General features: G+C 31.4%; 3 protein-coding genes across 7 annotated transcripts; 2 read left to right on the forward strand and 1 right to left on the reverse strand.

Moving 5' to 3' along the window:
- Positions 1-2,340: 2,340 nt before the first annotated feature.
- On the reverse strand, positions 2,341-59,593 carry LOC105252031. Of its 3 annotated transcripts, none has more exons than XM_011259200.2 (6): positions 58,655-59,593; positions 51,894-52,402; positions 50,760-50,954; positions 34,959-35,181; positions 13,934-14,141; positions 2,341-3,096 (listed from the first exon to the last, which is right to left on the reverse strand). In XM_011259200.2, the coding sequence occupies exons 2-6, from the start codon at positions 52,179-52,181 to the stop codon at positions 3,078-3,080; spliced, it is 933 nt and encodes a 310-aa protein (XP_011257502.1). In that variant the 5' UTR covers positions 52,182-52,402; positions 58,655-59,593; the 3' UTR covers positions 2,341-3,077. The 3 variants fall into 3 exon arrangements, with proteins under 3 accessions (XP_011257502.1, XP_011257503.1, XP_011257505.1); XM_011259201.3 differs by lacking the exon at positions 58,655-59,593 and adding an exon at positions 57,032-57,052; XM_011259203.2 differs by lacking the exons at positions 2,341-3,096; positions 13,934-14,141 and adding an exon at positions 34,342-34,529.
- A 22,409-nt stretch (positions 59,594-82,002) lies between these two features.
- Positions 82,003-82,931, forward strand: LOC105252030 (protein UXT homolog). Of its 2 annotated transcripts, none has more exons than XM_011259198.3 (2): positions 82,003-82,145; positions 82,323-82,930. In XM_011259198.3, exon 2 carries the CDS (start codon positions 82,335-82,337, stop codon positions 82,776-82,778), a length of 444 nt encoding a protein of 147 aa, XP_011257500.1. In that variant the 5' UTR covers positions 82,003-82,145; positions 82,323-82,334; the 3' UTR covers positions 82,779-82,930. The 2 variants fall into 2 exon arrangements, with proteins under 2 accessions (XP_011257500.1, XP_011257501.1); XM_011259199.3 differs by having other exon boundaries at positions 82,020-82,182; positions 82,323-82,931.
- Positions 82,932-87,779: 4,848 nt separating this feature from the next.
- LOC105252028 (elongation of very long chain fatty acids protein 7) lies at positions 87,780-92,000 on the forward strand. Of its 2 annotated transcripts, none has more exons than XM_025413109.1 (7): positions 87,780-87,855; positions 88,783-88,831; positions 89,184-89,374; positions 89,529-89,609; positions 89,887-90,049; positions 90,263-90,402; positions 91,836-92,000. In XM_025413109.1, the coding sequence occupies exons 2-7, from the start codon at positions 88,786-88,788 to the stop codon at positions 91,998-92,000; spliced, it is 786 nt and encodes a 261-aa protein (XP_025268894.1). In that variant the 5' UTR covers positions 87,780-87,855; positions 88,783-88,785. The 2 variants fall into 2 exon arrangements, with proteins under 2 accessions (XP_025268894.1, XP_025268895.1); XM_025413110.1 differs by lacking the exon at positions 91,836-92,000 and adding an exon at positions 91,422-91,645.
- Positions 92,001-144,179: the final 52,179 nt, after the last annotated feature.

The following is a 144,179-nucleotide window of genomic DNA, read 5'->3' on the forward strand; positions in this document are numbered from 1 at the left end:
TTAATATTCAAAGTACAAGACGTGCAATGCATTACGGCAAAGTACATTTTATTAAGTAAAAATATTACGTTTTAATTAAATTATTGATTAAATAAAGCCTTTCTTTCAATAGAATTGTTCAAATGCTTCACGAACGAAAAAGAAGACCACCGAGTTCAAATCATTAATGTGGTTATTTTAATTATCAGTTTTGCAAAATCTAATTATAATTATTTAAAACTCTTCATAAGAACAAACAAAAATCTATTTTCTTAGTCTCTCTCTCTCTCTTTACAATAATTAAAATTATAAGAAAATTATATACATAGCCACTCGATTTCAAAATTTCTCAAGATCTATGAAGTGCTCTTTTTGACAGAAGATGAATGTTATACGTCTTAGATAATTTCAAATAATTTCACATATTACATAATTCTTTGCAAAAAGTGCAGATATATTCGTACATACTTAGCCGAGACGAACGTATGCAAATACATGTGCCAACGTACAAACATATTGTACAAACATGCTATACATGCGAGCGTTAATGCACGCGAGCTTGTACAACGTACGTCGTTTATGGCGATTATTGCTGATACTGCACGATTTCGCGACATTCTATGATGAATATCGAATATGTATCAAACCGAATGAATATGAACAATCAAAAATGAATATCGGCAAATGAGCGTAAAAAAACATTAATACAAAAGAAAGCGAAATGTAATTAAACGAAAATGTAATTAAAAAAATAATTAAAATTTGTTCGACAATGTCATAAATCTTTTCATGTATATGTTCCATCAAATACGACAAAAAAATTAGAAATTATCATTACAACAATCTATCATCTAATTCAATTCGTTCCTCTCCATTCGTTTCCTTGACTATTCCCTTTAAAATGATAAGAAGGATAAAAATTGTAGTCGCGTTTCCACACATATATAATCCGCGTCAAGACGAATCGTCTTCAATTAAAAATATGTAATTTTCCTTAATAAACACATTATCGAAAATTATAGGATATCGGTTGTCGTTCGAATAAATCGTATGTCAACTGCATGTTTGACATCTGATACGTCTCACTTAACAAAAGATTCGAAGAAAAAATATATATTAATATTTATATTTCATGTAACATATTTTGCGATGGTCAATTAAAAATCAATTGTCAATCTACTGTTATGGTGTTTGTAAAAACTTTCTCTATTCGCAAGGCGGAAGTAGAATAATGTTTTTACGCTCGAATAACTGCGCTAGAAATGATACGTCTTCCTTCTAGTACGATAAAGTGTAAAAATAGAATAAAAATGTTACCATGGACTATATATTGGAATTAATTCTAATATAAAATTTCTAATGTTACTAAACGAGTAACAAATATATAATTCCATCAAGAGACATAGTATCTTGAATTATTATATATATGCGAATGGCGAAAGGAAAAATAATTATAAGATAAATTTTCGAATAAAACCTTGCGCATCCACAAAAGTGATTAATATGTAAATTAATTTCTCTGTTGCAAATTAAGCAAGGCGATAAATTCGATGTAGCGCAACGTGCATGAAATGTAAATTCATTTACGGAAACAAGTCATTAAGATCTACAATAATATCCAATTCAACTATGCATCAAATTGTTATTCAGAATATGTTTCAAACGCGAAGCAAAAGAACCGGAGATATAGAGAGAGATAAAGAGACATTGACAAAAAAAGCAAGCAAAAGAAAATGAGACTGCATATCGAAGAGAGTTTTTCGATGCTCTTATTTGTATATTAATTTGCCGCGAGCTGGAATGACCAGTTTTTGAGCGGCTATTTTATTGCATCTCATCACACGACTGACACATCCACAGATTATGCGAGCAGATGCATTTGCGTATATACAGCAAGTTTTAATTATTAAAAGACGTAAATGGTCGATAAATCATTGAACGGTGCGAAAATAAAATTTTAATATGTATAACACGCGATGTCTTGGGATCCATTTTTTCGTATTAATTACTTCGATACTATTAAATTTTAAAAAAATTCGTTCTTGAGCATCAGACAAAAAGCATATTTTAGAAGGAAATACTCTGCTAAATACTCTGCTAAAGAGATTTTATATAAAAATCCATCATTGACAGAGTTCTAAATCTTAAATAATTAATCAAATATATAATTAAATAATTAATAATTAATAATTAATAATTAAATAATTAATCAAATTGTAAATTTCTTACCGTACACAGAGCTGCACGTTTCGTACCATCCAGTAACATTTAACAATATATGAATTAAGAAAACAATATTTGCGATAATCAATATACATATATATATATATATATATATATATATATATATATATATGTGCTATATTAAGGCAAGAAAAATCACCACAATTCCTTGATGAATTCGATTAGTATCGCCGTCGCCATCGTCCTTGATGTCCGGTTTTCCACACGCAATTGGCGAAACGTATTGCATTGATAAAAAAATCTGCAAATAAAACTGTTGTTCGCGATCAGATAGATTCTTCAGCGTGATTTATCTTGACACGTTTATAATCGCCCAAATAGAACGATGAGTTCGCTATCTAATTTCGCTATTCTTGCTCCAAATTTAATATGACATGCGGACACGCGAAAAAGGGACTCATTAAACAAGAACGAGTGATAAGGAGAGTCAAAAGCGTGACAACATATTACGATCTCTCGTTCTTCAGGATCTTGCTTAATCAAACTTGCAGAGAAATCATACATAGAGAAATAACTGGAAATTCCTCACTTATCGGAGCAATTAAAGAATCACGACTATGACGCCAATACAATCGATGATCAAGACTAATAAAGGACGGAAAACGTGTCTGGAAACGTCCCTTGGAATTCGACGGCTTTCTCGTGACAAAAAGCATTCGATTCTCGATTTCAGCTTCGATTTGCTCAGTTCATCGAATATACATAGCAACGTTGATGCCTCGAGATGTCCGAAATGACCTAACACCGATTAAAAATTCCTTAAGTCCACCGCTCGTCTTGATAGCCGTCTTATCACTTCGGAGACGACGCGATTTTCTTTGGATTTGACATGTTTTTCTTCTCGATTTAATTTATTAGACATCGGTGTTCGGTCTGAAAGCAAAATTGAAAAAACTGATTATATTAGTAGGAGACATTTGATTATTTTAGTATAAGACATTCATATATATATTCTATTTCTCTCGTTAAAATCATTTAAATTAAACTGAAAATTAATGCTATCTCATCAATATTATGTATTATTCTGCATAGTTTCTAAGGTCCAGAAAGTGTAAAGTAATTCTATCGAAAATGTAAAAAGATATAATATGTAATATAATATGTAATTTTTATATTCTCTTCGATCAAAAAATTCATTATTTTTAAACAAACAGTACTATTAGTTTAACTATGATCATTTTTTAATTAATTTAGCATAAAAAGTCGTAAATAATTTTGTAATAAGCACTAAGATTAAAGTGCTATCTACGACAAGAAGATGAAGAATATTTTAATTGTCGTTTATTTATATTGCTGTGTAAAATTTCTTTCTACAATTTTCTCTATGCCCAAAGAAAAGAAAGAGAAATTGTAAATTTCTTAAAAATTTATAATGATAGATGAATTATAGAAAACTCGAACCAATTGTTCGATGTAAACGGGAACATATATAATGTGAAAGAAATACCGAATTATGGAATATACCAAAAACCATCAACTTGGAAACGAAATTAACGAACGCCGTGTCGACTTATCCGGCGGATATTAAATCGGGACATTTCTCATTCGAAAAGTTTTCTCGTAGAGAGATGAGCGACGTGAGGAAACTTACCGTGATGCTTTAAAGATGCGTCAGATGACGAATGCGAGAGGAGATGGACAAACAGTACACGTCCTCTGTCGTAAACGAAATCCACGACGAAACGGCGGTAAGAAAGGAAACGGATAAGAAAGACAGACGAGGATCATGGCAAAGAGAAGGAGCAAAAGACGAGGAGAGGAGGATATATTATGTTCGCTAAAGCAATGTTATACCAACTCGAGAACTGGCGAACTAGCCGACAGTAAAATCCGTTTTATGTCTCCCTCGTAAAGCCAGTCAAATGAAACCCGGACTTAGTTTTCATACGTGCATCCACCACGGACTCGGTTTCCTGCCCACCATGGTGGAGAATCGTGACAGACTTTTTCAAAAGTCTAGACACATTGGTGCCTTCAGACATCTCTGTTAAATTAATTTTATTTGTTGAAAACCGCTCGATAGCTTCTCTGGCAACAAGTTATCTGACGAAACAATTTCGTTTTTTTTTTACCTTTGTGTTTTCAACTTCGCAGGGAAATATTATCCGAAAAGATCTCAAAAGTCTAAATTTAAGTCAATTGTGGAAATAAAATATTAATAAAAGATTATACGTTACAATAATAAAGATACCTCTCAAAAAAATACCTCTCGTTTTTCCTAATCTATATATATGTTATAGATAATAAATAATAAAAATAAATAATAAATAAAAATAATAAAAAAATAATAAATAAAAATAAATAATTAAGAAAAAGGAAATATTGTAGATACACAAAAAATCGATATCAGCGATGTATAACCGTGTTGATAACAAAATTAAAAATCTGACACGTCGTATATTTCGATTAAGACTTCTATCTTATCTGAGAGATACACGATGCCACGTAACTTGTAAACAAAGAGCAGTGCAAGATAGACACTAAAAAGCTTGACCAGGCAAAATATCGTCCGGTACTAAAAGCTGGTCGTGTCGTAAAACACGTCGCGCACACATAATGTCTCGAAAGCGTAGTAGCGATAAAGGCCCAATCCACATCACGAAAAATCGACTTTGAAAGGATCTTTGTTAGGTACCACGAACTCCTTAAGAAGAGGTATCGTTTTAATCGGCTCTTTTGTTTGTCGATATTGCCGCGTCTAAAAGAATCGTCGATAATCCTTAATCCTGATCCGATTAGAAGAAGGAATATATGAGAGATGAATGCGTATAAAGTAGGAATCAAAATGACAGTATGTAACTTAAAAATATCTTAAATTGTTAAATCAGGTAACAGTAACAATGTAAAAAAATTAAAGAAAAAAATATCCCATAAACAAAGAAATGTCACGAGAAAGATTGAAATTATTTGTTCTGTTTTGACATTAGTTCCATCAACGTTTACACGAATACTAATCAGCTGATGATGTTCAAAATATTATTTCTACTCATAAAACGATCAGACAGTTATTCTGATGCATCATCTCAAAAGCGAGACCAGTGTCGATCGTTTTGCAACAGATAGATCTCCTTATTTCACTCTGACTCGAAGATTTACTCCTTTTCATGGAGCTTTAACCGTTTGTACCGGAGTCCTTTTTTACGAGGTTCGTCCGAGTGCCAGTCACTTTGTTAAGTACATGTATCTATAATGACACGACGAGTATAAGGTCTACTTGCATTAAGTGGATGCGAGCTTTTAAGAGAGAATGTTTGACGACGGATTGCGAATGTACGAGTGCAGGTTTTCTTTACATAAGTTTTTGAAGCACGATGAAACGAAATGCAATTGAACGTCTCCTTATTATAAACATGACGTTTTTTACATTCATTTTAATATGTCAGTATATTATGCGACTAGTTATGTATTTTCATAAAAACTATAATAGTCTACTTTACGTCAATCGTTTGATATGCGTATCAAATAGTAAAAAAACTAGTAAATTGGTTTAGTCTCTCACTGGCTGATTAATTGAATGTACTACTTAATATAAGTATCAAACGATCGGTATAAACTATAATCATCATATGTTTCCAGGAATAAAAATACTGACATAATTATCTTGCGCAAACCGCATGCATATATTATATAACATACTATATAAAATTATATAATAAAATTCTATTATGTAAATATAGAACTGATATCTACATCTGAAATTAAATACAATTTCATTATTATAATAATAAGAATAATAAACATAATGATGTAACAATAATTTAAAAAAAGAAAAAAATTTCGATGAACCATCGATATAATTAATGTTTTTGTTATTTTCGAAAGACATTCTTTTCTCGGGAAAAGAGAAAGAGAAAGATTGAGGTGTCTCGTAAAAATATGATTTATAACCTCGTATAATCTTGCGATGATCCGCGCAATTTTCGCACTTGATCGATTTGGCGGGCCTTATTGAAGATTAATAAACGAGTAGCTTGAAAATACTTCTTTTTGTGTGAAAAAATATGAAAAATTTTTTTACACATTTTGAATTATATTAATTGAAGATTAATTCTTTCATGTATTTTATATATATATGTTCTTTAATGTATTTTCAATGATTACAAAATAATTAATACGAGAATAACATAAAAAACCAATCATTGATGAAATAAATTTCATTCAAAAGCTTTTAGCTAACGCTAAACTAGTTTTGTGTTTTTTATGAAAGACTGATTATTAAGCGATTTTTTCAGACTTCTTTCTCAATTTTGAAAAGATCTACATACGGTTCATATATTCGAAGAGAAAAGCTTTCATCGATAAAGAGTCCAGGTGATCTAAGCAGATTCCAAGACAAACAGTTACTGCTCGAAAAGTCATAAACAAAAGGTCTGAGGAAGAGACTTCCAAGCACGTAGCTAAAGTGGGAACATTCGCGACGGTTGGGGACGAGGTGGATGGAAGTTTATCGTCTGCCAGTAAGTGCTTCGCGGATTCTCACACCTTTACCCGTTACTACCCTTGACGAGGATTTAGGTGAGCAGGAGGGAGAGACCGTAAAATCACTGTAGATACTTGAAATAATACCCATCTACTCTGCTTTCAACGTTAGCTCCAGTTCATTCTATCAAAATATTGGCGAACAAATGCTTCTTTTCACAACTTTCAAGTTCAATTTTTATATTATTATTATTATTTATACAGAGTTGCAGTTTTATTACATTTACTTTATTCTAGGTGTATATTTCTCTATGAATATAAAATAAATTTTATCAAGTTTGTATGCGTGTATTTAACTGTTAACTATTAATTCGACATTTACAATAAAAAAAGATATATATTTTTAAGAAAATATTAACACCGCATTTAATTACATTGCAAATCAATGAAGAATATTATAAATACTAATAACTACAATAATGGATAAAGTTGTGCAAAGACCGTACGATTAGTACATGTAGACATTATGTTATTTTAGCTGCAATATTAATAATAACTGGCACGCATAAGCATTATTGGCAGCATTTGCGACAAATATTTACACGAATAGATCTTATTACATCTTTTCGTAACCACTTTGCTATACTTCGCTTAATATATATTCCGATTAATTTATTAATTATACGTCATTATGCGATACGATACGAGAAATCAAACGTGACAAATTTCAAATTTCGAATTAAATCACTTTGCATTCACCAAAACGATCCAAAGATTTCGCTAGAAAATTAGAATATCGAAATGGTTCTTCCATTCTCGCTCACAAATCTGAGACTATCATGTCAGTTGCGCAAATGATTTGTTTATCGACGAGCGCAATCATTTTCATTAAGAAGAGATGAAGGATCCTAGATGCCTTCGCTCGCCGTAGGTACATCGTATTTTATAGAAGCTCGGTTGTATATTTGCGCGTATGGTTTTAACTGTCGATGCCGACTTTGCCTATATTTCTTCTCAAGTTTTACTGGCGCTAGGTCGACCGCTCCAAGCCGTAAACGTCAGTACTCGCTAAAATCCCGCATGCCGAGTTGTCAGGTTCCTTCCTCAGCCTTCTCTCTTAGCTACCTTCTTCTTCTTTTCCTTTTCGCCGGCTCTTTTCGCCTTTCTCTTGCCTTCGAGCAACCGATGTCTTCGACGAACATCATGTGAATTTATCCGACGGTTCCCTAGCCGTTGGCGTGGTTGCTGAAGAACGTCACTCTTGTCGAGTACACCGGCGAAGAGGCCTACGAGTGGAGTTTGCAAAGGCAACCACGCTCTCTTCGCATGCTTTAAGAAATAAAGCCTCTTTGCGGATTACATGATGCGGCGAATTATATCGGTCGATGTTTCACCTTGTGCCTTTCTCGCGTTCAACAAGAACCGATTCTATCTCGACAAACTGTGAATCATTGATTCGTGAATAGTATCAGAGCATCTTTTCTCGTCACAAAGAAGTGTTTCGCGATAAGGAATGTAACCGGTTATTAGCTTGCAGCCAACACAAATGCGCGAAAGACATTTTAAAGTTCATGGACGTAATGTATGCGCGTGTTCGATGACTATTGCAATTCTAAGAATAGATGAGGACTCCCTCTTTGCGAGAAGTCTTTACTAGGAGTCCAGGCGAGGACATTTTAGAGTCGACCGGAAGACGTCGGTACCCATCTTGGAGCTTCATTAAGAATGCAATATGTCGGGTTTTTTGTCGAACGAGAGAAGGGAGAAGGGAACGCGCGCGAACCCGCGGTCGGTCGCTTTTAAAAAGTTACGACGAGGTTTATGGGGGTTTAATTGTAGTCCGCGACTGTGGTTAGAAAGTAGTAAAACTCCTTTTGCCAACGAAATCGTAGCCTGTTACACTGCTTAACGCTCTCTAGTTCCTGGTTACATATGAGAAGGACGATGTACATGTATGTGTATGTGTGTGTGTGATGATGAGAAAGAAGAAGAAGAAACGGAAGAGTATTTGTAGCGGCTGACGCACTTTGACGTTGCTAATTATTGCTTTGTTTCGAATGGATTGGGCCTTTATTTTCGGAGAATAAGACCGACAGATCATCTCGGAGTAGTTTCGCTGATTCAATCGTTATCAGCGATTTTAGCGTCGTCGGCACAGACGAATTAATTGTATAATCAACGTATAATACAAACTATTTATAATGACTAATACTATAACAGACAACAGAAGTATAATGAACGAAAAGAATACTTATTGTAAAAAAATATTTCCGTGAAAAAATATATTACTGGGAAAAATATATATTTGGGAATAATTTAATATACAATCCATACGAGGACCCAGAATAAAAAAATATGCACAAAAATCTTATGTAAAAAATATCACTCTCCGTTTACTATTTACTTTTATTTTTTACATTTTATTTAATATCGATCCCGCCAGAATTGTCATATTCGCGAACGGAAATTATTACTGATACAGTTTATTAGAACATGCGTGTTCTCAAATATCGGAATCGAATTGCGCAATATGCGTTCCAAAATTATAGCTCGCAGCGGATACTTATATCCGTGGCAATATGCTTTACAGACCATGATACGTCGTCGTTTCCTCTTGACACGTTTCCAGTAAATCTTCTGTATTCGTAGTCATAAATTCTGCTCATGGATTTAAATTGTAACTGATTGATTTATGCCTCTAATTAAACTTACCGTGTAAAAATTAACGCTACCATTTGTTTTACGGTTTACAATACTATACACCAGATAAAGCTCATGAGTTTTCTCGAAATATTTTTGCTACATTATTATTTTTAACCAGATTATTTATTTAAAGAGATTTATTAGAAATTTATTAATTTATTTTAAAAAAATTATAAATTTAATATTTTAGTCCTATAAATTTTACTATTTTATTATATCTGGTCTAAAATACGAAAAGAAACAGAATTTATTGTTTAGCGAGAATAATTCATAAAAATATACATATATAATATATAAGGCTTCAAAAAAAGACGTTAATAAGAATAATATCTGTAATTATGAAAGAATCAATAACGCACATGATTACGATCGCATAAATTTAATCAGTATATTAGAACCAATAAAAATAATATTGTCATTTCCTGCGTTATTAAGAGCTTAGCAAAGATAGGCGAGTTTCTAGGGAAATCATTAGCATTTCGTCGAAACATAAGACTCGACTTAGTGTTTGTCATATAAACTGTAGTACTTTACAGCACATGAAGTAAAATGAGTGGGTGACTGTGGTGCGCGCGTTACTTATGACTTTGCGACGATGGAGAATGCAAAAGGAGCGATAAGAGGAACAAGAAAACAGTGACGATGATGACGAGGTAGGTGAAGGCAGTGTAGGATGAGAAAAAAAAGTGAATAAAGGGAGCCGCGTTTACGACCATCGTTAAATTCGCTCTGACCGATCTGTGTGATTACATTGATGCTGCTTACTGTAAAAGCGACACTAATCCTTTCGAATGTTCACCCAACTATTAGGGGATCGTGAATCCTCGCTCGTTTTCCTTGCTTATGTGACGTTAAATTGACGAGGATCGATTTTTTTAAGTCGAAAAAGAGATTATGCATTTTTTGAAGAGGGTAGATGCTTTAATGAATCTATCGCATATATCGATTATCGAGAGCATCTTTTCCCGAATTAATTTATAATATGAAGAAAAATATTAGAAGAAATTGTGTATTATATTTATGGACATTTAATTTTTATGTAATATGTATATTTTTTGAGAAAGCAGATTGTGTGGAAAGTAAGATCAAAATAGAAATTTGTCTTATCGAGCGTTCTAAAGATGCACATATTTATTATTATATATTTTGTAATATTGTATATTTTATATATATTTGTATACTTTTTGCATATTTTCATATATTTTATTTTAAACAATTTTAATATATAAAAAATAGTTTTTTTTATAAGAACATATTTAGCCATATCTTGCATATATCACGAATATTATTTTATATATATTTTGCATACAAAATGTATATGTTGGTATGCATTATTGGATATTGTAAATAATTTAAATCATATAATTACTATTTAATTTTTTTAACAACATATTCTACATAAAAAATTCGATATAGAAGATCCAATCATATTTCACACATGGATGCATTTTGCAGATGCAAAAAGTATGAAACAAGCGATACGGAAAAATGCAGTGTCGTCGTGCTTATATTGGTGGAACGCAAAGTGACACACGGATCTTGCAATTTCGCGAAACATTCCAGCCTCAACATATAATATAGCCGACAGAAACGTCATCATGGCCTCCCGCCAGAAACGCTTTATCGTTTATATTGAAGAGAAAAAGAAAAAAAGATGAGTACGAAATGTACGTAGCAACGAATTCCATCGTTCGGTCTCCATGGTCGGCACAAAGAGCGAGCGTCCAACAAGGAGATCAACTTACTTTCAACAACCCTAATCACGGGCTGGAAGCAATCAGTATGCCGAGATAGCCGACAAACCTTGCCGACGTTTTAATTACCGCTTCCATTTTCATATCTTGAGTATCGGTGCACCGTTTAGCGAGCCGTACATTTTTACATGGTCATTTTACGACCAACCGTTGCGCTGCTAATGCTGTTGATGCTTCTCGATTCTAACGATGGAGTGCATTCATCCAATAAATCTGGATTTCTCCAGGATCTCGAGAATCGATGTCTTCATCTCACGTATCGGATAATTTACATGGTAAAAATAACCGGTTTATTTCGTAGAGCAAATTTTTTTTCCAGATTTTATATATGTGGCATACGTTGATATTTACCAATACGATTTAAATACCCATACGATTTAATTTTGAAATATTAAGCGTTATAAAATTGAGACATTCACATATGGATATATCTTAACTCCATTTCGACGATAATAAAGACAGTTTGCAAAAACGCCTCATAAATGTGACCACATATTATTATTAAATTTTATTTTTCTCTTCTTCAATTTATTTGAGTATCAGTAAAAACATAAAAAGTTAAATCTGACAATATCTCATTATTTTCATGCAAGAGAAGAAACTATTCGAATACAAGATATTAAAGATGTTATTTATCTAATTGGAAAAAAAGAAGAAAGGAAAAAAAAAGAAAAAAAAGAAAGAAAAAGAAGAGGAAGAAGAGAAGGAGAATATTAATAACAATAACAATTAATTATCTATAGCTTTCTATATTGGTCGTTTTCGTGTCCTAGTATGTAAGCTTTGTAACTACATTAACATGTCATTTCAATCGGCCTATCAATTTTCTATAAACGTAGAAGAAAAGAAATTTTCTTTACGAAGCATCTTATGCTTTATTTGGGAAAAAAAATATATCTTTATTAAATTAATATTAAATTTTTGTATATTATCTTTCTATGAAAAATAATCCTCCTTTTTTTCATCTTTAGATGCATTTTTTTAAGAAAAAAATTCTCAACATAGAAATATCGTTCAGAAAATTTATTGAAAATTATCGCAAATGTATTGAAAATTTATAGATCATTTACATTTTTAGATAAAGAATCATTGTCGAACGAAAGAAGATTTGCTTTTCGATTTAAAAGAATAATGTGTAAAGTATTTAACTAACTTCCTAATTTAATAATATTCGTGAATTCAATTTTCACTATCGTAAATATGAAAATAAAATTATCATATGAATTATGCAATAAAGTATATATAAAATATACATAATTCATGTAACAGTTTTATTCTCATATTCTGTAAATTACAGTTACAATTAAATATTTATTACGAAGACAATATAAATAACACAATATATAATATATATTGCAATAATAGTTTTATCAAAAAGATCTGTAATTCAATTAAAATAATACTAATTGTAAGTCAATATCATAAAAAATAATGTAAGAAAAGAATTTAATATGAAAAAAAAATTTAGTATGAAAAAATTTCTTCGTAATTTCATAGTTAAGAACTTTATTTTTGAACAATATATAATATTTTGTATATATTACTTACTATATTTTATCTTTTGAATTTTTTACGATTTAAAATTTTATTTCGTAAATATAAACGTGCATGCATTTAGAGCTTATCTCAATATGCAAACGATGAGATACAAGAAATCCTTGAAACGTATCGGTAATTAATCGAGATTTGCCGTAATCTCTTTGGGATGCCAGCGAACGTATGAGAGCGAATTAAATGTAAATACCGTAGGCAGCTTATCTTTGAGGCAGCACGCGTAATCCCTGATAGCCGATTGGTGTCGAGTTTTGAATCCTGCTTTCTCACGAACAGCAAAGCTATTTTCTCTAAATCGAACGACAAAAACGATAGCCGACTATCGTGAACAAAAATGGAATGGGAGTCTGGTCAGCACTCGTAAATTCGATTCTTTATAGTGCTGTCATCGTTAAAACTGAGAAAACGGAAAGGGCCCGTCGTCTCAAGTTCTGCACATCTTATACGCGTCCTGAGCGGCCGCTTTGATGAAATTAATCGCAAAATCGATATTAATGAAAAATCTTTCATAACAAATGCGATATAATAATCCTTTCTTTATATAGTTTGCCTCATTTTACACGATAATTTAATACGATAATATTAATATGCAATGTCTTTGGTAATTTTAATCTTTTACAATTTAATTATTATTAATATTGATTGCTATTCTGTCTTGTGCGCTTTTTCGTATATGACTAATATTTACAAAAAATATTTCTCATGAAAAATACACGATTCAGTGAATTCAATATCTAATAATGTCGGGCAACGATTATATACTAGCGCTGCGAATAAAAAACTATTTTTCTTTATAATTATGAATGTTAAAATGGAAAGTAAAGGGGAGAAAAAAAAATTGAGCAAAAAAGAGAATGAAAAAGAAGGAACGGGAATCGGAAAAAGGATGAGCAGCTTCCTGATCTAAATGCTATGGTTTGCCGGGCTCTCAGAAGAAAGAGCATTTTATAGCTTAGAATTTATTTTATGTGTGCTGGATTTGTGATTACGACTCGGACTCTCAACGATCCAAACAAAGGAAGGGCACCTCTAGTAACTATAATTTATGTTCTAAAGTAAAAGTTAATCTTTTCTCACTTAGCGTCCATATCGAATTCAATTTCATTAGTCGGGTTTTGCACGTCACGCATAAATAATCTCGCGAAATATATTAGTTCCGATCTATTTGTGTATAGATACATCTATACAATTAGAGCGATGTAGATCGTGTTTCAAAATTGAAATAATGATTTTTACAGAAATTGCAAAAGAATATAAGTAAATAAAAAAGTAATACTTACCGAGTACAGTATGGAGTATATATATGAGTAGATTTAGGCATGTTAGGATACGGAATCATACTCGTCGGCCTCAATAACTCAAAGGACCAAGGCAACAATGGATTCTGCGGATCTATTCCATTAAAGCATTGTGCAAAGTTCTCATGTAGATATTTTCTGTAATTGATTTCTGCATGTGATTCTATCACTCTGCGGATTTCGTGACTGACTGAAAAAGAAAACAAAATAATTGTATTGTCGTGTATAATGATAAAACTGAAGATTTATTTGAAATTAATACAAATCAAGAATTATCATAAATGCTGCTTTGCAACACACTATTAAAATTAATTTATGCATATGAATGTATCAAGAGCCATATAATTTAATATATAAGCTTAGTAATATTTTTTTATTTAAATTTTTTTAATCGCAAATATATAAACTGCAAATATTTTTAAATCGCAAATATATAACTGATTGTAAATTAATAATTAAATAATTTAGAGCTGATAAATGTACAAAAATATGCAAATACGTATAAAAATTTTCTATAAGAAACATATATGTTGCTAGTAACATTTTAATATCTATCGAACACATTCAATAAAAATCATTCGGTTTAAAATGGACCGGATATCGAGATTTTTTCTCATAAACGAGCCACATGAATGCAATTTCGCTTAATAGTTACCGCTTTTGTGCTTTCATTGCTTAATTGATGATATTTAATTTTAATTATCGCCTCCTACAGGAATTATGAATACTGTTCACTGTTAGAAGAGTCTCCCATGTTTCTCGAATTTCCTTCAATATAAACTTATCAGTTAAGGACATAAGCGATCTAAATTATTTATTCTCATGATTGCCAGAATACGCTTCTGGCACTTATTAAAATGAATCAATTTATGGCATCATCGAATGATCAGATATCACGTACAATTTGCGATGCTCGATTTGAAAAATTCTTGTTTTGTACATTTCTTATATCAAATAAATTATGTAGGAATGTATAAATAAATACGAACAATTATTGATACTTAAATAAAAAAGATTATTTTAATATTTAACATTTATTTAAAATTGATCTACAGAACAAGATAAACCCGAAAAAAAACGAGAATTTTGTTGCTCGAAAAGAGAAAATTATCCAATCTAAACGAATTTTATCTTTTAATTTCAGACATAAATTACAAGTCAAATCGTAGCAGCCTCTTGTGAAGTATGCACGATAATTACGAAGGTACTTGGAAATTACGATAAATTATACGCAAGACTGGAGAATTTATACGCTGAAAATTATGCGACAATTTCAATTCGCGCGAAGGGTTCTCACTTAATGTCAATAATTGGCGGTTTAACATATTGCGAATGTTGCTTGATTGCGGGGATGTATTTTTGCCGATATTTGACGACACGATCGATTTATAACGCATCTATCATAACGTCGTAACTTTAAAGTACGCCTCTGCATACTTATTTACAGATTACGTTCAGCTTCTCTCCAAGAAAGATCTGATGCTTTTGATACTTAAAAGCGCAGTTTATGATACATCAATAATTCTGTCGATTATTGCACCTCTCAACCTATAATCCCATCGTTAAAGTTTTGTGCTATTGTAATAAATTATTTCTAAGAAATAAGAAAATAAGGAACTTTGCAAAGTTAGTCTATTGCGTAACTCGCGTTTGTTAACGCAAATAATATACAGGTGCGCGCTCAGTGTGTATTCGTAAAATATAATTAATATTCGTATAAATAAATATCACAACAAATGTAATAAAATGATATTTAATATTTCGTTTAAAACTGAATAAAACTGAAAAAATATAATATTCGTATAAATATTATAAAAATCACAACAAATGTAACAAAATATTTAATATTTTGTTTAGAACTGAATAAAACAAGATATAAAATAATACCGAAAAATAAAATCCTATAATAATTTTATTTTTCTCTCCTTCGTTTTTTGACAGAGAAGAGAAAAATAATTTGCATAAAGAATATTCATATCACATATACAAGATGAGCCATTTTAATCTTCTCATCTAAATATCTTTTTTCCTTTCTGTTTCTTTTATAAAAAAATGTTGAATAAGTGTATTTTAGATTATATATATATTTTTTATATAATATAATATATAAAATACATTTTTGTTTCGTTTTATTTAAATCTACCATGATTACATCGCAGTCATGCTTAGGGCAACAATTTTCTTAGCAACATCTTGGTGTTTTGCGCAGACTGCACGTTCGAAACATTATCGGGCACTCGATTTATGCCGTGCACCTCGGGCAACCGGTGTGATTATCAACAAACTCGTCCGTGGAGAACGTATTCTCGAGATTTATTACGAGTTTCAGTTTTCTACATATGTTCAACGAGGATCACACGTCGGCCGTAAGTGAGAAACTTTTCGAGACACGTCCGTCCAGATACGTGCAATTATCTACAACACGCGCAAAAAATAACAACCTGATACCACGCGATACGCATTATGTAAAAAGCGCATTTATTACGAAAATGAGAGCTAAAAGACTATCCAACGCGGCTGAATCCGACTAACATAGAAAGTATTCGTAAGCCACAAAAGTGCAACTTGCCTCGTAAATTACATTCAACGACGTAGTCCCGTACACGCTTGTTTTGCCCGATCCTTCTCGCGAGAGTTGTTCGCAATCGCGCGACTTTTTAATGCTCCATCGGCGCGTGTATAAACACCGATACACGAAACAGGAATCTCTTATCTACTTAAACCGCGAGACACGAAAAACACTTGCGATTGGAATAAGAAAATTGCGCTTGTGAAGAGTGGTACGACGATTTATAGCATCATCCCCAGAGAGAAAAATATAAGATGCGTCATTAAAGAAAGTCATTTTATAAATTTCATAAATCCCTTAATTTTTTTCCTTCAAACATAATAAATCCGAATCTGTTGAATAATAAAGAAAGTCACTGGGTATTATATTCGCGTCCATAAACGATGCCATGAGCAGGGGAACAATGCGGGTCCAAAGTTAAACACAATGTATGTAGAGGGTAGTTTCAACATCACGATGGGTATTATGAATAACAGAGTATTATCGGATCAAACGTGCTCAGAAATAGGATTCGCAGCTGCGTGTTTGCTGGCGTCCAGCTTACTTAATCGCCATGACTTCCGGTCGTTTTGGAATTACATGACGCCATCCCCATTCGATGCTGGACGAGGTAACGCCAAATATGAGGATAAAGGGGATTTTTTTTAAATACGCGTGTTTCATTTTTTATCGTTTATCAGTCTCCTCTTCTCCTGATCAAGTAAAGATCTCAAATCAAAGAATTAAGAATCTAAATGCGTAACTATATTATTAGCCAATTTTTTCAACTTTTTATTGCACGATTTTGCTTTTGCAAATGCAGACAAGCTTTTACATGCCGACTTGTCCATGTCACTTACTCATCTGCTATAACACACATGTCCAATATATAATTTCAATTTCTTTTTCTTTATTTTTTAATCCTGATTCTTGTAATTTAACCGCGATAAATTATACATACATTAGCAAAAATTTTGTAAAACCTGCATTTCTTCCTGCGTTGAAATTACCAGTTTCCTTCACAGCGATATAATTACGGAACCATCTGCTGCATGCGAACATGGAGTACGAATGCAAAATTCTACATATAATTAATTAAAATGGTATTGTTTATAAGAATATATTATTTATTAATTCAATAAGAATTAAGTGAAAATCAATTAATAAATAATAAATTATGTCTCTTTTCTTTGAGCGATACACAATTATGAATACGCAAATCTAAAAAAAAACTGTCCTTATATTAATTTTTCATTATTCCACAATGATAAACTGCTTTAACATAAGATGCTTCTAGTTTTATACTAACTTAAAATAATGAAATATTCAATATAAATTATAAATAATGAAATATTCAAATATTTTTTCATTACTATTTAAATATTGTTTATAAATCAAAAGTATACAGCCATGCACATACATATATAGATATCCACTTTGTTATAGTTTTTGACATAAATATTAATAGAAAGTAAATTAATATAATATGGATTGAAAATTAAGTTTTTAATATAATAGATTTTAAATCTGAAATATTGCTTATTTAACATTTTAAAACGTTACTATTGCCAAATAAGGAACGTGGCATCGAGGTGCGAAAGGAAAACGAATAGTAACAGAAAGAAGTAAAGTCGAGGAAGAGTCCTTGCTTGAATAGCACACGCACAATTGTCTTATACTCGTTAAAAATGAACGGCTGCGCGTGATGCGAAAGTTATAATATTATTCGAAAGTCTTTCAAAGTTGAGGCGGTTCGAATGGTCGGTTTTACAACGGAGCACCGACATCGCACAATGACGGTTCTAGTGCTTTTACATATCGTAAAGTGCGTACACGCGCGAGTTGAGGAGCGCATATAAATCGGCTTGCCTGCTGTTATGTCTCCCGCGTGCAAAGGACCGTTTATCATTTTATGCTCTTGGAGCCTTTCAAGTTCTTTTCTGATTCCTTTATCCTTTTTTCCTTAATGATACAGTTGGCCCTCAATAATTTAATTAAATTGAAATGTCGCAAAATAAAAATAGCTAAATTAAAAGATGTTCTTTTTTATTTGTAAGAATTGATAAAAATGCGAAAAAACGTGCATTTTGCAAGATTCTTTATTTTTTTAAATTAATTATTATCAATTTTTATTGAAGTAAATTATAAATCAAAGTTAAATAATAATTGCATTTTTTACAGTAAATTAATTTTCATTAAATAAAGATTAATTACAAATTAATCTATAATACTATAATAATTAATAAACTCATCAACTCTTTTTGCGTTTATATTTGTATCAAGCTAATAATTTTTTTCAAAAAATGATAAAAAATAAAAAACTTGTATCACGTATATTAATATGTAACAAAAATAGATAAACATATTAAAATATAAACGTAATTAAAAAATATTAAAAAATATTAACGTAATGTTTTCAAAATTGCCCAATGTATTTCGTGTTTTTCAAATTTTACACACACACACACATACACACACACACTATACATATGTTTGCGTATGAAAAAGAGAAGAATGCAATTTATCAAAATTTCTCAATAAAAAATAAATCTCTTAATACGTTGCTTTTGATTTGAATAACTTGAAATATTATTATCTGTACGAATAGGAGGAAATATATACAATTAATATTTAAATTCATAGCTAACTAAATATAATAATATGTGTAATGTAACAAAAATATTTAATAAGAGCGTATTCTTTTAAACAGAATTGATTCCAATCGGAAATATATTCTGCATTTATGTCAAAAACTTGATTGCATTAATTCTGATAATTATTAATATGAGGGATACAAGGTTGCTTGGTATCAATAAATTATTTATCGCCATGCATGATAGTGCACATACAATATAGAAATTGTGAATATTAGATGCTTGCTGCCTATAAAGTATGCGTATTATCTAGTTTCTAAATACGATACTGATAGGATGCATCAAAACTTGGCTCTGAGTTTGTGAATATAACTTCAGAAAGCATGAGATCATTAGTTAATTCGTATTATTCGAATCGTGAGATTCACGTTGCGTGCACGTGCTCGTTTCGCAGGATGATTAATATTCATGTCTTATTAATATAATAACATCATACAAACATTCATTATTAACGTATAAATAATTGTAAAAAAGTCGAATAATTAAAAGAAGTTATAAACAAGTAAAGCATTATAAAAAGAGCACAATATCATTACAGATTGTAATCAAAATAATTATAATAATCGCAAAATATTGTATTTTATAAATATTGTATTGATAGCTAGATTGTATTATAAATATTGATTGATGATTATTAAATGTGACATTGCGATATGAAAATTATTATATATATTGAAAACATTTAAAACATTTAATTAAGCGAAGTTTTTTTATATATAGAATGTAGAAAATGTGCAAATTTTACATTAAAATGCAAAAGTTCCAACATAACTAACAAAACGTTATAGCAATAATATTTTAATCAGGATTTTGAAAAAAAATGAATTTTATATTCGTAAAGAGAGGAAGCAATATAACTGAAATAAAATGCAATGATTTGGAGGCCTTGCATATAAAAATATATTGCAGTTTCAAGAGTACTGTCTAAAAAAAGCTTTACGTATCGCGCACATAGTATCGTCCTTGCACTTTGTATGCGCGATCTCTGTTGTTCTGCATTCGAGATCGCGATAATAAAATTCACGCAAATTGTATATTAAACGACATTTTATATTTTAAGAGTGAAGGTAAAATTAAAATTAAAATCCATGCCATGTGATATATATATATAAACATATTGCAAAAGTGCATTTCAACCAAGCATTCCGTTGACCAAACGGCTTCGTATAATTTACATGTATGCGTGCTAACGTGCCAATATAGTCCAACGCTTGTGCACGGTATATGTGCGCACGTATATGTGAATCGACGCGACGTGACGATTGTTTGTGCATTCTAGATAAGATAAGCGCGGCTCATATGCATATCCCGCTCGACCATTACGTACATATTGTCGCTAATGTCAAGGAGAACCGAGTTACGCCTCGCGTTCCCTTGCTACCCACCACGTGCGCGGATGCGCGTCGGGACGCTAATGCGTGCGTACGTGTGCATGTGTGCATGTGTGAGTGCACGTGTCACTCCATCTCCTCTTCCGTCGCGTCGCAAGTGCAACCCGAACAGTGCCCCTCATTCCTTCTCCTTCACGCGCCTTCCTCGTTCTCATTCATTCTCTCTCTCTCTCTCTCTTTCTCTTTCTCTCTCTCTCTCTCTCTCTCTCTCTCTCTCTCTCTCTCTCTCTCTTTCAATCTTTATCTTGCTGCATCTATCTTGCGGTTATGTAAGCTCATGGCATGCACTGCCAATTTTCTTGACCGGATTGCCCGCAATCGCGGTCGCTCGGCTTCATCCTCGTCTCGCATATAGCACTCCTTAACAAAAAAAGCAGCGCTCTTCCTCCTCGCGCTTACACCGCATCGTATCTAACAATAAGTTACATATGTTAACTCATCCGTGTAGATTACAATCGCGAGCTTCTCCCTCTTTTTTCGCTTCCGTTCAACCTTTCGCACGTTTACTTCGTCTCGCTCGCTAATGTTTCACGACGGACACGAATCTCCGTCTTTTTCTTCGCTCCTGCTTCGCTTCTACCAGTATCTCCTTTTTCTCGTTCCTCTATCCTCTTTATTTCCCCCCTTCATCAAAGCTCACTCACTGACCGATTCGATCGGCTTCTCTCTTCCTCATATATTATACGTCTTGCCGTTTTACTCGTTGCATGCAATTCAGGGCCGTATGAATCTGTGCTTGTTTCTCACGTCAACTGTATTGACGTGAAGAAATCTATCCGATTCCTTTTGTCACGTGCTCGTCGAATGCTTATTGTGCGAAGTTTTCGCAAACGAGAATACAAGTTATCGCCTAATTTGCATTTTCATAATCATGCACGATTGCATGATTCATTGTCAATAATCGGTAATAATTGACACCAGCACATCATTGAATGCCATCATCAGAATGACAATAAACAATGCGAGAGTAATGGATATTTTATTCATGCAATAAAATTAACGATTAACCATAAAAGTTTTATAGTTTTGTCATATTTTTAAGCGTGGTAATAATTAACGTTAATTAATCGATTATTGGGAAAATTTTTATCTTAAATTTGATCTGTATGGCTGTCAACTCGATCAATCTCGAGATATGCAAATAATAACATTAAATGTAGATAATAACATTGCAAGAAGAATAAAACCTTTTCTTTTTAAAAGAATTTAAACTCTTTGAATACAAATAAGAGTGTCTAATAAAAAATTTTAATATTTTATTTATTCAATTTATGACTTTTAAAAAATATCCCTGGCAGATGTATAAAATTATGGAAAAACACATCTCCGCACTTTGACATACATAAATGCGAGCTACCTACCTGATTACGGTGTATGAAAGGAAATATTCATGTAGGAATTGTAGATATTATAGTCTAAACATATTGCGTATACGCTATCACACTGCGTGACTAATAAAACATGAAAATTAATCACAACTAATTTAAATTCCGCATACAATCGCTTCCGACGTGTACTGAGATAGCGATTTTCTAATGCGAATTAATTTACAAGATCATTAATTATGTCGCGCTATGCAGTTTAAGAATAAATAAAATTTTAAAAAATATTAAATTTTATAAATTAAAATACTTATGATAGATAAATCCTATGATCTTTGATTATTTTTCTCAGTTTTCCTCACCTTTTCTAACTGAACAAATAAATATAATATCCGTCTTCGTTTTTATGATTTTTTTTTATTTGATTGCCTTTTTTCTCGGACATGTGATAATCACGTTATCATGCTATTGAGATATTGAAAAAAATATCTATCGAACGGCAGTGTCGTGATTTTTGCGCTTTAAAATAAAATGAAAAATTGCACTTACGGTATCTCGGATACCGTAAACGATCGTGTCGACTTTGATCCAGTTAGAAACACAATATGAATAAAAATTGATGTTGATTTTGCGCCATCGCGCGTGTATTTTTATTTTATTAAGATATATGTGTGTATGTTCGCTTTTGAAATCGATCATATCATGAATATATTGCATAGTAAATGTAATAACTATCTCACTCAATCTCTGAAATTGCAAAAGAGACACGAGATATGACATTTTTATATCGCGACTTGTATTAGATACAGAGAAAAATATTTATTACACAATATTTTCTCTAGATTATTTTTTATATATCTTTTTTTATTTATACGCTATAACATTTGCTTCAAAAATATATTGAGCATATTTTTACATAAATCGCCGTGTCAAAATTCAAAACGTTAATTCGAAATTTATAATGTATTATCGCATATATGTTGAATTAATATTATAACATATAATTTAAGTCATTTTTTTTTTACTTTCTTTTTAAAGAATATATTATTGTAATAATAATTATAAAAATAAGAAATATTTTAAAACTGTTCAGCCTAACTCATTTTATTTTATGATTAAAATGGATGTTTAATAAAATACTTATAAAAAATAATATTAATAAATAAATAAATTATAAATAAATTTATATCATTACGCGGAACCGTTAAAACCAATATTAGTTTTTATTCATATTATGTTTTAAATTAGATCAAAGTCGAGATGATCGTTTTGGAATAGTATCCGATATCGGAGATGCTATTTTCTATTTTATTTTAAAATGTACAAAAAATCACGATACCTCTACAACATACATACTTATCTGTTTATTTCTACACAATTATCGTTATATCTGTGCCTTTTTAAGTATCGAAGTATACTATCGAACTCTCAAGTTGATTCATTTCCTATGATGTAATAGTAGATATACGTTCTCTCACTCTGCATTCAATATTCCCAGTTATGCATCCAGCTTAGTAAAAATTGTATGAATCTTTATTTTCTTTTAATTATATTTCTTCTCTTTCTAACTATATTTCTTCTCTTTCTCTTCCTTCTCTTGCTCTAGTTTATGCACGGAAATAGCAATTGAGTCATTTAATTTTGTAAGATATATAAGTGGATCGAACGACAAAGATTAATATCGCGATATTTATTTTCGACAAAAAAGATACGAATTCATATATTCCAATAATATTATATTAAAGAAAAAGATATTCGTATACACATTAATTCATATAATTAATTCATCATATTATTCATTATAATTAAATTTAAATTAAATAAAAATTAAATACATATATGTATGTATTAAAGAAAAAAATATTAATATGCATATGTAATAAATGATGTTTTCTAAGAGAGAGCCTCCGTGTAAAATTAGCAACTAGCCAGTGTGGTCCAGCTTGTCTTTCTCCGTTAATTCCGGGTAGGATTCTAGACACGAAGAGGCTCGACGACTCGTCGGATGTTCCGCGGCACGCAATTTTCATCGCCGTGTAACTATCTACCTCTGCCTTCTCGCACGCTACGTCGCGTGAGACAAACACGCAACCGTTTATAACAGTGTGCAGAAGCTGCAAATACCACTCGCGTCAGCGAATCACTATAAGTAATACTGAAGAAGACGCGGATGCGAGAATACAGACCGAGTAACTCACCGTCGTCCGTCTAATTCCGTCTGCGACCGCATCCGCATTTGTTGTCAGACAGACTAAGAAAGCGAAGACACGTCGCGTGTAATGGATCGCGAATAAGAGAATCTGAGAAAATTACGGAATGCATTCGGAAGAAATTAAGGATGTTCATCTGCATCGAAATATCGATATTAAATACCTTCATGCTTCACGAAGCATTTCTAAGCGTTTCTCTAAGATGTTTTTACAATCGTTAAACTAAGTTTTCTTGGATTCTAGGGCATTTTCCTAACAGCTTTCGACTGTAAATTCTTTAACTTGATATTATTCACTCTTATCGAAATTTGATTTAATCATCTTTTTTTATAACTTTCTTCAATATTTAATATTCAATAAGAAATTATAATAATAATTAAAATGTTATTAGTTTATTTATTAGATTACTTGTTTGTCCCTATTCATTTTCCCCATGAGAAGAATTTTATTTTCGAAAAATATATTAATCTTATCAAGATAAATATATACGAAGGCACTAATAAAATATTAGTAAATTAATAGAATCATTACATAGATTAAGAGGTAAATTAGATGAAGATTTGTTAATATAAAGTAATGATATAACTATTTCATCATGCAATTACTTAATTCAATAATATGAAATTGATGACGTCTTTTTGATAGCTAGATAGCTACTTATATTGCAATAATCGTTTAAATTAATTGCAATATAATCATATCACGAAGGAGATTTTTTTATTGCAGATAAGATTAAAATTAAATATATAGATTCCCTCCCTGCAACTTCAAAATTTCGATATTATATCAAATGCATAATTATATTCAGTCGTCTAAAAAAGTTATAATCGAAATAGAAAAAAGATTCTCTCTCTCTTCCTCTCCCTCTGTATTTTCTATCTATCTCTATTATCTATCTCTCTCTATCTATCTATTTATCTATCTTTCATATATCTTATTTAATAAGAAACATAGAGAGAGAGAGAGAGAGAGAGAGAGAGAGAGAGAGAGAGAGAGAGAGAGAGAGAGAGAGAGAGAGAGAGAGAGAGAGAGAGAGAGAGAGAGAGAGAGAGAGAGAGAGAGAGAGAGAGAGAGAGAGAGAGAGAGAGAAGAGAGAGAGAGGAGAGGAGAGAGGAGAGAGAGAGAGAGAGAGAGAGAGAGAGAGAGAGAGAGAGAGAGAGACAGAGACTAATAAATTAACGAGAAAAAAGTAATTTTCAAATTATAAATAATCATGTTGTTAACCTTTAGAGGGCCGGGATTTGAGAGGCATATCCACCTTAGTAAAATGGTAAAAAAGGTATCTTATATCATGGATTGACCATACACTAAGTGTCGATAATGCGTAGCGCCACTATAGTGGCTTTCCGGTCCGGAAGGGATCGACCCGCATATAAAATTTCTTTCACATCAATTTGGAAGTATAAATATGCGTTTCCGATGTATTTTTCGACGTAGAATCCAAATCTGATGTCAAAAATACAATAAACCTGAAAACAACCCCTATAAAATTACAAAAACTACCCCTTTCATCACGTATGATTTCGAAACACCCTCTTCTGATCATAACATGGATAGACGTCACAGAAAGACTTTCTTTCTAAATTTCACAAACAGTTCAGATATAAATTCTGTCTCTGTCATTTAGATTGATTACGTGCAACATATATACGATATTACAATATTTACTAATCGTTTATCTGCCTCAGTTAATTTTTCGCACCTAGAAAATTTTTGCTATAGTTGCAAGATCTTTTTTTTTTTTGAGTGAAAAATGTTGTATCAACACAAGTAAAAAAAATAAGTGCATCTCGAGCCTGAATTGAACAAGTTATTCTGGTGCGCCACAATAGTGGTTTTCCGGCCCTCTAAAGGTTAAAAGTGTCCTTAAAAGTCAAGGTCAAAGTTCACGATAAATATGCTGATGACCGTTTTGTTGTATCGTGAAATGATAACGCGATGTTAAAAAATAAATGAAAAATTTTATCGAGCATATAATGGGCGAAAAAATACGCAAAATAGTTGCTCATATGTATATCGAAATATTCAACTACCTTTCTAAATTACATAGCTCACTTAGCTACTGTTAATTAATTATAGATAACAGTAGACTAATGTTAGCTACCGGAAATTGCTTTCGTCGCAATTCGTTGCATCCTGTCTCAATGTCACAATCAATACCGGAAATGGCGCTTTTCTGTCGTGCGTCGACATTATACAGGCGATCTTATCGCTTGTAGAAAATGGGAATATTATCAATTCGCTCGTAGCAAAAATTCCATGCGCGTGTGCAAGAGCAGTCTTGGACATCCATGTTACATAAATCACTTTTAAATGACACACACACACACACACACACACACTCTCTCTCTCTCTCTCTCACTCACTCACTCACACTCATATACGCACATATATTCTCTTTGAATTTCGATATCTTAACTTACTTGAATGTATTTATAAATTAGTCATACTTGTGATTTTTTTTATAGATAATTATCATAAATCACTGATGCAATGTCAAGAAGTTACGTCTATATACATACATACATACGTACATACATACATACCATATATATGCATATACATATATATATATATATATATATATATATATATGTATATGTATATATATGTATGTATGTACGTATGTATATAGACGTAACTTCTTGACATTGCATCAATGATTCATGACAATTATCTATAAAAAAATTACACAGTATGTCTATTTTATAGATACATTCAAGTTATCGAAATATCGATCAAGATATCGAAATTTAAAGAGAATAATTTAATTAAAATAATTGATTTAGTAATATCTATAATCAATGGTCTGTAGTATTTCGACATTAAAATTCTAATCATTTCGAATAGATTTGATTAAATTTTTTTCAATTTGCATGTAAATTTATTAACATTTTCACTCACTTTTACATATTTAAATTTACATTTATATTTTTCAATATTATACTTCTTAATTAACTTCTCATATTTACTATACTATATTAATATTATTAATATTATTTTATTAAATTATTTTCTAATATTAATAGTATTTTTTTCAAAAATATAGTGTATAAAAATTTTAAAAATTAAAAATTAAAAAAAGAAGTGTAGGGGATAACTGTAGATAGATTTTTAAGATAGATCGAATTAGAAAATATAAATAATATTCCTAGCATATATACAATAATATTCCTAGCATATATACAAAGTATTTTGCAACATAAGAGATAATTTCTGTTTAACGCAAATATCGTTTTATTGTCCGATAACTATCAAGGTCAAGGTTTTCATTAGCAGATATATTCAATACGGCGACCTTGCACTCCCGAACAGTATTAAGAAAACGCTAAATAGAATAATTGAAAATATAATTATAAAACAATTGCTACGTAGTGGTTCGTATACACGCTCGTGCAAAATATAAAATGTGCTTATGATAAAAATTCGTTAGTGCAAGCAGCACCGATTACTTAAAATCGGCAATATTTCATTGAATAACTGTGCAAAGAAGAGATTATCACAGACATAAATGATAGATAACCGACATTAATCGAACACGATACTTTTTTTGACAGATTACATTTATATTAAAATTAAAGTATTAAATACGAATTGAATTGCTCTTCATGCTTTAATAAAAGACAACATATTAGACGATATCGGTTTTTCACAAGAAACTGTACATAGTTATATAATATGTTGAATATAAAGTATGTCTGTCTCAAATATTTATAAAATGAAAATTATTTAATTTTTACAATAAAAAAAGAATTAAATTTTTCCATATCCACCACATGTAATAATCAGTAGAAATCAATAATAATGTATGAAAGGTAGTTTTTCTAGTAATATATATGCAACTGAGCTTATAACTTTTTATGTAATTTGTTTCATTATTTATTCTACTTATTACTTATAGCGCAATCGCTATACAATATTAGTGAATCTTTCAATTTGGCGACTTCGCAGAGATTCGTTTAATCGCGCAAGACTCGGCGACACAAAAGCACGATGATAAACCGAGAGATAAATCTAATTATGTATTAAGTTTTAATTGGCATTGCTCGGTAAGTATATTATTCCTCGTGACGCAGCACTTTTTGTCGGTGCATGCTTTTTCTCGCATGTATAAGGAGATATTATTCGGAAATAAAACTCACAAACTGTGATTTTTAAACAACTCGCAATGTGATGTTAAGATTCGAAATATTATTATCAGTATAATATACGCGTGAATCACTTTATCTAAAAATAACAACAAGATTTTTTCATATTTTATTAATGTTCCGCAAGAGAAAGTGTATCATATACGAATTATCTCGACATATGGGTAGTTATGTGCAACCACATGTGTATATGTAAAGTACGAGCACCGTTGCACCTGTGCAAGGTCGAATGTTTCATGTACGCTGCATAGTTGTTACGCATGCAGGCTGATAATAGTGTAGGAAAGTGTTCTTTCTTTGCTAAATATCAATTACAAATAAACAGTTCTTCACTTGATATCGATTCATGTTTTCAACAGTTTAACCACGAATTATAACATCATAAAATCAACAGTTTAACCACGAATTATAACATCATAAAAATAATAAAAATAACAGAGCTAATAATTTTATAAGAATTATTTGTCTTTTATATTCGCTGCAGCTTGAGTAACATTTGTTCATTTTTTTCATATTTTATTTTATGTAATTAACATGAGAAAAATAAAATTACAATTCAAATCCGGTAAGATATAAATTATGTTTTGCGATTTATTTCATCTTTTTGCATTTTCATGTCTCCTTTTATAATATCATATCGTACTTCCTTGAGAAGACTGATATGAATTTCATATTCAGAAAGTATCCGAGCTACATTACAAGGCGGTTAATGAAATTGATGGTGTCAGTCTTAAACGCATCGCTGCACGCATGTTTTTCATGCAAATACCGGGTTGAACGAGGTCACGCCATACCATCGAATCTCTCACCTGCTTGCTATTTATGAAGAAGCACTTTTCTGTGATTTTTTATCAGCTGATGAAAACCGGCTCTAAGATAATGCGTTTCGGATGCAGCAAGAATTTATTGTGACTCTTGTGTTCTATTATTTTTAAATAAGATTCGATCCTCGCATTGATCTAATATTTAATAGATTAAATTTTATATGAATTTTATATTTTATAAAATTTACGAGCTTTCGGCTTTTTCGTGCGTGTTAATGTCAAAGTTTCGTCTTTTACTCGTTTGATTAGATAGTCTTTATCTAATTATAATTTCTTATCTATTTGTACAAAGTAATTGTAACATTATTTTTACTCATTAAAATTGCTTAATTAGCGTAATGTATATGCATTAGGCAATAATGTGTTGCATCATAAAAAATTATATGATAAAATATCAGAAAAGGAGAAAGAGAACTTGTACTGTAAAAATATTTAAATTCTAGATATAATTTCCATAAATTTTTAATAACTGAATATTTATTTAAATTATGCACTATATAAGTTTTCCCACTTAATTTCTCACAATTATATGTGTACATACGTGTATGTTTAATGATATATATGAATAACATATGTAGTGTATAATTACATTCGTACACTTGCAAAAGATTGATTGTCTTTAATTCTAATTCCAGCAAATCGCGAATGATAAAAAATTCAACATGTAATATGATCAGCGACGTGATATATTAGTGATTCATAATAATAATATACTAATGATATTGTCTAGTAATATTTTCAATAAAATTAAAAAAAAAAAGTTTTATTAATCTTTTAGCTACAATAAAACTTTCAAAATTGAATTCGAGCAAGTGTCACGAGTTTACAATTATTTATATTACTTATTAAATAATTAAAAAGTATTAAGAACTATTAAAAAAAATTATCATTTTTATTTATTGAGGCAAATTATACATATTCCTCCTCTAGTTTCTCATATAATTTTTTTCAATTATTATCAACTATTTTCTTCAACTTTTCTCCCGTTTTACAAAATTTTTAAAAATCTTAAATTTTTTCGCGCAAACATTATTTTAATATGTAAAAATAAATTAAATATATAAATGCAATATTATTAGAAAATACTTCACGAAAGATGCAATATCGGGAAAAAAAGAAAGCGAAAGAGAAAGTAGCAGTAGACACGATGAGAACAGCAACGTGAAGTATTTTTGCCTCATGCTAGTGTGCGTTCATCTCCCTCTCCCTCTCTCTCTCTCCCCCTCTCTCTGTTATATCATGTCAAGTTGGATCGTCGTGAATTTTCGCGCTAAGTATCCGCTTACTGGGTGTCAAAAGTGTCCGCCTAGAGGTGTCTGAAAATGTGCTTTCGCGATATAATGTGCAACGCGAAACGACCGTTACACTCTGCGTGTACGAACAATACAACGCGTGCAAATACGCACACACGTACTACACATTAATACCGACATATCGCGAATGCGCCATCATTTCTTTCATGCGGTGTAACCGTGCGCGACCACAGCAACGCATCGATGACTATCTTGTGGGCAAACTACTTATTTATATAATTAACTGCCTATACAATTATATTAATTGCGTTGCAGACAGAAATTGCATTGCGCGTCAAAAGGAAGATATCCAATTGTTTCGCAGAAACATCTTATTGCGAAGTAATTGCCCCTTCAATTTTCCCCGGCGAGATTTTAAAAATTTATTATTAATTAATTAAGAGCGTACAAGGTGATATCTGACCATAATTAAGAGAAATCATTGTAATATTCCTTGTGTCAACTATGATCATCAATGTATAGCCATATTAATTGACATAGGTCATATATACAATTAATGCGCACGCTATTAGTATAGCTGATTAGTACATCTGATTAACACTAGACTGGTACTGCTGCCTCTGCAATCGCGAAACTTTCTTATCTCTTGACAAGCAACGTTATTAATCTCCCACGAAGAGGTGCGAACATTCGTTATTTAGCCGAGTATCTTTTATGATTTTCAGGCTTATCAAACTGTTTATCAAATACAAACAGTCAATGTGTATGTATGTCATATCGATAATTTCCAGAGCTAATAATCAATGTAAATATCATCGATCGTCAAATGAATTTTATTTTCATAAAGTTCGTAAAATAAACAATACACGCCCATATACGTATGTTTAAAATGCTTCGAAATTATATATTAAGAATTATATTTAATTAAATATAACATTCTGAAATTTTTAAAAGTTTCTTTAAAACGTGATTCAAATATTATATATTATTATATATTATTTTTTTAAATATATATTATATATTATGTATAATTATATAATATATTATGTTAATTTATTATATTTTCCATATTAGTTTCAGGTTTAACAGCCTCGCACGTAAATTTATGCATCTTATATGCCGTGATATGTAACGTTAATAACGGTGTAACTATGTACTCGCAATGCGGAGCTGTTAATCGTTCACTTGCTCATACGAGTTGTTGGAATGTCGCTTTCTGTATCGGTTTAAATTTAACTATCCGGACTGGACAAACAAGATTGTATCGATTCTTTACGAGTCAATTTATTTCAAATGATATAAGGGCAGCGAAATATTTGTATTACACGATTGTACTATAAATATTATAAAAAAATAAATATTATAATAAAATATAATTTACGTTTTATCGTTCTGTTCAAAATAGCAGCGTGAGTGAAAAAAAGTGAATAATTTTTTAATTAATTAAACTTCAAGAATGCGCAAATATAATAGAACATGATTTTTTTCTATGCTACTTTAAACAAACTCTCCTTAAAAGATTTTTAATTGGAGATTTTTAACACTTTCACCAGATATTTATGATACAAGATTATCTGTGATATATTCATCGGATGGTGAAAGTTTCAATTGTCAAGATATGCAATGTTAAAAATTACAAAACATATAAGTAATATTTAAAAAAATTTGTTTATGAGAAAAATAAAAATGTAAATTAATAAAACAAAATTCCATAATTTTTTGAAATACGAAAAATAGGAGAAATACGAAAACGATAAGTTTTTAAAGCGTTTCATATAATAAAAGACATTACAGTTTAATTTCTAAGATTCTATTTCTAAATTTAAAAAAATACATTATATATATATATATATATATATATATATATATATATTATATATATATGATATTATCTTATTGGAAAGACACAAATTAAAAGTAACGTCTTTGGCTTCGCAGAAATATGTTATATAAATATTTATACTGCGTCATAAAATTCATTAGATGTGCACAGGATGTATAATTGCGTTGAAATTAATCATCAACAATTTCATTGAATGCGAAATAAAGAATTCAACGTAGTGATATTATAAATTTAGTACTGAGAATCATCGATGATCAAATAAAGTATCTGCCGACGGTTCTGGGCGAATAATCAGTGATCCAGAACCGAAGCGATTCGCGATGAAGGAAGAAAGAGTTTTGTCCGAGTGCTGATTATCCACGGTTATGGCTAGCAAAAACATACCTTTCTTCGGTGCCTTGGGTCGCTTCTTATTCGCTTCAGGATGAGACAACGGGATCTATAGCGCATACTTCATTTATCGATTGATCCTAATTTCTTTTCCCATAAGTTTGAATAGCGACAATTCGTACCGTGATATTAAAATAAAGTAATAAACATCGGAACTGATCTTTTGTTGTTCATAAATATTCTTCAGATATTCATTTACCCATATGTCATATCTTTCTAAAGCAAAATAACTTGAATGCTTGATCTTGAATTTAATTGATCGTGAATTGAAAATCAAATAAATAGTAACGAGAATTACTTTTCAGTTATGTCATTTTCTAACAAAATAATTTAATACGTAAAGTCAAGAAAATGTAACATGACTAACATTCAAATTTTCGATATATCGAATTTACGATTTCTGTGTTTGGCGTAATAATCCTTTTAATTATTACGAAATATCTTAAACAATATTAATAATAATATATTGTAAGCTATACTAACATTATTTTGTACGTCGACGAACGGACTATCTATTTATTAATTACATGTAGAATGTATTACAACCGCAAAAATCTTCAAACTCAATATTTTTACTTCGTCGGAGAGACTTTCTTACTAGATTATTTTATCATCAAAATAAGGAGATATATATAAAGAAAATAAGTTAGATGTACTTGATTAGACTTCACTTATTTTGTAAGCATTAATTGTTTCAATTATTGAGTCATACATTTATTATTCCAAACACGATTCCTGGTGCGAGAAAAGAATTTTTAGACGTAGATAATTGTCAGCCACGCATTATCGTATCATGCTTCGCGCGTGTACATATATAGATAATCCCGTGTGCAACAACGGACAAGAGAAACTTTCTGTAAGGCATATCACTTCGATAGAATGCAGTGGAATTATAAATGCCGGGCGTACACACGTAAGATTTGCACGCTGTACGGGATATATTTTAAACGTATCGCCACGATACCAAACAGGTTTTCAGGTGATCTTCAAGATATATGGACAAGTAACATCTTCCAGAGATGAAATCGGAAATTTTTCTTCGCGATGAGAAAACCATGACCTTTCTCGTTGACTTTTCTTACCAATATTTTTTCAAAGATTATCTTCGTGTGTTGTGGCAAAGATATTCATCATGTTGTAATGTTAATCGAGATATCTGTTCGTATCAGAACACAATCGCAGATAATTCCCGAGAACCATTTCAAAGAGCATATTCTTTCTCAGAGTTTTTGATCATATTTATCAGTTCATTTATCATATGGTTGGCACGATTTTTGAGAAAAAAATTAACATGCGTGATTCATAAAAGAAGTAGTTGCACAAGTGTTTTAGAAATATCAAATATAAATTAAATTTGTATAATGTTTCATTTGCAAAATCTGTTTTGCAAATTCAATGTAATGACGTAAATCAAATAAAATATTTTTTCTATAAATTGCGATATGAAATCTTCAATCTATGAAATAAAAAACCGGTAACCATAGGTAACCATAACTGTGATTTCTTGAATAATCACATGATTTTTTAAATAAGTATTCATTCAATATACTTGTGTAACAACTTTTGTAATTTATCATTTTAATATCCGCAAATATATTTGACATCTTCGAATTGTTGTCGAACTTGTTCTCATTAAGTTCGTACCAATTTTTAAATGCATAAATTGGCATCATAGAATGTATAACTAATACTTGATTATTTGAATAATCATAAGTAATTTATTATTGTTATTTGATCAAAATCAAAATTTAATAATTTCATTATTACAATAGCAGAGCTATCAAAAAATCAAAGTAGTCAAATCTAGTACTTTGAAGATAAGTAGAAAATGCGATGCTAAATATAGAAAATTTAGCGATTATTATATGATTCAAGTTGGAAACAGACAATATATAAATAGAAGTAAATAATATATTAAATGTACGTTTAGGAAAAACGAAATTACGTTCCACGTAATAGTTCGCTGAATAATTTTCATATGACGAATTATTGAAGCTATGAAAAAAAAAGATTTAAATTACTATGTTATACATTTATGATTATATAGTATGTCTAAATCTTTATTCTCAAATATATATATTTTTTTATTTGGAATTATTTTCCATTTTCTATATATTCTATATTTTCTATATATTCTATATATTTTCTATATATTCTTGTATACTTTTAAAAAAATATTAAAATTATATATATTTTTGTTTCTAAAATCTATATTAATTCAAAAAATAAGAAATTAAAAGAATTTAAATTCATAAAATTGATTAATCTTATAATAACATAAATATATATTAAAGCACCCATATTAAAATATTTTTTATGTAATAGTATTTCTTGTGAAATACATACATTTATGAGGATTTTTATCTTTTCTTGTAAAAAGATTTATCTCACTAGAGAAATATATTCAAAATAAAACATACTTACCTAAAAACATGCGGCTTTTAGCTTCGTCTGAACTCTTTTCTGTGCCTTTACTTGAGCTACATTCGAGGGTGATGGCAACCATTTCGTCTATCCAGGACAAGATCATAGTAGTAATAATATTATCTCGCATATCGCATCCCAGGCAAATGCACAGCCCATAGCGAAGTAAATCCTTGAATTTGTTGATTGAAATTGTCTCAAAGGGGAAATCTAGTTTTAAACGCTGAAAATAAGGTAAACTTTGAAAATTTTTTTAAAAGTAAAAATAAAATCGATCTTTCCGAAACTATTTTATAAATAATTAAAAAGTTTTTAATTGTTTATAAAATAATTTTTAAAGTGTCTACAAGGTTTTCAAAAAAAAATTATTTAATATATATGTATATGTACTATAAAATAAAAATTTATTTAATATATATAATAAAATATATATTAAATAAAATATCTTACTTCTATCACAGTTTCTTTGTAGCTTTTAATCAAGAGCGAATCATTCATGTTCACGAGTAATCTCGTTTAATTAATTGCGATACCCACGACAATATAATATCATGTGACTTTAGAATTTAAAAAAGAACACACATTTCTCGCGAAAACAATTTAATATAAATACAATTTAATATAAATAAGAATCATTTGCGAAAGTTGTTTATATATGCTCAAGAATTGGGACTGGTTATGGACTTGGGAAGCTATCGATTAGCCGAAAAACTCGTGTAATTTAATTGGAAAGTATTCCAAGTAGTATCCCAATATTCCGTTGTCTAATTATATAAAAATAAACAAATGTCCAAGGTGCGGACAATATTTTAAATAATCATGATAATACGTAAAATAGTCGAATAATAATGAGAGGAGAGGAGAACAATACCGTGGGACCTTCGCTCCACCGCCGAATCGGACATCAGTTTTCCGGTTATGTTACATTATGTTATATGATGCATTATAGACATTATACTAACCAATGGCGATCTATCTAGTCGCCATGGCTCCGCCTCTACCAAAGACTTCTCTGAATCGTTTTTAAAATAAGGAAATAGCTCCCCTCCTCTTTCCTCCCTTGCTTTCACCCTTTCTCTCCCACGCTTGCACACCATCTCTACCCCACTCCGGATAGCTCCCTTCCTCTCTTTCTCTTTCCTGTTTGCCGAATCCGATCTGCGCGGCGACTCGACAGAATAGACAACAGCATGTGCAGGTGCCGCGTCGCCGGAACGCTTGGTGTTGGTTCCCTCCTTTTACGTACGCAGGTGAACTCGGCCAACCACGTGCTGTTGTGCGCGCGTGTGCGCGACAGCACGTGTACGCGGCGAGAGCGAGAGAGGAAGACTAGAGAGCGATGGGAGGAGCCGGGATGAGTAAGGGTTTCGGAGAGGAAGAGGAAGAAAAGAAGGGGATGAGATTGGAGCCCCTATCGATACGAAGAAGGGAAAAGATCAAGGTCTAGATATACGACTTATATTCTCGACTTTATTCCAATCCGCCGAGAGACATTACTCCATCAACGTGTACACAGAGAAAAATATAATTCTACTGCCAAGAAAAGCGATTACTCAGTTTATTTTTCTTTTTTTAAGTAATAGTTTTCTTCAACAAAGAATATATTCTTGATAATAATCTTAAAATATACTCATTACAAGTGTAGAAAATCTCATTATCATGTAGTTTCTTCTCAAAAGAAGAATTTATTTTCTCTTCAAGAATATTGTTAAGGTGTATCAAAGAAAAATCAAACTTACTTTACGTCAACTCTTGTAGTAAGCAAACCAAATTTTTGTTTTAATTTAATATTCTTGACTAAAATACTGCACTTACTAAAATTCAGAATATATTCAATTAAATTTAATGCTTGTGATAAACTTGTGATATATTTGCAGATATACAAACTTATGATATACTTAAAATAAATAATATTTACTTGAATACAGTATACATTTTTCTCTGTATAGTATGCGAGTTAGGCTTTAGCGTCTTTCTCGCTCTCTCTGATTTTTCGATCATCTATTAACATTAATGTTATCGAACGGTCATTTTACGAGGAACGAATTATGATGCACGAAAAGAAGAATGTCACAATATGATTCACCAAGATGGCAGCTTGATTCGTTAATTAACCCTTGACTTTTGAAGCGAACGTGAGTGACACGTATATAATTGACTATTCCAGCCTATTTATTTAATAATTTTCGTTCATCGATAAAATTCGTATCCCAATTAAATTCAACGAATTAACATTGCAATTTCATGCTTGATAAAAAAAATTATTATAACGCAGACATGATTCGATCTCGCGTTATAATTCACATATATTTATTTCTTTTACAGAGATGAACAAAAGATTAATATATTGACGTTATTATATTGCATAATCATATAATTAAGCAGTTTATATATATATATATATATATATATATATATATATATATTTTGTATTATACGAACATAATTCTCAGATATCACCCATATATCAGTCAGAAGGAAGAAGAATGCGAGCGCATTATCACAGATCTAAATCCTTTCGTTCGCGATTCTTAATAATCAACATGACTGTGCTCTTATTATCGGCGTCGAGATCGATTACGCAAGTACGAAAGGAGAATATACAAACGATATATCATTTCGGTTCCATGAACGGCGCGATACGAGTGTGAAAGAATGAATGACTGTCGGCGTATCTCGTCACGATGTTTGTATTCATTTTTACCCGGACGTTAAACGAATTCTTTCGCGGAAGAGAAACAGAACGTTGGGTCGATGAAATCAATCTGATAATATTTGGAGTGTCTTTAATGTTCGCAACGCGAGGGACAGAATGATTACGTAGCGCGATGACGATTGTTATGAATGATTGCACGTACTCTCTGGTTGACCCGTCTCATTCGAATAAACACGATCTGTGCATGAAACGTTAGCGATCACAGATAACTTTATATTGCAATATTCTCAAGACACATGCACTCATGTCTTTTAATTCTTTTATGCATTACATTTTTTGTGCTATTTTAATTATTAAAATTACATAATAAAATAAATATTACATAATAAAATATGTATATATATTAATCTGTTTTTTCAAAATAACAAATAATTATAAATAAGATATATTTTTCCATCTTTTTTTTTATTTTACATGTATAATTAAACGTCTCTCTTTTTCAAAAAATCATACAATTAATAACTTTTACCATTTCTATATTTCTACATCATAAATACGTAATGAATTTGCAATAGCATTTATTAAAATTTATCAAAATGTAAATAATAATATTTTCTATTTCAATATAGAAATATAAAATGAGAAAACCTGCACGATAGATATCTAAAAGATATTGCAAAATGTACGCGGCTTAGAGCAAACATATTTGATATCTGAAAAGAAATTGTAATAAATATCTGAAAACAAAATGTAATAAATTGATAATTAAATATAGTTGTTATTATGTAAAGTTAATTTCCATCAGCAATTATTTCCATAAATATTGCATTATCAAAAAAAAGATAAGTGTTCTACATCGAAACCAGTCTAGGCGTAGCCACTTGCTGAGGAATTATTCTTATTATAGAATTTAATAAAATGACTAAGAATCTTATTCAAAACTGGATTCGCATTTTTATCGTAAGAAAATGTTGCCTCAAATGTACAGTAAAAGTATCTTTAAAGCGTAATAAAAGTAGCACAAATTACAGAAATATAATTTTATTAGAGCACTATCGGCGCTATGAAGATATTAACACAACTGAATAGTGTGCATGTGTGTATTATTTATTACTTATTATAAGAATAAAAATATTATATTTTTAATATGTCGCAAATTCGATTACTAAAAAGCATAATTAAACTCAAGTAATATTAACTGTATTAATTAAACTAAAATAATATTAACTGTGCACAAGTTAGAACTTGCTAATTTCTTTATCTGTCAAATCTCTCAAAATCACCAAAAATATTTTGTTTTTTTTATGCACAGAAATATGTGTAATAATCAAATAATATATATGCGTAGAAATCAAATAATATATATAAATGTTTCACAGAATATGTAGATACATATTTAACATATAAGCCAATACTATAAAATAGCATTGCAATTTTTTCTCAAGATAAGCGATTCATATCAATTTTTGTACATCGATTAACGATTAAATGTGCAAATATACATGTGTGAAACCGCAGAAGCTAGGAGATGCGAAATGCGAGTAGTGTCTGATAACAAACTTGCGATAAGATACGAAACAGCAGTTATATTTATATAAAGTGCATGAGCGAGATCAATGAAAGTACTTATAGTCCATTATCTCTATTACGTTGAAATATATGACAGACAAATCAAATATTTAAATAAATGTTTACCATAATATGTTAATAAGAAAAGTTATCAAGACAATATCAAGACATAATTGTCTTGAATAATAAAAAAATAAAAACGCTTTCCAACAAAACACTGCCATAAATACTATGTCAAAAATATACTTAAACATTTACTGCGCCTGACATACTTCATTATTTTAAGTAGTATAAAAACTGTTTTTATAATTATATGTTAAACACACGCAGTTATATATAATAAAGTGTACAGCATATATATACTTTTAACTGGATACTTTTAAAATAGACTTGTGTTTATATATTTTAAAACTGCGCTACTATTTATTTACTGCGATGTTAAAATGGAAATAATTTTATTAAATTAAAATTTTATTCCTTATTAAACTTTATTAAATTCTAATTTAATAAAAAATAAATATTACAAATATTTCCATTAAATGCAAAATTTTTTTGTAAACAGTATTTAATAAATCTACTATTTAAGTCTAATATTTAATAAAAAATTCAATGTATTTATACATTTATATAGATGAAGCATTTTGTTGCACGTTAATACTTGTACTTGAATTCATTCTCATATATATCATCTCTTTTTTATTATCCGCACGACAGATATCATCTGATTTTCGTCTCGTAACTACCGTTAGATCATAAAAATAATAATTAGTAAGCATTGATCTATCCAGCCAATAAAGATAATTATACGAGTTTTACGATGGTAGACTCTTTGATTACGAAAAAAACTTATTAAGCTTTGATGCCGCGTTAGTTTCGACTCTAACGAAGGCAAAACGCCGCCGACTTTGTTAAATCCTCGTAAAACGTGTTAACCCGTACCACGAAAAATTTCTCGGGGTTGAAGTGCATGTCGTAAAAAACTAACTATGAGAAACGCGCCGCTCGTAAACCGTTTCCGAGACCACAAGATCATCATGAACGTCACGAACTTGAGAAATCTGAAAATTCGATTCTACGTGTGTGGGGTAAATTGACCGGCAAACTTTAATCTCCAAAGTCATTACTGCTTCTTGTTGGTATCGAATGTAAATCGTTCGAGCACAAAAGAATTTTCAGAATATCGCAATCTTTTATTAGTCTCGCTCTCTTAAATTCACAATTTCAAATAAACATTTTAAATAAAAATTAATTTAAAATTTAATAAAAATAATAATAATATAATAAAAATAACATAAATTAAATAAAATTTAAATTTAAAATTTTTAATAAATTTTATCTCCGAATTGCTTAATTTATAAAGAAAATAATACGTATATAGAAAATTTGATAAAAAACTTTCAAAGGAAAAAGAAAAATTGTTGCTATTTTTCAACTTACTTTTTTACCTAATTAGAAACGTTATCAAAATATTATTAATGTTTATTTTGCTATCCCAATATATTTAATAATCAGTCTGTGATATACTCTCGTCGATGTCAACCGAGAAGATCCGCGTATTTCAAGCCTATGAATGAAAAGCTCGTATTGCACAGTCAAACGTGCCTCCCTCGCTTGTAGACCGCGGTTCAGCATCGCGTTGGACACACATTGCATCATACGTGATGCACAAGGGTTGTGGATACAGAGATGAGCTTTGTAGCAATGATACCGTTGTATCACTGTAATCGAAACCAAGTGTTGCCGTGATACGACTGAGGGACCCGTTTTGTCAACGAGAAACGCGCGAGTTATGTCAACTAAAAACGTCAACTAAAAACGTAACCAAAAACGTGTAGTGATGTGTGTCGGGTGTATCTTTTATAATATGGATATAAAGTATTAGTAAGTTTATTACTAATAAAAGCCCATTGATAACAAAGATATTAAAAATGCTATCTCTAATAATCTTTAATAAAAATGCTATCTTTATATCTTTCATACGATTGATTAAAAAAAAAACTTTGAAATATAATTAATCTAGAAAGAAAATATGTAGATTAAATATATAAATATATATATATATATTAATGCACGAGAATGAGCGTGAAATACATAATTGAAATCTGTGAATATAAGTAGGAAAAGTGAAAAGTTGAATGATACTACACTTTTATGATATCGTGCCACGTTATATAATTCCGACAATCAACGCGTATCGATTGTAACAATATATGACACAGCTCTCGCTTAAATATTATCAAATTTGATCTAAAGCACTCAACATCGTAAAAATAAAGGTTAAATGCAGGGGGATGGTGGTAGCTCGATTATCTTATTTTTTTTCTTGTCTACACGTATGCACAAGAAAGCACATATCCCATCTATTTCAATAAAAATACTATAACCGAAGAGTCTTTTTCTCTCTCTCTTTTTCTACAACAATAATTTCTCTGTCGCCTATAAAAATAGTCAACGCGGAATCGCAATAAGTTTCAGTGGAAAGAGTCGAATGAACGAACGGTCGTGAACGCGGCGGCTTTTACGAGACAGGACATTTCGGAAGCAGTAAAATTCTATCCTGTCAAGCGTTCGCATAAAATCTTTGCTCGCCAACCACTATGATGCAAACAGGAGTAACCAGCGCTTGTTCTCGTTTCCCAAAAAGAGAACAAACTAAAAAAAGGAAGAAAGGAAGAATATTATATAATCATATAATTCTAATCGATTGCTTAGCGATGCGGATGGTCGATGACATAATGTCATTTTTTCATTAATGTCTCACATGCTTATGATTTGTGATATCATATTACTCATCCTAAAAATGGTCATCATCCTTATAATTATAAACGTTCAAATTAAATAAAATTTAATATTACATGTATGTGTATTATTAATTTGTATTAAATTTATTTAAACGAATTACAAGAATTTTATAAGTAAAATAAATTAATACACAAATTAATACATAACATATCATTTAAAAAAAAAATTCGCTGCTTCTTATCCTTAATGATTTTTTTTTATTTTTGCCAACATATCAGGTTGATATCTTATATAGAATTATAACAAATTGAAATCGCGTAATGAGTCTTAAGAAGAAAGATACTTCCCCTCTTCATTACATGTCACCGAATCTTCAACAATGAAATCGATTGACGTGTTTCGCGAGTCAAAGTCTTACCAGCCACGACATACGACCCGCTGTTGCTACAGAGGCACTGTTGCCTATCGATGCGTGAACGATATGCAATGCAGAACGAAGAGTAAGAGAGAAGGATGCAAGAGCAAAGTGGTGGGATTAGGGAGACGAAGCAACCGTAAACACAACCGGAGACTGCTCGAGATGCCGCGAAGATCGTTGCCCTCTCGGAAGAGTAGGAGCGAGTAGAAGCGACCGTAAAGATTTTAGGACTCTTCGGACATGCGAAGTTAGCTCGGTCTGCGCCTCGCGAGAATGAAAATGAAGCGCCCTCCGCTCGCTTCTGCCGTAAATTCCTCCGTTTCTTCTTGGACATTCCTCGCGATTCGCCCGAGTAAGCACCGACCAAGAGGAACGGCACGGGAAAGAAGAGGGGTAGCAACGAGCGTATTTTTATGTCGCGTTCTATTTGTGTGAATAGCATGCACGAGTATGTGCACTGTCGTCGAATCGTCATCAACCACCGGGCATCAAAATATTTTACGACATTTTTGTAAGTCGTAGGCTGAATAAAGAAAGAGATAAATACAAGGGGAAGAAAGTGACAGATCATTTAACCCCGTGCCTCGTAAAAGAGAACCAGCTCGATTCGCTAGACTGTGACCAACTTTACTATCCACCCTTCCTATCGAAATGTTCTACTTCAGGTAATCAAGCTTATTCTGTAACAGGTAAACCACTCTCGAAATAGCTATCGCTTGTGTATTTGGCACATTTAAGTGATGAAAATCGTATATAATTATAATGATTGATAATGATAAAATAATTAAATCAGAATGCTTATAAACAAAATGTCAATAAAAAAGGATCTATCCTATACTTAATATAATATACTTGAGTTCAATTATTTTATGTAATATTACATTTTCAATTACTTTATGTAATATTACATTAATTATATTATTAAATCGTTTAAATTACTGACTTGAGAACTTATTGTTAAATCATTATTTCAAACTATTATTTAAAACACATTGCATATTTTTAAATAAAAAATAACAAGAAATCGTATATTAACAATGTACATTATATTTGATAGAATTAATCGAATATTTCTAAATGGCCGATATATATTACTACGATATTCGATTATGAAAATATTATCGTATCTATTATATCATAAAAAATGACAGTTATATACATGTCCGACAGTCCATATATACGACAAATAATATTCTGTGATTATCTTATGAAATTTGCAGGCAAGATCAATGTGTTCGCGACATTGCACTCGAGATGTTTAATATAAATTACGGATCATTTGAAACGAAAATTTAAATCCAAAAATTTGATCTAATTTATTTTGATCGTATTCTGTATACTTTACATTAATTTCAGTGCGACAAGTTACGTTTCAACTAATTAATTAACAATAAATTATTTCTTTAAGGGAAATATTTCTTTTAATTTCATATTTAAGTTACATATTTAAAGTATTTCTTTTAATTTCGTATATTCTTATTATATTCCATACGAGAAACAACGAGCATGATCGATTAATATGTATTTACATAAATCGATACGTTTGAACAGGATATATATATATATGGTGCTATCAATCACAGATATTATATTTGATAAGAGAAATAAAGGACATTAAACTTTACAACTAGTATGTAGAAATATATGTATATAAAAGAATTCTATCGTATTTTAAATAGTTCTTATAATCAGCGCTCTCACAACTATAATAATTATATTCAAGAATATTTAAGCAATAATGATTTCTAAGTATGTCCGGTAAAATCGATTAATTCCGCGAAGTGACACGCAATGCTGTGAAAACTGCGATAGGAAACACGCTTTTTACAACTTTCTACTTCATCACACTTGATTGTCTGTCAAGTATCGTGTGCTATAAAATTGCGAAAAATTAAAAGTTATATGCAGACAGATGTTATTTGCAGACAGATAAGCAAGAGATAAATCGACCTATTTAATATTATATATATATATATATATATATATATATATATATAAAATCGGGCTTTTATGGAAAGGTATCATCGGCGTAAAAGATGCCCGAATTGTCTCTTGACTGAAACTTTTAGTTCGGTATAAATATAAATATGTCTTGGACAGATGGATCGAAGCAAAATCGTGAAAAATAGAAATATCTCGATTGTATCGTCGTATCGACACTATGACACATCAAGTGAAGGCAAAGAATTGAATTTTGCTAGCGTGCATTATATATATCGTCGCCGGCGACGAGTCGTAACTTTCGCGTCAGTGACACGACAGCGGCAATAACTAAAATCGGGACAAAGGGTGATTTCATCATAAGAGATCAAGAGATGAGTCAAACCAATACGGAATACAATTTAACTCGAGTCGCTAACACGAAATATTCGTTCAACAAACTTTTGACACTTGCGTCGTAAAAAAGAAAAAAAGAAACTTTAATTATATTCCATATGATATCGGTTTATCAAATCGTATTTTATATTAAATATATGATATTTTACTTAAATAAAAATAAAAAAATTGACAATCTGAAATCATATTAATATTAAAAAAAACTAAAAAAAATGAAGACAAAGAAAAAAGCGTGAATTCTCTTAAAATATTTATGACGAATCGAAAGCGCATATGAAAAGAATGAAATCTGGAAAGTATTAAGAGAAAATCGTAATCTGATTTGATATTGAACACGTATTCAAAGTATATTAATTCAGATATATTAATAAGACTATTTTTCCTTGTTTCAATCGTTTTGAGGCATAATGTTTCTAATAGTAAGAAAAAATAAACATATCTTTCACGCAATATTATCGTTTTTACACATTATATTCATAGTAAATTAATCACATTGAGAAATGTTATATGATAACTGATATGGTACAATATAACCCTTCACAACGCGTTGGTGTTTTAATTATGAATAATATTCTCCTTTCTCTCTCTAATATGCATCGAAACATTCACTGTTGTGTGGGGATAGCTATTATTCACCTTGAACTAATCGCAAACTTATTGCCTATTAATAGTGTTTGTGCGATAAAGCCATAAAACAGACACCTTTTGCGTAGGAATGGAATTATGTGTGATCAGTTTGATAAATTATCATGACGGCAAAACATCAAAGCTAAATTAATTTAAATGTAGGAAACCACAAGAAGCTATCGAACTATAAAGTAGACGTAGAACTTAAATATTTTAATAACAAAAATTATATTCTTATGAAAAATATATATGTATCATGTTATTAGAAAATATAAATAGAGAATATATGCTCACCTATAAAGAAAAAAAAATTGATAAAATAATGAAATCCTCAAAATTTTTCGATATAGAATCCACTCTGAATAAAGAAAGAATTAATCATATCTTACACATAATGTATTTTTATTTTTAATTCTTGTTTGTATTCGCGAAAATTTTAAAGCCGTCGCTATCTAACACATGAATAAGGCAATTTGTTACGTATCATGACCGCGATAGATCTCCATAAATTTGATTGCCGATACAAGACTCGCCGACACAATAATTGTTTATATGGTTGCATAATAAGTCATAGCTCATTTTGTTATGATCGTTTTTAAACTTAACGTAAAAGAACATTAAAATTACATCCCCCCATTAGAACACGATTTAGGTGATTTATATTCAATAAATATAATGCATGCGCCGATAATGAAAATTTATTGATAACGAAGACTGATTGGAAAATCGAGAAGTGAAAATTTTAAATTAAACTTACAGCATTAATTTTTTTAAATAAAACAAGAGTATGCTTTGCATTAGCTTTTAGCTTTATATGCTTTGATCAGCTGTATTCAATTCCATAGAAAGAGAAAGTGAGAGAAAAAGAAAATTTTTCTAAAAATATAATTTTCAATAATTTATAATTCCCAAAGAATATCGTGAATGACGCTTCATAGCACGTGTACTCTTTGGAAACGACAATCCTATTTCGAAAGCATTTTATGTGTAATAAACCCATTTCTTCCAATTCAAAGAAAGAATCTACGAAAATGATTGTCGAATTTGTACATGGTTAATATGAATGAAATGTCATCGCGGCTGACCAAACAAAAAAGAAAATCGACACCGAGGTCTTCACAAGATTTACGAGTAGGATTTTTGGTAGGGTCGACACTGAAAGAGAACTATACGGTCGTAAAAGTTTCAAGATGATCGGTACGAAAATAGGAGAGAGCTCTTGCCATCTCGTTCCATGTAACCGCAAACCGTTTTCTTCCGATTAACTTTCCGAAAATTATGATCCGTTCTATATGTGTGTAGAACATGTAGTTAAAAATTGGTATTTAAATTTCTCTTTTCTCTATTGTTTCTTCTAAATTTCACTTTAATAGTCAGAAGCAAAAAGTACAAGAATAACGTAAAAGATTTACATATTTAAAATGATTGCGTAGAACAGCTTTAAAAGAATATTTTAATACAATTTCTTATGTGCTCAATTATATCAAATATCATTTAATGGAAAAATTTTGTAATCAGCCAATTATTAATCCATACATCTATCGAAACAAAAAAATAATTAAAAAAGTAATAAATTCGACCAGTTTATCACGGTTCCTATCTTCATGCGCGTTGAATTAATATTTCTTTTTTACCACGAAATTATGTGCAACAGAAATTAATCTTTACAATTGATCAAACGTTTCTAGAATTAAACGCTGACAAAGCTTATCTTATTTTATTGAAGAAATATAAAATAAATATGACATAAGATTTTAAATTTGAAATTCTCATTTCCCAATTCTAATCCTTGCATGCACAACGTTATGAGAAAAATATTTCATGGTATTTTTTATATATAATAATTCTAATTATATATAATAATTTATATATAATAATTAATATATAATTTTTTAATATAATTAATATAATTTCTTATATACAAAAATATAATATAAATTATGTATATCTGGACGGCGTGTGTTAATCCTTATGTTTGAACGCAGGTAGATATTATATTTCAGAAACCACTAGTGTGTAAGTTTTTAACATTCTAATATATTTATTTTTCAAAAATAATATTAAAATTGCACTGTATCAAAAATTGTGAGCAATTATAATTATCTCATCATCTTATATCTAATTTTCAGATATTAATAATGGAAGTTGCTGCGTCTATGATGTCTGTCATGAAGCAACGATCACGATTTCACGGGTCACATCCGCGTAAAAATAATGATGCGTTATTAAAAGCTCGTACTTAATGTCTTAAAATGCAAGCTCATAAAGTCAAATTTTACAATCCCATATATTCGCCGTAATCACCCCTAAAGTTGAGACATAACTCACCCCTTTATGACATCATGACGAATACTGATTTTTCCGTATTATCGAGTACCACGCCACTTTTCCATTATCGTCGATTGTGTACGAGAAAACCCTACTTTTTGGTAGGTAACCCGATTAGGTCGCGTTACACATATGCTATAAATCAATTAACAGGTTGTCGAACTCAATGGTGAATTTCAAAGGGTTCATAGAGGGATAAATGAGACACGGAGAATAACCGACGATTATCCTTTAAATTCTTATCCTTATCTTTCATATTAATTTTGAAAATGCGAAATAATATACCGCGTGTTCACAATAATTACGTGTTAGGAAAGAGGTTGAATATAAATATACTATCCCTTTCTTTTCCCTCATAAAAGTTCTCATAAAAAGAACTTTATCATCCTACTCTGGCATTATATCTTATAGAGGGAGGGAAGTTGTTACACGCACAGGTATGTGTACAGTTCTCTCTAGAAGAGGATAGAGGGGAGAGAGGAGAGTTCGCACTACTGTCAATTCAAGTTTAGTGGTTAGTCCTGCATGCAGACTTTCGTTTCTTTCAGCCCATTTACGGGAACAAACTATTTCATCCGTAAGCGAGCAAAATAACGATAACTTTTAAAAACGAGCAGGATCGTAAAAGCAAGAGCGAGCTCCTAGGTTTCGGCTTTGGTTATAAGTTCGTATTATATTAGCCGGGTTTGCATTGCCTACCGACCAATGGGGACGCTCGTAAAACCAGGGTTAACATTCGGTCGGGTTGTCAAGTGAAAGAGTGGCTTGAATTTCGTTGGGATCACTGTGAAAGACGTTATAAGTACGCTCCTCGCTTATGCACCGTGTCTCGTGGTATTATGACTAAGTTTTTAGAAGTAGCGATGACAAACGCGATGCGATAGATGCATTTTTTTCGATTATATTATTATTCAAACACGAGACATATACAACAAAACAACGCTTCCCCTTCCCTTCATGATTGCTTTTTAAAAAATGTTTTTATTTTGCGAGTTTTATAAATCAATTTTTGAAATATATATACATGTCATTTTATTAATTTTTTTACAATATTTAATACTGTAAAAATGAAGCAATTATATTTTCACAATTTGTAAAAAAAATTAAAAATATTAGATTAATTATATTAATCAATTTAACTAAAGAATAGTTTCCACTTGTTTCTCCACGAAAGATGATCCCTCTCTCTTTCTTCTTTAATGACATTTTGCATAATGATCGTATAATGATATAAAGATTTAAAATATAAATGCATAAGGATAAGCAATAATTTCTTTTACCGAAGTTTACTGAATGCCCGTCTTTATTCCTAAACTGTGCAATGGAGGAGGTCCCATTATCTATCTCGCTCTCTCTGTTATATTTTGTTCTATAATTACTTTTATTGCAATTTCAAATGATGATGATGCAGACAATCTTCATAAAAGTTCGTGAACTTTGACATTTCATCGGAACCTTTGCAGAGATTGTAAGAATCATGCATTTACGTTCTTGATTGTACTCTATGTGCAATAAATTTAACACATAATAAAATAAGATGAATAAGTGAATTAGAAAATTAATTAATTATATATATATATATATATATATATATATATAATTAATATATATGTGTGTGTGTGTGTGTTTCTATAAGTGTTATATTAATTAATCAATATTTTCAATTTTAAATTATATTGAAAGTAAATTAGACTTATATTTTATAATTGGTAATGCAGCGACAAATGGATAAATGATGAATATTTTTACCATGTGCTAGAATTATAATAAATTATCACAATATAAAGATTTTGTTTTTGCATATATATTTGACATTCAAAAATATATACTATAAACTATAGATTTCCAAAATTATAACAGCAATATTAAATACCGATTTAGGTCGTGGTAATTGTGAAATTATCTATCAACGACCTACTACTATCTTTACGCGCGTAAAAAAAAATTCCCGAGTTGTTTTAACGATAGGAGAACAACACATTAATGATTTTTCTTGCATTAATAGCGCTATTAAATTCTAATCTGGCTTTCGCCGAGACCTACAATGACTGCCGGTATTACATTCTAGCCGGTATTACATTCTAGCACTGTGTTAGCACCGGTGCTTTCATACCGTTACAAAATCTCCGAGCAACCGGAATACACAAAGATCGGTCGACGACCCAGATCGCTAGATAGAAATTCGCTCACGATGTTACATCTGTTCTTTTTCTTTTGACCATATTAACACATTGCGGACCAGCGTCAAAACAAACAACATGAGAATTCTCGTATTCCGTCCGCAATATTGTTAATTGAAAACATATCAAAAATATTTGAGTGCTCATAATTCATACTTCTCTAGGCAGTTTAATCGTCTTCCTCTTTTTCTTCTAATCTTTTTCTCTTTTTATATTTTTAAATCACTTTTATATTTCCTACATAAATAATTCATAGTTTTTTAAAGAAAAATGCGACATTCGAATGATAATATTTTTCGACATGTTCAGAAATTGCGATCCTGAAGACGATATTAAACAAATTTTCAAAACAATATTGCTAACTTTAGTTTTCGTTATAAAAAAATAAATTTTATAAACGTGTGAAAGATGGAAAAAACTAGAGAAGGATAATGATTAGAAGAGCGTGCAACAGGTAGGTAATCTCAGTTTTCATCACGCATATATATACATATATATATATATATATTTGTATCAACGAACAGATGCATACTGAACAGATGATCAACATGTACATATTAAATAGATATATTTTTATATTGTGTATATTGAAGTAATAAAAATATTATTTTTCGCAAGCAAATAAAAGAATATATAACACAAAACTAAAACGAAAGCTTATAATAATGCTCGTGTTAGTTGAATAATAAATTAATAGATTACAAGAAACTGAGAATTTCGCGAGATCGTTTTACAATTTGTATTAAGCTTATGATAAAATAAATAACATCTTTGCAAATGTTTCATATTTCTTTGAAAATGAAATAGTATTATTAGATCTTATATATATACTTAATATATATAATAAATCTTATATATATACATATATGTATGTATGTATGTATATGTGTGTGTAATTGTCTCATTCAAGCAATGCTGAAGGTATAGATATCAATATTACTCACCTTCTCACTCGAATCCTCTTCGTCTATCTTTTCTTTTCGCTTCCTTTCTCTTTGTCCTGTAAATATAATTTCCTCTCTTTTCTTAACAAACTTAATTGTCTTCAACATATCTTCGTCGATATCTTTAGGTAACTTTTCTTTGTCTTCTTCAGGTATAATAAAAGGAATTATGTCTTGTTTAGGTTCGGCTTTGATCTATTAGAAAAGTCAATTATAATATATTAAAATATTGAAAAAAATATTAAAATATTAAAATAGTGAAAAAAAGATATTGAAAGATGTGACAGTTGCAAAATACCACAATACGTCTGTAACAAAATTAGAAATTTGTTTGTTCTTAACTAAATTCGAAGAATAATCGCTTAGTTTTGATATAAAAAATAACAAGTTAAACATATAACTCTATGTACCATTTTATAAATTTTAGTAAAACTGTAGTTTTATAATAAATATATTTATGCAAATTCCATATTTTAAGCCAAATTTCTCCAATAAATCAATAAATGTTTAATCAAAATTTCGACTATGTAATAATTTGCAATATGTTTATAAATCTCTTATTTAAAAATATAATTTAAAATAATATATTTAAATATATCTGCACCTTAATAAGAGATTATTTGATAATTACTTTAGAACTGTGAGAAAATAATTGATAGTGCCATCGAATTTAAAATGTGCAAAAATTATAATTTTATATGTATTGCGTATATCGTATTAATTATCGTCACGATAATAATCATTTTGACATGAAAACTAAAGATTCGTATATGTACGAATGAAAATAAATAAATAAAAATAAATTTATAAAGTATAATAATGTTAAATTTATATCCGTGTATCTATTCTACTTTCATTAAATGTAAGTTATTTCATTAAAAGTAATGTTTTAAAATATCTTTTTTAAAATCAATAAAAGAATTATTAAAAGTCTAATTTCAAAAAATACACAAAATACTACTTTTGAAGAAATAAATTTAAATCATCGATAAAAAGCGCAAAAAATTTTTTTCCTTTAAATTCCCGTATTCCTATGTACAAGATTCTTATTTCTTCTGATAAATATTAATCAATATTTTGCAACTATCATATACAAGATTGCCATAATCAAATTTTATTAAAGAAAAATCTAACCAGTTCAGATCCAATTAATTTAATTCTTGCTTGTCTCTCTTGTTCTTTCTTTTTTTGTCTGTCCTTTTTTGTGTCTTCTTTCGATTTATTCCGTGATTGCTTTTTATCTTCGCATTTGCTACATATGCAATAAAGGCCTAGACAACGTCCTTTGTGGGCACTAGACAATATTTTCAGATTATGAATTTTGCATAAACTACAAGTTGGTTGGGTTTCCCTTTTCTTCTTCGTCGTAGGTGGACTGTCCATCACTGACGATTGCTCAGAATCACTCAATATGGCGCTCATATAGTTCTACTATTAATAGCTGAAAAGCGCAAATCTTTTATTTCTTTCGAAGACAGAAAGAAATTATCAAATCTCTTGCCGATGTCGAATTTAGCAATTCAGATAATTGCCTAGATGAAATAACGGCAATTATTATCCTCTGTGTAGAGTTATTATTATCCTCTTATAGTTTATACAATGCTTTTCATATTGTTATCCAAATGTCGGTATATCTCTGTTTTCTGAAACATGCAATAGAATTTTTGATCATGATAAAAAGAAAACTAAAATTTAAAGAATTCAATTTATAATAATAAGATGTAATAAGATGTCTTAAAAAAAAGTTAATCTTCTTAAATCAATAATGTTTTCTAACTGAAGCAATTAATTTATGATCCTGAGCTTATTTCAATGAATGAATTTTATCTTACTTCTCTTGCTATTTGACATTTTGTTATTTTATATTAAAGAGTAAATTAAATTCGTTAATTTATTAAAATATAATATTAAATTTGCAACATTTAAGATAATTCTTATAGAGTAGAGATTCTTATTGAGGCTATATATTCTTAAGCCATAACTAATTTGTCCCGTATTTGCTCCGATAACACTGGTCGATATCATTTTGACTTTAAAATAAACGAAGTGTCTGATAGATTGTTTCTGATAGATTTTGGTACGTTGATTACGAATCTGACCTCAAAAATATCGCATTACGTTAGATTTTTGAGATATTTTAACATAAAAATGTAAAAAATAAATATTTGATCATTTCAAATGGTTTTTCAACGACATGAAATCTCTAATAATTTTTTTAGCATCCAGACAAATATCACATTAAAATGCTACTTTTATCCTTTTCATATTCGATTACTATGATTCAACTTTTTTTGACTGAGATAGAACAAAATTAAATGTTTTTGTTTTTTCAGCGCCAAGATGACATCCGCTTGCATGTTGAAAAAAAATTGTTAAAGATTTTATAAGTTGTTGAAAATGATCAAATATCTCATTTCTGCACCTTTAAGTTAGAAATCTTAAAAATTTTATGTGATATGAGATTTTTGGGGCTAGATTTGTAATTAGCGTATCAAAATCTATCAGAAAACATTTCGTTTATCTTAAAAGTGTAAAGACAACAAAAGTTATATTTTTATCGATCAGTGTAATCAATACACAATATATATCACCAAACCGTGTATCTTGCTCATGTAGATTATTCATGATGGATCAATACAATTTAATATTTACAATCTGTTCTTTCACAATAATCGATTAAAGAATCGTGAAATAAAATAATTGCGATCGGTCTATGTCATCGCTCGAAGAATAAATACATTCTATCTCGATTAGTAGTAACATGGCGATTTTTTTTGCTTTTGAGGACATGACGAAAAACAAATTTTCAATCTATTAAAATAATTAATAGCGTGATAACTTGTTTCAATCTATCTATCACTGATATGACACAAAATACATTACATGTAAATTAATAGCATTCGTTATTTGTTTTATTAAATAATATTAGATAACTATTAGACATCTATATATAATTTAAATAATATATATTTTGAGAATAAATTAAAAATTGATTTTGTCGAATATAATATTGCCATTGTATATATTGTAATAAATTTTACAACTGATGCTATTAAGATCAAGTGGCATAGTATTTTTGTAAAATATTTTGTTTTCTTTGTATAAATTAAAATAGAGAAATTTAAAAGTGACTTTTTATAAATCAAACATAACTTTTCCGTATTATGTTTTGATGTTGTATGCTTAGATGTAAGTTGATGACAATTTTACTATTCCACTTTGATGTACGTTTCTATTATTTATATCATAATCAAAAGTTTATAAGTAATAACGATTTTACACTACAAATAACCAACTATGTAATAAATAATCGAAATGCTTTGAAAATAATTATGTGAAGCAATCATTTCTAATCAATATTGTTATTGCAAACGTTGAGAATAATTAAAATTGTCAAAGGTATTTAAAATTGTTATGCTTGATATAAAACCAATGCAATGATAAAATTTTGTAAGATCCACTATTAACAGTTATTCGTATATCCATGTCTAGATAAAGGATGCTTAAGCCTGAAATAGATAATGGGAAAACTACATCTACAAAAATTATGATAAATTCTGACATGGTTCAAGCCACTGTGAAGGACACAGGAGTCACGATCTCGCTAAGGTAAAGATAAATTTCTACTGACGCCACCGCAGATGGTCATGCCAGGTAAAAGATACGGCATGCAAGAGATACAACGCATCAAAATCCTCCTCATTAAACACTCATGACTCGTCTAAGACCAAAAGATCACAAATTATACGTGAAAACAACGCACACTGAAAATATTATTTTAATCTCACTGTTTTTAAATTAATAATTTCATCATTTGTCCTTTTTTTAAGATATAAATATCATCTAAAAAAAATAAAATTTAAAAACAGATATACATATATTTTAATACTTTAATTAACATATTATTTTATAAGGAAAAAATAATGTACAATAAAATATTAATTAACCGTTATGAATTCAATCGATAATTAAAAATTAAACAATGTAAATGCCTTTAGATATTTATATTCACAAGAATTATCAATGAAACATTCAGATACGCTAAAATAACTAAATAAGATAATTATTATATTTATTCTTCAAATTATCAGCAACTACTTCTAAATTACTTTATAATGTACATTCTTTCTTGTGTATAGAACAAGCAATTTAAAAGTATGTATAGAATAAGTATCATCAGAAACTGTGTACTATGTAAGCAATATAAAATATGAAATATAAAACTTTCGCAAAGTTTTCTTTATGAAAAAGTTTGCACAAACAATATAACTATCGGTTCTACTACATCTTATCTAAATTCTAATTGTACGATACAATATTTTTTGGTAAAATTAATGAAACGAAGATTCACGTTCTAAACAAAATTTGATATTTGACACAGAAGGAAGCTAAGGTTGCAGAAAATGAGATTCGTGTCAAGAATTAAACATTCATTAAGAAAATGATAAAAACGATTTGACAAAGATAATTTTACTTTTAATTAAAAATTGTAGATTAGGGAGAGATAATTTATTACTGTAAATTGTATGCTAATTCATTTATACACGAAACATGTGCAAAATACATCTATTTCAAATAAAATCGCAGTCAGTTATTATGATCTTATACAAACAATGGAATCTGGGACGTATTAATTATCAGAATGTACTAAAACTCTATAAATCAAAATACTAAGAATCAAAACGTACTAAAGTTTTAAGAACTAAAGAAAAATATGAGTCGTAAGGTAAACTCAAACGATTAGAAATAATTGCACAAAAATTTACTATACCATGATCTGACGTATGCAACTGCTAATTAAAATTTAAAACGTAGATAAAGACTTGGCGAATGTTACTTCCCAGTTCGTTGGTTGTGCATCCCTATCTGTGAAATAATTTATATGCAATCGCTTTAAAGTACATGGAATGTACAGCACTATTATTACAACGAATTTTTAATAATGTGTGTTATGCGTTAAAAATTAAATTCGTAAAGATATATTCTAATAGTGATTTTCTATACATTTTTTTACCACTTTTACTTGATTAAATAATACTAAATGTACTGTGTAATAATACTAAATGTGATTTACAATCATAGAAATATTTAAAAAATTGTGAAGTTAGTAATGATGTAAATTTTATATATAGCATAAATAATATTGGCAGTGATTGTTGCTTTCCTTCGAGAGATAATAATGTCGGAGGTTTAAATCCGTATGCGATACGAGTATCGCTTGCGGAGTCACGTAATCCGCAACATCTTCCGCGATGACTCGACGAACCGATTATTCGCAGATCAAGTTTGATCCATTGTAACTAGAGGAAACTATTATCTATCAGGAAACCGTGTGTACCATATAAGTTAATTTCCAACATTATCTCATTTTCTCAAATCTACTCAGGTATTAAATTACATACATTCGCGCAATCGATTACATCATTATTTCATATTATTTCATATTATTTCATATTCTTAAAAAACATCTTTATAGAAATATTTCTATCTGTTTGCCATTTAATCTGATTTTTTTTCGATCAAACTTTTGCTTTGCTAAAATTAACGAGCTAATCGATTCTAATTTGCACACATCGCAAGGAATTTTATCGACGCTATTAAAAGAAACGCATTATATTTAAATATAATATCTATAAATAATTATAATAGAGACATCGAGACAAATGAAAGATAGATATCTCAATGTGTTTACGAAGGCAGACCCGACTAAGCCAATTACGCATAGTAAATTCGTCCTGTGCACGCGAGATAGGCTCGAAATAAATTGCATATATGTATATATGCTGCGTTACGATGTTATCGCGATGAAATCGCCGCGAACGCGATTCTCGTGAATAGATCTTGGTAACGCGAAACGCGAACCGCAAACGCAGTAGAAGGAGCGAATGCATCTTCGCTGGGTTACATTGTATTTCGTTCACGCGACTTTTTAACCGACCACGACTTCCTGGCATGTCTCGGCAAATGCCATCAGTCGGGTACAGTCGTTCACGAAAGTGTCCGGCCATTCGAAGAGACAAAAATACTATATATTTTTATGCAATTTCAATTTTGATAATTTTCTGCATACACTGTATTTTTGCGTTATTTTTGTTCGCGTTATTTGTTGCTTTTATTTTTTATAATTATCTTATATTGTTATTAAATACGTTATAAATTATAAACCTGTTTTGACGCAAGGATTAATTTAAATGTACATTTTAGACAATTAGTATAATATTTCTCTGTCTCATTGAAATTATTATTGAAAGTATATTTTTTGCATTACTCACTCTTGTCCCCAGATACTTTCGCAAATGACTGTATCAGAACGAACGGCTTGGCCTAATCAGACTTGTTAGATTTCTTTTTAACCTCTTCTAGTATTACCTGTCACACTTCGTCTTTTGCATGCGTCTCGATCTGTGATAACTTTATTGTTGCTGATCTTTCGAATTCTTCCATTTTCTTGCGCTCAATAAATTCATATTATTATTATTATTATTTATGAAAAATTGTGGTTGTCTATTTCTTTTTATTAAAATTGCATCACATAAACTAGTTTATTTTTTATTCTGATTTATTATGTTGACATGCAATAAATTATAAAAACGTAAAACTACATATTATATTATAAAAAAATCTTGCAAATGAAATAAAAATATTCATAGGCAAGATAATTGCGTTTGCGTAAAATGTTGCGGATAAAATGGCAAACTAGATATAGTTATTAAAAGATGATACAAATTCATTTTTCATTGCGTTCAATAAAGTTATAAGTGACTGATCTAACCTCAGATTTCACTTCTCTATCGTCGACAAGCAGATCGGTTGAATCGACTGAATAAGAGATCACTGAAATCGATTAAGCCACGTCGCGACACGTCCAAGATACAATTGCAGGAAGTTTCCACGGAATAAAAGAACGAGGGAAACGTAAAATAGATTCGCGTGAACACGTAAGAACTTTGCCCTTGTTGCAAATGGATGATCGAAAGTTCAACGTTACTGTGAAATTGTCAGCGGTTGCAGCGCAAACTTTTCTAGATCGGAAGTTGCCTCAGAATTATATTGGTTATACGTTTCATATTCATTTGTGCGAACACATGTGTCAAAGATACATATACTCTATTACATAATTCTTACATAATCGAAGCGATAAGTGCCCCGCATAAGCAAAATGCAAAAATTATATTTTCTCGTTTCCTTTTTTTCGTGCTACGTGATATTATGGAGCACCATAGAAAAAAGATATATAATATAAAAAAACTATAATGTAACTAAAATATAACTTGTAAAATATAATTTTATAATTATAGAATATATTTTTTTTAATTATATCGCGCTAATAATTATTACGTAATTATTTTACCTTTCAGCCGAGAGGGGGCATCGTGTTATGCAAGAATACACGTTCGCTAAAGGCGCATTTACACCTTGACAGACAAGCAGAAGCCAATCAAAATTCGCGCTGGTAGTCATAATTTTTACTTTTTGCCTATCTAATGTATTGCTTGCACACTGCTTATTACCAGTGCGAATTTTGATTGGCTCTCTGCTTTTCTGCCTTTTTCTGTGAATGCGCCCTAATACTATCTTATATAATAAGTTCCTATCTAGGAATTATTCCTTGGAAGAGGGAGTAGTTGAGAATATTATAAATATTATTAATATTGCGATTATTATACACGCTTTAATCGAAATTATTCAAGAGCAACTGTCATTTTCACAAATTTATCAATAGTACCTAATCAAGGTACGTATACTTATAATTGTCACCAATGTGCTTTGTTTATTATTCGTTTCTATAGCGACAGACGCTCTTTGTGCTTTTATTGAAAGGCAAACGCGCGCAGCGCGTCTGCTACAACGAAAGCAAGCAGACAATAATAGATTCTTCGAGAAGATAGAATTACCTTGTATTTTATCTCTCTCTTTCTTCTCTCTCTCCGTCCCTCCCGATGGCTGTTTCCGTGTAATGAATGCTGCGGATAAATTGGCGGCGGTAGAAGCGAGGGGTCCACCGGTTCTTGACACACGCGAACACTGTATCTAGCGATCACCCGGGATCCGTCGACGCGACTTTCACGATACGACACACTCGAGATCGAGGAATCCGTACGTGTATCGCATACACGCGGATTCTGTCGGCGCGCGCGCGCACGATTCGCCGGTTTCCACAGGCGGCCGACCAAAGTACACTTTGACGTAACAACCGTCAGTCCGTGTTGCACGTGCGCGTTCGTGAAGAACCGCGCGAATTATCGCTTTGCGCGCACCCTCCTCGATTCTCGCGTGCGTAAATGATGCACGCACCGCACGTATCACGCAGATGATAGGGGGGCAGCGTTGCAGGAAGTCTCCGCCTCCGGAAATGCACAATCCTTCCCTCTTTGCCCACTTTTCTCGCTTTCTCTCGTCCCTCTTTTCTTCCTTTCCGCTTCCCCTTCGCTCCTCTGGGTCTTCTATACGCGCGGATGTATCTCTCGCGGTCTTATTAGTCCGTGTCTCTCGATAATGAGCGGTCTCGCGAACGTACGTCTCGAGAAAGGAAGCGAGATAAAAAAGTCGTGAAAAAGAGACACACGCGCACCTCGTCCAAGGTCGTCGTTTCTCTCCTCCGTTTGTAGCTTGTCACTCATACGCTGTTTTATCGCCGTTCCTTTTCTCTATCTTGTCGAACACTAGCTCGCCTCCGATTCTACTTCGAATCCGTCGGTCGCTACCGAGATAATCGAGATGACTGGTATGCGGTTTTACGAAGCCAAGGCGAAGAAACGGCGAAGCGAAAGCCCGAGAGACCTTGTTGTCGAGAGCCGTCAAACACGCTCGATCCACGTCTGAGGTCCGTAACTCACTGGTCGCGGCGGCACGTCGCGAAATACACGTTGGCCCGGTTGGCCGCGAACGGCGCGTGGTGGGGGAAGCGCGTCGTGGCGGGAGATACGGCGATTATTCCCCGGTGGAGCGCGGGAGACGGGGAGAGAGAGGGGAAGGTACTCTCGCGCGGCGGTGTAGGATATACCGTCAGTTGGCGCGGTGAGGGAGCAAGGGGGAGATGGTTGCACGCGGTGTTCTAGACGAAATGTTGAGATTTTACGATTGAATCCTACCTGACGGAGATCGACCTCGTCGCGTGGATTGCGTATATGTTGTCTTTATGCCATGCACGCCGAACTGTCGGACGACTTGACATTCTTTCGCATTCCTGCATGAATCAAAAGTAAAGAAAAAGATAGACGAGTAACTTGAAATACTAAGGATTCCGAGATATAGAATTTCCACGGTACTCTTGTGATGTTGTAGAAAGCAATTTAGAAGTTAATTAAACGCAAAGATATACCTGCTATGTATTAGTAGTAGCATAATGACAAGAAGCACGTATATGTAAAGCAGAGCAACTCTCTCTTTATTTTTCACATATTATTTTTTCTTTTCTCTAGAAGAGAAATATAAATGGCTTGAGAGATAGAATTAAAAAAACATAACCCTTTTATTTTCCACTCAATAATATTGGAAACTGTGACAAAAACATTCTTTTTTTCCTTTTCGTTATATATTACACGTACATTTCGTTCTTGTAATACGTATTAATGCGATGAAATGTTTTGTAAGACTCTGAAAACATCGATAAAAGAACAAAAAATTGCAATATTCCGATTCTTTTTGTTTAAAAATTTTTCGGAAAATATGACAATATTAAAATATATTTATAAATAGAAATATATTTCTATGTCACAATTTTTCATAACGATATATTTGTATCAACACACAATCTCGTATTAATTTGTCATTGAAAAAGTATCCGTGTTTTAAGATTCGAAAATTTAAATAACTACTATCTCCTCGTGTTTATGAATACGTGAGTAATATCGTATAGTTGGCATAATGATTTATTGGCATCGTTTCTGACTTTGACTTTTCAATGTCATGGACTGAACGAACGCGAAAATGGACAAAAGTATTAAAGACAAGAAATCCAAAAAATACGCACAAATTACTATAAATTCTTCCATAGGAATTCGTATCGTTTATTAACGAGTAAGTAATCAATTCTTTGTAAGAGTTAATTTAATACCACATGCAAGATTTCACAATAGATACACATTGTAACACACGACATATAGATTGATAATCTATACGATTTAAAGATAATATTTATGTCGTGTGTTACAATGATGTTCGCACATGTTTGACGTTTATTATAAATGTTATTATACATCGATTACGTGATATCGCGCTCTATAAAAGACTATAATATTTTTTATTGTTCCTTATATTTTTTAATTTTTATCCAGACTCGTAATAGCGACTCCGCGGTGCATTATTAGAAATCGTCGCATAATGCATTAAGTATGCAAACAATGCAATCTAAATAACCGAAGACGGAGCATATCGTACTAAGATAGGTGCATATCGTACTAACAATAAGATAGATGGGAAATAAAATTCTCAAATGAAAAAGTGCATGTGTATGTGACGTTCGCACAGAACAACTCACGATCGTAAAACGAAACTAGTCTCGAAGAAAGAATCAATGTGTGTATATCCCTTTTTATGTTAATATTCTTCACGCATGCACGTGCGTATCTCGCACACGCACGCTTTATAATAAGATTCTTTTTACTCGTGTAACCAAAGAAATCAATATTATCGTAATTGAATAAAAGATGAGATGTGCTAGAGAGCCATGGCATATGCATGATCACTCGTATGTTGGATTTACGGTGTACTATTGATTTTTTTAGCCGTTATGGTTATGTAGTTATTAATTGAAAATTTTATTTCGCGTCTTTCGTATCTTGTGTATAATTGCCGTTATTAAAGAATTGCGCTACAGAGTTGTCAAGGAAAATGTTAGATAACATCAAACATGCGAAAGAGCGTTATTAAAATGCAAACATATATTTTCAACCAGTTTTTCTCGCTTGATTTAACGTACTTACATTCTGGTTTATCAAAAACTTGATATTAAAAATTGATTATTTCTTTGACACGTATTTAGCAATAAATTATTATATTTTATAAGCATCATAAATTTGTAAAATAAATTATTTAACATTTTCCTTGACGACGACTCTGTAATGCGATTCTTGAAATTGTTTAATAATATTTAATAGCAGTAATCATACACAAGATACGAAAGACGCGAAGTAAAATTTTCAATAAATTTATAGCGTGGTTTAAAATAAAAAAAAATTATTTTTCTTTGTAAATACCGATTGCGAGATAGAAAATGTCCTGATTCACGGTAGAACTTTTGAGCTCGCTATAATTCTAAATCTTTATATCAGAAACAGAAAGACGGCAGATCATAAATTCAGTTTTATTCCTCACACCTTATGTAAATACACATGCATGAAATAGTCAAAAGCTCTTGAAATATAGACTCCGTATCAAATCCAATAATAAAATCAAAATTACAGTTTTTTTGTATTTTTTTTGCGGAAAAATTTATGTACTTTTTATTTTCTCAATTTTCTAATTTCACTTAATTTTATTATAGTTAATTATTTTATTACTGTACAATTAGAATAAATAAACAAATCGAAATCAAGAAAATCTTTACCTTGATCATCGGACGAAAAGATTTCGAAACAGGTATCGCGAATGAGAAAAGACGTAGAGCGCGAAGAAAGGCTGATCGTAAAATATCGACAAGATGGATCCATAATGCGAACAGTGTTTGGATACCTGTATATACGTGATATTACGTTTAATACTCCACTTACGGTTGAATTTACTGAAATTTGGTGACCGTTGTTGAAACGAACTTTATGTGCTATAAAGAGATGCTGCTGCACATTGCAGATTTTCATACGAAGCGATTTTCGGATATTGAATTATTTCAAGGAAAGATTGCAAATCTTTTGATTGATTGATTCAAAATCTCAGAATAATTCGATACGAAACAGATAAATTGAAAATCGGAATTTTAATCTGATTCTGGCGCGTGAGAAAAAAACATACATTTCTTTAACGTATAAAAATGTTTTTTTCTCTCCCTTATAAAGCCTAATATGTTTGTTAAATCTTTATATATTACTGAATTTCAAATTAAGATGACGACAAAATTATTATTATAGTTTATAGATTTCGTATCTCATGCACGAGCAATTGTTAAATATTTTGTACATATATATATTAATAGAAGGATATTGAAATCAAGTTATTTTTCTGATAGTATGTCTAATTGTCTCTTAATGTGTACAAGTAAGGGTAACAAATAATCTTTCAAGCGTAAAAATTAAATGATACTTGAATCAAGAGCTATTTTGCAATGTCAACTCAACTGATGTGTACAATATGTGTGTCATTGAATATAAATGTAGTCTTTCAAACTACTTTTAACATTCACCATTTAATCATTTTATATTCAATATATGCAAACTACCTTCTCTCTACGAATATTTATGGCTCATTTTACTGATTAATAATTTTAAAGCCTGTGATATGGTCTTTTCCATTTACTGGGATTGCATATCATCATACGCGAACTGTAGTAATCTAAGAAATTTCATAAAATCTCAATTCTATCGCTAAAAGCTTGAAAGTCTCGATAGCAACGGTTTTGTCACGAAAAGTATGCAGTGTAATTTTTAATAACAGCATATAGCACGACAGCATATGTTGCGTGACGGACGGAATATTAGGCTCGTAATAAGTTAAGTTTCATACCACAAGGAACGGGTAACGAGCAAATCGCGATAAAAGATATCGAGCGGTACACACGCTACTCGAGTGTCAAGTATGAAGGTGAAATTCGCGATACGGCTCTCGCAAATATTCTGCGCTCGATGACGATGGCACGGAGCATTCTACGTGGTAACAGCAACAGGATGGGCGGCCAAAAAGGAGAACGATACAGCGTGATTGGCCGGAGACCGAATCGCTCCGATAAGAAATACGCGTGAGGCATATCGCAAGATGCGGCCGAGCCGAATTCAATTTAAGATGTATAGTAAGATTCACAATGAGAGAGCGATGATGTGGCGAAACATGCTCATCGTGAATAGTGAGCCTTATCGTAAATCACACGTAGGGGAGATTGGCGAAAATTCGTAATTGCATCGACCGAGATGCACACGAAGGAACCGAAGGAACGTATCTGCCTTCGAATTGAGCAGCGTGAATACTGACTGGTTTCTTGCATTTTTTTTTAATACACTATACTTGTGGTGCTCGATCCTCTCGAGAACTTTCTCTCAATTCTCGATTCGTGAAATAAAGCGCGCACTGAAACTGTTGAGGAATGATTTCGTTTAGGTATATTTTTGCCTCTCATAAAAATATCTCATCGTCATCGGTTTATATTTTGGAGCGTGTATTTTATATGCCATATGCATAAATTTACATCGAATGAGAAACGTTTAGCTCTGTGCATTGCAAATCAATGAATAAATTATTTTGTTTATCGCCGTTTTTTACATTATTAAACGTAAAAATCGAATATATGTACAGATATACTTACATTATATTTACTTACATCATATATACTTACATAATAATTTTACTTATTACTTTTTGCAGATTATTGTCATATATTTTTAAAAATGTTCTATGTGCTTCCAAGATATAGTTTGTAGTAACTTGTTATAATACAATATTGAAAATTATATATTATAAAGTTTTCAAGTAGATATAAATATAGAGATTTTGTGAATATAAAGATACAAAAGTTACAGAAAAAAGCTGTGAATATTAATGAAGAGATATTAATATTGTGTATTAATATTGATATGAAAAATATCTATTACAAAATATACATCTTTTCATCTAGCGTTTATGAATTCTGCAAAGAGCAAACGTAGCAAGAAGTCACATTATATTTAAAAAAGAAGTAAAAAATATTTTCTCGTGGAAGAAGAAATGAAAAAGAATTAGTCGTTGCACTTGCAAAGATATAAACGAGATAAGCAAATATATGTATATGTATCAATTAAATTGATTCATTTAAAATGAATCAATGAGAAATTTTTATTTTGTACAACGTGCATTTGTATTGGGGAAAAGAAACATATAGCGAATATTAACGAATCAATAAACTGAATTCCAGATCAATAAACGTATAAACAATTTATTGATATAATCGCTTCGCAATTATATAAATATTTAATTCTTTCAAAAGAAATCGTTTTAAAAATATTTCTGCAATTTTTGATTGAATATACAAGGCTTCTCTCTCTCCAAGAAGTTTTTTAATGTGAATACTTTTTTTTTATTATCTGCTAAAACAACCACTAGCGTTTTTCAATAAATTAGCCGCTGTTTCTTAACGTATAATGAAACGTCTAATCTCAATAATTTTATGGATATAATATATTTACACCACATTGTTTTGTTACAATAGAAAAGCTGCAACATGATAATGATAAAAAACCAAACGCAACTATTTTGTCCGCAATCATGAATATATTTAAGCAGAAGCCTCAATTATCCCTTACATTAAATCCGACATGTGAATAAGAGTTTCCCCGGCGCACCTGCGCTAAATGTTTTTTGCAAACCGTTCCTCGACGAAGATTTTTTGATTGGCGCTTAATTAAAAGCAGGTTCCCTTTTACGTGTGACTAATTGACAGGATCCGGCCGAGAATGTATCTCGATAATTCTCTCTTGAAAAGCAATCTTTGGTAAAATTAATGTGAAGAACGGGACACGTTTATCAGCGCTCGGGATTCGGAATCGTCTGCACCGCGAAATGGAGACTCGCGAGTAATTAGATTCTTTCGAAAGATTACAGCGCGGTAACGGATGAAAATGATCGGCCTTTTCGCAAACTGCATTACTGACATTAATAACGCAGATCCCATTAATGTTAATATCATCCGGATCGTTTTGAACGGGCCCGGCGCATTACAATTCGATCTTCGATTGCATATGCAAGGCTGTTTATCTCTGCATATGGCTGAATATTTTATCGTGCAGCCGTAGGGATTATTTCTGAGATGCGGTCTGTTTTCAATTCGAGAGTTCGTCTTGGTATCATTCGACCGATCGATCGAGGAGAAAGCAAAATGCGCCTTACAATGACGGTATGCAATTACTAGAATTGTTGCCGCGCGGTCGAGGCTACGCTCTTCGTGTGGACGATGCCTAACTCCGTGCATGGTAACCGAAATCACCAACAGGCACCTATGGTTTAATTCGCCGCCTTGGGCAACCGACTGTGCTACTCGGTCGGTTAAACATGCCATCATTTTTGTAAAATTCATGAGAACATGTTACGTACAAGTATAAATGATGATAGAATGTCGGAGATATTCCTTCAAAGCCACGAGTCAATGTTGCATCGCAAGTTGGTACAAATGTCTGCTTTTATTTATTATTTCAATCTTATAATTTCTTCCCGTCAATGATCTTGACTGGACATTATCTGCTTTACGACGATGCTCGAAAGAAACTAGTCAAATTGCACCTAATTTCTGCTGGATAATCAAAGCTCGATCGATTCTTTGCGATAATTAATTGCCAACTTTGATTCTTGTAACTTGAAACATAATTAAACGATTAAATTAATTTTATCAGTAAAACTTGAATATGAATAAATTACACAGATAAAACTGACTTTGACAAAATATGCATTCATATTATGCGAACTTTAAAAAAATTATGAGTGACAAAGCAATGTTCTGAGAAGTTAAGAAAGAGAGAGAGAGAGAGAGAGAGAGAGAGAGAGAATTAAATTTCATAAATTATATCTTGCATTTTTTGTTTTATATTTATATTTACAAATTATATTGCAAACCTTATTATTTTTTCTTCTATAAATGTGTATATTTGGAGATGGGTAATTGCATTATTTTTCTTTAATTTTAAATCAATAAGTTTGTCAACTCAATATTTTAGAATAGAAGTAATCGAACACATTAATAAACAGTCATTATTTATTTACCAAAAAGAAAAAGAGTCAAATGTATCTATGTATCATAAATATTCCTACTTTTTTATTTTACATTTACTTTACATTTACTTTACATTTACTTTACATTTACTTTACATAATTATTCATTAAAAAAATGCTGCTCTATAACATTGGCATTCCTAGAGAGAAAGTTATATAAATAATTGCAATAAATATAATGTGTATAATGTGCTAGAATTATTCCATCTATTAGAAATTTTTTGAATTGTAATACAACGACTGTCTGATCATGATAGACTACTGCACGCTTTGCTGCGCTGAAGTAAGTGAATATTATGTAATCACTACTTATGCAAAGTACGCTGGCCAACGGCATAGGACGATCAAACATAAATCTTGGAACTATCGTTTGAATTAGCATAATGCTATTTTCATTTTAGAAAATATGCAAATCAGCCGACAAAGCATATGTTAGTCTACATTGTACTCGTTTAAAAATATATTTATCGGTACGAGATATGCAAGAGATTTAACAATAATCTTTATTGTAATAATTGCAAATTCATCATAATTCTTTATGAAAATTAGTGATTTTAGAGTGATCGTCATCGCCAAATACCCGTCTTCTTCTGATGTAAAAAAATTCAATCGCTGCTCGTGTATGTTGCATATTTTTTCTCAAGTAGAAATCCTTCCCGATGAAAAAAAAACGTTCGAGATGGATTTAATCGCATTTAGGTGCGCCACGACACGCAACGTCGAAAAAAATGAAGCACCTGTATCCTCCATCGGTGAACTTGCTTCCTGAGCATTCTTTCGTGCATTGATGCTCTTTGATTTATCGCGTTGTTTGCGTGCATCCCGAGTATTACTTGGTATTTCGCTGCTTATGAACTCCCGATAAAAAAATATATATAATACAGTCTCTTTCTCTCTCTTTTTCTTTCTTTCTCTGTTTTTCTCGTTGCCGCGTCATCTCTCTCACCTTTGTTTCTTCTTATTCACCCTGATATCTTGCTTTTCTGTACCTGTACTACCCTGTCTCCCTTTCACTCGAGCTTCCTCTCTCATTTCTTCTTTCCTGGTCTTTATCTGTCTCTCTGTTCGCCTCTCATTCTTCCACTACGGATTTCAAGGAGTCGTTCTCCTTCTCTTACTTCCGTTCCCTCGTCCCCCATCCATATTTAGTTACCCATAAACGACCGGCATGCAACTCTTCGAGTGTATACATATCGCAACGAACCGCATGTTTCTGCGACGTTCGTGTTACCTCGGCTTCATGAAGACATACTTGTAGTAGAACGTTGCGTTCACGCACGCATACACGCATATATTACTCTGCTTGTGTATGCGTGAGCATCGTTCGGGAACGAGTTTCGGCCGAGAACACATCCCGTCCTTTCGTCTTTCCGCTCATCTTAGCATATGTGCGATAGACATTTTGGCACATTGTAGATGACTTGTATATCGGAGGGACCGTTTCTCAGAGAAAAAAAAGCATGAGAATATTCAGACCGAACATACCTACGTAGCACGGTCCAAAATCGGGCAAAACGCGACGTAACAAAATCACTTTATCAACTAGTCATATAATTGAGACGAAATTTTAACATATATATGCAATATAATTATTTTGAATAAAAGTTCCCTTTCTCTTACTTTTTATACATCTTTAAACATGTGTTAAAGTTAATTATTTTTATCTTCATATATTTGGAATAATTTTCTAAAATTTTCTTCTTTATTTCTTTCCTTTTTTCTACAGAATATATTTTCTATATATAGTATCGAAATAATAGAAGAGACAATCAATTTATTTCTCATATATATATATATATATATATATATATATATATATATTTAATTATTTATTTATTATGTTTTCCCTCAGAAAAAACTATCGATTGTCTACATAGTTCTTTACGTCTGATCATTATCCGTTTGAAATACTGAATTTCTGCGAATTTCTGATACCCTTGATTTTATTTTACACGAAATGATACTATGTATGTGATAAAAATTTATCGTTACAATTAAAGTAAATTAGAGTAAATTTAGGTGAAATTTACATTCCTTTACTTAGCTTGCACCTGCACAATGTAATCATTTTATATGCGGCCACTTAATTATACATCTTCTAAAGTTACTTTTCTCGGATATCTGTTACATGAAGGGATATTTTTGAAGTATATAATTTAAGATGCACTTAAAATGCAAATAGATCACACACACACACACACACACACACACACACACACACACACACACACACATGTATACATGTGTATATACTCACATGATCGATAGAAATCTTATATGATAATGAATATTATATAGCTATAAAAAAAATTATATAGCTATAAAAATCAGATTTATATTTTACATACAGGAAAAAGGAATTAAAAATACATTCTTTGGAAAGTAACAAGAATGTGAAATAAGAAATATGCGATCTCTATATCTCTTTTCTGATAATAATTAATTTTGATTTAATGTTAATTTTTTTGATTTATTATTAAACATATACAAGGTATATTTCTATATTTAATAGATATATTTCTGCATTTAATCACTAGCAAATAAGAACGTCAACGTCAGGTTTAAGTAGTATCTAAAGTTGATCTTAAGACATCGCTAGTTGGCATACAGCCCTTTGGCAAAGCATCATCACGCTTTTATACTTAATTGCTGCAATTATATCACTTATATCTTTGTATTATTTTTGGCAATGATTTTGGCTATCGATTACAAAGAATAAGTTGATAATATATTATTGTGTGACTAATTGGACTATTGTGACTAATTGGATCGATTTTAACTATATGTTTCTCTGATGGAAACTTAAAATGAATAGTAGGAAAACTGTTGTATATGTAAATACGCAAATTTACTATTTTATATATATATTTGGTGTGTGTGTGTATATATATATACACATACAATGTGTTTCAGAAATAGGTGGCCAAACTTTAAGAGTATATTTTACTCATCGTAAAGATGAAAAAAAGTATATGAACATAATCTGGAAAAGCGTCCTTTCTAAATTATAAACATTTTTAGTTTTAACAGACTACATATCTCTCATTGACATCTCATGAATTGTTCTTCTATTCATTTTTTATTAGAAATAAACAATATTTGTAATAATAACATTTGTTATTGAATGAATCTGAAATTAGAATCAATAAACATAATAGAAAATATGAAGATTATATCAATCATTATTTAAGCATTTGAGATAATATTTATTAAAATGGTAGCTTATTTTAACATAGAATGGATAAATATGGGATTATATAATTGTAGTGGACAGTTATTTATGTCTTTTCATCAAGCTTATTAGTTGATAAGATAAACTCAAGTTAAAAATCTTGTAACAGAATTAATGTCAAATTGATAAGGTTGGATAAGTATTTAGGCCTTTATAAATCTTTTTCGTATAATATAAAAAAGATAGATATACAAAATATCTTAAGACTTTCGCTTATAATATTTCTGTTGCTATTATGAAGGTACTCCGAAATCATCATATTTTCTTTCGTGTGACAAAATAAGAAATATTCCGGAAATTTTTGAATATCTTTAATAATCCATAAGATGTCAGTGTGAGGCATGACATTGATCCGAAAGAAAATCATTTCTAACAATTTTTTTAATAACGTGTTTTCATCAAAGTCTATTATAAATAAAAAAATGTTTATAATTTTTTATTCTTACAGTGAATAGAATAGACTCTTAAAGTTTGGCCGCTTACAAACATTCTATTTATAGATATACAATATTATTTATTAATAATTAATAATATAAAAAAAATATATATTATATATTATATTATATCATTATATATATATAATATTATATTAAATTTTTTTACGTCTAATATATTGGCGCGTGGAATAATCGACTTACAGTTTTCTTATACATTGATAATTAAGATTTATATATCGTTGTTTATATATCATATTTATTTATCATTGTTATTGCAAAAGTGTCAAAATGTTGAATGTATTAATTTTCTTTTTATTATCTACTATCTTTTTGTATAAAATTTGTATAAAATCTAATCTAAATAAAAATATTTATTTTCTTGTATTGTAATTTATTATCTCGTATCTATATTTGTGTTACACATAATAAATTGCTTTATAAATAAGTTAATGAAATTACTTTTCCACATAATAAATATTGTTAATATTTCACGATTTTAAATCTCGAAAATAAAGTTTTATATTCAAATTCTTTTAAGCATTATTTAAAGAAGATAATTGATTCAACATTCTTCACATCGATTATTGAATGGCCAGCTGGCAATAAAATGTTATTTTATAACTGTAGCTGAAGGACATACTGGCCAGCTTACCAGTCATGATCCGAGTTCAATCCTCACCTGACTAATATTTTGCTAAGGACTGTACCGGCAGAAATAGCAGGCCGTTGATCGGATCTGATCTCGTCTCATCATGATTTATACCATACATACGCAAAATGCCGTGTATTCGTGCACGCAATACAAAGTACGACGAGAGAAGCACATTACGAAGTCTCATAAACTATTTTGGAGCCTGTGGAAATATATTTCGGTCGCATCTCGGCCAATGCACGGCTGCATGTCGCATAATAAAGCTCTACTGTGATTATTAAGATGCAGTGCAAAGGGAAATGACACGAATGCAATTTGAGCTTAATTTGGCTGGAATAACATTCGATTTTTTTGATTGAAAATCATATGACACATTGTAAATGAAGATCACGTTAATTCTATGATATAACGAACATTCGAAAATACAAGCAAAGAGAGAAAGATAATTCTTATAAACTTATCGTCTAAATTTTTCATTATATTTTATCTCTTTATTTATTCTGCATATAGCATATTGATAGTCTGATCCTCCCTAATCCTGGTAAACACATCGCTATCTTCACTAGTTTTCAAGATTTCTTATCACTATTACTGTATCAATTACGATAATGTAATCCATGCAATTCTAACCGAGCAATGATACCTAATCACGATTTAATATGGCGAATTATTTATGTAATTTGTTTCTAATTATTATTACTATTAATTTCCGAATAAAATAATGTATCGCTATAATTTATATTGTAGTTGGTAAATAAGACTGTTTTAAAATCATTTAAACAAGAATAAAATGATTACTGTGTGATTGTAGTATCAATATTGACTCTTATAACGTAATTATTTTTAGTTTTTTGTACATAGTACATAGCATTCTGATAATATAATCTTTTATCTATCTGCAATAGAAAGAGCTCTTTATAGTACTGCATAGAGATAAAATGAGATAAAGTATTTTTTTTATGTATAATACATATTGTGTAATAGTAGTGCATAGTGTGTGCATAGTATAAATCATCACATAATATACAATATTATACAATATTATTATTAATATTTTTTTTAAGAGCTCACTTTTCGTTTCAAACAATTTTCATAGTATTGTACTCTTATTAAACTATGTTTATGTCTATGTACAAAATTATTAATTTTAATATTCTAAATATGAAAAGATGAATAATACATTTTATTTTTTTCATTTTTTGCTAAAAGGAGTAATAGAGAGAAGATTTCTTTGCTCTCTATCTGATGCTGTCTTAAGTTACAGATTCTATCTCTCGTCTTTTTTTGTCTCCTATTTTTTTCCATCTCCTCCGATTTCAGCGACAGCGGCACTTATTTAACTGCTTCATCAAACATCACGTCTCGATCGCTTTTATATGTATGTGCATGCATTGTGTAACATAAAGCTTACAAAGTTCTAGAACTCCCTCAAAGATGCATGCATGCATAGTGAATGCGGCGAGGTCACTTATTATTCATATTTGTACATTTTTTTACATATAATTACCTATTCTCGAGGTAAAAGAGACGGTACAAGCATTTGTGTTAATATTAGAAATCATAGCAGCTCGAATTACCTGCATTATAATAACAGACAGTATTTTTCCCGCTCTCAAGATCTTTTCATGCGCGATATGTGGGCGATATATAGAAAAGAATTTAACACAGTATAAAATTAAGTCTTGGATACGAGATAATACGGTTAACAATTGACAAAAATAAATTAAACATATATATTTTTAAAATGTATTAAATATTTTCAATTTTTTTCCAATGAAGCAGGGTTGAAGTTACATCGTTATTATATTATATATAGATGCATTTTCTAATCGATTTTCTTTTTCATTGTAGCTTTGAAATTATTAATAATAGAGCATAATTTAACCAATTAATAAAAAAAACGAAGTAAAGATCAATTTTTTCATAAAGATGCTTTAAGAATAAAATTTAATAAAATAAAATTTTTAGAGCGCGTTGCAATGATTCGCAAACTTGCGTTAATAAATAAAAAAAATTGGAAGATAATAAATGAACGAAAAACATATAGGAATTTATTTTTCTTTCTGTCGCATGTCTCTTCTTGTATACATCTACACAGATATTAATAAGATGAACGCGACTTGCGCAGAATTAAAGACGGCTGCAAAATTTAGCGACACATGCTAAATTCCAGTGACTTTTTTTAATTCTCGTCAGAGGTCTAAAAAGAAAATTCTTATCTGATTTACTTCGAAGCATTTTATGTAAGTTGCCTATGCTCTATCGAATAAGAGTGACATTGCTGTAAGACAACTTGTCAAATGTGGTACAAGGATTTTAATAAAACGAATGCAGAGAGAAAGTGTCGGTTGAACAGATACATGTTCGTCCTGGACAGCGCAAAAGATATAAAACGGACGATGAAGAAGAAAGAAGGCTGTGTAAGATAAAAAAATGTTCCGCTGCATATAAGACTGATCATTTTGCTTCGTAATAAATCGTAAATTGCTCTGTCTATAAAGATAAACAGTAATCATTATCTTTTACATCAATCATGTTTAATCATTATAGCTGCATTATAGCTGAGAGTTAAAAAGGTATAAATGATGTGCAAATATTTACTTCTTACGTAAATGGCATTGATTGCATTAGTATTGCTAAGATGTCATTAATATATAACACGCGCCATCAATTAACTTTTTATAAAATATTTGTAACTACACGACATTATAATTACGAGCTTGTGTGAATAATTAATTATACAATATAAGTTTGTATGAATAAATTGAAACATAAAACGCACGTATGTGAGATAAGAAATTCGATGATAGTTTGAACTTGTGAATAAACGATTATTTTATGTCTTCATCGATGTATTTTGTGCGACACTTTAACAACTGAAAGTTGTATAAAAATGTCGATATATTTTCATTTAGTTTTTATCTCTGTGCACTGAGTCTTTGCGGAAGTCGAGTCAAACGTGTTTTTCAAGGAGTCAAAAACTGTGCGACAAAGATTAATAACTTACAATTAGATGCAAGATGCGTTCGAGATTCGAGGAATTTTGCAATAATTGATTTTTTTAATCGGATTGTAAAAAATTAAGTGACTATGATTATTCGATCGCCCATGGATTGAAAATTCCGCGCGAATGATTTAGTTAAGAAATCTGCTACTGATATATATGAAATGTGTTTACAATATTGTAATCGTGGATCACAATATAAATCCTTCAAGCGATGATTTTTCTAGATTGGATTATAAAAAAAACGCCTATGATTATTGACTATCGATTGATGACTCTGCGCAGATTAATTAACACACCTTACATGTAAAGAAATAAATGATGGAAGTATAACTCCCGCTTTGTATATGTAATATTTTAGTAGAATCATACGTTTTTATGTTGAATTTTCTTGCGTATTATAGTTTTTATTTACTACTTTGACCCGTTAAAAATTTAATAAATATCATTAAATATTACTCTAATGTAATAAATAATTAATTAATTGTATTTATTAAATTTTTATCAGAGTGGGGAGGAGGAAATTTCCAAAGGAAGTCGCAATCTCCGATGTGTATCGCTAAGAACTTCTCTAATTTCAATAAATCGAGACTAAAATAGAGTTTGTTGATCAAGAAATCCGATATCCAACGTGGCCAAAAAAACATGATGGGTTCATATTGGTCCCTTTTCATCATGATCGATTCGCGCGGAGACTAGTTACTCTGCATTTAACGGGACACAGCAGATTATTTTATTTTATTATAAGAGAACCTGCATCTGAGATATGAAATCTCAAGTGGCTTGATCGATAACTTAATCCACATCTTTCAATTTGTGCGTCGTATATCATGCGAATTACTAAGAGAATGAAATATCCTTGCACAATTAATTCATTAATGATATTATAATATAGTGTAGAATCTACATTATACATTTTATCTTGTTCGCTTTTTATTTTTAAAATAACATATAAAAAATGATATGTTTTTTCAGAGGAATAACTACACTTAATATTTATATGCATCGATATGATTGTACTTTTATATAAACATTTTTGTCTTTAATTTTGGAATTTTTAAATGATATATGACATAAAGAAATGACGCATCATTTGCGAATTTTGTAATATTTTAATAGAATTAATATAAAATTTCTCGTTAATAATTTAATACGCGATGCATTCTTTTTCTTATACATATATACTTAAAATACTTATTATGTCAAAGTTATCTTTTTTTCCTCTGGATTAATTAAGAATTAATTGGAAATTAATTTTATTTATATTATCTTTAAATAAATTTATAAAATATTAAATAAAGTTATAAATTATAAAAATTGTACTCTATTACTTTTTGCATATATGCAAATATATATAAATATAATTCATAAGAAATTAATGTGGTGATTGAATAAACAATAATATATAAATAACTTATTATTTTAAACTTTATTATATAAAAATTTTTACATATAATAACAGGGACAATAAGCTTATTCAACTTTTAAGATTTAATATTTCAATAATTTTACATATGTGATATTTTTGTATGAAAATGTATTTATAAATCTCAGAAGATACATGTGTCCGTTACGCGCAGTTGAATACATGATCTTTGACACCGTGGCGATACAAATCAGCAGTTCATATACTTACGCTTACGTCATCCTTAATTTCATTAGTTCAAAAATTTATGTGTCTAAAGGTTATCGAAAAATTAAATTGTTGTAAATATATTTTTAAATTTTTTATCTTTTAATTAAATAAAAAATGCCATATATTATATATTTTTTATGTATTATAAATATATTAACATATTTATAATAAATTTCAATTTTTGAGAAAAATTTATTCACAACTTTATTATATATAAACAAAATTTTAGAACTTGTATCATAATTTGATATTATCAATGAGATGATAAAGTATAAATAAAAAATATGAAAAATATTACACTATAATAATATTAATTTTTATACATTAAGACATTATCATTCAACTATTATTAAGTATAATACAACTGTTAAACATCAACTGTTAAATAAAATTGTTAAAGGAAAACTTAAAAATAATCAAGTTAAATTAAAGCTTTTAAAAATGTCATATACACTAGAAAAGAAAATATGTTATATTAATTGAAATCGATTATTAATTGAAACGGAGAAAATATGCGAAAAAAATCGATTTAACAGTATATAATTAATGGAACTAAACATTTTATAGAACTAATGAAAGTGTCAAAGATTATGTATTCATTGAAAAATTAAAGTAAAAATTGATTTAGAAAATAAAATGAAAAATATAAAATACTTTTCTAAAACTATATTGATATTTACAATTTCTTTAAAGTACTATCTCTCATTCAATATTCATTTTTTTCATATCAATTCTGCCTAAATATTGTTTTTAAATTTTTCTCGTTAACATCGATATTTTTTGAAGATTGTATTAGATTTATGCTGAACTGTGGTTTAGATGCGGATGTTCTGGTATAAACAGAAATTATATTTGAATTGGCGGTGACACAAATTATTATGATGAAAATGCATTATCGGGACAGTAAGAATGTAATGGTGAGATTTCACTTTACCGCAACGACAATGATTAAATATGATACAAACTGTAACTTTGCGTACAAATGGAGAATTTATTCATAAATACTAGACTTTTTTAGTTGCATAACGCTTTCTATGAATTTTCTATTTTATTGTTTATTATATTAATTACATTTTTGATTAGATGGATAACTTATATGAGATTATGTAAACATTGCATTGATTTCTGCCATCTTTTATCATATTCTTTTTATGCAGGGTTATCTTCTTTATGATTGTACAGTCATGTGCTCGTCGATATATGTGATACATAAAGCAGTTTGCAATAATGATTGCTTGACAACACTCGAAAGTCAATGCAAAAGAATATGTATTCTGATATTTTTTTCATAAGTTTTTTTAAATTCTTAAACTAAGTATAAAAGTTAAGTATAAAAATTAAGTATGAAAAATATAAAAATAAAAATATTAAGTATAAAAATTATTGGGTATAAAAATATAATTTTTTCAATTGTATTGTTTAAAAAAATTATCGGTATGTATGAAAAATTTATATTTATATAATCATAACAATATAAACATACAATAAAATAAATATACCTTTTCCTAAATATCAAAGAAAAAATTATTTTAATGTCAGAAAGTGAAACTATTTAAATCATTTACATATAAATGTCCAATTATTATTATATCGAGGCTTTAAAAACTGAAAATCAAAAACTAGTAAACGAGAGGATCGATTATACGGTTATCGATCACCATTAATGTTACTTCGCGTTTCGTTACGATCATCTCATTCCAGATCCATCTTACTCTCGATTCTTTTCCAAAGCGGATCGTCTCGATTTTAAGCGCCGTCAGGCGTAACCAAGACGATGCAATCATGATTCTCATCTTTGACGAAGGACAGCGCGATCGAGACAATATGATAGCCAGCTCTCTCGCCGCGAAGAAATCAATGCGAGCGAATCTGCTTCTTTCGCAGACGCATAAAAGTGCTCTACAGCGTCATATACTACAGCTGAAATATTTCTACACAATATAAGTCTCCATGCTCTTTATGCTTGGGACACACCGCAGTTAAACATTGCGACGACTTTTATAGGCCTGTGCGCGAATCCCGCACACTCGTGCTTGATTATACGATGTTGCCTGCTGCGCCGCATGTTTCCACTTAAACGCACACGTGCATATGCACTTGTGTATTTGCACGCATCTGCCGGTCACGCACATCGTTGCGGGCGCGATGTTACTCTCGCTTCGGGCAGGGCCGCCGGTCTCGAGAGCGAGAAAAAAAATTTACCTGCTGTTCGAGTCGCCGACACTGATCGCCATAGGATAGATGCATTAAATAATTGATTAAACAATATGTCGAATAATTTTATTATTTTGATAGAAATAAAAATATTTTTATTCGTGCAGAAGAGAGATCTTCGACAACTGACATCATTGAATAGTAAGGATGATGTATTTCACATTTATATCTCGAATTATTACAATCTTGTGGATGTGTAATAGACATTATAATTTTGTTATTAAATATAAAGGAAAATGTACTGTGAAAGTATTAATTAACACATATGGTATTTCCATAATTCATTAAAAAATAATATTTAAAAAAAAGATATATATTTATTTATTATTATACATAGTATTACTTTTTGGATGGAATATGTAATGAGTACAAATCTTGTCGGAACGACTGTCATAATTAATTATGACATATAATAAAATTAATTTACGTATATATATTTTGAAAGTTTCCGAGAGAATTAATGGAATATAATATTCATATCTCCCTCCTGCCTTTAATTGGCTCACAAAGGAGCAAGCTCAGGGATATTGATAATTTATGAAATCGCTAAAAGAGCGTAACGTGCTAAATTATTTATCTGCGATATAAATTATACTTTATACCGTGGATGCTGTCAGATAACCCTGACAAACAACCTCGGTCGCGATGGCGCTCATAAAAGAACACGATACTCCTACGTGATGTCCGTGCACGAATTTGCGCATCAAAGGTAAAAAATTAAGCTGAATTCTTATAAGCAATAGGCAATAAGCGCTGGCCGTATATTCTTAGGGTTCGCAGTTGATGTTGAGAGAAGAAAATGTTCCTATCTCGTCCGATACCGGTTGCCAGGTGCGTGAAGAAGCTGTTTCACGCAGCTCTGGATACGTGACCGTGAAAGAGAACGTGCAACGCACTTTCTGACGCGACATCGTTCCAGTGTCATCTCGGCAGAAATTAATCAGTTCAATTAATTAGTACAATCCATCGAGAGAGAGAGAGAAAAGGAGAGAGGGAGAGAGAGCCGACGGATTTTTATACTCACATTCTTGGACTCTGTTAATGCAAACTTATCAATTCTGTAATGGATAATATGGAGTTTGGACGTTGCTGTTCGATTACTTTATCGCGTCTCAAGTTTCTGCAATTAATAGCACATCTCGCGAGATACGTCAATCTCGTACTGTGGAGGGGAATGTATAAATATGTAATGATTGAATGCAAAATTATATTATTGTAATCTATCGAATATCTAGAGAATCAACACATTAAAAGTTTCGATAATCAATTTATTATTAAATTAATTATATTGCAAATTTCAGAAAATGAATACTTTTTTATATCAGAGGGAAGAATATTAATATTAAAGAATATTTTAATATATAAATATCAATATTAATATATTAATATATGGATAAAATATAATATAGATGTATTTATGCACTTTCATTTTTTTGCATAGTTTATATTAAATACAATTATATAAGAATTAATAATTAAATTAATTATAATAATGTTTATCGATAATGTTCAATTTACGGGATAAAAGCACGATAAATATCATGGCAAGGCTTTTTGCAATTACTCCGATTGATCTGTTGCGCTTATAAAAGTAAATCGAAAGTGGATCTTTTCTTATCGAACTTTTTTTTTATTTGAAAATGACGAAGCCTTTGTATCATGCGATCCTAAAACGAATATTCGAAGTACTTTGCTAAGTCATGGCTAACGCACAAAAGCATGAGCGAGATGCATCATGAGAATGGCCGTTTTTTGCATCACTGTTAGAATAAAGCGAGTAAACGAACGGACATGTAATAACGAAAGAACCGAAGAGAAGATCTTATCGATTCTCTGATGCATAGATGGCAACAATAACGTGCTGTAAAAATCTAAAACGCGGAAATGATCGCATTTTCCACGATCGTATTTCATAGAGGTAAATAACAATCTACTGTCTCTGAAAAAGAGCATTTTTATGTCGGCCTTTTCAAACCACTTATTGAGTCTTGATTCGCCATATCAAATTAGCTGCGAGAAATCTTACGATATTAATGCATTGTAATTGACTGAAATTTTTCAAATAAATTATTGTCCTCATCCCGATTATGCATTCATTTTTCTCTGTCATTTCGCAAATCCACTACTTACTTGTCTTTATGTCTCGCGTGTATTTTATGCGTATATTCCTCATGTATCAAGCTGTCAGTTATTTTGGAATCCCGTTATGCGGTTGATTTTGCATAATAAACAGTATACCGTTATAATGCAGCGGTTAGGTTACTATATTTATACAGTAAAATTTGATATATTTGTTGATTGAAAGTGCGCATTTGCTTTATAATTATTTCGTAACGACACCATGCATGTATTAAGTTCTTCAATTCACAAACAAGGTTCAAGTGGATGAAGGAAAAATAAAAAAAGTAATACAGCAAGATATGATTACTTATATACTTATCCTTTTATCGTAGACATCATAAATATCATGTATATATAATTATTATATATAAGGTGTATCGTTGTACTACCACCAGCTTAACTCCAGCAATTTACGATCATTAGCATACATTCAGTAACATGTTTTTTAATATGCATACGCGCAGAGCACACACTTTTTCACATTATTTTCTTATAACGTATATCAGACTCGAGAGATGTTTAATAACATAATAAAAACGTGGAGCGACATTCACTTGTGTCTCTTTAGTCATATAATATCTTTAGTCTTTATAGAATATAATATGACAGTATTAAAGAAATATAAGATAATGGAAATAAATTATTAAAAATAAAATTACCTTTAATTTTATATTTTTTATATCTTTTAACTTAGATGCTGTACGATATTATGCATTGTATAATATCAGCAGAGATTATAAAATTATAAAAGACAATGTATTATATATTATATTAATTATGTTATATCATATATCAAAATTATGGAAAAAGAATTGAAATATGTGATCTCCAATAAAATAGACGTCAAATAATCTTGCTATTCATTGTCTCGTTCTTACAAGACGTTGCAGATTGTTAGTTTTTTTATCAGATAATTAAGCAAGAATATGTTTTTTTATTTACAAGAATAATAATATGTCAAATGAGATATTGATTATATAAGATGTATATTTACGCGTGCACATAAACACATATCTCCAAGTGTAATTAATGTTTTAATCATTTTTCTAAAATCTGTTGATTATAATTGAAAAAAATTTATGTATATTCAATAGATATGAAGATAATCTTTTAATTCCTCGTATGAACAGATTTTGCTACGTTAAAAAATTCTTCCATGCCATTATGCCAAATGTATTGTATGTATATATTTATATTTGATATAAATATAAATATAAATTTTTGATCCATGTAAAATTGATGTATTTATAAACATTACATTTTTATTCTATTAATTTATTTGTTGTAAATGTTTTACTAGACATTACAATAAATTCGACAAGAGTCATCTGGTATACATTAAAGAGATACCTTTCTTAACAGCTGTTGCTTTATTCTTAAGGAACTTGCTGCTAGTTTTGCCAGGCCAAGATGTCGCACAATGTTATACCTGAGAGAAGACTGAGAGATGTCATGGTCTGCTTTTAGGTGATCCCTGAAAGCGATACTTCCTCTATGGACATTGAAAACGTGGACATAAACTACAAAGCCAATGTCCATGAATGTTCTCAGAGAGTAATATATGTGTACAATTTCTGGTTTTGTTCTGTATTATGTGCACGAAATGCCAGTAGCACCGAATTTATTGATTAATTTATTGAATATGAATTTATTCGATTGTTTTACCGCGCTTTTTCGAATTTATTCGATTGTTTTACCGCGCTTTTTCAAATTTTATAATATTTAGTTTTGCATTTTAAAAGACTTAGAGCGAACTAAATAAACAAATAAATAAATAAATAAATGTTGAGAAGAAGAAAAGGAAGACAAATAAATAAATATATAATATAAGTATATAATATAAATATATAATATAAATAATAGCGTGAAAAGAGAGAACATATTTATTATTAATATTTTTATATAATAAATTATTATTAATTAAATTGTTTATATTTTTATTTATATTATTTATATTATCAGAGGAACATATATGTTATCCTCTGAGAACATTCGTGGACATTTGTTTTGTAGTTCATGTCCACAGAGGGAGTATCGTTTCCAGGAATTACCTAAAAGCGAGCCATGAGCCATGACATCTCGCATTGTTAATCTTTTCTGTGGTTATACACGTAAAGGATGTAGCGTAAAAATGCAGTTATATTTCTCAAAAAGATTTTGTAATATAGTTTCTTTAGCTTTGACACGCTTTATTTCAAGTCTGATAATGTGAGTGACACTATCGTATTAATATACGAGATAAAATGTAAATATTTATAAACACATGTAATACTATAATGTGTGATATAACCTGAAAATTAGACTTCTGATATGTCGATTTCTGATTATACAATATTTTATATCGAATAATATTATTTTATTGATATCTCATTTTTTATTTTGTAGAACGAAAGCCTAATGGATCTGCAAACTCAACAGAAGATTTTACAATTTGAGACATTTGTAAATGATGTATTAAAAGCTGATCTTGCAAAATTAGCTGAAAAACTCGATGTTAAGAATGCTGATGTAGCTGAATTTCTACAACTGAAATCAGTGATAACTACATTTCAAAATACAAATGTCGAAAAAACAGGTTTCAAGACCAAAGTCGATATAGGAAATAATTTTTTTATTCAAGCACACATTCCAGATGCTTCAAAGATTTTATTAGATGTTGGTTTAGGGCATTATGTTGAATTTGATTTGGCTGAAGCTTTAATAGTTATAAATGTACGGATTAAGCTGCTGGAGAAACAGATTGCTCATTTGCGGAAAGTGATTGCAAGAACCAATGCTCACATTAAGTTAATCCTTATTGTCATTAGAGATTTGCAAGGAATTAAAGAAAATAATGAATAAAAACCATGGTAATGTACAAAGGATGATATGAGAATCAAAAATCATCCAGTGTTACCCTGTTATAAATAAATAAAAAACAGTACATGCTATAACTTGCTACAATGGCAACACAAATTTTATAAATTTATTAATAAACATGTGTAATTCACAATATATATTTTTATTTTAATTTAAGAAATTTACAAAGACAGAAAAATTTGAAATTAACGGAAAATTATAAAAACAAAACATAAATCAAAGTCGCAATAAAGTCGATATAAACAGAGATCTCTCGGACGCAAACAGAATAAATACAAGAACAATATAAGATAAATCGGATATAATAAAAGGCGCACGCATAATTATAAAGAGAGAAAATATTAAAACGGAAATTTCCACATGCGAAACGGCCATATGTGCTCACCTGCCAGCCTTCCAGGACTGGTAAAAAAGCAGTCGAAAACATAATCTGTTAAGCAAGAATGAAAATGTGTCTTCTTAAAGATGCTTCAATCCAAGAAAATTCAGATTTTAATAATAGGAAGAAAGAAAAGTTGGTAAAGATACTTCCAAACAGACTCAATGAAGATCTGTAAACGAAATCATAACGGAGCAATACACCTCACCGAAACACATGCAAAAATTCACAATGAAAAAATCAATGATTCAAAAAGACATAATGAATTGAATAAGAGTTATCACTGAATACAAAAGACACAATAAATTAAATGAGAGTACCTGTCAATCAGAATAAGCAAGACCCAGAAGGAAACAGCTAGTTATGTTTTGTTTTTATAATTTTCCGTTAATTTCAAATTTTTTCTGTTAGACATTGATAATGATCCGAACGGGATCGAAACGTACGTCTGTCGTTTTAATTAAGCGTCAACTGATTATTTTTATATGAACATGTGTTGACTTATTATATATTAAAATTTTCTTTTAATTGTAGCTATCATTAACCTAGCGCTGTGGTTTTTTTGCCTGTTTTCCTCTATTTATTTTGATTGATATTTAATACATTTTGTAAAGCATTTTTACTATCTTAACTATGACTTTATTCAAGATAAGGTGACATGTTTGAAAAGTACTTCTTCCCTTGTCATTTTAAATTTCAGACGCAGCCACTTATGCAAATATGTATAAAAGTAGCCTTCCTAGCATTTTTTCCCTATTCTCCCTTCATGTACACATCTTGTATTTATGACTTAAGCTGTACCATACTGCATATGAGTTTGAAGCTTGCATGATATTTCAAGTGTTTACCAACGCATACATTTATGCATATATTATCTGCTCTCCTATTAGGTTTAAAGAATATTCAGTCATACTTATTCATTTATTAGCTCTTTAAGATTTTAGAAAGACCTAGTTTCTCCAAAATTCTGTTTTAATTTCATTAGCTCTTTAAAATTTTAGTAGAAAGAAACAGTTTCTTAAAAATTCTGTTCTAATTATATTTTGGAATTTATACATCTTAAATTTCTATGAAACATATTCTGAATCATTGTTCTACATTTGTTTTTTATTTTCTATTTATTGTTTGATCGTGATTGTCAAATTTTGTAAAGGTAAGTATGATACAGTGCATAAGTAATGTCTATAATATAGTTTAATATATATAATTATTGGATTATGTTAAATACTAGCTTTTCGGCCCGCGCTTCGCGCAAGGGTGTAATAATTTATATTTTTGATAATTAAAGAATAAGTTCAATTAATTGTTGGAACATTTTCTGTAAAATCTCTATATAAGCTTCTGCTCATAAATTGGTGGTTAAAAACTTGTTGATAGTTTATCGATAGTAATATCATCGGATGATATATATCATATCTTCATTGACATAGTATGATAATTAAACTTTGTTTGAGAAGAAGATTGTATATTTTATATACTGTCTGCTAATAACTCCTAAATATTCTTACATAGTGACTGATAATAAATATTTTGTAGACCTACGAATATGTTTAATGATATTACTTTAGAATTTTCTAGATGGCATTGAAAAAATCTTCGAGTATTTTCTTAGGATATATTTTAAAAAATATTTACTATAAATGCATTATTTTATATCATATAACAATGTAAGTTGCTATTTATTATCTAATGTCATCATTTATTATATCTTTTTTGTTTAAAGGAAAAAGAAGGAATAAATTAAAGAATTATATGAAGATTAATGTTGTTGAAAATAATGAATCACACACAATTATAAAATCACTTTTTTTATGATTAAAAGTTTGGTAATATAGATGAATAAGATATTTATTATGTATTTTAAAAGATAGAAAAAATTAAATATTTAGATAAAACTTTTTAGCAATCTTCTCTCTCTTTATAAACATTTTAAAATATAATATCTTGAAATTTTAGTTTTATTTTATCTTAATTTAAGATAAGTACATATACAAATATTTTCAAAAACCATGTTTGATGATTAATTGATAAAATGTTTGATGATTATTTTCTAATCCTATTTTTGATGCTATATGTTTTTTTAACACTATAAATCGATATTATATTCGATATTATATTTGTAATTTTTAAATAAAAGATATATACAATTTATTAAGCTTTGTTTTCAAATAAAGATAATTCTTTTTACATAAATGCGATGAACTTCTGCTTATATTTTATTTTTTTGACAAGAACGAGAAGAAGAAATAATGAATTCCGGACACGGAAATCAATTCGTCCGGCTCAATTATGCGAAATGTAGTAGCTAAATGATCTGATTAGGAGAGAGATTGGACAGTAAATTTCTAATGTTAAGATAAAAGATGAATTCATGATTCGGTTCGTGGTGTTAAGACATCAGTAGTGATCAGTAGTGAAGTCAAGTAATCCACATTTAAATAAGAGAAGCCATACATCCATACTACCGGGAATATAATTATTCGCCATGGCTGTATACATACGATTGATATTTACTGAAGATGATAATTTGTACATGTCACAAATATTTTTCGGCACTATTATATCTAATATATTTCTTAATATATCCTAATACGTTTAAATTTATACTAACGTAATATTATTTAATAAATATGATATAAAATATTGTTGTAAAATATAATTTTTTTAAATAGACAATAACACATGCTCGATATTTATTATAATTCAAAGATGTTTTCGATTTGCGTATAATATTCTCTCGTATATGATTTCAGTGATAATATTATCTATCTAAAATTAAAATATCAAGAGAATTATTTATAATATTGACAGCTATAAGAGAATTCTAAACTTGTATATATTTTCAATACTAATATATGAGAAAAAAAGACAAGAACATTTTTATTAAATGATCTTCATTATGTATCTTTTTTTATACTTGATATATATTCTGATGTATTTGAAGATTCTTCACAGGGCGCTTTTCATGTCCACTACAATCCTGTATTCTAAGTCGAACCCATTAGGGGTTCTTGGTCTACAGATGAGTTTAAAACACAATAGGTTACCAACGTGAAAAGTTGTTAACACGAATATTAGTTATACGTACAAGTATTACTTTCCTAAATATCATCAAATATGTATAGATTGAAGTTACAATGTGGAAAAAATCTGCCAAAGCTTTCTTCAAAGGTGTGTATTCTAATTGTCATTTGATTTTTAATATGTCTTATTATTTTGTATTGTTCATAAAATATTACCTCGTTTGAAATATGCAGCGTTTAATTCAAATTTATTTTATGTAACTATTTCGATGTAATGCTGTTTTTGACAATTGATCTATAATTGCACTTGATTTACAATTAACTATTCGAAACTCAGTGATTAAAAGAGTTTTGCCTATACCAAAAATTATTTTTTTGCAATATGAATCTTTGTATCTGATAATATATAGTATATTCTATTTATTATATTTCTACATTGAGATATTGATCAATCTTTAATTTAATGTTTAATAAACATATAAATATATAAGTATATAAAAGTTAATTGATAAACATATAAGTATATATTATAAGTGTACATAAAAGTTAAATGTTAAAATTTTAGACTTATATTATAAAGTGATTACAATAATGCATATTTCATGCAAATTTTGCTCTTAAATTTTTCGTAAGTTAAATAATAATTAAAAACGATGTGATAAATGTTGAAGTTGTGTTTCGATTATGTTTTTTTATATTTATATTATAGTTTTAATTTATACAAATTTTGTTTAAATTTAGATATTCAGCACTTACATATAATATTATTTATATTTTACTCATTTATGTATTATTTATAGTTTTATTTATAGTTGTATCATTTATGTATTATTTATAGTTTAACATCGCATTTAATATAAGTTTATAACTTGTTATTTTTAACTATAGCATTTCAACTATCATTTTATCATACAATAAGTATTGGTTCTATTATATGTTAGTCATGTTTGATAATTTCAGGTGCCATTATGGTTATTATGATAATGATGCTGATAATAATTGTCATTAAGCATTATTATTATATGCATATACGTGTGTGTGTGTGTGTGTGTGTGTGTGGTGTGTGTGTGTGTGTGTGTGTGTGTATCATAATTCTTTTTCATTTTATATGTTAAATTATATAATAACTATATTGATCAATTCTTATATGCTTTTTATATTATTTTGAATTAAACATTTTTTAATAAAAAATATCTTTCTATGTAAATTCTTTATAAGAATTTGCAATTATTTTTAAAACTCACAATATGATATCATGCTCCTTTAAACTTTAATTGCACTAACATAAAAAACGCATTATTTGCAGTAGATAATCTATTGTAAATGTTGCAATTAGTTGGAAATTAGTTTGTTGCGAAAGAATATATATATATATATATATATATATATATATATATATATATGTGTCTGTCTATGTGTATGTATGTAAAATAGCTAAATAATTATATAAAATTGCATATATTACTTTTATTCTTTCGCAACAAATTATCAACTAATTGCAACTTTTGCAATAGACTCTATGCAAATATATATATATATATATATATATAAAGAAACTAAATATTGTATGTCATTATGCAAAAAAGTTTAACGTGCAATTTTTCGTTGCAATTTAACTTGAAATTTGTGTTATAAACTTTTCGAAGAAGGATTAAAAGTGAGTATCAAATAGATAAATTATATGTGCGTTGAATTGTATTAGATGATTTTAACTTAAATGTGCACTTTTTTAAACAAAATAATCATTTTTTTAAATAAAATAGTTCTAATATAAATAATGTTCTTTAAAAAGCATATAGAAAATATAAAGAATATAGAAAGAACAAAGATACTTCGAATCATAAACTATCTATATCTATAAAATATCTTATTCTTCATATGTATCTTTTTTTACACACATACACACACACACACACACACACACAATATATATGTATATATTCTTTAATATATATTTTTAATATTAGTATTTCAATATTAGTAAAATAAAAGCAAGTGAAGATTTATTTCAGTACAATTGGATTGTAGTTTATGTAAAGATAAGAAATTATTTCAAGCCTCATAATTCGAAAAGTACTTAGCAAGAAAATATTTTATTATGGTGTTTTGGAAAGCTCTTGAGATGCTATAAAAACGTGCGATAAAAAATAGGAAGTTCCATTTAAGAAAACAAAGTTGAACTTCCTAAGACCATGATTCTTTCATTTAAAGTCAAACGGGTATGACACACCATTTAATAGAACTTTTAAAATTTTCGTCTGATACATTTTTTTTCAAAAATTTTATTTTGTTTTTGAGATATTATATACCCGTTTAGATATATGTATATAATAGATATTATATCGTTTCGGGGGAACTTTTGGCGGACTCTGTATATATATAATGTTTGACAATATTTACAATTATTTGGTTTCACTGATTAACTGTCTTACCAATAGTAATATATTTTACTTATATGGTAAATCTTATTCTCACTGCGTGGTTTTTATTTTTATATTGCCACTCAATTCAGATTTTCGCGCCGAATGCACAGGAACCTTAATATAAATAATAATTGTTTGTGTCTTATAATATTTATTCTTAGAATATGGAAATCATGGGCACTTATCACTATCTCATGGACGAAATTTCGGGTAAGTTAGATGAATAAGTAATGGAATAAAAATATATTTATGTGAAATATATATGATATGATATTATATTATATTATGTTATATTATATTGTATTATATTATATTATGAGTGAAAATAAATGAATGTAATATTTGACAGTATGTAATAACATGAATGGTATAGTTATTTCTTTGAATATATTGAAAAATTCTTTTTATTAAATTTATAGATAGTATTGTTAATTTCTTTTTTTTTATAACTGCATAATTATTCAAATTTTTCTATTTGTTATAATCATTTTTCATGAATTTAAATGCGTTATTGTATATATAGCACACATAATATTTCAAAACTTTTTTTTCTGTTTTGCAGATCCTAGAGTTTCTGATTGGCTATTTATGTCAAATCCATTTAGTGTAATACTAATTTTGTTCACTTATTTATTTTTTGTACTTTACTTTGGACCACGTTACATGAAGGACAAAAAACCTTATACGCTCAAAAAGATTATGATTTGTTACAATATTTCTATTACAATTGCAAATGTTATTGTATTTTATGGTGTAAGTATAATCAATAAATTATATATATATATATATATATATATATATATATATAGTATATATGATAAATATTTTTAGTTATAAATATTTCATGTTATTTTCTATTTATATTTTTAGGTTTAAAATTGCACTTAATGTATTTTCTGTTTTTTAGACACTAACATCAGGTTATACGACGCATCTTTCCATGGGATGTGAGCCTTTTATAATTTCAAATGATCCTATATCACTTAGTGTAAGTAACTGTATTAATGATTATAATAAAATTAAGTGTTATATATTACTAATATTTTTAAGTTTTCTTAAAAAAATTTAAAATAAAATTATATATAAAATATTTAAAAAATTAAAATATCTTTACACAAAAACCTCAATTTTTAACATAAATATAGCTAAATATAGTTAAAATTTGATCAATATAAAAATATTTAATATAAAAATTTTTTTTATAAAAACTGTGTATATTTGTATGTATGTGAGTGTACATGTGCATCAGTTTTTATTATGTATAGATGGCTCGATGGGTATGGTGGTATTTTACTCTGAAAATCATCGAGCTTGCGGATACTGTGATTTTTATCCTCAGAAAAAAATATAATCAAATATCGTTTCTTCACGTATATCATCATACAATAACTGTCATTACGACTTGGATTATTTGTAAATATGTACCTGGTACGTATTAGATAGTAATTTTAATAATTTAAAAATAATTAAAATTAAATCAATAATTTATTCATATCTCCATTATTCGAAAATATTTATAATTAAATATATACTGTATGCATATTAATATTTTGTTATGTTTAATATTCTGAAACAGGATCTTTTTTCCTACTTTTATAATCACAATAGATAATGATTAGATAAAATAAAGTATATGTATAGGTGGTATGTGGACTTTTGTAATGTTGCCCAATTGCGCAGTGCACGTAATCATGTACATGTATTATTTCTGTGCTTGTTTGGGGCCCGAAATGCAGAAGGTAGTCATTCCCTGGAAAAAATCTATGACAAGTTTGCAATTGGTACGTAGCGATTTTATATCATTTTATATTTGTTATATTCTGACAAATTTTTAATCATCGATTGAAAATAATTAGATTTTTTCGTTTGCTTTTTGATATTGACCAACCCTTTGTAAAACTTTTACAAAGTATTACAGATTCATGCGGACATATAAAATAGCGCGTTTTGCGTGATATGTTCATACATACGAACTTCATTGTGGTTACAGCGCTCCCATAACTTGATAACTGGCTTTTCACGAGGGATTGAAAAGCTCCGTAAGCGCTGCTTGCAGAATCACACGTGTTCTCGTCGAATCCCAATTCGGTTTGCATTTGAGCGTAACAACGAGGGGCGGGGTAAAATGGGTGGACGAAGGCTCGTGGTACCGTTTTTAATTAAATAATCCGTTACCAGAGAATTTTTATTTCCGGCGATATCGACGGAACGATTTATCGGGTTACGTAGTTGTTTAATTTCGCGCGGAGTTTTTGCGCTCTAGAATTCCTGTCAAAGGTTGGACGAGGGCAAAATGCTTTTTTACATGTAATACATACATATATATATATATATATATATATATATATGTAATGTGTGTGTGTGTGTGTGTAATATATATATATATATATATATATATATATATATAAAATTTATATTTTTAAAAATATTTATGTATATGTTTCTCTTAGTAGGTGTTATTTTTACATGGTAACAAATATTTATTTATATGTCTTCTGAAATTTTATTAATATATGTAATTTTCTATATATTTATATATATATATATATATATTTATAATATATATATATATATATATATATATATATATATTGCTTTTGCAAATTTCTAGCAAAATATAAAATAGTTTGTGTGTGTGTGTGTCATGTGCGATCACGAGGATTATATTATATTAAAAAATCATATTTTAAAATATTATCAAAAACATTTGATTATATAATATATTTAAAAAATGGGTACAAATAAATGTATCTATGTGCCTTTATCACAGTGAAAATTGACATAATATTTTTTATTTCAGATTCAATTTGCTATCATGGTGACCCATATGTTTCAAACGCTTCTACCATCCTGCGAACCACGCGGAACCATTAGCATACTTTATCATGTCTCAACTTTGCTTCGCGTTTTATTTGTTCTTAGACTATTATAGGAAGTCGTACTTGAGAAAAAAAATTGAGTAAACGAGTAATATCTTATGATGACGTTCTAGTTAATCAAAAGTTGATTCCTGTTTGTATGGATTTATATTTTTTATGTAAATTATATATTCCAATTAGTTTAAATTAGTAAATTCAAAAAAAAAAATTTTTATTTAAATTATATTAAAAAAATCATATTAAAATAATCAAAAAATATATAATAATTTAAAAATACAAATAAATGTATTATGGCCTTTATCACAGTGAAATTGACATAATATTTTTTATTTCAGATTCAATTTGCTATCATGGTGACCCATATGTTTCAAACGCTTCTACCATCCTGCGAACCAACGCGGAAACCATTAGCATACTTTATCATGTCTCAACTTTGCTTCGCGTTTTATTTGTTCTTAGACTATTATAGGAAGTCGTACTTGAGAAAAAAAATTGAGTAAACGAGTATATTTATGATTTTTTATTTTTTTTTATTTTATCATTTTTGTAAATGATAAAATCTCTTAAGTATTTTTTCAATTCCCAATTAGTTTAAATAGTAGAATCTCAAATTCTCGATTATTTGTAACAAACAAATGATCGACAAATTCAAACAAATTAAATGAAAATTTGAATAATTTCAGGAATCACGTAAATTATTATCGTAAGTTGCAAATAGTACAAAACTTTTTTTAAATATAGTATATGTTGTTCATTATAGTTTTTTGTTGTGCTATATATATACTTGATTTAATTAGCATTATTATTTTGAAGTAAAAAAATACTGTTAGAAAATATGATTTTAATTTGTGAATATTAATTTCATTTGCATATATTTGCGAATATATTTCGAGATTCTATGAAATATGCTTCTAATCTCATTACAGAATCTGATATTTTTATGCAACAAATACACATAATTCATATAATTCGTCACTTTTATAAAAAAAATTTGCACTATTTTTATTATTTATTATTTAAGTATTAATATAATTGCTGTAAAAACAAAGTGGAGCATAAGAATAGAATTAAATATGATTTATCTTGCATCTCAAAAGAGAAAGAGTTAAGAAAGACATACACACGCATAAAGAACACACATAAGTCAACAAAATGATATATGTTACGTTGCTCGTAATGCTCTCGTGTTACGTCGTCAGCTCAGATTTTATTCGCAAGGCTATCGTACTGTCGAATTCTCTTCTTCTTTCTTATTTGCTTTGCCTTATACAATGTTCTAGATAACGTTCTGTTAATGTCGTAAATATAATATACCGAATACACATGAATTTTATTTGTTTTTTTTTCTGTTTTCATTCTTTCTTACATCATGAGAATTTTGCCATTGAAAATAAAGGATATTTCGGAAAGCTATCGAAATATTAAAAAAAAAATTATACTTAGGAAAACTTCAATTTCTGTTATCATTTCCGAAAACAATTGCTTAAACTTTCTTAACATGATTATTTTTCGTAAGTCGTAAGAATTCCGATATTCGAGCTCGCACAGCTTTTCCCTGGTCGAAAGTATCCTGTGCAATCCCGTGCTATTCTCATACGTAGTTGAATATATACATATGTGCATGTTGTGTTCTATGCTGATACGCGTGTGTCCGGGAAAATTGCATTACCTTACTCGACTGTTTTCCCGGCCGACTGACATTAGCATAGCGGATTAGTGCGTCCATGGCTTTAAGTCGACACGCATGGCCTCACGCCGATAAGACTTTATTAACGTCTCCTGTATTTATCCCATGCTTCAAGCGGCGACCCCTTTCTGCATAGAATGTCCTTCCCTTTATAGGTTCTCGCCGTATACGCGATAGGCTAATCCTTTCCATGTATGTAATAATTCCATATATCTTTAATATATATTATGCATATTACCACATATTATTTTGTTCCTGTTATTTAATATAACAGTTTCATATTATTTCCTAAACAACGAGGAATGTTGGGGATAGATTATTATTACACCTGAGCAATAGGGAGTAATTATTCTTTTCTTATTTAACTAGCAATTGCGAATTGCTTTTCAACGTAATAATTATCGTGTTTATCATTTAATATTTAGCGTGAATTATTATTTGGTGCTGAACATATTAGGGCAGCGATGATTTATTTACTTCGAGTAGTCAGAATATAAAGAATTGAGGATTGCGTAAGAATGTATTAAACTTGGTTTGATATACTAAAGAAAGGGAGACTCGTGCCGAAAATACAAGAAGGGTGGATTATCAAAGTTAAAATTTCACCACTGTTTTGACGCATTTCTGTTGAATTTATTTAATCGAAACAGGTCGACCGTTCAATTTCGGCATTATAACGATATCGTCTTATTTATATTTAACAAGTTACTTTAACCAAAACGTGATAAAGCGGGAAAGAAAGACTTATAAAGAGATAATTTATTTTTTTTTTTTTTTTTTTTTTTTTTTTTTTTTTTTTTTTTTTTTTTTTTTTTTTTTTTTTTTTTTTTTTTTTTTTTTTTTTTTTTTTTTTTTTTTTTTTTTTTTTTTTAGCTAAGTATAAAGTCAGAGAAAAAAAAAAACGTAATATAATCGTTAAAAAAAAAAAAAAAAAAAAAATACAATTCTGTTAAACTAAAAAACGGAATAAAACGGGAAAAAAAGAAAGACTTATAAATATTTAATATAAAAATATATATTTAAATATATGCTTATTAATATTATTATAATATTATAAATAATAAAATAAAATTATTTAAAATATTAAGTATTATAAATATTAAAGTATATATATATTATATATATATATATAATATATATATATATATAAAATTTAAAAATTATAAATTTTGAAGCATCAAAAAAAAATATCTTTATATAGAAAGCACTTTTACGACTAAAAAGTTTGTTTATATTATCAAGAGATATATAAATATAATTGCAATATAATGCTATAATTATATTTTATATCTTTACATAATTTTATCTATATTTTCTACTTTTTAAATCTGGTTAAGAAACGCAGATATTATATGTAATATCGATCGCGTTATTTCGCTGCTATTTAGCGTGCGTATGGCAAAACGCATATGGTAATATCATGGTGCATAATATATGGTAGCAGCGGCACTTATTTTTGGAAAATTTTAATATTGCACCCGGTGTCATTATTACCAGCTATGCCTCGTGACGGCGGTGCAGCCAATTCTGTGAAATTTATAAGGTAGCACCCTCGGCATGTAGTCGCCGCTCCCATATTACGATCCTCCGTTACGATCGCCCAGTATACGACGTAATTGGTTGCTTAAATACCAAAGTACATATATACATAATTGCGTATGTGTGTGTAGCACCTATTGGAATGGCAATGTGTAGACTAAGCCAGGTAGTTTCGGCTCTTTGGTACAGCATTGAACTATGAATAGAAACCTCGCTCGCAAATTGTCGATTTTTAACGTATATCTTTTGGTACCAGTAACTTACAACATTGATTATGATCCAATGTACGCTTGGATCAAGTTGTAGCAAAGCGCAAGTTTAGGAAAATAATGGCAAAACTGATACAAGATCGATTGCTCGAACGCTTGCGAAAGGAAATAAATTTCTTTACATGCTTAATCCAATTTGCTTCTACTTATTGCAACTAATATAATGCTTATTTCAAATATCATAAACAAGTCATAATTTTGAATTATTCATTTTTGCGTTTCAGAAATTTTTGCATTTCGAGAATGTTAACCGAACAGGGTTGAATAAATGCGACATTATTAATCTCATATCATTAAAAATCCACAGATGTTTCGAAGCGGTCTTTAAATCTTGTCAAGACAATTTCGTAGATGAAAGATTATACCGTATATTGCGGAAATCGTAACGCTGCCGGAACGTAATAGAGGAGTCCACCGTATTTATGATCGGTGTAAAACATCGGGCCCATGCCGACTTGTTCCGAGCGAGAAAATTTCACGGCAACACGTGGCACCGCAGCGGAATTTAATAACATCGCGTACGGACTCGGGACCGTTTAGAATTTAATACTAATTTAAAAGAGATTAGTTCCGTATCCGACGCCAGACAAGGATCACTACCCTCTCAGACAGCCCTTTCGCAGGAGGTGAATTTCAGGGACAACGAGCGAGCGCAGAAGCGCAGTTCCCACGGGGGAAGCGGCTTAATTAATTGAACTTAATTTAAATTTAATTTAATTTCCTCTACCTCTTTGCACATCGTCGGAAGCACACGCGTCCGCCGCATGTCTTGCGTGCCGGTACGATCGCACAAAATAGGCGGCTGTATTTATAAACGGGACGAGCAATAATACGAGATATAATACTTTTTTATAGTCTGCGCTTTAAAGCTGCCATCGAATTATTTTGCTCAAAAAAAGTATTATTTTTTCTGAAAATTAATTAGTGCAATTTCTGTAAGCTAATTTTTTTTATTTTTTTTGCGTAAAAATCTTCATGTAATTCAAATTTCTATTAACTATCACGTTATTTATTGAAAAATCTTCTTTTGGAAAGGGTTTCTTTACCTTCGATTATTGTCGATTATTGAAAAAATGTAAAAATCTTTTCTCTACAGCCGGTTGCAGTAATTTCTTAACCAAAACGTCAACATACTAAAAGCCGGTGAAGATTAATGAACGCGAAGCTGAGATGAGACGAGGAAGACATTACGTGAAATGAGGATTAAAAAGAAATACTAAAGAAATCGGGTTCGCAGGCAACACCTCGGTTTTTTTCTTCTCGTTGCGATTTTACATCTTAAATGGCGAAGAGCTCGTTGTAGTTTGAAAGGCACGCATAACGCAAGATGATTTACTTCGGGTGTAAATCATGGGCTGTTTGCAAGAGAGGTACCGCCAAAATTTACCACAACGGCCCGTCGAGAAGAGAGAATTTCGATTTCAGGCCGCGCACGCGAGCCTTCTCGCGAATATTGAGGAAGTTTCTTTTTCCGTCCCGGAAATCCATCCCGAGTAAAACTTGGATTGTTCCTTCTTCTCGCGATGCGGCCGTTAGAATGAAACTGAGGGTTAGAGGCAGGGATTCCAGGGGGTGAGCAAGGAGAGGGGAGAGAAAAACTGATTGGAATAAAAACTTTGAATATTTACAACTAGGATTGGGGATCTCGAACAGCCCATTCGAATTTATTAGAGAATATCGATGAAATTCTGTGTCGCGCAGGATTTAAGACTTTCAGTTGAAAGAACGAGAGTGGCTGCATGTGGCTAGAAAAATTCCAGAAAAGCACGGTAAGCGAAAAAGTTTATGAATCGTAAGATTCGTCAAGTGAACGTATACGAACGTATACGTGAATAATATAATATATATATATATATATATATATATATATATACAGGGTCTACCAAAAGTGTGGAAACCCTAAATATCTCGGAAAATATACGTTTTACAGAAAAGTGTTTCCAACAAAAGTTGTAGGGTTTAAGAAGATCTATATACTGATTCTATCAGTTTGACCTTGGATGGCGTCGTCAAGGTCAGGTCAAGGTCACATTGACTTTTTTAAATGACACCCCCTACATTTGATTGCATATTCTTATAGCTTAATTCAAGAGCTTTCCAAAACACTATAATAATGTTCATTTTTATTAAGTACTTTGCGAGTTATGAGGGTTGAAATAATTTCTTAATTTTACATAAACCATAAAATATCTAGTAAACCATTCATTTTTCGATTATCTTACCTTCATACTTTTATGTACAAAATAATGAAAGGAATCAATTGGTGTAAAGAAAACATACAGTTGTTTTTAAGAAAAAATATGGAATTGTTAATTGCAAATTACATATTTTTTCTTAGAAACAACTATGTGTTTTCTTTACACCAATTGATTCCTCTCATTAATTTGTACATAAAAGTATGAAGGTAAGATAATCGAAAAATGAATGGTTTACTAGATATTTTATGGTTTATGTAAAATTAAGAAATTATTTCAACCCTCATAACTCGCAAAGTACTTAATAAAAATGAACATTATTATAGTGTTTTGGAAAGCTCTTGAATTAAGCTATAAGAATATGCAATCAAATGTAGGGGGTGTCATTTAAAAAAGTCAATGTGACCTTGACCTGACCTTGACCTGACCTTGACGACGCCATCCAAGGTCAAACTGATAGAATCAGTATATAGATCTTCTTAAACCCTACAACTTTTGTTGGAAACACTTTTCTGTAAAACGTATATTTTCCGAGATATTTAGGGGTTTCCACACTTTGGGTAGACCCTGTATATATATTATATATATATATATATATATATATATATATATATATATATAAACACTTATAATTAATATAAGTAACATAATTTTCAGAGAAGTTAATTTTTCTTTGAATGAAATTAAATACCGATATATTATCGCACACAAAAACTTTCTCTTTATACAGGTAACTTATATATATGTATGTATGTATTGATTCGTGAATATGCATCGACAAAGTACGGTGAATTAGTTTGATCCGCAAAAAATGTTTGATCATTTTGTCAGAGGCTCCTCCCTTTCGATTCAAAGTTTTTATCTTAACTAGAGCCATAGTTAAACTTCGCTGGAGTAATTTACTGACTTGTATAAAAAATGAATACTAACTTTTTGTTTAGTGCCTTGCTCTTGACTAAAGGAACTAGATTTAGTAGCTTCGCATAATTTTATAAAACCTGAAGAAGAGTTTTAGAAAAGCTAATCTTTCTTTTACGTATAAACTTCCTTGCAGTTGAATAGCAGTAATAACAAATTTATCGTGTTTTACATATATATATATATATTGTATATATATCTCGAGCGATGTGTTTTGTTATTAAATTCTTACTATATCACAGATTAATCATGAAAATTTCAAATAAACATTGCATCAAATGAACTAGCTAAGATTGATTGAAGTTAATATCTAAAATTATGAAATATGTGATTAGATATGAATAGTTTTAACAGATCAGATCGTAAAACGTAACATATTAAATTATTGCCTTGATGCGTATTGATACATAAATTTTATAAGATGGCTAGACATAAAAATTTATTTAGAATCTGAAGCATCGATCAATCAAAATAATTTATTCATAATAATATGATTAATTATGAAATAATTATATTGATTTAGTTGTTCTTATTTTATCACATCATCAATTTTAACAATCATTAATTATTATATATAATTTCCCGCTTCTCTCTCTCTTTCTCTCTCTCTCTCTCTTTTTCTAAATGATACATTTATATATTTATGTTATTATTTATTTAGTATTTTACAATATTAATAAGATTCGCTACAATTATAGGGTCTGTATTAAAAAAATTGTTTTTTTATTTTACTTTATAAAAGAACAATGTAATAATCCAATTACTAAAATATTAAGAGAATTACTATTTATAGAATTACTATTTATATAAATTCTTTTATACATATATATAAATTGTTTATATGTTTTTATATAAAGAAAGAGATAAAACATTTATCGTTTCTTAGATACGTAAATCGATCTATTATCCGACTAATGTCGATAATCTTATCCGTTTAATCATATGCTCCATATCGCTACTCACATGCTTTATGCAAAGACAGGATTCTGATATCCGTGCAAATGATAATGCTCTGTTTCCTGCTATCGCTGGAAGGGCAGGGAGTTACGGCGTACAACTCGTCTTCGAGATAAATGGATTACAACCTACTACGCGTATCGAACCGAAATTAATTCAGTCACGATCGTCGTAGAGCGTTGAGAAGAGGAACGGGAGAGGAGGAATGGATGCGAAAAAGGTAGAAAAAAAGATACATCTACTTATCCCGATGGCATCATCGACTGCGAAAACGTGGAGAAAGGATAGTAGAAAGTGTCATTGATATTATAGCTAATGAGGGAGAACGAGAATAATGTCGTTATAATAAGTAGCGGCAAGGTAGTATTTTATAATGCGAATATTTTGCGTTTCTAAAGGACTTTAAATGTTTTCGAGAACGTTAAGTGACTCGGAGTGGAAGCCAGATAGCATTTTATTGTCATCAACTAACCGCTATCACAAAATACCGCCGTTTAGCCGTTCTGGTAGATCAGCTTAGTACTTTGGCGGTGCGTACGTGACAATTTTTCAGATCAAGATTAGCATAGCGACGTTTCAAGTCACGTTAAATAACATAAATAAATTTCTTATCATTTCATGGCATTAACAACTCCCAATTATTTTAAACAAGCAAGTAAAAATGTAATTAATAAACTTTTAATTATGATTAAAAATAATATAATTTATTGTGAATATAAATAATTTGATTTCCTTAAAGATAAAATATTATTCTATAATAAAATAATAATAATAGCCTATAATTTTGTGATACTGGATGATTAAGCAAATAAAATTTTTATTATTGTAATAATAATAATAAAACTCATAATAAATAATTCTTTATTAATGTGTTTTATATATATATATATATATATATATATATATATATATATAATTTATTTATGAATAATTTTTATTTAAATAAATATTTTAATATACTTCAACAAATTTATTTCAATTTAAATTAAGTGATAATTCAAAACGAGTTTATTTATAAGAATATTAATTTTGGAGGTTAAGAATATATAATTAAACAATTATTTTGTTGAAAAATTATTATTAGAGTTAAATATATATAAATATATTTATAAAAATTTTTATTTATAATATAAGATATTTATTTAGATTTTGAAAATATTTTTAGATATTTAGAAAATATTTAGAAAATATTTATTTAGATTTATAAAATTAATGTTATTAGGGATCATATAATTATTTATTTATAATTTATTTATAACTATATAATTATTTATTTATTTATAGTGATACATTAATAAATTGAACATATTGAGAACAAAACAAATTATAATAATCCATTTATTAAAATTAATATGGAATATGAAGAGAATATACAGTATTTCCCTTGTATATTGTGTTAAGTATATTTCGATAGTTGATATACGCGTGTATGTATGACGTAGCATGTACACGTCAGATACGTACGTGAGGTCACCTTGTTGTCAGTCTCGCAGGATGATTTGAGCGGGCAAGTGTCGTGCGCGAGCCGTTCTGCGTGTTCTCGTTATATTCTTCAAAAAATAGATCATTTCTTACGATTAATTATACTTATCCTTCAATTAATTATATCGTCTATATCGAAACGACGATTCTGCATCAAAAAACATAGAGATATGGCCTCATTTATTTATTCATTTTAAAGTAAGAATCAAAGATATTTATATATAGATAATAATTATATTTTCAATAATAAATAGGTAAGATTCGAATATATCTCGCAACGTGCTGACTTTTTATCGATTTAAATATGATTTGTCATTTTTTGATTGAGAGAGAGAGAGAGAGAGGGGGGGGGGGGCACGCGAAAACATCGTCAAATCAAGTACTTCAAACCATGGAAAAGTGACGGATATATTAATAATTAATAATTTTTTCGCGAAATTTATATATTCTAAATGTATTGCACGTCCAATATTAAATTTCAGTTATATATGTATCTATCTGCAAACTGTCGCGTCTTAATTTGACGCCTATTACCGAATAAGCATGAAATTGCCGCTTTTGAATTTCTCAGTCAGTTACTGGACGTCGCGGGCTCGGAACGGATCGATTCCGAAAACGGCGTGTAATTAGTAAGTACATAATTAATCCAGTCTCAATATTTATCAACTACATGACAGATCTAGCATCGATGATTCGTATTTTGCGAGATTTACTCGTTAGGAATCTATCGCGCGAGCAGCAGTCGCTAAAACAATGCTCGTACATTTTTGGTTATTTTATTGTGTAGATACTTTTGATATACGAGTGTTTGTGACGTAGATATGTACACGTCACGTACGCGAGGTCAACCTTGTTGTCTCAGTTGTGTCAGTCTCAGTATGATTTGAGTGGGCAAGTGTCGTGCGCGAGCCGTTCTGTGTGTGTCCTTTTACCAATAAAACAAAATATATACTTTATCGCTTTATAATATTAATACGATAATATTAATATTCGTATATTTAATTTCACGTGTCGTTTCACGTGTATGTTATCGTGTAAGATAGAAATTGCCCTAAAACGCAAACGGGTATTACTTGTTACAGGAGGAGGCGAATGTGCATAAAAGTGGTTAGGAGCAACAGGTACAACATCGTCATGGCGGGCAGCGCGCGAAGTTAGACGCGCGACTATCGAATTTCCTTCGTGATTCGTACGCTATTTGCGAGATGTCACGAGTGTCAAGCGGATTTCGTAATTTCGTGAATTCGCATCATTTCTCTACCTAACCTACCGCAATGTAAAAAACAGTGCGTGTGAGTAACGTCGAGAGAGCCGTATAAAGTACCGCGCTCGTAATTAATTGAATATTCGCGTTTAATGTCGGGAGTGCAGCGTAAAGTATCGCGCGTCATATTGTAGGGCGTGATCGTGTAACGAAATCATTTTTGCGGGAATGTACGCGAGTGCCACGAAGAAGCAGCAATGATGAAACAGGAGAGAAGAGACAGGCCAGGAAGCGTGAACAACGACGGTGCAACCGCCAAGGTAAGCAATTTAAAACTTATTTAATTTATTAGCGGCATTTTTTATTTGCGGCGATAATATTTCGTTATTTAATTTGCACTCGGTAAATGCATTCGATAAATTAATCTATTGTTTTTTTATTGCATACGTGAAGAGTTTGTAATTTGTTGAAATATAATAAATGTATAATATTTTTATACGATATTAAATTACGATATTAAATATAAATAAAAATATTAAAAAATATTCAGAATAAAAATTATTTCGATGAAAATTAAAGAAAAATATTAATAAAAATATGATTGTAGAAATTAATAATAAATTAATAATAATAAATTAATAATAAAATAATATAGAAAACTATGTAAATTATTTAAATTATATTTTTCAAGAAAATTAAAAATAATATATATTTTTGTTTAATTGAGAACGTTAAAACATTTTACAATTTAATAAATTTAATAAATTTTTTTTTCTAAATTGAAATATAAAGAGAACAAGAGATAAAATATTATAAAATATAAAATTATTGGATTAATATTTAAAATTGAGAAAATATAAAAAGATAATTTTTTGAATAATTAAAAAAAAAAATATATATATATATATATATAAAATATCTCAAGGTAGAAAAATTGTTATTAAAGATATACGAATAAAAAAAGGAAAATTTTTAATTTTACAATATTAAATAAATATAATAATTTAAAGAAACAATTTAATAGATCTTTATACAATTCTAATATAACAACTAATATACAATCTAATATACAACTTTAATATAACTCTTTCTTCTATGTATAAATTTGCATTTAGATAATATATTATCATCTGTAGCAACTGCTTGATTGATAACATTGCGGAAAAATGTCTTCATATCTTGAGGAACGTATTGTAAAAAAATGTATTGCAGTTTTCGATGATGAGCTCACATATGTCATATTGTATTACATCACTAGTGAACCTAACTCTTGCAGAAATTCCTGTCGGAAGGAATTCTCCCTACGTGACGCCTGAGCTATATGTATATTATAATAGTATCTTCGAGAGAGATTTCCCATTTTTCCCTTGTTCTTATTTATATATGGAAAAAACATCGTAAATAGTCGTGAATTTTAATCAGAATAAATTCATTCAAGAAAAAATTCGAATAAAAAAATCATCATATAGCTTAGCATATTTTGAATAATTAAAACAACTATCATTTATGAGAATAATCATATAATTTACATACAGCTCGGAGAAACATCATAAATTATCAATTAAATATTAAATATATAATTAATATAATAGCGTTAAAAATGGCATAAAGATAGCTAGTCCAATTTTATGCGTGCACTTTTTATGCATTTAATGCACATGTATATCTTATATATTTAAGTTATGCGGGATGTCAACACAAAAAATTGAATATTTAATTTGAAATTGATCCATTGGGGGAGTACTCTGTTTTTATTTCAGGCGCTTGAATTATTTTTGCAAGTATCGTGCACTTTAACGTAGGTGTCGGGCGGGCACCTGTTTATAAAGCAGCGCGGAAAGCTTGATAACACACGAGTGAGAAATTGGGAAGATATATTCGCGAGGTTGATAAGCACACACAGTACGCATCGCGTTTACGGGCGCCTAGACAAACATACAGCAGCGAGCCTTTCTCGAATAATTGAGCGTACCGCGTAAGTAACATAACAGAGAAACGGAAGGGTAAGATACGGCCGCGGAGTGTAACAGCGGGCTCATCAACCCTCCTTTCCTCTCCGGCCTCTCCGATTTCCCTTCTCTTTGTCACTATGCGGGTTGGCGAAGACAGCTGTAGAAACTTGGGGATTTATGGTCCTTGCGGCCTGCGGATTTTCGTTTTCTGCCGAACGACACGCCGGCGCCGCGTCCTACCGTTTGAAATCTCCGCGCTCTCGCACGATTCCCCTCCACCCTTCGATGGGAACTCAATTAATATTTATGAGGATAGCTCCCAGCTAGTTCCGTTTGTCTGCGCCCGTTCTCTCGCCTCTGCCGCGTCTTTCCTTCCAAGTCCTATTTCCAGCTATTCTCCGGAATGGAGGTTGCGGCATTGGTTAAACTCTGTGCGGTAAAAAGGAATAGCCGTCCGCGTTCGTTCCGACGTTCGCTATCAGTTTTATTCGCGTACTGGGATTCTTCCGAAGTATCGTAACGATACCCACCCATTTTCGAGCGAGTTTCTCGAGTACGGTTTTAGTTTAGCGTATCTCGCACGGGCTTATCCGCGAGTAACACGGCGCTATGTAACACGGATGGTAAGTTAGTCGGAGCTACATAAATAGCGGCTTATCGCGTTCGGACGGATATTTTTCGACGTACTTGAAAAAGAGCGACCGACCATTCGCACGCGCGTCCCTTTTTCGTAACATTCTCGCTGTTCTTCGTGTCCAAGTTTTTTTATTCCTACGTTTCCCTCCCGTTGCACAGGTAGCGAGATTATGTATCGTTTATATGGCGATTTGACAGATTTTGATATATTTTGCATAATTTCAAGATTGCATTTTGCGCGCAATTTATGGTCACGACAATAAAAGTCAGCTTCAAAAGGAATTTTACATTTTTGATATTTTTCTCTCTTTTTACTGTTTTCCCTTCAAAATATATTTTAATTTTCTATTATCATCTATATTAATAATTGCAATTTTTAAATATTTTTGCAAAAGATATAATTTTATGTTACTCTTTTTAGCATTTTTATTAAAATCTAATAATTTTGCGATATTTAAAGAGCGAACATCATATGCAATATATGAAAAAATGTAAAAGCGTGTATTGCGCTTTTAAATTCAGAAAATATAATTCAGCGTTATAAAGGCAGATGTTTCGCACGCTTCGTTGTACTACTTAAAATTCCCTAAGCAGCTGTGGGAGCTTCACGGGATCGAGAGTAAAAGAACGACGGGTGGAAGCAGTACACTAAAAAGTCTTTTTTTTCACACGATGTAGCCAATGTCGAGCCGAGGTGGGGTCCAGTTATAAACCTCCGTGAAAGCGGGAACGAAAATTCCCTGGGCGGAAATAAAAGTAAATTAAAGCGCACGCGGTCGGTTGTTTAAAATGTAACAGCCAATTACTGACCTTTCGATAGTACGAGGTCGTCGGTCGTACGAACAAGCAAAGCTTACTTTCTTGGTGATTTTCTTCGGGAAGAGAACTCTTGCTTTCTTTTCTTTTAATACATATTATTGCTCAGTCGTTTTTATAGGTCATTTTTATATCATATTTTTTGCGATATAAGATGGTATTTATATTTGTAAATTTATTTTTGGCTCCAAGATAAAACATGTAATATATATATCATGTATTTTTAAAACAATGCACAATGAATTTAGTATATAGTATATTTATAAAAGAGCACAAATGATTGAATTGCATTTAATACACTGTCATGCATATACTTGCTCTAATTAAAATTTTTCGCATATATTTACATGTTTTATGAGTTTACATATTTTGTTTGCAGATTTGTTCTATTTTTTATAATTGCATGCTTTTAAATTCGCTTTAAAATTGGTCGCGATTTAATTTAAGATGTCTATGGCACGTAAAGAGAAAGCATTCTTACGAAATTATCACCGGTTTAAAATTTTCCTAATTTCTTAGAGTTTCCTTTGTGAGAATCGTACTTGAACAGGACGTCTTCCGCGTGCTTCTTATCTGCAATTTCGTTCCATTACCTTAGGTGCGCTTTTAAACCATCCAATTCGCTTCTCAAACGAAAAAGTCACCAAATGGAATGCGGAAGGGCGTTTCAAATTATTCGCTTTCTAAAGGATACCTAGTTATCCAGGACACGATTAAGCTCGAGTTATGTGCGCACGTTCAATCATCGTTTGTGCGTTGTGATATCTTTTTGTTAAATATGAGTGAAGAGATTGTTTTATTCATAATCAAATCACATATAGAATATTCAAAAGTACAGTAAATTAAAATTTTCAAACATATTCTCGTATAAATTTAAAAGTTTATTTTATTTTAGTGAGAAACGTCGAAAGCTATTGAGTTACAAACGACAGAAATTGTTGCGCTTTTGTGTGTGCTAAATATTAATTATATAAATAGCAAATGTTCATTCCTCGTGGATATTTTCAAAAGCAAAATTTTAATACGTTTTAAAAATTGGGACTAAAATATTTAATATAAACATAGTTTACGCAAAATTCACATTTAAATTTACATTCGCATATGTTGACCATATGTTTGACCATAAAATAATATTGCAGTTAAAAATACTTTTTTTACACAACACGCTCCTCTTGTATACTATATCAGTTGCAATATATATACATTTATATAAACTACGAGATCTCCTTATAAATTATTATGCACGATAACTTGGCTGCATCGAGCTTATCAAACCATTGCGGCATATCGATCCTACAATTAAGCGATTCCAGATGTAGCACCCATGGGAGTAAATCCATTAGAAGGGGGAATTCTCTTTGTAGGAAGATCTGTCGATTACATCACTCCAGTCGATTTAATAATTTATGGCCTCGACGCATTGATACTCGGATTTATGGATTTATCATTAATATTTTAGTCGTATTTTTCAATTCCACTTTTTCTACTAGTTTAATCTTATTTTCGTTTCCGCTTCCGTTAAGGAAGCTCGAGTGAAGCGCGTTTATTTCGAACACGTTGCAGAGGACCGCCGTCGACATCGTTATCGGTCTACTCCTATCTCCTTTTAACTTATAGCCTCCCGCCGACGCGCATTAGGAAGATACTGGAGTGGATGAATGTTGGAGCGAATGGCACTCGATGCTGAAGTGGATGGAGGCCTGTGGTATATAAGAGTCTGCTCCATTAATCAGCCAGCAAACGGTATTTCGCAAGCTCGCTGTTCACTCGCGCGACTCGACTCGATTCTCGAGATATTGGCCACTATACCGCGTGGCCTTTCGAAAATTTATGTCGGTCCAAAGATGAAGCTTGATCTCCTTGCGATAGTAGTCACTGTATGTGAAACGCACAGCGATTCCTCTCGCGACTTCCGGTAATCGATGTTCCGGGGAAGGAACTTGGCAGGAGTACAACAATACTCGCAAATAACGGAGCGAAATTTGCGCGCTCCGGTAATGATTTGAATATGTAAATGAAAGTATTCCAGACGAAATTATATATCGCATATGAAATTATTTCGCGTTATTACTATTCTTTGGCCGCAAGACAGGTTCAGCTCACGTGCCCGACTTATTATTTTATATCATTAAAAACTCGAGTATAAATCTATTGAACGATAAACCATATGGCGCGCAATTTATATTCGAGCTTAGCGGAAAAGTGCGTCGCAGTCGCGATAAATTTAAATTTTATCACTACGCAAGTCGAGAGGAATCGCCTTAATTCCCTCCACCGTATGCATTAAACCGTATTGCATTACGGCGGTAAGAAACACCAGCCCGGCGCGCCATTTCCGTTGGTAAGCCTCTTTCAGCCGTATTCGTTCCGCAGCGCAGTAAAACCGCAATTTATTAGTCGTCGTGCAATTCCGCCGTTTCGCGAGCTTGCGGCTCGCTCGAGTGGCGGGCGCACTTTTTCAAGCCGCTCTACGTGCGAGTCACGTGGAACGATTGCGAGCGAGCCACGGGTTTCGTTCGATGACAGAGAAAGAGAGGTGGCTGTCGACGGGGTACGTCGACGTCCATGGAATTAGGCAAGGAAGGGACTATTTATCAGGCGCGCGTATACCGGAGCAGGCATTTTCTAGGTAATCTGGGAGTAATGCTCGAGGTAGGACGGGAAAACGCGGACAACCCCGCTATTGTTCCGAAAGCCTCGATCCACGGAATTCGGTCTTGTCGAGAGCGAGCCGAGCGAGCTGCCTCCGTAACGGCAGTTTCGCCGGCTCCATTGTATCGTTTGTTTTCGCCAGAGGAAAGCCCGATATACTCGGTAGCGCAGAGTACGGTGCGACGCGGTGAAGGATACTCGACCTTGTTGGATCCTGAAGTCTGAAGACTTCGCTGACGGCTGCCTGTGCATCGGCACTCCGCTAGTTGAATGCCGCCGTCTAATGACGACAACTCTGATCTTCGCATTGTCTCGCCGGAAGCGTTACGCGGCGAATAGCGGGATCCTTCGATCGAGCATCCAACCGGATGTGGCCTCCAACAATCATTCGACCGAGTCACTCGCGAGTACCGACACGCGCTTAGATCCGCCAAAATCCTTTCTCTCGGCGAAGCAGTTTACGTTAGGGATTCGGTCGAGCAGGAAGGCACGTGGGAACGCATTGTGCGCTCTGAACGGCATGCCAAACTAACTTGCACGGAATGGTCGCGTATTGACTTCAAAATGACGATGTTAATTCCGTCCCGGATCTAAGGACATTGCAAGCTGTTTCGAATTGTACCATATGTACCAAGAAGGTGCGATAGTTTGAAACTATCGGCACTATTTAAGATTTTAATGGATGTATTGGCAATTGATTGGTAATTCTGTATTTTCTGGCATCTCGCGGAATACTCAAGTTCAGAGTTTAAAAATTATGTGTACTTTAATAGTTAGAAAATTAAAATTTAAAGAATTCATTTTCTTTTATGATTATAAAACATTCTAAGGGAAAAGATATTTAGAATTATAATTATTAAGAATTATAATTAAGTAATATAACACAGATTGAAATATTTGATTATTATATAAATTAAAATTACAAAATTGATAGGTAAAATTAGAAATTATCGGTGAAAGCAACAAAGAGCACGTGTATTTAAAAAAAAAATAGTAAAGGAATTATATGAATGCTCATTATTTTAATTCTGATGTGAAATAATAACGTACGAATTGTGTATGGAATGAAAGTAATATTGCGCAAAGTTTTACGTACAATAATAAAATCTATTAAAAATATCAAACGGATGTAAGCGCATAAGGGAGAAAAAAAGGAACAATTTCAAAACAATTCCATTTTATCAAACTCGAATTAATTACGCTGTAAACAAAAGTTCACCGTGCGAACTCTCCGTGCAAACTTATGATAAATATGCGATATGTTATCACGGCAATGATAAATCGCCAACGTTTTCCGAATCTATGTGAGCGTTTCTCGCGGAAAACTACATGAATCAGCGATAAGCTATACTGCTGCAGGCCGGATAGACGGAAAAAAGCGGAAATAAAACAAGAGAAATATCCCGCGAGTATAATCGATCTTACTGTAGCCGGGGAGAAAGATAGAGAATCGCCTCCGAGATCGTCAATGTCGCGAAATTGAGGCTGCGGGGAATGATTTCGCTAAGTATTCGATAAGAGGAAAGCATTTCCCACGACATGCGTTAAAATGGCAAGTTTCCCCATTATGTAACACGCCTGGGTATTACGTACGAAGCGCGTAATTGGACAAATGCCGAAGAATGGTGTATCCGTCTAGATGGGATGATCAATGGCCTCTGGGCAGCAATGTGTGCACTCGTGGACTTCAATTACATCTTTATCGGTCGGCACCATACCCGCGCGATACATCATCCCTGGCGCCTTATATCTTGTTGAAACTTTCGAGGTCAGGTAAAGATTTAGGTTCGGCTGACTGACGGATAATCCAAACTGGCTGTTCGATGGATGGACATTGACCCTTGAATCGGGAAGAGAACATGACATACTTAAATCACAGCTCGAGTATTTGATTTAGACAATTAGACAATACGCTTGAATTTTTTTTACATTGAAATATCATGATTTTCTAATTTGATGGAAAATTAAAAAGATGATGATTTTGTTATGATGTTAATTTTTTTTTCTAACTTTTGTGGTTGATGCTTCCGCGTTTTAGATAGCGGATTTAATTATATTTGATATAAAATCATTATAAATTATAAAATTATACGAATCCGTAGGTATAAAAAAATCTTTGCATACTCTGAAGAGAGAAAAAGAGAAAGAGAAATAGGTAAAGAAAGAGAGCAAAACTAAAATATTTTCTCATGAAATATATATCATTAATTTAATAATAAGAATTTCATAATCTTTTTGAAAAAAAATATGATATAAAATTTGTGAGTAATAGAGTAATAAGTGACATTCTGAATTTTTTCAAGATATATGCGTATTACAAATTTATTCACTCCAGTTATAATGTCGATTAGAAATGAATTAAAGGTGATTTTTCAGGATTTATTTCTTGCGGGATTGATATTTTTTATAAACACGAATAAACGTGAATTTATCTCTTTTAGAGTCTTTAGGAACAACAATCAGGGTCACTTGTTTCTTTTAAGTCAACTGCAATGTCAACATGCCAGAAGTGCTCTTATAACGAATCCCTTGATAAGCTCGGAACACCTTTTCTTCATTCCACTTTTATATTCGGTTTTTGTAAGTTCTTTCTCTGTCGACTGCTTAGACTGGGCAATAGTTATTCGCGATAACAGAACCAGCAGATTATGTGCGAATCTTTTTGGCCATTTCTTTAGGAGAATACACATTTTGAATGTATGAATATCATCCTAAAATAATCTCTTCTTTTTTTTCAAAATCTGACAGTTTTGGCTGCTGCTTGTCCAGATTGATATAAAGTACCAAAAAAAATGTGAAAAAATTCCAATTATCAAAAATGAAAGAATATTCATCTTTTGAATATTATAATGAATTGAATATTTTTTGAATTTAATTCATACATAAAAATATTTATATTCGAGTCCCTTTTCTCTTTCCTTTCACTAATTTTTATATAAATTAATCAAGTGTTAAAAAATCAAACATAATTATTTTTTTAAGAAGCAAGAAAAATTTTACAAAATTATGCTAATATGATTGCGGTATATACTTTTTTATAGATATGAATGTTTTATGTATCATTTGCTTTATCAGTGACAAAACTATTCATCATTTACGCGCGCATATCTATATGTCTCTCTCTTTTTACAACTGTATATCTTTCTCGAACTTTTCACATTCATTAAAACTGTCTGGACGAGTAGCTTATTCTTTCACGGAATTTCGTCTTGCCTGCTTATTCATGGAATGACTAATCCCAGTCGACTCTAGGACGATTCAACCTGACAACATTTATCTGTCATTTGGTTTGCTGGAACGGAGCTCATCTAGCTGTTAGAAGGCTTGTCGTATTTGCCATCTCTCTTTGCGCTGTACTTCATTTTCCGTTTCTGTTGAACGATAGCAAGAATCTCGTTGAACATGGAGAACCGGACGATGATGCGCAGAAGTTGACATGGATGGAAGCGCGAAAGCAATGGTGGCATGAACACGGAGTCATTTGAAAGAAAATGAGGCTCGCATTTTAATAACGTACTTCCATTCGCAAGGAGAGTACGCCAAATAGATTCGTTGATATTCTTCTTTCCGGAAGTCGTCCTCTCTGACCAAGTGCTCCGTTTTCATCAGTGGTAGAGAATTGCGCGAGTCTCTCGGCCATCTTTCTTGGCACAATGTTACCCTTTACCTTCAGTCTTTTGCGTCGGTTATATTATGTGCGACATATGATATGCAACATGTATGCTCTGTTCCAATCCTCCTTTGCTCCACACAGTCACGATTAATGGGGTTTTTTCACGGGGACGCGAAACCACTACACGAAAATTCGTTTGACCTGAAAACTTTGACCAAGGTTTTCGAGTTTACTTAGTATCAGAGAGATGGTGCGATAGCTTCCAACTCTCATCCGGCTTCGTCTCAGCTCCATTCACTATGCTGGACTACGCTACGATTAAGATCGGTTATATGCTTCCGAATACTGTGCTATATATCTTGCCGCAATCTTGGAGCGCGAAGATTTTAGGTAAAGATTTTGCGAATGAAAGAACTCGTAGGATTAAACGGAATTTTTCAAAGTGTGTCGCAAAGCTATATTGTCTCTCGTATTTGCTATTTAATCAGCGCGAGAGAGCTACGAAAAAGTTGGTTTCTTTAAGAAGAATATTTTGCTGCATATAATATTTTATCACGTCATTAAGAAATATTGAAATAACATATTTTGACAGGACTGAATGAATATAATGTATCAAAAAAATATAATATAATATTATAAAAAATATAAATTTAAAATTATTTATCAAAAATATTATACAATATTATATCTTATATTATGTATTGAAAATTTATTTGTTTTTTATCTACATTTTTATTTTTTCGCAAGGATAAATTAATTTGTTGTGGAAAGTTTGGATTATTAACGAGATTTAAATCGCTTTTGTGTGATGAGAAAGAAGGATTCGTGTCGCAACCTCGATAACGAATCGATGCGACAATTTATTTGATAAGTCAATGGAACGGATCCTAAATTGTTCGTTCGGCTCAATGTAGGTACCCACAAAGCAATTAAGAACCATGATTAACGGCCGTCTGTGCAACTCCCGGTAAAGTTTGGTCCGGTTAGCCTTTCAACCGACATCCAGTATGTTGCAAATCGCTCTAACTATACGCCTTACAAGCGAATATTGGATTCTATCACAAACATACATACATATTATATAAAATTACACACCCATAATATATATATATATATATATATATATATATATATATAATTTAATATGTTAAAATCGTTATTGTATATGTAGAGTATATTATACGTGATAATAACACATTTTATTAAAATATCGAAAGATTTTATTCATATAAGATAATATCGTTAATAATAAAATAACTTTAGCACCTTGTACTATAACACGAAAATGTGATTTAAATTATATATAATTGTTAGAAAACAGTTAGTTCATTATGATTTGAAATGATTATTGTTAATAGAGTGTGAATGCATGGTCCGTAGAGGTCGTATATGTAAACTTTGAGTGCGAGAAAACTGTTGATAACATTGCATTCGTCTAAAATTATTTTGGAGGCAATTAACTCGGTTGAAGTATTACGCGATTGTTTTAATGGGCTCTAATTATTTGGGGATGCTGTTATGAAGTTGGTAACCGTCCGAGAACGTCCGAGTGCCGACGACGGGAAAGAGCATCGTGCAAACTGGAAATGGATTTAGTTTGGAATTTCGTGGTCTGGAAAGTACCCATCTGACCGACTTAACCGCGATATTTCCCGTAAAACAAGGCAAGATTCATTGTCGGTTGCTGACCTAACAAAATACCGCGGAGAATTGTATCTTCTTTTCAATCGTTTGCGAAGTCAAACATGAATCCAGACCCGACGCAACATTTAAATTGCGATACGATTTATCAAGTGTTATTTCATTTATCGTCATTCTCATTTCTAACATCTAATATTGATTAAGAAAACTTAAGAAAAGAAGACTTATTTTTATAATTAAAGGTTTTATTTTACTTAAAGAATTCTTATTGTTATATTTTAAGTAAGGTGTCCTCGAAAGTACAAAATGTTCTCGGCTAAAATTTCATTTCTTATCATACTTTCCAGTCTTTTTCCAAGAAGACTCGAGCCTCCTATCTTAGATCATAATTTGCGGACTCGGGTTAGAGTTGCAGAGATTTCGCTTTACAGATGGAATAAAGATGGGAAGTTTGGCAAACACCTACTCTTACGAATTTCTGTGACTTCTCTTTCGGACAGGTCTGATACCGCGTGTTCTGTTAACTAACTATTAAACTTGTACCACGGTTTGCTCATTCTCATTTGAATGAGCTCTTTTTATTCTTTCCTAATCTTTCATCTCGTTTCTCGGGAAGCATTTCGAGTTTGTCGCCTATTATTGACCAAGTGCAAATTATGTAAAGCATTGTAGCTTGATATTATAAGATTAATATAAATTTTAAACATCAACAATTTCAGACGCTGATTATAATTAAAATTTAAATATATATAAAGTCTTTCAAAATAACAATCTTTAAAACGATATGATTTGATAATATACCAGTCATAATGATTATTATGACTGGCATATCATACGGTTAATAATACATTATCCCTAAAAAGATACATGTAATATATCATGGCGAGTTGAGACCATTATTTTGTTGAAAAATAGCTGACATTAATGATTACATGAAATCCTCGTCGAAGCCGATATATGTTAAGATTGATGATAGTGTTGACGTGTGTAGAAGGTGGCGTAAAATGGAGAGAACGCGCAATCGGTACAACAAATGGCACAAAGTTTGTAGTGCGATGGGTAAAGGTAGAGCTTTTGGTTGAGCGCTCCGGAATTCAATAAGCCGCTTATTCTAGCACGTAATGCGGTAAGCCGCGCGGAAAAGTTTACAGCGCTTGTTAGTTTCGGTACAGTAGTGTCTTAAAAGTGATGTAGGATATGGAGCGGTTCTCCGGCAACCAGCGCCACCCTTTACTGTACGCTCTGTAGCAGTTGATAATATCTGGTAAGCCATTACTTCCGTTTCCTGGACGGACCCCGTAGCTTATCTTAAACCGGGAGGGCGGACGAGGAACCATCCGGGAGATTTAAAGTAAACTGCAGTCGGGTATGAGGCACTACCCTCTTCCCTTTCTTCTCTATCCTCTCTCTTTCCGTCTGTTCGAAACTACCCCGTTTGCACATTCAGCCGGTGGATGCGCGTGTATGTAAGATTGTAAGGGTGTGTGCGCTCGCACGAATGCACACCTATGCACATTGTCTATAACGCGAGACGATCATTCCAAACCTCATCTTTCCCATCTCCCATCTCGTACCACACTTCCTCCCTTATTTTCCACTTTGGCGAAATCGCGTTCAATTTCGACCTAATCTTGTTTATTTTTTTATCGTAGTTTTGTTCACAACAAAACGTTTAGATCTTCCGCTTTAGATTTTATAAACTGTACTGTTGATGGAGAATTTTAATAAAATTTTGATTAAGTATTTACGTATTTGCATGATTATATAAAATGATTTATGGAACAGTTATAAACATTCTAGATCAATACCCAGGTTTACTTATTAAATAATTTGGAATAATTAAATATTATAATTCTTAGGATTTTTTAATTTTAATTTATTAGTTATTTTATTTACATTCGTTATTTTCATTATTAGATTTCGATTTGTATTTATTTATCTTTACTTTTCGTATCGTTATATAATATATTACATAGTATTATTACTTAAGGCATCAAATTTTGAAATGTCAATTACTGATATTAATAATTATTTTGAGTGCATTCTGGATTTTGACTAGTTGAAAGCACTTTGGATTATTTGGAGGAGAGGATTGTATTTAATGTATATATGTGTATGTATGTAAGGAAACAGCCGTCTCTTCTTGCTCTGTTGAAAGCTTACTATTTGCATATCCAAACTATACACTGCAAACAGTAGTTGCTATTGGCACTTTCTCGGTTGGATACAAAATCCATACGCGCGAGAGGTATCTAAAGAAACAAGCAATTCAAGTTATAGTCATTTCATTTATGATGTTCGTTCCTTTCAATACGTAAATTGTGTGCATATTACGCGCACCATTTATTTAGATATTGTGCTGTATCATCTAAAGATGACGATGAATAAATTTTCAATAAATACATTTTTATTCTCTGTTGCGGAAGCTATTTGCTGATCAAAACGTGCTGTTTTTCTTCCTAAAGGAGTTGGTAGAAAGTGGAATTTTATGCTATAAATTATGCTGCTCGTTGTAAATTGTACGGCATATGATATATTGAAAAATGCAAAACTTGTTATCCCATCTTCTGCTCTCGTTTGTTAGGAGAATCCGCCTGGTCTCTCCGGCGAACGAAAGCTGATGAAAAGGAGGATTACTAATATACGATGGGTCTCTTCTTACGCGAGGGACAGGCGGGGTGGAGGGAAGAGAGGCGGTACGCGTTTAATTAATTACGAGCGTCTCAGAGTTTGCGGAGACTTTTCCCGAGTCTTACGATCTCTGATCCTCTCCAAGTTCTCGTGCCAAAGTAACTCACGCTGAATCGGTTTTATCGTCGCGAGAAGACGCGTCCGTTCGCCCTGCGCGTCGTCGAAGCCAAAATTGATAATCTTTCGCAAAACTATTGCTAACCGGTAGAAGCATTAATCATGCGGTGTACCTTCATCATGCGATGAGCCGGAGAGAGTCGCCGCGATTTACGTCCTCGCCAATAAAACAAGAGTTTTGCGCAGAGACTTTCTAAGCTGAATTATTTAGCGAATTTTTCATCGATCGAAGTAATGAACTCGGGTCGCTCATAACAAGCTTTTTTTACGCCAGTCAAAATCACGTTTTCCTTTCGAGTTGCTGCCACTTCAGTTCGCAGTGCACTTTTAAATCCGTCCACGAACTTCATTCTCTGTAGTAGTACTTGATAAACATTTCATTGTTCGTTACTGCGTTTTATCGCGCGCACTATATCGAACATACGCTCGACAAACCACGGGGAAAAAAAACAGGAAAATAGGAATTCAACGGAGATGCATATTTTTATGCTCGCGACACGAGCAGCAAATGCGAATGCGTTTAAGAATTAAATCGAGATTTAGGTCATGTGATGTCTCTCGCGATGCTTCCTAAAACAAAGATCGGATAAAAGACACGGTAGTTGAATGCCGACGGTAATTTCTGCGCTTTAAAACTCATCAGCATCGTTCTTGTACTCCAACCACTTCTGCTTTACGCTCAGGCTCGCCTGTTTCTCGCCAAGTATTCATGCCGGTGAATAACTCGGTCCTTGGAGTTAAATTCGTTTTAAATACCTGATAAATGTAACATTTTCCTGCCACGTACTCGGAACAGGAGTATTAATGCACGCTTTAGTCTCTTGATGAAAGAATCAAGTAATTAATGAACATTACTGAGATTTTTGTTAGAAGATATGAAACACCGATTTAATAATTTAATGGGAGAGATAAAGAACTTAATCATTTAAAAGTTTTTTTCACATCATTTATATAATTTAATATTCTATTTTTATATTTTTAATGAATATTATATAATCTCTATCTAATAGTAGTGCTTATAAAAACTGTAAAATGTATCACATAAAACATATTCACAATCATTCAAAATAGTCATCATCATTCACGTAAAACATATTCATAATCATTCTTTGTAATAGTATGCACATTATGCATTGTAAAGTTTCTTTTTCTTTAAAGAAAATAGTTTATCATAAAATAAAAACAAATTATATATAATATATTATCACAAAACATTGTCTTATTATTGTATTTTGTATTACTTGCGCTTCTCTTATTTTTAAATTTTACTAATTTCGTAGCGAAAACATAACATATAATATATGTATGTATTATATAATATATATTATATACTATGTTTATTCAACACATGTAACATTCCATAAATAGATTGTATTTTATGCATACTAAAATTACCGCACATAATGATAAAGAATACTATTTTATTTTTATTATCCATACAATTATCTTCTCTTTGAGTTTAAACGTTCAAATTCCTTTCCTGTGTATTGATGTTCCGCCATGAAATGTTTGAATGCAACATGGCATGCCATTATCCTCTTCATAAGCAGGAACGCATTTTCCGATCGAACAGGGCTTCGCGTTGTACTCGGTCGATGTTCATTGTATCAGGCCTTTCACGTTCTACAAGCTCTTTGCCTACCATCATTTACAATTTACCTTATCCTCGATGAACAGCTGACAATAACGATGATAAGATACGATATCACCGGCGATTTTAATTCAAATTTTATGCATAAATCTACCGAAACGTTTACAGTCGCGAAATCATAAAACTCCGTGGAACGTGCGACGTCGTAAATTTAATACGAAACTTCCATAAAGCATAAACATAAACTGGCTGCGCGACGAGGAGCAGGAAAGAGCGGTGGTAGCACGGGCGACAAGTGACAACAGCAGGTTGTAAGAGCAGGGGGGTGTGTTTGGTGGCGTTGAAAAGTTGCTCTCAAAATTTGAGCATAGCTGTATTTAATAACACGGCATTTGCGACGTCTCGAAACGATTGTCTCAAACGTCCCTGGTTATTGACGATTTTGCGTTAACTCGAATTGATGGACTGAACTAACAGAAAACTTGTGATGTATAGCTGTAACTTTAATAAAAAAAAACGTATCACGGTATTTTAAAAATATTTAAAATATTTCACTGGGTATTGTTACAAGATTGGAGCAATTTATTTTAATAATATCTATAAAATGATATATACTGCTATTGATATTTGTATATATTTAATATTTTTTATCATGGTTTAATATCATATTGTGCATCATTATTTTCTCATCTATCACGACTTGTCATTTTTTATGATACACTAGAAATTATATGCATATAATAATATTGAGTTTTTTTATATATATATAATATATAAAATATATATAATATATAATAAAATATATATAATATATAATAAAAAGGCGGAAATACTGTATATATATTTTACAAGCTTTCTAAAAATGAAAGAAAAAGATTTCTTTTGTAAAACTGTCATTCTTTCCTTTCTCAATATAATTACTTTGTGAATGTCTCAGCTCTTATCTCGCTTACTTTTCGAAGCGAAGGAGATTTCGTCTTTACGGTAGCTTCTAGTCCGTCAAAATCGTGTTTGCGCTTGGACGCGACGCGCATTTTCAGCTCGCAAATTTGTACTTGAATGTGATAGAAAAAGGCGCGGACTACAACAAGAAAAAGATACACGGCAACACATAAAAGTCAGTGAAGAGTCGGCTGTTTCTATACGTTTTAAAATGTCAGTGTACTTAATACGATGCGAAACTGAATAGAAAACGGCATTGAAAGTTAATTCTTTTGTGTTTCCTTCTTTATTTTGCTTTTCTTTTTATTATTTTTTCCTTTTTTCATTCACATATAAGCTTATTTCGTAATTCTTCTTTCGTTATTCATATAATTCGCTATAAAAATTATTATAAGGCAAAGGGACATAAAATAAATTGGATTTATTATCTACGATTATAATTAAGGAATATCTCTTTTTCTTACATTCAATAACAAATTTGTTTATTCCATTATATTTGATGTACTTTTTCCTTTTCTCTCTCCTTTCTTTACTTTTCTATTTAGGTTTTTAAGAAAATATAATAAATACCGCGAAATTATGTTCTCTTACGCATGAAGAAGTGAGTGTGAAAATTAGCTTCTATCATTTAAATATATTATTTCTGATATATATAATACTTATGATATAATACATATTTGAGATATATATACATACAAGAATAAAAATAATAATAAAAAAATTTTTTATTTATTCATATAAAGATATAAATCTTGACATAGGTCCTCAATTTCATCCTCACAGTCTTCTGTGTGAAAGAGCTATAAATTTATCATGTTATATAAACACATATATTTTGTCTTGCTATTTATTATATTATTAATATTAATAATTATGAAGATAATTAACTCAAAACAGAGTCAGCATTCGTCTACGTAATCATAGTGCGCATTTACTATATATGATAATTTCTTCATGCGTAATGACAAGGCGCAGCTTTATCCCTCCATATCCGCTTAATGAGGCTTTGCGTGTACCACTCGGAATTAGGCGCGCATAATTAGTCAAATCCACGCACACGCTTCTTACCATGATGGCGGGTATGTGACGCTACGTGCATCAAGAATTCCATTTCATGTGGCTGTCTTCACCGTTTCTTATGAATAAATATTAACATTCGAAATATTCCACGGGTCTTAGAGAAGTAACTGTCATTTGACTGCTGACTCATCCGGTCACGACAAAATTGGCAACATCTTGCGACGTCGTATTTCGTAACCACCACTTCGAAGGTCAAAATTGAGAAAAAGTCTTTGAGATGGCTCTATAACTTTGATGTAGCGTTCGTCCCAACTTACCTTTTTCTTTCATACTCTTCTTATCGCTCTCTTTCTCTCTCTCTCTCTCTCTCTCTCTCTCCCGATCGCCATCTTCGCCAACGTCGGTAAGAATGATATTAAAGATATGGATTTTTTCTCGAGATACATGGACCAATGGTGACCGCTGAATATCGATTTTCCTACCGTACATGTAATAAAAAAAAGATACTTGCGACTGGTTTTGTACAAAGTTGCCTTTTTTGTAGAAATATATTATTTTGTAGAAAATATATTATTAATAATACTTTAAAATTATATTCTTTATTAAAATAGATTTTTGTAACAGGAAATATTAGCTATATGATATGTTTATCTTGTACAAAACTTATTGAACATTTGGAAAAATTGCTGGGAGCTATATTTTCAGGAAAGTTTTATATCAAATCCTTTGGGAAATGATTGTCGTTTTTCAGTCTTTTATGTCTTCAATACAATTCAGTGCATAAGCAATTTATTGTAAAGCGCAAGATTTATAAACTTATTATAAGTTTATGAACGTGCAATTTCTCGAAAATTGTCCAATTAATTACATAAATTGAAGAAAGAAGGTATTTTTGTATATAAGAATTGTTCTCTATAAAATAAGGGAAGTGTCACAATTTTTAACAAACTAATCAAAAATAGTTTTATAATAATAATATTATTAGATATACAAATAAAGGCTATTAGAAAATTACAATAAGATACTTTATTCTTATTTAATAAATCTATTTAATATAGATAATGAGACTATATATGTCATATACTGTGATTTCAAAGAAAATTGTTCTTTCGCGAATAATTTGAAAAAAATATATGTGCAGGCATTATATTATAAAAATATTGATATTGCACTTTTTTATTGAATTTTATTAATAATGAAATTATTCGTTATTTCTAAATTACAATTCCATATGTCGAAAAAATATTTATAACGACATAAATTTTTATATCTGTTTGTTTTTGTTATAGAGTGTTTTTAAAATTTTAAATTAGTAAAATATTATCATAACTTTTATAGTAACATCTATTCTGTATTCATTAATATCGTATATATAGTCGCGATTACAAATCAATATCACAATACGTATAAAATATATAAAATATTCATACATATGAAATATTCAAACTAGATGACATAATATATTACGCTTATTGCAAGTGTATTATATAGTTTATTGGTTTATTAGCTTATATAAATATTATAAATCAGAAATAAATGCGTTTAGATAGATATTTGTATCTAAAATTGCATCTATATATAATGCATTTGAATGAAATCGCGAGCTATCAAATCAGTGACTAGTACATTAATATAGAAATAATAATCGTTGCGTTTCTGCAGCGATACGGAAAGATCTCGATTGTCCATTTGAATTTGCAATCGTTATGTAGAAATGGGGATAACGTGTATGCAAATATCAACGGACATGGTGTACTTATTCGAATAAACTGCTTTGCGTCCTAGATAATTTGTCACTGCGAAATCCGCGGGGATTATTTGTCGAGCTAATAATGCGGGTCCACTGTATCTATCCTCTGTGTAAACGATAAAATCTGCGAAAACGCGCGCGCGCATGCGCATTACTAATTGCAAGTATCTATCCAGTCGTGTCCCTTCATATTATTATCAATGAAAATCATAGGGATTATACAATCAAATTATTCAGTTCGAAATTTGCTTCGTATCTTCGAAATTCTCTTTTCATCGCAAACGAATGTGAGATGCTTATAATATGCGCTTTGATAGTAATTTGCAAGTATTTCTTATAAAGATATAATTTATTATGTATAATCACGAGATAATTAAATTATAATTATCATGTAAATTTTCTTATATAAAATCGAATAATCTTTTCCAAAATTCGAATTATTTATAAAGAAGATTTTTTTCAGAAATTAAAAATCTTAATGTTTATCGAATATGAAGAGTTTTCTCTCTGTTTGATTTTTAAAAAAGGATTCTATATTTAAATTATATATAAATGATTCTATATTTAAAAAGACATTTATTTCTATATTTTTTATTTTCTACTTTCGAATACTACTTACATAATTCATCATAACGATGAAGAAGCAATTATTAATATTCTATTTCTCTTTTGTTCGATAAATGATACTAGTTTATATTAAAAGTGTTATTTATACGCATGCATGTACACACAATCATCGTAAAAGATCCTAAAAGTTTACAATAGTTTTATACAACTACGATCACATAATTAATGCAAATTATATATTATTATATCCTTTATATTCCTAGGTACATGTGCATATAAACTTTCATAATCGTGTATATAACAATGTGAACATGTATATAAACAAATAATTTAATCAAGATAAGATACTACATGTTCATATGTTCGATAAAAAAACACATAATTCTTCATAAAAATATTTTACGATATTTTAAGATAAAGTCAAACATTTACAAGAATATGTGTATACATTTCTCATATGAATTTCAAAAATACTCGTAGAATATTGCATACAAATTCTTATATTCACATTTCATCGTGTTAGGTCGATAACCGTATTTTTCAGTTCTAGAAAAAAAATATTGATATCATAGGTATAGTTCATTGTTAGTTTCCTGACCACACTACTTTTAATAGTTTCATATTTTTGAATTTGATAAAAAATAAAGTATCAGTAAGGTTTGTTTGTGAACAAGATAATATATATATATATATATATATATATATATATATATATATATATATAGTTAACAAGCATATATAAATATTTAAAAAAATTAAATTTTTTTGGGAAAATATTTATATGTAAAATCTGGTATTTATTTTAAATTGAAACTTTATTTATTGAACTGTAAATCTGTTTAAATAAATAAAAAGTATGTGTACAATATCTAAATAACTAAAATGTATTATTACTGATTTCGTTGAAATAACAAAAAAGAAATCTATAGGCATAAATGCGATTTAACATGCAGTAAAAATATCACGGATTAACAGGAGTCACATCGAGAGCTGCAAAAAGCCATGATGATCGGTTACATAATCGTACTAGCCTCGTTTGTAACGGACCGACAATAAAAACCACGTGTCGCGTGTATAGAGAAAGAAAGTGAGTGAGAAAAAGAGAAAGGGAGAAAAAAACTTTCAATCGGACATTGCAAAATTGGTAGCAAAATCCAGGAACGTCCGGATTTTATCCTGATTACCCAACAACATTCGTGGTAAAACGCGCGCGGAAGCGTGACCGAAATTGGCGCCGCGTCGAGCTCGACGAGCCGAGAAACAATTTTCATCATTACGGCGGCCCGCGAATTTCTTTTTTTTTTTTTTTATCGTATTCTCTTTTTGTCCGCGAACGTTAATCCTCGGCGGCGGTCACTCGCGAGATGATATACAACGACGGAGCAGTGGAAAAAGTTATCGACGCGTACGATGAGGCGATGGTTGGTCGATATCGGAGGCCAGGTGGATGCTCGTCGTGTATGCATGTATTTGCGCGCGTCCGAGCAACATTGGTTTGCGGCTAGATTCGATGGTGACGATACAGGGGTAGAGAGAGGGTTTACAAGCACTTGGTCACGGGCTGCCGAGAGCGTAGCGATTGCCTCGAGTGGCGTTTTCTGCCTCGCATGTACTCGGCCTCGTCTCCCCCTCTGCCTGCGCCCTGACCTGACCGTAACTAAATCCAGTTCACCATAGAGGAGAGCTTTCTTTTCGCCGATTAAGATTACTCACGTAAACATACTTGAAACGATCGTACATGCCACCAGCATATATTAACCGCATTCACTTGACCTTTCCTCAAGTGCCAATCACCGTACTTCAATGTGGGCGCGTCTTGTACATCATGTATCTTATACAAGTGCGATGTCTCGATGAGAGAGACTAGGGAATCGATGGCAGAGCAATAGACGTGACCTAATTTCTTGCGAGAGAGAGAAAGAGAGAACCTTCTTTACTGCGGTCGCTTCAAGAAATAGCGTTATAGGCTTTCTTCGGATTTGCGGCGTCACGCGAATGGCAGAATCGCGGATGACTGCGATAATGATTTATCGATTTCGCGGTAGCGGCGTTTTGCTTCGATAAGAGATTCTTGGACGTTGGAAATCTAATTTTAGATTAAAGGGGAAATTATAATTTATGGAATATAAAATGGGAACACACAGAGAGAGAGAGAGAGAGAGAGAAGTAAATCCTTGAGGAGAAATCCTCCCTCGTGATGCATTTTATTTCAAAATGTTCGTCATTATCAATCATGTCATCTCTGAGATATACATTGCTAAGAACGAACGTTTCATTAAAATTGCTTCTGATATTTCGCGATGTCACGTGTAGTTTTCTATAGCGATTTAATTACAAAAAGGCGCGCGTAAATTTCCTCAAATAAGCGCTCGTGCGTCATCGTGCAAATTTCGAGGCATGCAGGAACGAAGACGAGAAAATAATGGACCATGATGCATCCACGGGATAGCGTAGTATTATTAAGCATTTTACATAATCGCCCTTAATATTATCAAGGATGACTATGGACTTTCCTTTGTTATCTGCGGCAACGTCGTCGACGTCGTTGTCCTTGTCGTTCTATGTAAGTACTGCGGACACCTACAGTTTGTCGGGCCACATTCAGCGCGTCCTTCTCATTAATTACGAGCCCGCGTAGCTACGAAATAAACGCATTCCTCCCATTAATTCCGTCCACGGTGATTAATCTCGCGCGACAATTAAATTGTTTACGGGAAGGAGACCGTTTCTTACCGGCTAGAAAATAAATGGACAATTCGTTTCGCCGCTCATGGATTCGGTTTCGTCGCCATTTCTTTCCGCGAAATTACATGCGGTCACTCCGGCAGTGATGACTTTGTACCGCGGGCCAAATCTTTTAGTTTCCTCCGGAATATACGGTGTACTGTACGATCTATGGGTCGTTGCGTCGAAAATTTATCAACACGACAAAATGCGGGCGCGCGAAATGTACACATCGCTTCGTTTTCCATTCCCGGCGCACACTTCCCCGTTGTAAATTTATTCAGTTTCAAAGTCACGAATATTTGCATCTGAGTCTGACAACTCTCCGTATACATCTCGCGGGAAAAATTGGTAAAATAAATAACAACGATGACGCACGGTATGGAGCCCTGAGCAGTTTCCGAAAAGAACGGGCAACGGGGTTGAAGTTGAACAAGTTTTCCGTGGTCGGAGGAATTGTCCGCAATTTCTGTACGCATCCACCCTCGGCAGCGAGACGCAAATGTCGGGAGGGAGAAAGCGCGGGGGTAGAGGGAAGAAAAAAATATTCGCGTATCGGCGTATGGGCAACGAAAGGGTCTGTCAGTTGCAGCTATAATCTGATGACTGAGTGACTTCTCGGCGTAGCGAGGTCCCTTCTTTCTTCCTCTCGCCGCGACTAACCGAGTGTAGTCTCGCGGCGGAAAAGGTACGGCGCACCTCGTATTTGTCACCGGGTGCTAAGGGGTTGTCGGCTTGTCGCCACATAACTCTCTAGGCGCGTCTCCCACGCCGCGCTCGTCGTGCCTTAACATCACCCTCTAACTCAGCCTCTTATGCTTTTCCGTCTCACCGAGTTCGTCTCCCTCCCTCCATTCGTTCCGTTCCGTGTGGCGAATTCTCACCACACGTTTCCAGAACACAGGCGAAATTTACATTCGACCTGGAATATTTCGCGGCGCCGCCTGAAATGCAATTTGTTTCGTTCTGTCTGCGTATATACGGGCTCCTTTTAACCTGTCTAAGGCCTCGGTGATCCACGTTGCGGGAAATTTATGTCGCCGTTAGTTCTGACTTCACCACGCCGTCGAATTGGCTCGGTTTATGGTGAAACTTAACTGTAAGCTGCGTAATAGACTGTCGTTATTATATATTTTATGTTTCGACTATCCATGCTCGTCGCAGTTTCTAATTGCATGGCGGTTAGTAAATGTGATAACACGATCATTATTGGAGCGCTCCTTTCTTTCTTCTGATGTAAATTTTACTCGACGCGGATTGAAATGGCTGAATGACTTCAACGTTTGTCCTTGATCCAAGATTATTCAATTTAGCGATACGGTCTGTCTAGAGAGTCGTTAATAGATTCGCGAATAGTTGCGTGGTTAGATTAAAATGAGATTGTGCGAATGACAAGGTGATTCCCTGCCAACATTCTTTGACGGATTACACAGCGGCGGTTTCGAAGATGAGATTGAGACCACATCTTTCAGTAGGTTGAACCTTTGACGTCCGTGATCAATCTTGCATGAAGACGATTTCCCAACAGATTCGAGATCGCGAGAATCTGCGGACATCAGCCTGCAGGGGTTATGACGCATATATCAGATTCAAAGGCAGAAAATCTCGCGTGAAAGGGTTTAGAGGAATCGAAAACGGCGAATTCGATATCGATGCCATTTCGCATTTGCATTTTGGGAATCCGAACGAATTTATATTCGATGCCGTCATGCGATTCGAGCTTTACTTTTCCATATTCAAGTATGCTGATATCGTTTATGAAATTGTTTAAAAATTGCCCATAATTTTAAAAGAAGGAGTAAAAAATCCGTAAACAAGACGGATTATATTCCGCATAATAGTTCTGACAATTTATTGAAAACATGTAATAATTAAATTCGATGCTCTCGTGAAATTCTTTTCTGCTTAACGTTGCGAGGTATGAAATCAAGCTTTCCCAGAAACGAAATATTGCAAAAGGATAAATTCAAGAGCGTCGGCGTTATGACGAAACGAATACGACTCGGTGCGAAACATCTTAGTAGATGCAGTAGGAAGGGAAAGAGACATCGGGAGGCAGCCGAGAAGAAAGAAAGACGGGGACGAAGGACGCGAGTGGCAAGATACCCCGAGATTACGAGAGATGAAACTTTCATAAAACATACTGCTCACGACTCGTTCGTCGACTTTCAGCAGTCCGCGCTGGGCTCAGGGAGAATTTAAAAGCAGCGGGCGCGCGGATAGGTGGGTAGGTAAGTACGTGGATATTAAAGGAGTTTAGGGGACACTCTCGCGTCTCTCTGGAGTCGTGCATTACGCTCCGACTCTTAGCACTGGGTCGATAGGAGTCAGCTCGTCGCGCAAAGTGGCCGAGTGTGGAGTATCGGAAAGTAGTAAGTCGATTTTCGAGTATATATATCGCACAGTTCCCGATGGCTTCGACTCGCTATAGCTAGGCGACGGAAATCGTTAACCGGATGTATATTTTATCGGAATATTTTTCATCCCCGAGGGATTGAGGAAACGTTTTTTCTAGCAATTGGTAATCGCTAACTTCTGTCGCGAAAATGAAAATTTCTATCTCGCGAAATTGCCCGAACAGCGCACGATTATATCGATGTACATATACAATCGCGAGTTATTCTTATTGGATTTTGTAAAACGCGATTTTGTAACTGCAAAATACGTCGTAATAAATTATAAATACAATCATTGATGTGAATTGTTGATACGATATATGTATGCAACGTGATAATAATTGAAAATAATATATTTTAAAAATGAAAAATAATAGCATATATCAAAAAAGTGTTATAAATAATGTTTTAAGTTATAACATAGAAACATTTTCAATTTCAAATTTATGATAGTATTAATTAAAGAATAAATGAATCTACAAAATTTATTAATTTGGTTTTAAGTTTTGTTTAATAAGACAATTTTACTAGATTTATTTTAATAAACCTTTGTACAAGTGTTCAATATTAATTAAACTGATTTCCAAATATGCGAGAAATATAATATTTCTTCTATATGTATTTCTCTTTGATATATAGCATCGTGACTGTAGATGTATATATCCGCTTATTTGTATAACAAAGTAATTATACAGAAACATACGTGACTGTCGTTGCAAATACTGCATTAGTGCCTGATGTTCTAACTGACGTTCCCACAATACGGATTGTTAACTGAATGCTGGAAGACGTTGTTTAAACATGAATTATCCCCTTTGAATTACAGTTAATGAAAGACCTTTGCAATTAGAGCATCATAGTATTTTAGCATTTTAACATTTTTAATAAAGATTTTTATATAAATATTGGATATAATGTACACACAAAATTAACTTCTGGGGAACATAATTTTAATTTAATTTTAATTTACAAAAATATAATTGAATTTTATTTATATCAGATTAATTATTTTAAGTTCTTATTTAAGTGTTTAATTTTTAAAATTTTTTACAACAAATAATTTCTTATTTAGACACAAAGGAATACTTTTTAAAAGATATATACAGTTTACTTTCTTAAATTCGTGAAAGTTATTTGATGGCGAACCGCTTGGGAAACTAGTCGATATTGCCAATTTTATCGAAAAATGGATGCGCGTGCATAGAATAATGTGAAAGATTGCAAAAGAGTTAAAGATGATAGTACAAGGTTTTCGGAACTTCGTTTTTTAAAACATTGTTTTTAATCTATATAATCTGAGATTAATGACAAGAATCTGAGATTAATGACAAGAAATCCAACCTGTCTCGACGTTGAAATATTGTCATTTTCTTAAGCATCCTTTGTCTAATATTTAGAACTTGTATGGCGACAGGTAGAATTCATTAAAGACAAACACGAAACGTTGTCAAATTACTCTCATTTTTGGGATTTTCTTATGATTAATGATTTGAGAATTGTGCTCAGATTTTTAACACACAGCTGATATGAATGATAAATTTGTGAATAATATACGCAAATTGATTTACAAATATATACAAATTGATTTTCTCTTTTTCTCTCGCGCTTTCCCTTTCAAGGATTTAGAAGCAAAAGCATTTCGATGTCAAAACATGTCAAATACGCTTATACTATTCATACGTTATATTATTCAGGCATTCCCATCAAGTTTACGAACGAAATCATATATACGGTCAGTGCGCAATTTACACATCAGACAGTGCACATAATGGAAATGTGATCATTAACATGGTTGAACTAATATAATAGTGATCAATATAGTAAAATGTAAACTGATAGAGATGCAAATCAGAGTATAATATCAAATGATAACGAGTGTAAACAATTATACGCCGAGAATGATAAATTACATAATTTCATGCAGAGTCATCATGTAATTGTTGTCTACATATATATACAGAATATAATGTTTGGCAGAGTGCGTGGAAATGGCAATTCTAATCGACAGTAACTCTCACTAATCTATAATGATGGAATATCTGCAAATTACATTGTATCATATATATAATAATATTCCCAAATACAGATAAAAGTAAACTATTTTATATATTTTATTCTTATCATTTTAATTTATTGACACATCGAAAAATATTGATATTACTTGTACAATATTTTTAAGAAAAACAGTAGAAGATTTTTAGTATGTAATAAATAAAAAATAAAAAATAGATAAAAATAAAAAAGTAGGAGATTTTTAGTATATATATAATAAATAAAAAATAAATAAAAAGTAATATAACTAGGAAATTTCAATATATATAAAATAGTTGTATACCTTCACTGATAAAAATGGAATTAAAAAATTGTGACAAAGTGCTATTTTAATATCAAAGTTTTATTTATTAATTATTAAGCAGATCAACTGCAAACGCATGTCACTGCTCGTATATAGCAAAAACCGAAATGTGTAAGATGATGCCGAGTGAAGTAAACGGGGGACAATTCCCTCAAAGGCTGCTGGGTTCTCTTGCAAATGACAGAGCGCAAAGTGGCCGTGTGAATTTTAGTTTCGTTAGTCGCATCAGAGAATTTCGCGACGTAACATCGCAAACTTAAGTTTACGAAATTTCCTGCTGTGAAATTACGGTGTACGTGCATGCGCATCATCATATCACCGGTGCATTCGTGGCAGAAACTAGCTCGAGAATTAATGTGAGCACGGCGATGTAGCATATTCGTAATTGAAGAACTACCTTATTAGGACTGCAGTAAGGAAACGTTTGCCAATTTTGCGCGTATTTCAAAAAATTATTCCGATGCTCGAAACGAAATATGTCTGTATAAATTATATGCATTCACACATACACACTTGTATACAAAAATCTATAATAATATTTACATTTAAGATATAATAAAAAAAATTTTAATTTTTTAAATATACTTAATATATGCTTATATTAAAAGTAAATCAATAAAATTAATGAAATGGAAATTATCCTACTTAATATCTATGTAAAACTCTTTTTCCTATATTTAAAGGTATTTTTATTTTACTGTGATTAAATGTGTAATTTTAATCATGTGTGTAAACCAAATCAAATCAATAATCCACATCAAGATACAAATCAGTGAATCAGCTATATAAATCAATTGCGGTTTAATCAATAGCATGTTTGGTCGAAATACACGTTTGGTTTATTGGATATTGCGCTCTTATCGTATATAATATCGTATATATAAACCTTAATCTATTTTTTTACAAGTATTACAAAACTCGTACGATTCGAATGTTATAAATTTCGATCACAAAATTACGATATATTTCGGCGACAAATTCACTTAAATTTTTAGATTAATTAATGCAATCCCAACAGGATTTTGAATACGATCTGATAATCTCTCAAATCGAGTATAATGCGTCATTGTTAACCCGTTTTCGCTAAGTCTATTTACGACGTATTTAGTACGTGAGAAATTGTATTGCATTACCACCTGCAAAGCTGTAACGTTATATGGAACAGAATATAGCGATGCTGTATCTCGTTTCGTAAGCCTGTCAGGATTGTTCTAAATGCGCGAAAAGTATGAGATAACTGACATATGTGTATATCGATGTAGACGTATTAATGACGTTATTCTATTCACAGTCTGCTATTCTCTTGAATATTTATTTTTGATATGAATATATACGCGCAATCTCTTTTCCGTGGATCCTTCTTGCTCTTTCTCTCTCTTAGCGAGAGAAATTCATGCATATATACAATAATTTTCCGGAATGTTAGTAAGCGGCTTTGCCTCGGTACATTGTGTAATTAATTATCTTTCGAGAGCATTTCCCTGCGTGACCGAATATATAGTTATATTCGCTTTGTATTTAAGTCTCTTGTCTATACCAACTATATTTCCAGCATTAGTTTGTTACGGTTTGTTACTCTCGCCTTTGCCTAGCCCGAGGGCGCAGTTAGTACGCACCGTTCAACTGTATTGTTTTAACGTTACGGATTTGCGTTCGTGTAATACCAGCATCCTTTCAGTATCGTACAATGCCGTGTCTCGTTTCGAATAATATAAACATATGTTTTAGCGAGGGCAATGTACTAACAAAGAATTGACCGTATTGTATTCGCCAGTTTCTCGTCATCGATATATTGAGCATATTGTATTCGTGCATGATTTGATTGTTTTGTGTGAATGATTAATATAATTATTTCTTCTAATTTTTTGCTATCATTTATGTGATAGGTTTCGTTTCCAACGGCGCGTTGGGACCGTTTTTTCGCATTCGAAAAAAGAGCTGTATCGACGTCAAAAGAATTCATCCAGGCGTGAATCTCTTCAGAAGCCAGACGTCCCCTTTGAGTTTTTGTCCTGCACCATCGCCGTTTTATCTCCATGATAAGGTAAGGTAAGCATGGCGCATATGTGTTACACTGGTATGCGTAGTAAAACAATTTTTCGTACTCCGTCGCTTCTCGTCCCCTAGACTTCTGATGTGCTTTTTCGCGCGACACACTATACATCACTTTTGCCACACACTTGCACACACATACTGTTTTCCTCAAATAATAAATGATCTAATCGAAAGTATTGTGGAGGGATGTATGTGGTCGAGTCTCCGGGCTAAAAGAGGGTATTCTTGCGGGCGTTTAAAAAAAAAAGAACCCGACACGAGATGTTAACATAGCCATTTATCTCTGTATTTTTTTCTATCGCGTATAAATATAGGCAATGCTCAATAAATTTAGATGCAATGTGCAGACGCTCGTGTAGATATTAGATTTTAGATTTTAAATGACTATTATTTCATTTCTTTGGCGCGACAATTTCGTTGAATATTTAGGAAAAAAAAATATTTTTTTATTTTTTATTTTTATAAAAACCTCGAATAACACTTTTGTTCTGTCTTTTATCTAGGCTAAATATTTTTACTTTAATAACTGTCGCGACAATGATTTGGATTACGCTTTTCGAAATACATTTTTCTCCTTTATGTAAATAATGTAGATAACAATTGTCCAACTATATAGATAATGGCTGTTCTGCAGTTAATTAACGATGTTTCGCAGATAATTATCGCGCATTTAACCATAAATTTCTCCTTACAATGATCTTACGAGAAAATCATTGTACTATTCACGCTTCATTAATACTTCACTATTAATTTCCAAAAATGTTTATAGCTTTTTGATTGCGTAAGATGTGGCGATCGCTCGTGTACAACATGTAGTCTATATGTATGTGGTGTAGGATGTACGTACATGTGTACGTGTATATGTGTATGTGTAGATGCACGGACAAAACATGATATGACATGCATTTAATATAAACTATACGTGAGCAATTATATGTTTTACATTTTTAAAAAGCTTTAATTAAATCTGTTGTATTTTATTTGTATTTCTGGATTCGTCTTTAAAAATGAGAGGACAAAAAAATAGACATGTTTGCTTTATAATTATAATTGTTGTAAAATATTTCACTCTGATTAAATACTAGATGTTCAAGAGTGTTAGATCAAAAATAGAAATTTGGATTGGATTCTAAGTGTCAGAATTCTAGTAATGCTATTTTTTCGCGTATGAAAGTATTATCGTGTATCATATATCATAAATTATATACGAACTTGCAATAACGGTTTTCATTTGAAGATATAATATTTGCGATGAGTTTTAAATCCGCCAAATTCTATTTGCTAAATTATTGATTCATCGATAAATGTTTGCAACACCGATAAAACTCTTACGTTACATTTAACATTTTAGTAACTATATAAACTGTAACTTGTAGATAATGGAATTTCCAATAAGCGTGAAAATTTTTTTTCAATAATTGCCTTTCACAAATCGTGAAGGATATTAGTACTTAATAATGTAATAATTTATTATATTTAATTAAAAACGCTCTCAAAAAAGAATGCACTAGTCTTCAAAAATTTTATAGCAGACTTCGGTTTATTTCATTCTTCGAAAGATTCGAGAGTTTCACGACAAGAGAGAAATCCAATTTGAAAAGGATTAAACCAAGTGATGAATAATTGCTCACCATAATTCCTGTGATTTGAGATGCCAGATGCCGGCGTTTCGTAAAATGCTTGCAAAGTACCGCGGTGCAACGGCAACTAACTATATATTTTAGTCGTTTAAATCGAGCGACATCGCCTGCCCGAAAGTCGGACGGTATCCGAACGAACCGGAAGAAACATCGAGCACAACGAGCTGCGAACAGCGGGCTAATTTTCTCCACGAAAGGATTACATTCTCGTCGAGAGAGGCAAAATGTAGGCCAGCGTGACTGGCGAACCGGGAACGGGAAGAGATCTCAAGTAGAAGCGGCTCTTACTAACGATAAGTGCACGTAAGAAGAGCTTGCGGTCTCGGAAACTGACGGAGGAGCCGAGGAAGTGCGCGCGCGCGCTCTCTCGCATAGCTTCAACGCGTGCTATCAGCTACTTTGCATTTCGTTGTTATTCAGAAATAGTCGCAAACCGCCCCGCCTGGAACCGGTGGCCCGTCCGTTGCTTTCTACCGCATCTGTCTCGTTTCTTCTCGATCCCCATCCCTTTGTCTCCTGCCTCCCCCGCCTCCTCCTCCTCCTCCCAGCCGCTGTGCTCTCTCGGTTCTCAGCGTCCTCGGCGCTTCTTACCCCGACGAGATGTTTTATTAATGAAAATGAAGGGGCTTCTTATATTTTCCTTACTCGCCGAGAGTCGGCCCGGCTCTTGTTCTCCATCCTTCTTTCTATCCACCGTGGATCTCTTCCTTCCGACACTACTGTTTCCATTTTCCCCGACGTTCTCAGGACGAAAGCACCCCCGCGGCTCTCCTTCTCTCTCTTTTCCTCTCTGTTCCCCGTCACTTGCACTATCGCTCGCGGCGGTAATATTACTTTTCGTATATATACCGGACCGGTCTCTCCGGGGAATGCGACAACGAGCTCTGCGCGTGAAATTAATTCAGACTGGTATCATGCATGCTTCGGTAAGCCGAGTCAGAATTTACGAAAAAAAGTGCGTCGACGTTCTGATAGCAAAACGGATGTAATAACCGCGAGGGTAGACTTTGATGTTGGATTCCATTAATCTCTCGCAGAGAAAATCGTTTAGAAAAGATGCATCGCGGCGATATAATTAAGGCGCGAATTGAAAGGATTACGGCAATTTTTATTAGTCGTGCTCGTCATAAAAGTCCGTCCAAAGGAAGCACATTTATTATAGTAATAAATGCTGTAAGTCCCAAATATATTTGAGCAATCTTCGTAGTAAACGTGACAAAATAATTATCTGTTTTGTCTGGCATGTATACGATGAGAGAGCAATTAAATTATATTGAAACTAAAATTCAAATTTAATTCTCTTTTTATATTTTAAGATATAATTATAATAAATATAGAGCGCGTATATAGTGAAAAATTATTAATTCTCCAAAAGATATATACAGATATATATATATATATATATTTATATAATTATATATATATATATATATATGTTCAAAAGTATCAACGCGGGGTAACATTCTGATATATGTATACATATATACTCAAAGTTAACAGTAACGCATATATTCGAGTTGTCGAAGCGAAGTAGTTATATGCTGCGGCAGGCATTTATGGCGCGGAAGCGAAGGAGAGCATAGAATGTGGACACAGCGGTCGGCAAAACTCAGGAACGCTAGTGGTGATGGTGGGTTAAAGGGTGGAGTGTATTCGTCGCTGTGTGCATAAATGCACAGTCGGACGAACAAACCGTCAGACCGGCTGAAACGCAGTTTGCAGGAAAATCAAGCAAAAGCAGGGGCCTGGTTTCGCGTACGGAAATGGAGTGTCGTCCTGTTTCGCCCTTCGTTGTCCACCCTCTTCGTTGTCCACCCCCTTCGTCGTCCCTTTTCCTCGTTTTTACGCTGCCATCCATACATATGTGTACACACGATCGTCAATACAATTCAAGATTTACCAAAATCCGCTACGGCAACTCTTTCAATTGCCTCCGTACCTTCGTTTTTATTCTATCGATCGCGGATCTCTCTTCGAGAAGAATTTTGTTCTCTGGAGTAAAGATTTAGTAGATCGATATCTTTGATATCGTCACTTCTCTAAATGCGTTTCTCTTTCCGTGACTTTTATTGCTTTCAGCGATGTGCACTCGAACGGCATGGTGTCGCGTATATTTCATTCTACTCTCCTAGCGTGCGAAACTGCGAACGTCGATCGAAATTCGGTACTTTATAAATCAGGATTATTGAATAACGTTAATTAATAACAGACAGAATACAATATCATCACGTAAAAGTTCTAAATAAAAATTATATAGAAATATATATCTACATAATAGATTTGAAGACAAAACGTTTTTTTTTTTTGGAAAAAGTGTTACGATATATACTTCATTATCAAAGCTTGAAATGATAACAAAATTGTTAATTTAATTATGATTTACAGTGCAGAAAAATAAGATACAAATGCAGATTATAAACACATACACATATAAACCATAAATAATTATTTGGGAGGATTGCAAGGATTATATACAGTGTAGTTAAAATCGGTGGATTCGATGGTCAGTAATTAATTCAACGGGATAATTTATCTGTTAATGATGGAAGCAATCAATCGGTTTGTCGATTAAAGCTCAATCACACGCTGTAATAGGAATGCAATAAATACTATTTACACTCGCTGTTTTTTAGAAATGGAAAGGTTCTTTTGCCCAAACCAACAGGCGTCTGTTAATTATAATTGCTATGGTCAAAGAGCAAACGTGCAAACCACGTTTGTCGGTCGTGTTTTGCAACGAGTTAATTACGGGAACAGAGTCTATTATCCTGGCACAATGTCAACTCATAACGGCGCAGTTGGATGCACAGTTAATACCCGAATTTAATTTCCTCTGCAACCGCTCGAACTCTCATCTGCCGCAGCAGCTGTAATTTCATTGGCAATAAACATTAATTGTCTTAAACGTTACCTGCAAATTTAGACTCAGGTGACTCAGTTGACCTAAACGCCGCGGAAGATGCTGTAGAATCACATTGTAAAATTTTTGAACCGCTTTATTACAGTGCATACATTATGTCACTCGAAATATACAGATAATATAGATAATGATTCAAGAAAATATGTTTAGTTCTCTAACATTTAATTATCGCGGGTGAGAGACGCTGTAAATTAATTTTAATTGTTTCATTAAAATCGCATGGCTTCATATCTTTTCGTAGGGAAATCTGTGTATTACATCAGCATTGTAACCTGAAGGCGACTACCGTATATAGTTTCGAAGTGAGGCGACAAAGTTCCTCGGAACTTTAGCACTTTGTTCTTAAGTTTAAGTTTGCACGTACTTATTGCTCTCGCTCTCGTCACCGTCGACGCACATAGGAATCTTGCGTATCCGAAATAATTTTCACGCTATATTATCACGTGGTTGTAAATAGATAGTAACTTTAACCGGATTTGTTGCCTTATTCTATTTTAGCATCTTATTCATGCCTTATTAAAGAAAGATGCATCATAGATAAGAATAAATAAAAGACAGAATAAATAAAAGGAGAAATAAAAAGATGTAAAGTTAATTATTTAAAGAAATTAGAAGCATTTTCAAATTCTGTTTATTAATTATGATTCGTTTATTAATATAGTATACCTTAATCTTCTTAAGCTTCTATTCTTGAATAGTTTTGCAAAATTATTTTTTACAATATGAAAAAGGAAAGATTAAAAACTAAATTTTACTCATGGAATTTCCACACATTAGTTCCGCTATTGCGTACCATTCAGAGCACTTATTCGAGCGTAAAAAAAGTCATAGAAGCTTGTAAGCAGGCGGAATAGGCACAACTGAAAGAGATAGGATGCAGTTGTGTGGAATGCAAGCGGAAGTACGAAGAATTAGTACACACATGCACACATATACACATGTGGAATTTCATTCTAAAGGTTAAGTTTAATGTCGAGCCAAGGAGATGTGTACTTGCTTGGTTACACACGTTCTAAACACGAGTCTTCGCGAATTGCACGCGGCGTTTTCGCGAAATGTCCAAGGAAGATAGTTTCTCTTGTCTGGTAAATCGGATACCAGGTAGTCGCGAAACATTACATGGCGATTTGCAAAGTCGTCGTAGTTTCATCGCGAGGCAACGTGCAACCAGCAGCGCGAAGATTCGCTCGAGCATGTTGCCGCGGATGAGGACGCTCAGCGTCGACGCTTTCCGCAAATTTCCTTTCCCACTCGTGCGTTTCAAGCGTGTATCTCTTCCTAGTGGGTATGCGACTCTGTGCGGATGGAAAACTATCTAATATAAGGTTTCGATCATGATTTTAAGACAATTTTCACGTAACTGCTCAAAAATGGTCGGCGAGAGAGCTTGTCAGCTAGAGTGCACATTCTTTGGTGTGTGAAATTTTCCTTAAATGTATTCCGTAATACATGCATCTGCATTTAAATGATGTATATACGTATATTTATATTTCTATAAATTCCAAAAATTTTAAACTATAATTTCTTATTAAAAAGATAGAGTAAGGCGCGTTTAAAAATTTTTATAAATTTATAAAATTAATTTAATTACATAATTTTCTTTTAATTGATGTTGATGAGAAAACATTATTTTTTAACAAACAAAATCATTTTACATGCTGAAATTTCTTATTAAATCTATTATAATATATATTCATTCTGTCATTAAGAGAAAAAGAAAAAGAGAGGGAGAAGGAAAAAAAAGGAAGGGAAGGAGAGAAAAATTTTTCTGTACATCTTTCTCTGCTCGTCTTTCTTATGTATACCCAGAAGATCCTCTATATCGCGAGTAGGATTATATCATTTTGGGATATGGAACTCAAGGCAACTTCTGCATAAGGTATGAGAAGCATTTTTATGTCTACAACATAGTATAAAAGTTTCCCAATGCGGTATTCAGAACGTTTCTCTGGTGGCGTTCAAAACCCACACCCTCTTCTTTGTTACGGTTTAATATAGCTGTGTTCTCTTCGCGATAACATATAACGCTCTCATAAAATAATACAGCATACACAATGAAAGTTATTATAACCCAAACATATCTTTTATGCATAAACGTACATATGGCTAATAAACTACGTTTAAACTTTCATAAAATGGCTTTTGATTAAAGAAATAAAAAATTTGAACGTATGCAGGCTTTATCAAATGCGCTACAAAGTAAGTTACATTTTAATAAGTGAATTATTAATATTGGAAGGTTGTTGTACATTATTGCGAAGATATTAATATCACCAAGATCTGGAAATACAGTGAATTGCGCGATATTAATACCGGACAGGGAAGATTATCATAGCGTGCAATTTACAACACATTCTCGTATTCGCGCTGTTATATTGGAGAGTCTATTGGAATTGATTGGAGATATTGACTTTCCATATTTTAATCAATGCTTACGTAATTCTATCGTTCGATGGTTTGATTGGCATAGCGACGTATTATTTTTTTTTTTCTGTTTATTGCATATCGTACACGGGATTGGGATACAATTCGCAGTTTAATGCACGCGGGAGCACTCTCGCTTAATATCTCAGTAACATGATATATTTCAATTATATTCCTCCCCGAGCTACTATACTATTCTCTCTTCGCAATTAATTACCAAGTATTGGATTTTCTCATTGAGCGAAGTGCCGTATAAGTTCCGAGAATTTACACATGGAAACGGAAAAGACGTTTGCATGAGAATATGTCCGCGCAATAGATAAAGCTGTACAATCAATTGCAAAATTATTATATTATTATTATATCTTCACACAAATCTCGTATATAAAATAATTATTTAATAAATACAAAGGCAAATCAGTAGACATAAATGCATTTATATTTTTCTATGTGGAAACATTTAAGAACCGTTTCGATTTTATTTAATTGAATAAAAAAATATTTCTTTTTTCTTCAAATACATATTGTAATTAAGATCTAGAGATGTGTAGATTGTGGATTGATGATGTGTAGATTTAATTAATTTGAAAAGAGTGTCTCATCGCGATCTCAGATATAAAACATTATTACTCTTGAATGAGACTGTACAATAAAACTTTCTGTGCGGTGCAAGTACGGCTTTGCCTCGGACTGGGACACATTGCATCGCTGCAAAGCACCACATTTTCTAAATCTCACGAGTCGAAAGATGCAAAATTCTCTCTGACGAAGTAATGCCGAAGAATGCGAATTTATGTTAAATGTCGAGAAAGATATAACCACGAGTTTGTAGTAGTTTGCGGTAGTGCTTTTTTATATTTCATGGAGCACAGATTTTAAAAGCCGAATGTATTAAAATTGGCGCCGAGTTCATTACATATACATTAAAGAAACAGAAGGTATTCAGATAAATATTTTGATAAAATTATACCGTCTGGCTTATGTATCCGTAAGGCAAGCATCGAACAAGAGCATCGCAAGAATTTCGTGGGATTTTTTTTCTATGCTGGTATTATCCATTCGCTTGTATCCACCCTTCGAACACACCATTGACGCATAATTGGATAGCGCGCTGATTTTTTAGCTTCTCGCAATCGATCGGCGGCGAGATTAAAACTTGCAATTAATTAAAGGAAAAATTTGTTTTCGCGCGCAAAACAAACACGATAAACGGCGAAGCCGCAGTTTACGAGGAAATAACAAAGATCCTCGGGTCGAAAAACGTCGAGTCGAGATTTAAATTAATGAGTAAATTTGCACGAAAAATCTTCGCGAATTATAGCGCGTTCGAGCGCTAGGAGGAGAATCATCTGGCGTGTACGTGTTAATAAGATTTGCGGATGTAAAAACGTGAGAACAAAAGGATAACGTCTAGTTGTCCTATAGCACAAAACGCAGAGAATCGTGAATCGATAGAGGCGAAATTGCGTCGGCAGGGGTGCAATGCGGCAATCGTTCCCCTCCGTTTCTCTTTCACTCTCTGTCTGACCCAACATCTCCCTCTACCCCTTTCTCTCGGCCATACTTTCGCGTTTCTTCCTTCTCACTCTCTCGCACTTTTTCTTTACATTCAGCACATTGTACAAATCTTACCGTGTCTCTTTCTTTCTCGATCTGCTCATGTTTCCGTCTATTTTGTCTCCTTCCTTCGCCAAATTTAACTTCCAATTCTCACTCTACGAATTACTATACTCTTCTTCCGTAAAATCCGTGAAATCCTTTGTCTTGTTTTCAGTTGACAGTCAGACATTTCTCTGAATAATTTCTTCTTTTCTCAATTTTGACGCTAATTTATAATAGCGATAAAATTAACTGAGAATTACGGTGAAATCTTGCTACAAACGAAATAAAATTTCTATATTTGTCTAATTGATTAGTGAGCAATATTTTCAAATGAAAACATATATAAATAATCGTTTATGAAGATATAATTGAGATATTTGTAAGAATCTTCATTTTGCAATTGTCTCTGAAAAGTAATAAATTACAACAAATTATTAATTTTTTAAATTACCAATTTTTGATTACCAATTTTTCAAATTGAATGAATTGAATGAATTCATCATATTTTTCATATAGTAGAAAAAAATTCATTTATCATATATTAAAAAAAAATTTTAATGTTAATACAAATTGCTTTGGAATATATTCTGCTTCTATATCCATCAAAGTTTCAAGTTCGCGTTATATTAATGCAGACTTGTAGTGGAAAGGAATTACGCTTGCTTAACTGCGTTTCACTATAGCGACGTCTACACTCATTTACTATTAATGTTCACATAGTAATTTTCTCCTAAATTTCGACAGTATCATAAAGCAACGTCATAAATGCGATGTACTTGTCAGATATTTCGTAAATGATTATGTGCACCTTTCAATCTATCGCATTCTAATGATACGAAGTGATGTCAAACTGTTGACAAGTAGTTTGCAAACGTAGCTTAGCTGATTAGAATGTCAACGGGGTGACGATTCTCTATGGGAGCGACATGTCGCAGTCATCTATTTCAGGTAATTACTATCCTATCGACAAGTAATTCAATTCAAAAGGTTCGTTGCTTACTAATGCATAAGCTGAATCATAATAAGTAGCGACATATCGAAGGCTAATAATGATTAGATTTGAGTGCAGTGAGATTATTTTATTTAAAACTGAAATATTCAAAAGAATATGCAGTAAATTTTTTTATCTAATTGCACAAATATATATTAGTTTCTTTTTTATTATAATTTTTTCAGTATTATTTTATGATACTTTAGAAAATATTTTGATAGATAGATTATATTTTGTGTGAAAAGATCGTAAAACATAATGTTAATCATATTTTATTCATCATCATTTTGCGCATTAATATTAATAAAAATAGAGAGAAATATGAGAAATATATTTATGATAACTCAAAAGAAAAAGATAATTAGGAATTTTTAAATATGAATTAAAAAGTGCCTTTAGAGAAAGGAAAACCGCGCCAATTATTTTTCGAAAAGGAAATAAACGAAGTTCCCTTCATGGTCATGGAGTGGAAAGTTGCGAATTGGACGGAGAGCTAGACAATGGGATTTTAAAGCCCCTTTGTATGCACGAAGTGCACTGCGATAAACGGAAATGAGCAAAACACTTAGAAATTATCAGATATTCAACTGGTATTAAAAGAATACCAAGGCCTTCTTATATCTTCTTTACAGTGATTGCAATGTAAAAGTCATGAGTTTCGTGACTTTTATTCCCTAATTATTACCTCGTAATTACTATCTTTACATTCTATGCACACAAAACATTTTCTTCAAATTAATAAGCGATGCATTTAATATTTCGCGAGATAAACTATCACAAATGCACGGAATTAAATTTAATCAAAATTTAAGATATTATATTCTTAATTATTTTTAATATAAAAAAGAGATCTTATTTTTTATCACAATACAAATTATTGCTCAAAGGAGAATAGATTATAGTCGTAGTTTCAAATATATAAAAATATATATTTGAAAAGATGTTAATTTTAATAATAGAGAGAAGATAGAAAATGAAGAAAATATTTTATATTATTGAGATCTTTATCAAGTCATCTTTCAAATTATATGAAATTTTCTTATTAAATTATAAAATATATATAAATTTAGAATTTTTCTTATTATTCTTTTAATTATTTCTATCACACATGTCAAAATTACATAAACAAGTCTGTATATCTATACACATAAGATTATGAATTTTTGATATTTCTCAAAGCACAGTAGCGGCTGCAAAAGATGATCATTCATAAGTTTCAGTATTGTTTTAAACACGCGAATATTTACTATAAAAGTATTTTTGATGCGCGGTGTGTCGTCAAGTGTCTCGCATGAAAGGGACCTTAATGTCGTGTTTTCTTGCTATAACATGCGCTTATAACGTCATGTCGCACAGTTCTTCGTAGCAGGTCCGTCATTTGTGCTCGCCCGTTGAAACTTTACATCGTAAAATCGAGCGGTCGAACTCAAACGCGCCAGCCTCGCGCAACGCGATCGCGGTGTTGTTGTCGTATAAAATACCATAATGCCCCGAGCACGTCGATCGGAATCAGGTGCAACCAATTTGGCAAGGGTCCAAAAGCTGTGGCATGTAAATCCAGTTTGCAAGGTATCGATGGTGGCAATACCAATGAAAATCAAACGCCGTTGCGTGGTCAATGGTCAGATCGGTATACGAGCATTCCACACGAGTTTGATTTCCAGCGGACATGCCGTGTGAGAACTCGAAAAACTCTTTCGGGAAACCGCAATTATACTGCAAATGATACAAGCATCGAAGTTTTCTCATGAGAGCTGACACGAGAGTTATTAATATTCCTTTAAAAAAAAGAGAAATGCATATTTAGAAAACTGAGAGGTGAATCATTGAGTTATTTTGCAATTTAAAATTATCGAATTATTGAACGTGAGAGAAATTATGTAAAATATTTATTACATGTAACATGGTACATTTTTATGTTAAAATTCATTTTTCTATAGACAATGCAATAATCTGAGATTGTATATTGAACATGATTCTATTAATTGTTTTGGATGATGCAAATTAAATGTTGCAGATTCTGTAGCAAGGCACGCATAAATTAGCTATTTTCTTTCTAAAATATTTTCTAAAATGTTGCCACACACAAAATTTAAAGATGGAAGGAGCATATCGGTATCTATATTTTCCACCGTGCATTTGTCTCGGATTTCCATATCGGAGCATTAACAGCGGAAGTGCAAGCTGCTCGGCGGTGATAAAGGTAAAAGTACCGTGGGATCTTATAGACGAGTAGCACGCGATCTCTTTCGCATGACCACGTGTATTCGCACAGTGTAAGCACACAGGCGCATTTAAAGAGACGCAGGGACGCGAATACGCGCGCGTAGAAAATATACTTACTTGTCGGGGATTCATACGAGTTTGGGATTCCTCGGCAAAGGGCTATATCTGATGCGGAGATGTTGCTCACGTATTTACGACGTTGATGCATGCGAAAAATGTTTCGAAAGATGACACAGCGACTCGGGACGACTGGGCAAATCTCTGGAGCGCGCGAATTTTCGTCGGTCCTGAGCAATTCGCGTTGCGAAGCGAATACACCGATGTTATACTTGTGAAAACGTGATTTCGTCGCGTAGAATTTCACGTTCTGGAGAAAATACGTGTATAGAGTCGGGAGGAAGCTCGAGATAGCTCGAAGGTGAAACGTGCATTGATCGGCGGAAAAAAAGAGATATTTTAAAGGAATATTTTTCACGTCGTGTCATTATTGAACAATTAACTTAAGACTCTTATATTTCTCTGTAATTAATGCTTCAAATTAAAATGCTTAAAATTATTTAGAAGGTGGATAAGTCTTTTTTTTCACCGGACTCTGGAAAAAGGAGCGATTTTTTCAACGCGTCAACACGTTTATTAAACGTAATATACTGTATCTATCATTATAAAAAGTAACATTTGAAATAAAAATAACAGCTGATATGTATAAAATTGATGCTAGCTAGGTTCGTAGACGTATCAAAGAAACATATTGGATACATTTGAAAACATATATATTTTCAGCTGTGTTACAATGATCTGAAATTCTATTTTGATAGAATTGTTTCCGACGTTCGTACATTGCGAGAGCTCGTACATTACGTATCGTCTTTTTAACTTCGATGTCTATTCAGTTAAAATGTGAGAGTTATGTCGATGCTGAAAAAAATGTCTATCGAATATTTGTATGCAATCGGTGATCGTGCGATTCATTTCAAGTATCAACGATATGCACAAGAGTACATTTTCAGTTTATGACATATGAATTACGTGGTACAATGCAATAAGGACACACATATAAAAACATAGAAAAACTCACATATAAAAACATAGAAAAACTCACTTTAAAT

This window comes from Camponotus floridanus, unplaced genomic scaffold, assembly GCF_003227725.1.
Source record: "Camponotus floridanus strain SB8 unplaced genomic scaffold, Cflo_v7.5 scaffold6, whole genome shotgun sequence".
NCBI lineage: Eukaryota > Metazoa > Arthropoda > Insecta > Hymenoptera > Formicidae > Camponotus > Camponotus floridanus.

What these genes read in the sequence shown, in the direction of transcription:
- LOC105252030 (XM_011259198.3), top strand. Translation starts at nt 82,335, where the DNA reads ATGGATCTGCAAACTCAACAGAAGATTTTACAATTTGAGACATTTGTA.
- LOC105252028 (XM_025413109.1), top strand. Translation starts at nt 88,786, where the DNA reads ATGGAAATCATGGGCACTTATCACTATCTCATGGACGAAATTTCGG. An exon ending in ATGTTATTGTATTTTATGGT is followed by an intron (nt 89,375 to 89,528) that starts GTAAGTATAATC and finishes TCTGTTTTTTAG; the next exon opens with ACACTAACATCAGGTTATAC. An exon ending in ATGATCCTATATCACTTAGT is followed by an intron (nt 89,610 to 89,886) that starts GTAAGTAACTGT and finishes TATTATGTATAG; the next exon opens with ATGGCTCGATGGGTATGGTG.
- LOC105252031 (XM_011259200.2), bottom strand. Translation starts at nt 52,181, where the DNA reads ATGAGCGCCATATTGAGTGATTCTGAGCAATCGTCAGTGATGGACAGT. An exon ending in AAGAGGATTCGAGTGAGAAG is followed by an intron (nt 35,182 to 50,759) that starts GTGAGTAATATT and finishes CCTTATTTTCAG; the next exon opens with CGTTTAAAACTAGATTTCCC. An exon ending in TAAAAGCCGCATGTTTTTAG is followed by an intron (nt 14,142 to 34,958) that starts GTAAGTATGTTT and finishes TTTCTTTTTCAG; the next exon opens with TCAGTCACGAAATCCGCAGA.